Source organism: Hippoglossus stenolepis, chromosome 3 (genome assembly GCF_022539355.2).
Source record: "Hippoglossus stenolepis isolate QCI-W04-F060 chromosome 3, HSTE1.2, whole genome shotgun sequence".
Lineage (NCBI taxonomy): Eukaryota > Metazoa > Chordata > Actinopteri > Pleuronectiformes > Pleuronectidae > Hippoglossus > Hippoglossus stenolepis.
In genome coordinates, this window is record NC_061485.1 from 19,079,671 (window position 1) to 19,201,566 (window position 121,896).

The 121,896-nt window shown below is 41.6% G+C and overlaps 11 protein-coding genes across 17 annotated transcripts; 5 read left to right on the forward strand and 6 right to left on the reverse strand.

Annotated features, from left to right (window-relative positions):
• Positions 1-10,079: 10,079 nt before the first annotated feature.
• Positions 10,080-13,991, forward strand: lhfpl5a (LHFPL tetraspan subfamily member 5a). The gene is made up of 3 exons (XM_035152155.1): positions 10,080-10,695; positions 12,311-12,547; positions 13,506-13,991. The coding sequence occupies exons 1-3, from the start codon at positions 10,293-10,295 to the stop codon at positions 13,514-13,516; spliced, it is 651 nt and encodes a 216-aa protein (XP_035008046.1). The 5' UTR covers positions 10,080-10,292; the 3' UTR covers positions 13,517-13,991.
• A 244-nt stretch (positions 13,992-14,235) lies between these two features.
• srpk1b (SRSF protein kinase 1b) lies at positions 14,236-37,170 on the reverse strand. 5 transcript variants are annotated; one of them, XM_035152151.2, is made up of 16 exons: positions 37,067-37,170; positions 36,361-36,415; positions 22,992-23,125; positions 22,588-22,696; positions 22,383-22,470; positions 22,201-22,288; positions 20,932-21,038; positions 20,424-20,589; positions 19,175-19,200; positions 18,811-19,075; positions 18,261-18,710; positions 17,361-17,455; positions 17,090-17,197; positions 16,451-16,520; positions 16,110-16,202; positions 14,236-15,746 (listed from the first exon to the last, which is right to left on the reverse strand). In XM_035152151.2, exons 1-16 carry the CDS (start codon positions 37,077-37,079, stop codon positions 15,562-15,564), a joined length of 2,052 nt encoding a protein of 683 aa, XP_035008042.1. In that variant the 5' UTR covers positions 37,080-37,170; the 3' UTR covers positions 14,236-15,561. The 5 variants fall into 5 exon arrangements, with proteins under 5 accessions (XP_035008042.1, XP_035008043.1, XP_035008041.1 ...); XM_035152152.2 differs by lacking the exon at positions 37,067-37,170 and adding an exon at positions 36,944-36,967; XM_035152150.2 differs by lacking the exons at positions 36,361-36,415; positions 37,067-37,170 and adding an exon at positions 34,265-34,480.
• A 9,450-nt stretch (positions 37,171-46,620) lies between these two features.
• Positions 46,621-70,239, reverse strand: mapk14b (mitogen-activated protein kinase 14b). 2 transcript variants are annotated; one of them, XM_035152111.1, is made up of 12 exons: positions 69,747-70,239; positions 61,454-61,583; positions 56,136-56,194; positions 55,127-55,238; positions 53,836-53,865; positions 53,688-53,735; positions 53,418-53,532; positions 52,654-52,725; positions 51,133-51,212; positions 50,065-50,143; positions 48,812-48,985; positions 46,621-48,665 (listed from the first exon to the last, which is right to left on the reverse strand). In XM_035152111.1, exons 1-12 carry the CDS (start codon positions 69,863-69,865, stop codon positions 48,598-48,600), a joined length of 1,086 nt encoding a protein of 361 aa, XP_035008002.1. In that variant the 5' UTR covers positions 69,866-70,239; the 3' UTR covers positions 46,621-48,597. The 2 variants fall into 2 exon arrangements, with proteins under 2 accessions (XP_035008002.1, XP_035008000.1); XM_035152109.1 differs by lacking the exon at positions 51,133-51,212 and adding an exon at positions 50,613-50,692 and having other exon boundaries at positions 69,747-70,237.
• Positions 70,240-72,212: 1,973 nt separating this feature from the next.
• On the reverse strand, positions 72,213-75,915 carry tmem167b (transmembrane protein 167B). The gene is made up of 3 exons (XM_035153000.2): positions 75,747-75,915; positions 74,308-74,439; positions 72,213-73,773 (listed from the first exon to the last, which is right to left on the reverse strand). Exons 1-3 carry the CDS (start codon positions 75,754-75,756, stop codon positions 73,691-73,693), a joined length of 225 nt encoding a protein of 74 aa, XP_035008891.1. The 5' UTR covers positions 75,757-75,915; the 3' UTR covers positions 72,213-73,690.
• A 942-nt stretch (positions 75,916-76,857) lies between these two features.
• Positions 76,858-79,452, forward strand: si:ch211-160o17.6 (protein FAM107B). Its single transcript, XM_035152581.2, has 5 exons — positions 76,858-77,071; positions 77,614-77,638; positions 77,840-77,996; positions 78,650-78,794; positions 78,931-79,452. The coding sequence occupies exons 1-5, from the start codon at positions 77,048-77,050 to the stop codon at positions 79,030-79,032; spliced, it is 453 nt and encodes a 150-aa protein (XP_035008472.2). The 5' UTR covers positions 76,858-77,047; the 3' UTR covers positions 79,033-79,452.
• A 323-nt stretch (positions 79,453-79,775) lies between these two features.
• Positions 79,776-84,147, reverse strand: b3galt6 (UDP-Gal:betaGal beta 1,3-galactosyltransferase polypeptide 6). 2 transcript variants are annotated; one of them, XM_035153003.2, is made up of 2 exons: positions 83,710-84,147; positions 79,776-83,050 (listed from the first exon to the last, which is right to left on the reverse strand). In XM_035153003.2, the coding sequence occupies exons 1-2, from the start codon at positions 83,769-83,771 to the stop codon at positions 82,021-82,023; spliced, it is 1,092 nt and encodes a 363-aa protein (XP_035008894.1). In that variant the 5' UTR covers positions 83,772-84,147; the 3' UTR covers positions 79,776-82,020. The 2 variants fall into 2 exon arrangements, with proteins under 2 accessions (XP_035008894.1, XP_035008895.1); XM_035153004.2 differs by having other exon boundaries at positions 83,608-83,745.
• A 954-nt stretch (positions 84,148-85,101) lies between these two features.
• On the forward strand, positions 85,102-95,854 carry dnajc16l (DnaJ (Hsp40) homolog, subfamily C, member 16 like). The gene is made up of 15 exons (XM_035152200.2): positions 85,102-85,508; positions 85,619-85,685; positions 86,287-86,432; positions 87,816-87,991; positions 89,292-89,476; positions 89,810-89,914; positions 90,563-90,721; positions 90,887-91,017; positions 91,224-91,401; positions 91,600-91,782; positions 91,873-91,949; positions 92,123-92,203; positions 92,469-92,558; positions 93,702-93,872; positions 94,108-95,854. Exons 1-15 carry the CDS (start codon positions 85,330-85,332, stop codon positions 94,601-94,603), a joined length of 2,424 nt encoding a protein of 807 aa, XP_035008091.1. The 5' UTR covers positions 85,102-85,329; the 3' UTR covers positions 94,604-95,854.
• Positions 95,810-98,787, reverse strand: cdab (cytidine deaminase b). Its single transcript, XM_035152201.2, has 4 exons — positions 98,550-98,787; positions 97,676-97,787; positions 97,278-97,335; positions 95,810-96,290 (listed from the first exon to the last, which is right to left on the reverse strand). The coding sequence occupies exons 1-4, from the start codon at positions 98,749-98,751 to the stop codon at positions 96,150-96,152; spliced, it is 513 nt and encodes a 170-aa protein (XP_035008092.1). The 5' UTR covers positions 98,752-98,787; the 3' UTR covers positions 95,810-96,149.
• Positions 98,788-99,718: 931 nt separating this feature from the next.
• si:dkey-33m11.8 (trypsin) lies at positions 99,719-104,477 on the reverse strand. The gene is made up of 5 exons (XM_035152439.2): positions 104,417-104,477; positions 104,139-104,289; positions 103,776-103,917; positions 101,970-102,227; positions 99,719-99,955 (listed from the first exon to the last, which is right to left on the reverse strand). Exons 1-5 carry the CDS (start codon positions 104,475-104,477, stop codon positions 99,806-99,808), a joined length of 762 nt encoding a protein of 253 aa, XP_035008330.1. The 3' UTR covers positions 99,719-99,805.
• Positions 104,478-107,807: 3,330 nt separating this feature from the next.
• Positions 107,808-113,818, forward strand: LOC118102722 (trypsin). The gene is made up of 6 exons (XM_035149178.1): positions 107,808-107,978; positions 108,097-108,287; positions 109,753-109,912; positions 111,158-111,299; positions 112,029-112,295; positions 113,590-113,818. Exons 2-6 carry the CDS (start codon positions 108,230-108,232, stop codon positions 113,758-113,760), a joined length of 798 nt encoding a protein of 265 aa, XP_035005069.1. The 5' UTR covers positions 107,808-107,978; positions 108,097-108,229; the 3' UTR covers positions 113,761-113,818.
• Positions 113,819-116,353: 2,535 nt separating this feature from the next.
• On the forward strand, positions 116,354-119,260 carry camk2n1 (calcium/calmodulin dependent protein kinase II inhibitor 1). The gene is made up of 2 exons (XM_035149197.2): positions 116,354-117,127; positions 117,930-119,260. The coding sequence occupies exons 1-2, from the start codon at positions 116,959-116,961 to the stop codon at positions 118,001-118,003; spliced, it is 243 nt and encodes an 80-aa protein (XP_035005088.1). The 5' UTR covers positions 116,354-116,958; the 3' UTR covers positions 118,004-119,260.
• The last annotated feature ends 2,636 nt before the right edge of the window (positions 119,261-121,896 follow it).

The window sequence follows — 121,896 nt, forward strand, 5'->3', positions numbered from 1 at the left end:
TCAAACCACCTGTCTTCCCTGGCCAAAATGTCACAGAAAGAGTCAATATAATATAATGGTATTTTTCAGATTCACATTTGGTCACCGTGACCTTTGACCACTAACATCTAATCCAAGTGATCCAAGTGTAACCCAAGTGTCTAAGTGACAAGTGGTCAAACTGAAGAAATTCCCTAAAGGCAGACTTGAGATAACATGTTCAAAAGGGCAAAAACATGTTTTTTGAGGCCATGCGACCATGATCCTAAATCAGATCAGGTCGTCCTCGATTCCAACTGAATGTTTGTACCATATTTGAAGATATTTCATAAAGGTATTCTTGAGATATTGTGTTCGCAAGAATTAGATTAGACAAACACATGGACGGACAAACAAACAGACGAACGGACAGCACGAAAACATAATGCCTCCAGCAACTGAATATTGCTGGCAGAGAGGCACAAAAAGGGTGTGTTCAGCTGTTGAGTTAGGATTCCATACAAATGAAAAAAAAAAATATGAATCCATATAGGTATAGAAAGACCGGAATGAAAGAATTATTAATAACCATTCCATAAAGATTAACTTGAAATCTCACTCCTATAAGTATGGATGACTTGAGACGTATAAAAACAACAACAATAGTCAAAAGTGATGCAACAAACTCAGATATCCTGACTTTTGGTCTGCAATGCAAGTCCTGCTCCACAGACACTGGATCCCACATTTACCACAAACTTCTTCATACCATCAAAACTTTCCAACCCCAAAAACGTTCCATTAAGTATCTTGAGCTCAGTCCATGGCATCATGTTTTTTTCCAACCCCAGAAAGCCTCCTTCAGAGTAGTTCTTCTCCTGACTGAACTTGTGCATAAAATCAGAGCAGTGCCCCTCCACGATACACCAAAACTATAAGACAAAAAAACTCTCTTACCAGTAAGTAGTGCATTCTCAATCTTACTTAGGTAGAAGTACTGGAGTAACTGAAGTAATATCAGCAATAAGTCAAAGTATCAAAAGAAAACACGGGGGTTTCGATAAAAACTAATTTCATAGCAGAATGGCACCTCTCAGTGATACATTGTCATCTTGTATCACTGGATTATTGTCGCATTTTATTATGCATTTTAATGTTATAGTTTGAAAAGGTAGAGCGAATTCAACTGTTTTTAATGAAGGTTAATCTAAAGCAGTGTCCATCACTCCATTCATCCATCTTTTTTCTATACCATTTATCCTGTAAGGGTCAGCTGGAGCCAATCCCAGCTGACATTTGGGCGAAAGGTGGTCAGCGGGTCACAGGGCCTCTACAACAAAGTGTTGTAATTCATAACCTTTCACTGGTTTCTATCTGAAATGGTTTATATGTAACAAGAAAGTATGGATGTTGTTTTTCCTTACTAACTCTTTCTATGACATTTTGGCCAGGGAAGACAGATGGTTTGAAAGAGGAGGAAAAGAAGACATCTACGTCAAACTTGAAAAACCCTCTCTAACAGTGGAGGAGGTTTAAGACACTACCTATCAGCCACATACAACACAGGCTTGACCTCCATCCCCAAGAAGTTTCACTACAATTCCCACCTTAGGACACATGACTCACAGGGGGCGGATGTATACGACCCACAACGACCCACAAATAACTCCCAAAGAAACCAACAGCATGGTGGGTCAGGCCTCTCAGGTAACCTCAATGACTCCTAATAACCCTATGAGTTAGATACCTGGGACTCCCCGCTGTCAGTTAGAACTGAAGAAGCCTCTTGGATGAGATGTGAACCGTCTTAAAGAAACTCAACTAAGTCCAGTTGACCTGTTTTTAACACTTGGATAAAGTCTTTCTATGATTAAAAAAATAATCGACTCCTGAAAGCGGCCCCTGAAAGCAGCGCATTTAACTGACAGCCACTACGGCCAATTACAGACTTAGCACCGCCTTCCTTGTACACAAGAGACCAATCAGAGGGCTCTGTAGGCCTATGCGGCTCCGCCCACAGACACACCCACGGCAGGCAGTAAAGATACAAACCTGCAGTACATTGACAGCCAGAGGCAAATCTGAGGTCAGTTAAACTGCCATAAACACAGGCAGACTTTCCAAGGATGGGGAGGAGGGGCCGCCTCTTTAAACACCTCCAGGTCAAAGGTCACAACTCACCGAGGTTCTAATGTTCAGAAGATGTGGCTGATTCGCTCTGGTGTGGGCGGGGAGTTGAACCCAGCTCACTTCCCTCTCCTGCTGAGTCAGTTCTGCAAAAAGAGAAACTGGAGTCCTTTCTCTTATTTGTCCACTCTGTGTCCTCCAAGGTTCCTGTTGGCCTACTTAAAATGATCTATACACGGTGTTCCACATATCCAATACCACTGCAGTTTCAGCGAAGTTGTATAAGGAATATATTGCCAGATCAAAAATCTTCATTCTCCCTTTTATCCATGACTCATGTTACCATGTGAGCACATACAAACAGACAAAGTTTGCCAGTGACACACATGTCCCACAATATAACACAAACATGGTTCAGTGAACTCCAGATCACAAAGATGGACGACAGGTCGGACAGTAATGATCAATGGATAGAGCCGATACATGCTCTCCACCAATCTGAGTCATTCTCAGCTGCAAACATGACGTTTCACCCTGTTTTTATTGTGTCAAATAACTAATTAACATCAAACTTACCAGAAACATGAACACTTGAACATACATCAGAGCGATAAGAAACTATTTATGAGAAAAATGTTTATGTGTACCTTTTGACTTAATAATTGTGTCCATGTCCCATCGACTAACATGGAGGAGGTGGGGTTTATGACCTACACTGCAGACAGCCACCAGGTAACGATCAAGGCACTTTGGCTTCACTTCATGTCGACCATCTTTACATACAGTCTACTATTCAGACACATACAGCTGTTTATGGTGCTGGCAACATTATTACTGTATATTATAATCAGACTGAACATATAGAAGCCCTCACTTTCTTCTGTGTGGTGGTTTCGACAAACAGGTGTTTGTCGGGATACAGAAAATATGCTCCTGCAAAGTCAGCGACAACAATCACTTCATGTTACGAAACACAGTCTGCCAATGGTTGCATGAATTCTAAACCCAGAGCTTATGACTCTGAGCACCGGTGTGTGTGTGTGTGTGTGTGTGTGTGTGTGTGTGTGTGTGTGTGTGTGTGTGTGTGTGTGTGTGTGTGTGTGTGTGTGTGTGTGTGTGTGTGTGTGTGTGTGTGTTACACTTATTCACAACAGTAAACCAACAAACCTCATCTATGAGAATGTATGGTGGGAATACAAACAAGACAACAGCTGCGACAGACAGTTTATACAGACGGACAGACAGACATTTAATAAGAGACGTGATTTTCTTTCAGTGGTGTTTTTGATTAAAAAACAACAATATTGAATGACCACTATCAGACCAAGCATCCAACACGTGGGGACTGAAAATGTCAAGATAAAAGCCTTTTGACATCATGGAGACTGGGGAGAAAAGACATGACATCAATTGGGTTTTTATTGGAAATTATTTCACCCCTAAATCAATTTTCACATTGACTTTTCCCCAGTTTATATAAAAGTGTTACACAAGATGATAAAAGGACCATTTAATGTGTTTTCTATAGCAGTTTTATTTGTTTCACTCCTCATGTGATTGCTATTGCTCAGACACAACAAACGCTCACACTCATATAAGCACCAACATCATACATGCATATGTTTTGCTTTAATCCTGAAATTATTATAATTGTTGATTTGTTTTTTTAATACATATTCTATTAGTTTGTTGTCATTCATAGGTTGTCATAAAATCAGGGCGCTGATTGTGTGCATGCGTACAAGCTTGTGTCAGTGACCAGAGGACCAGGTGGCGATGTTAGTGCTGCAGAGGCGACGTTCCCTGGGATCAGGGCTGGATTCCACAAAAGATTATGATTCAGTTCTGAGGATAAAGCTGAAATCCTCCCAGATCTGCTGGGAAACAGCCACCGGGCACTGACACACACAAACAACAGTGGCACACACACAAATCAAACACTGGATTTATTTTGTCTGGCAAACTTCTCAGGCCATGTCACATGAACTGTTGTATAATGAGGCTGTTTCTGAGCATATGTTAAGAACATTTCATTCCTCTTCAGGTATGTTTACGGTTTTCCAAATCCCCTCTTTGCTATTTTGCGCCCCTGCGCCCCTGTGTCCCACCCCCTTCCCTGAGCACTTTGTCATGTAAAAAAGTCTATTTCATAACCATACTGTGTGGGATATAAAATCCTGCAGATATTTATATATTGCAGTAGGCCAACTGTAGTATAATCCCTTTATTTGGGGCCACACAGTGAAAATAACTGCATTAGAGGCATTCACATACAAACACTCCACAAACAGGGATTTTGACACTTTACTTCTTCCAGCAACACACACACACACACACACACACACACACACACACACACACACACACACACACACACAAACACACACACACACACACACACACACACACACACACACACGAGCAGCTATCATTGTTAGGACTTTGTGTTGACTTCTATTCATTGTGAACAGCCTGACCAAAACCTTATCCCCAACCTCAACCACGACCAACTCATGCCTAACTCTAACCTTAACCTAACCACAACTCATGTCTGACCTCTAACCTCAACCACGACCTCAGAAATGATGTTTTGCCTCATTAGGACCAGGCATGGGTCCTCATCAGGTCTACTGGTCCTCATCAGGTCTACTGGTCCTCATCAGGTCGACTGGTCCTCTTAAGGTCAGGGTTTTTGTTGGGAAAGGTCCTAAAAAGGTGACAAAAATGAACACGTACACACACACTTAAATGCACATAAAGTTATTTCATAATGGTCCTTATTTCTGCAGCATGTGCTCATATTCCTTTGCTGCAATAGTTTTCTTGCCACACTGATAGAGAATCTAGTACTAATACTGATAATGGGCCAAACCAAACATCACCCACTGCCAAACACATCAAAAACTATATAGGCTGTTGGATAATGTGTAAACCCCACATATCAGCCTTGTGAAAATTAAGCAAAAACCAAAAGATGCATTTTACATCAATGAAATCCGATGTTCTATTTCACTTCTCCATCCTAAGCATCACGTTGCCTCCTTCAGTGGAGAAAAGGGAGAAGTGAGTCGGAGCGTGTGAGATGGGGAGATGAAGCTGCACCCAATAATGTATTCGCCATCCTTATTCTTTGATGTGTCTCTAATCCCTCACATGCGTTTTCCAGCTATATTTGGCTTTGAAACCCCGTAAACTAATCCTCCATTCTTCACCGTAACAAAACTGTCTGAATTGGCCACGATTACGCAAGCAAACCATTTGACGTCTCACTTGCTGCCAGAGGAAGAGGTGCAGCGCCAGAAAACGATAGAAGTCAGGCAGTTGAATCCTACACAGTTGTGTCACGTTTAATTTTGCTTCCATCCATTTCCCTCACAATGAGATTGTAACGTGACTGGATCCAATACGTGAGCATGGATGTTTGATGGTGTGTTTTTGCATGCGTGGGACAGAGGAGCTGTGCTTGGGATTTATGTGTGTCAGCTGCGGTGACATTCAGCAGAGCAGGTTGTCACCACGTCTTGGGAGGAGTGGACCCCCTCCCCACAGTGCGTTGTCCCCTCAGCCCTGCAGAGCTCTCACTGTCGGCTGAGTGACATTAGGAAATTACACATTTTGATTCTTGATATTGACACCACGGTGGCGGTTCGGGACGGCATGGTGGTACAGTGGTTAGCCCTGTTGTCTCACAGCAAGAATGTTCTTGGTTTGAACACCAATTTTTGGAGTTTGCATGTTCTCCCCATTTGTGCTTGGGGGGGGTTCTGCAGGTGCTACAGCTTCCTCCCACAGTCCAAAGACATGCAGATTGGTTAAGTTAATAGGAGACTCTAAAGTGACTGTAGATGTGAATGGTGCGACTATTTAGCGGTAAAGATAAGGGACAGCTGGCGATATATATAATGATGCTTTCATGCATTCAAAGTTTTGAAAACAGCTTGTGTGACACTGTCTGAAGGTTAACGAAAATAAATATCAACATATCAGCACCTCTAACGCTCTCTAATGAACGTGTAACCATCTCTGTGAGGTTGCCAGGCAACCAGAGGGTCAAACCAAGAAATAGCCCCTGGAAAAATCCCTAAATGTCGGTTGAATGCTCCAGGTTTTTGTGCAGGCCTCATGTGATGTCACTTTGAGGAAGTGTATCAGAATTATCTCGGCCCCATCTAGGACCAAGAAACTTTTCCACATGCAGTTGTTCCCCCATTGGCAATCTTCTCCTTTAAAAACTGTTTAACTGTATTACAACATCAAACTGATGACATGTCTGATACTGTTCGATGATCATATATCAATGTATCTCTCAGGTCTCACTGTGATGTGTTTAGAAAAAGCAGTGTGCTGCGCTCTAAGGTTGAATGTACGTCTGGAAGAAGTACTGATCAAACACTGTATGTAGTTACTCACAGATCACTAGTCACTGAGGAGTATAACGGTCCTGAGTGATCAGTAACGTGTCATGAACATGAGCCACTCTACAGCAGACCTACACTCCAGCTTCCATCCCAGGGCCAAACGCTGACCCACATTTTTCCCACATCTTCACCCAGGCTCTGATGCTTCCTGCTGGGCAGTGACCGGGCGGTGGCTGGGCCGGAGGCCGGAGGGTGGAGGGCGGCTCATAGTGACTGCTGCAGCCTCAGGGCTGTTTGAGGGAGGTAGTGACTGTGTGTGTGTGTGTGTGTGTGTGTGTGTGTGTGTGTGTGTGTGTGTGTGTGTGTGTGTTGTTAGAGAGAGAGAGAGAGAGAGAGAGAGAGAGAGAGAGAGAGAGAATGGACAAGGACTGGTTGTTACTTAGCCCTCTGCCCCCAGCCCATTGCATGCTTTTACTTACACACACACACACATTCACAAAAGGCTAATAGAGTCCATCTGTGTCAGCTGACAAAAGAGGAGGTAGAAACTTCCCCACAGCTTCAGGAACAAGCTGCACTGACTTCTCTACAGGGGCTGGAAGGAAACAAAGTAAATGGTCAATAGAATTTAAGTTCTTTTCCAGTCTTATTGACCATTCAAAGCGCTTGAAAGTACAAGTTGCATTCACCCATTAACCCACCATTCATACTTGACAGAGCTGCAATTTGAGGTTCAGTATCTCCCAGGACACTGCATACTGGAGGAGCTGGGGATCGAACCACCGACCCTCCCCTGTGGTCAGTGGATGACCCTCCTGCAGCCCCAGAGAGCAGTCACATGGTATTGTGTTTTAAATATAACAGATAACACTTTTGTATTCACACGTAACTGAAATGTTTGGCATCAGTCCTGTGCTCATGTAAAGTGAACCAGGTTGGATCATACAACCCATTAAACCTATGTGAAAGAGGATGTTTGTCACAATGCACGTTGGTAAAAATAAACGTTTGGTTTTCAGGGTGAATCCCACTTCCTGAAATAGATGCAGCTGTGATTGAAGTGGTTCATGAAAGTAAGATTACCAGCTAGTTTGACTGACTCACCATAGCAGTGGTGTGTCATTAAATGAGTGTAAGTACCTAATTTGTATTTCTGTGATCTTACCCTGTCACCTACCCTCTCCTCTCACTAAGGGCATCCAGCACCTTGTTTCTATGGTAACAGCACTCTGAAGGAGGCAGACAGAAAGGGACAGGAAGAGATGCTGAAATGGCAGAAAAGCCTCTTTGTGCTCTCTGAGGCTTGGCCTAAAGAGGGTATAACGGGTTAATTGCGCGCGCACACACACACACACACACACACTTCCACCTTATGCACAATCTAAGATAAGGAGCATCGTCAGACTCCCGACTTTCCCCTTGAAGCAATAAGTGCTATTTAGATAAGTTTTGCTAGGACAGGCCTTTTATAGATTGGTGAATTCAATAGGTTACAGCTTCTGTATGTGTCTGTCTAGTAAAATAGATTCTATCTCGACGATATCTACTCTATGAAAATAATTCCATGTCAGTGAGGTGTTGCTCATGATTTACTGTTTGGGACCAAGAGAGCTTTGACTAACATGATAGATCACATTATGTATTCATAGAGCAGATGCAGGCATTTGCACATACAAAAACAGCCACACACATACCCAAAACACACACACACACACACACACACACACGCACACAAATCTCACTCAATTCTGCATCTGAAAATTGGATTGCCACTCCCAGATAACTTGATTATAAAGAGCCTCCCTCTCACTCTGGGCCAGTATCACTTAATAAAGCTGAGTGCATCGACACGCTTGTGCCCACACTCAATCACACAAAGACACATGTAAACATACACACACAATCCACTGCAGATCTATATATCAACCTTCCAAATGTACAAGTCTCACTAAAGGATCAGCAGGAATGAATATTAACTGGAACTGAAGAGAGAGCAAACATCACAGAATCGGAATTCTAGGTCAAAACTCAGGCTCAAAGAAACCATTCAGTCAGGTCTTTTGTGCAGGTAGGTGCTGGTTTATTAGCATGTGAACGCTAACAAAAGGCCACATGTCAGCATGAGGTCTGTGAAAGTCAATACATTCATGTGCTGTTACAGCACAGCAGAATGTGGGACAGAACAGAGATCAAAACCACAGAGAAACACTGGTATGATGGGAGGTAGGATATTAGATCATTGGACAATTTCCCATTTGTTGTAGAAATGCATTACAAGCCACACAAGACTGTAAAAGAGCAACATACACATGTCTTTTGGCAAAACATTAAATGTTGTTTAACCTAGACAAGTTTGTGAAGAGATTGTGGGGATGGCTGCCTCTGTAAGAGCTGCAGATACACTGTGGTGCTGCCTGGAGTTGGCATGAAAAAGCAGTTGAGTTGGAAAAAAATGTAAAGGGATGAAGATTGTTAACTGTTACGGTGTCAAGAATCAAATTAGTTCTTTAATGTAAAACGTTTGTGAATGTGTCATAATATTTTGTGTGGAGAGTGTTGAATAGTCCACCCACCCTTAAGCTGCCTCTGATTTGCCAATCGCTTCAGTCTGCCCACTGCTAGCATAAGCCTAGATTTGATAATATCTGCTGTATCTTTTTTCATTTGATATAAATGTTCAGTTCAATTCAAAACGTTGGTATTCCACTAAATGATGTCAAAAAAACATCTGTCCTGTCAGTGGAGGTAGGAGATTTAAATCCTTCCAGTTTTCTTCGGATTTATGATCAAATCCGATTTTATTTGTGTAGCCCATACTCACAAATCCCAGATTGGCTCACAGGGTTTAACAATCTGTACAAAGTGTGACATCATCTGTCCTAAACCCCTCAACTCTATAGGGTGAGGACAAAATAGCAAAATAATATAAACTGGGGGAAAAGATCCCAGGACAGACAGAAGTGCAATAGAACACATCAACAAAATACAAGTATTTACAACAGTCATTAGAGAAGACAGTGTCTAACATGGATGGAGAGGTACGTTTAATTGTTTAAAACACTTTTTCACTTTGTCTCAGGATGTGTTACCAAAAAACATAAGAACAGACTTAAACAGCTTGAGATGTGTTTGAGTGATTTCAGGCAAAGTGAGGAACCAGTGGTGTGAATGCCTCTGATATGATGGACTGCAGCTCTGTAGCGCCATCTAGTGTTTAAGAGCAGAACATGCAGGTGAGTTACTCTGATAATGGAGGGTCTCCTCATCTCTCGAAAAGTAAAGACCCAGAGCACATCCTTGTTCACCTTAAGGAATCATAGGCACATATATGAATTCAGACTATTAATGGAGAGATTTGATAACAACATCTGCATTTGTATGATCACAGTGTTTACTCTTGACTAGGTGGATTGACAATACTTGGTGTAGCTGTTCCGGTTCATATTTGTCAAAGATTCCCTTTAGCATCAGTGTAATGTATTGGTGCATTTTATTTGAATCACAATATAAAAAAAGAAAAAAGAAAAAAGAAAGTGATGGAGTAACCTATGCCATTAAAAGTGAGAGTGGAGTAGACTGGGTTGCCATCTGCTCCGGCCCCATCCTGTGTCACTCTATTCTTCAGATCCTTTAACCATTAATCATTCATCATCTCTGTCCTCCCCTGGAGAGGAGACACTCAGCTGACACAGAGGAGACACATCCACACATGGAACACTCAGCAACACACTGGATCCATCTGGAGAGACTTCAGTCCCACACGATCCATCCCTGTGACATGTGGAACAACACGACAAGGGGAAAGTGAAGAGTGTCAGTGTTGGATCCATCCCGCCTCTTTTACGCACCATGCTCCCCGCAGTGGAGGCGGCCAAGATCTACCACACCAACTACGTGCGTAACTCGCGCGCCATGGGCGTGCTGTGGACGGTGTTCACCATCACCTTCGCCGTCATCACCGTGGTGGTGTTCATCCAGCCGTACTGGATCGGGGACAGCGTGAACACGCCGCAGGCCGGGTACTTCGGCCTCTTCCACTACTGCATCGGGAACGCGCTCACCTCGGAGCTCACGTGCAAAGGGAGCGCGCTGGACTTCGGCTCCATCCCGTCCGGCGCCTTCAAGACGGCCATGTTCTTCGTGGGCATCTCCATGCTGCTGGTGGTGGGCAGCATCGTCTGCTTCAGCCTCTTCTTCTTCTGCAACGCGGGCAGCGTGTACAAGATCTGCGCCTGGATGCAGCTGGCCTCCAGTGAGCGGCACAGCCTCACCACAGTCTGTACATGTATAGTGTTATGAGATAGATATGCCGTCAAAAGTTCCTATGATTCTCACATAAAAACATGTCGCACATCATTGCTTCTTAAATAACGTTATCAACACCATGTAATGCATTATAATAAGACCATTTTATTTAAAATTCAAGATTGTAAAAACACACAATCTTTGTGTGTTCATAAACAACAATCAAGAGAATAGTTAAAAATCTAACAGAGGACTATCTAATACCTCAGTAGTTTGTATTTTGTTCTTATTTAGTTTACACCAAAAACTTTGAACACAAACAAACTTTAGTTTCTGAGTCCAATTTATTCACATTAGTTTGAAGAAAAAGACAATCAAATATTGTGCAAATGTAAGTATGTATAAATGGTACTTTTGTTACAAGTTAATGTTTAGTAAAGAAAACGGTGTAAAAGTGACCACAGCTGTTAAAAGTTGAGTGGAAAGAACAATAGTTATTATAACCCATCCTCTGGAATGTTGTCAAGTTGAAGTAAGAAGTTGCACCGAACTGAAACACTCACGGAAAGTATGACAGTACTGCACTGAGAGGATATCTAAGAAAGGCCATGTAACCGAAGCTGTAATACTGTAGATTATCCAGCATCATTTCAGTTGTTGCCTTCAACACCGAGTCTGAGGTGAAACCTGATTCTGAAACATGATGCAGGATGTAAACAGATGTAGTTGGAAGAGAAACAAGCCTGTAACAAACAACCAGGTTAACCTGGAGGAGTGCTGTTACACCTGCTGTGTGTGTGTGTGTGTGTGTGGGGGTTTAGATCTTGAGGACATGTTTGCAAAGTGAGGACATATAAGAAACCTACAGGAATGTCAGATGAAGTTCAGGTCTGATGTCCTATGTCAGAGCTTGTTTTAGATTGAAAGTACAGACGTTGAGGGTTTGACACATTTTCAGTGTCTTTTCTTGGGAGTGGTTGAAGTTCTTCTGGAAACATGTTGGTTCACGTATCTGTTCAGTACAAAAGCAGAATCCTGCTGTGTCATCGTTTAACTTCCCGTTGGTAAGCTGAGGAGAAACTGAGAAAGTGAGTGTGAGAACTTTAAGTGGGTGAATGAGGCTCAGAAAGTGAAAGTGAGTGTGTGTGTGTGTGTGTGTGTGTGTGTGCTATAACACATGGCCGCCTTTCTGTCTGCAGAGTCAATAATGGATGAACACATTCCTCTTTCTGCAACTGAGATGTTCTAGAGTTGCTAAGCAACACCTCACCTGTGTGTGTGTGTAGCTGAATGAGTGTAGTGCATACATTTACTTTCTCTGGAGGCAAGTTTTGTTGATTTAGCTCTGGAGGAGGAGAAGGTGGTTTGTGATATTTCCCATCAACATCACCCAGTCATGATCCATGCATCCACCCATACCACTTGTCCTTTGAGGGTCGCAGGGGGTGATGATATAAATATAATATTTTCTGCAGGTCTCCCTCATTTAAATCCTTGAATGTTTGTATATAAAACTCACTCAACAACTAGTAAATGTTCAAACGAATGTCTGTTGATGGAAGTAACATGTTTTAAACCCAAACCCAAAAACCTTGACCAACCCGTGCCTCCCTCCCTCTCAGGTACCTGCATGGTGATTGGATGCATGATCTATCCTGACGGCTGGGACTCGGAGGCGGTGAAGCGAATGTGCGGCCAGCGGACCGACAAATACACCTTGGGCAACTGCACGGTGCGCTGGGCGTACATCCTGGCCATCATCAGCATCATGGACTCGCTCGCCCTCTCCTTCCTGGCCTTCAGCCTGGGCAACAGGCAGGACAAGCTGCTGCCCGAGGACTTCCAGGTGGAGGGGAAAGGTACGGACCGGGTGAAGGGAGGTTGGAGATACAGCGGGGTGGAGGATACAGGGCGGATTAGGATTTTTAGACAAAGATGCAAGAGGAAGGTAATAATTGGACTCCAGGGAGTTAGCGAGTGGAAAGGTTTAAGGTTTCAGAGAAGGCGGTGTGAGAGTTAACTGGGGACATGGAAAAAGGGGCTGGACAGCCTTGAACCTCTAAGCACCTCTGTGAAAGTACTGAATCATGGAGGTCTGAAGTTCAGTCTTAGTTTAGCACTCAGTGGGAACATTATTTTATTAGGGTTAAGTCTATACAAAACAAGAGGTCTGTTTTGTAGACCCGTTTCTAATAGTGTTAGTATTAAGTCAAAAATTGACATTGAATCCTGCTCATTAAGTCAGTCAGTTTGTCGTGAGACGTCAAAAACCTTTAACATTTGTGTTGATATCGATCATGGTTTTTTAGCTTGAACAATATTTGTGATTCACTGACTCCTGTGAAATTTGCTCCAGATATTCACAGCCCCTTGAGGACAAATTAAATTCTGAAGGCTAACAATCCTGACTCTTCCTGCATCACAAGCTGTTTTTCTTGCATTCATTGAAATGTCTCAGCATGTATTTGATGGAATGGCACCACACCAGTACCACAATAGCCTTGTTTCCTTGGTGATGTACTCAAATGACTTAATAATCTTCTTGCTTTCCCACAATGTTAACATTTGTTTTAATTTGAATAGAAGCATCTATCAGATTAGTTGCTGTGAAATGTTACAAACAACCATGGCCCCAGAAGATAATTTGGAGAAACCCCCTCCATCATGTTAACTTTCAATACTAAAGTCCTAGTCTTGTAATGTGTAAATTAGGCAGGTGCACAGTACATGTTGAAAACCCTGCTGGGCTCCAGATATTTTAAATGCATGTCATTGTGTGAACTGATTATTTCACTTTATCTTTTCTCTCCACCACAGATAATGCATAGACGCAGAGACCACCGACGAGACAGAAACTGCTGACTCGGGATTCAAAAGTCTTTTGATCGTTTTTTAAAACTCAAAATGTGTCAATTTTGTTCTCAACCGTTTGTCAACAGACATTTGAAATCATGATCAGTCACCGGCTTCCTCTTGCTCCAGCTTCACATTATCTATATGGCTTTTTAAAAAGGTAAAAATATTTCACATATTCAATGTGCGAATATGTCAACGGAGCTTCCAGTTATAAATTATAAATATAAAGCTGCTCCTGACTATTGAATTCATTATTTTCATTCATGTGGCTTTTTCTGAGACGTCATTTGAAATGTGAGAATGAACATGCTAATTGTCATTTATAACCATTAATCTGAACATGTTTCATTTTTCAATGACTTCACAAACATCCCATGTTTTGATGGGACATGTTTCCAAAAACATGTTTCAACACATCTTTAAAATAAACTTTTTATCACAATATGACTATTGCTTAATGTTGTTTTCCTCTCTCCCAAGCAATAACCTGGTAATTCTGATGGTGCTGAAAATAAAAATAAGCTGTGTTAAACATCTCAATACATATCCTGCTCCTAGATGTCTATGTAACCTGCATGATCCTGGCATTTTCAGATATGTTTACACAAATCTCTATGTGATATAAAATGAAATCAGTGAATGCAATCCTCTTACACAGCAGTGGCGATGCATGAGGCAAAAGCAGTGCAGATAGATCTTGAAAAATGTTTATTCTTATTACCTACAGAAAAAATTGACAACAAAATGAAGAGGGGAGACATGGTAAGGAGAGATTTTGTAGAAAAATAAGAAAAATGGGTCTGAAGCCTCATTACAGCATCAATATTAAGTACAATCGTATTTTCCAATTCATCACCTCCATGTGCAGCGGAGACAGTGGAAGCTAAACTTTTATATGGCTGGAAATCACCTGGACATTCTTCTAAAAAGTATCTTAAAAAAAAAATGTTTTACCGTTGTAGCTTCTGCCGTCAATAGTCACTGCTGAGAACCTCCTCCAGAAAACACCGTACAAAGCTAACAGTGTGAGTAGGGAGAGATTAAAGGCCGACTCTTTGGTACACTGTTCACACAGGATGAGGATTCACATGGACTGTCACTGGTAATATGGGTTATGGTGTATGAAGCAACTATTAAGTAAAAAAACGATCCAGGTATGAAACAGCATCCAGTGTACCGTCTTTTGTTCATGCATGTGGCAAACGAATCGCATTATATTGTACCAGGATGAGACAAAGCTGAATTGAAAAAGAATATCTATAACAAGTCCTACGATACGCAGTGGGATTTCTGGATGAGACGTATGGAACGTACGCTTACTACTCCGGTGCTGCTGTCTGTATACAAATGTACAAAAGGTTCTTGAGGTCTAAGCTAATTTACCAGTGCGGAGAGGGTTACTAGTTGCTCTACATGCCTGTTTGCACTATGCAGTTATTAATTCTGAGCACTTTGCACACAGTTGACAGCCAAAAGCATAAAAGTTGGCACGGCTAACGTGATGACTGGCAAACAAAGATGGGTCTAATGGGCTAATCGATGATCAGAATGATAACAGCATGTGGCTTTCATGGCGATCTTTGTTTCTGTTTTTGTAGACAAGTGCAAATTTCTTTTAAAATCCAACAGAATTCATTATCTATAGCTAAAAGTACAGAGAGTAATGTGCTGCAGAGAAAGAGTTTGAGTTAGAAGCAAAAAAACAAAAAAACAAAGCAAAGTCAATGAGTCCCCTGCAGCAAGTAAAAAAAAAAAAATTCCAGAAATATAAGGAGAGGCCCTCAAGTTCCTTCTATAACCAGTGTAATCCATAACAGGACAAAGACTAGGCAGCAGTCTTCTTTTAGCTGTTAAGATAATTTCAAATGTGTGTAGGGAGCCTCGGAGATCCATGACAGGAGGACGCAGGCGTGATGCAGGCTCTCGCAGACACTAGTGTGTATTTTTCAAGCCCAGAAACTTTAAGCCTAATGCATCCCCCTCACAATCGGAGGGCGGTCGCGTGCACAAGTGGCCTCTAGGATGAAACCCATGGGTGGGAGAGGCACTGGGCCGCTGTGGCTCTCCTTTCAGACACCAGGTCCAGCATGGGCAGGAGGAAGGTGCTGAACGAGTGCGCCTCCTCCTTCGTCCACTCGTACTTCTCTACCAAGACGTCCAGCAGACCCCACGGCTTCAGCTTGGTAATGTGACGCAGGTCACCTGGGTGGAAATATTCAAGTACACAGTTAGTATATAGGGTGTTCACAGGTATTATATAATATACAAAATAATGGTTTGTGTAATAGTGTTTTTGGTTGAAATAAATCAACTGGATTATTTCTATGAACGAATAATAATTTGATTTGCAAGTTCTGCGCTCAAACCAATCAGGTGTTCAGGTGCAATATTAACAACAATTAACAAGCTCTACAATAAAACAAGAGCTGAAAACATGATGTCAGGGATCTGTGATAATTTCTGTTCATAATAAACAGCAGTGGGACAAATCAGACCACAGTCCAGGTAATTAATGGAAAAAACTAGCTCCAGCAGGCAGCTGGGGACAGGGGCGGGTGTGTTTACCTTTCTTGGTGAAGAACTCCTTGGAGTATTTTCCTGCCAAGATCAGTTTCCGAGGAACTTTACCAAGCAGCTCGATGATCAGGGCTATGTGATCTACGGGGATGCAGAGAAAAACACGCGGTGAAACACAAGTATCGGACTGAACTAGATTTTTTTATTTGCTCAAATCTGATCGAATATAACAAGACTTCTCAGCATTAGTGGAAGACAAAGCAATTAGATCAAATGTCACGGTGTATATTTCCTCAAATTAATCTCGCATTCACACTTTCTTTAGCCTGTATTTAAACACTGATATCTTGGGTTTTAAGTGAGACGTCCGTAGGGAAACAAACACTAACCTTCATCTCTAGAGTAGTCTTCTCCTGAGTGGGGTTCAAACAGATAATCTCCAGTGGCAAGTTCAAAAGCCTAAGGAAAAAAAACAAGTAGAGTAATGGATTTAAATAAATACAAAGACATGTGAAATCTCTCTCTTATTTTGTTCTTCTTTGTTTGTGTGCGTCTTGTCTTAAGATTCATTCTGAGGGTGAGCAACATCTGATCTTCACTGACAATACCTTCTCTTTTATCAGCCTATTTCTCTCCAGTAGTTGTGTGCATCTCTTTTTAAAGACATGTTTTCCACCTTCTGATCTACCATGAGTTTCTAATGAAGAGAGGAGACCAAACTCAACATGTTCTGGGGGAATGTAAAGCTTCCTTGTGGAGTTTTTGACCATTGATGACGCTGTAGAGAAACGTCTTCAGGATTTGTTGCATTAAGTGTTTGTATTGGCACATGGAGCAACCTGCATGACACAGACACTGGATAGTGCAACCATGGAGCACGGTAATAGTGTTGGAAATAGGTCAAATTAACATAATACAACCATATTTGATTATGATAAAAATCCACAGACTTAACTTTACCACTTCCTGTTACATTCAGTGTTTATGCCATCGTTCTTTATATTTCTACAGGAGTGTGTGTGTCTTACCATGCAGGCTGTGCTCCAGATGTCAGCTGGCGTGCTGTAGCCGGCTCCCATCAGCACCTCAAGAGAGCGATACTGCCTCGTCTGGATGTCGTCTGTGAAATGTTTGTTCTGTGAGAAGGAGAGAGAAATGTTGGGACACAGAATAAAAAATAAGATGGTGTTTTGACCCTTGTACAGTCAGATTTGAAGCAACAGGAATCTTCACAATAAACAAACATTTCAAGAGCGCTTTACTATAAAATAAAAAGTTCAAATATATATTTGTACTTACCACCCAGCAGGCGTTACCAAGGTCAGCGATCTTAACCTGCACCTTGTCGGCATTGATGGGCTCCAGGGGGTTAACTAGCATACTGCCCGATGCTCCTGTTAAAGAGGGGAGAGGGAGTGAGGAAGAATAACCAAATAAAGGTTAGACACATGGAAGAAGCCGACAGACTGAATCCGACTGAACTGGGACTGGCGCACTGCACCCACAACTGGGAATAAAAAAATAATCCCACCTCTGTCAGAGAGGATGCTGCTACAGCAGATTTGAGGGTTAAGGAACTTTAACTATAAGTTTAACTAGCATAACACTCAGAGTGCATACCTCCGTCAAGGCCCAAATAATAGTCCACTTGATGTCAATCCAGCTACGTCAAAATGTAAATACTCAAATAAATATCAGTTGCCTAAATATGCCTGATTTATTTTTCTCAAATCAAGATCCATGAATTATTCACTCCTGGAAATCCCTTGTTCTGCCTCCTGATTGTACAAATCCCCTGTTCTCAGGTCTCTGTTGAATTATTTTACAATGACACTGAAAATAAATTCTGTCCAATACAAGTTTGCCTATCTCATGTCGCCTATAATATAATATCATTAAATATCTAATATATGTTATTACCAAACAATCAACACAATTACAAACTACTACAAAATACTACAAACTGATTCATAGCATTATCACAAGTTAGGATTTTAGGTTAAATGTCAGCGTTGAGTGTATAGATAATCTTATAAAAGACATAAAATAATTTAAAAAATGAATAAAAACTGAATTATAGTTTACATAATGAATTTAAAATGCCAATATACATACATGTCAAATGCTAAATGCAAAAATTATGAAATAAATCTACATAGTTGAAAACAAAGGAAAACAAGGGTTTCTTTTTTAACTAACCGTTCTGACTGTTCTCGTCTTCTTCCCTTCTTTTCTCCCCTTGAGTGTCCATTTCTTCTTCCCTCTTCTCCTCTTTCTCGCCTTCCTTTATCTCTACAGTGACAGAGTCTGGGCTGAGGGGGGCGGGGACCTGCTGCAGGTCTGTGTCCGGGTCTGGGTCCTCAGGTGAACCATTGCAGGTCTGATGCTCTTCTTTGTTGCTTAATGTGTCGTTGGCCTCTGTGTCGTTGGCCTCTGTGTCGTTTTCTGCTTGGTTTGCATTCTGTTGGTCCTCTTTCTCCTCTGTTGACTGCTCAGTCTCATGAACCTGGCTCTCCGGGCTGGCCTCACTCTCCGGTTTGGAGGCGATGCCGTTGTAGTTCACGTCCATCTTGTTCTCCTCCTCGGCCAAATCCGTTTTTTGTTCGTTTCCTTCTGACGTCTGTGGGGGCTGCTGGTCGGGAGACGTGTCTGTGGCAAAAATTGACTTAGTTTAATTCATATCACTACAGATCAGATTTTTTAAACCATGAATTAAATAATAACATTTGAACTAATAGAAGTTATCCACCGTCTGAATGGGAAACAGGATCTGGTCGTTCACCTGTGATGGCGTGGTTAGTGATGTCTTGCAGCGTGGTAGACGTGGACAAGGCGGCCAAGGAAGTCGTATCCTCTGTGGTTTCTGTCGTCGTCGTCTCTTCGTCGTCTTCGTCTTCACAGCCTTCAAGTGTCACTCCTCCCTCCATCTCCTGGATCCTTTTCTCCAGCAGCTCTGCCTGCTTCTTTTGCTTCTTCTTCATCTTCTTCTTTTTGTTCTTTGACATTTTGGCCATCTGGGCAAAGAGGAAAACAGAGTGAGTTTGTAGAACGACTTGGTTCACAATATTCACAAAGTGTCACATTGGAGAATTTGGTTTAAAAACATAACTCACTGGTTTGGGGGGTGGGGCTGTACTCACTGTGGGAAACAGGAAAAATAAGAGGATTACAGTGGTGAACGACATACGTGTCGCCTCTCTATAATTAGTATTCTGTTCGGGTGGCTGTGTTGATTCACACCAAGCTGTTCTAATAGATTATCTCTGCAGCAGCACCCAGCTCAGCAAGAGTCACACACTCCTCTGAGCAAGCTGGTAATTTCCATAAGCAATCCAGTCGTGACTCATACTGTCAAACAGCTAAAGTGCTCCTCTTTTATTAGAAACACACACGTGCCTTAAAGGGATAGTTCACCCAGAAATGAAAATTCACTCATTATCTACTCACCACTATGCCGGTGGAGGGGTAGGTGAAATCAACAAAACAATGTAGGAGTCCCAGGGGTAAACTTTGTAAGCAGCCGAATCCGATACAATTCTGGTCAATGGTGAGTCCTTCAGACGTAATAAAACAGAAAAAACACAACATGCGTCCATACTGCTCGTGTGGTGTCCGCAAGCCCCGACAGTCATATTCGACTTAAAATGGCGTCATCCACCCCGTGTTTTAAGCCTAAAAGTCCACTGATATCTTCCTACGAGATGCATTCATGGACCGTCGGACGTGCTAGCTTAGCTACTTCCGATGGACTTTTAGGCTTAAAACACGGTGTAAACGACCTTGTTTAGAGTCGAATATGGACGTCGGGGCTTGCAGACACTTGGATGACACCACACGAGCAGTATGGAGGCATGTTATGTTTTTTCTGTTATTTTATCATGTTTGAAGAAGCGGTCACGATTGATTTAAATTGTATTGATTCGGCAGCTACAAAGTTTTCCCCTAAGACTCCAGAAGTGTTTTGTGGACTCAAACACCCACCCCTCTGGTGCAGACTATCTACTGGTGAGTAGATAGTAATTTTTTCATTTTTGGGTGAACTATCCCTTTAAAGTCACAACCCTCACATTTCTGTATGATGCAAGTAACACACATGCACACAGTGGTGGATAAGCATCTTACTCTTACCACACAGTTGTTTTATCTTGTCCAATCTAAGTAGAATTGATTAAATCAAATGACCCGTATAAATAGTATCACAGTCAAATCAATACTTATTACGATAACATTTCTACTAAACCACTAAAAGGCAACAGACCTGCTGAGAAATCTAAATAGCAAATGTCTCTTCTGTCAGCAACACACCGATCAAACCTCTAAAGGTTGCTTAGTGAGGAGCTGAGGAAAAAGAAAAGTGGTGACCTGCAGAACCCGAGGGAGGTGCGGCGCCGCTCTTCTGCCACTGTGTAGCTTCAGCAGCCATTTTCTTGATGTAGGGCTCGTTGACAGTCAGCAGGATGTTCTCTGGTTTGATGTCCGTGTGGATGATCTTACACTTGGTGTGGAGGTAGTCTAAACCCTGCAGAACCTGCGGTGCAGCGGAGATGCATCATCAGCGTACAGCAATTTTTCATGTGTCTCCTGCTATGGTTACAAATTTTCAATGAAGCTGTAGGACAAATCCACTGGAGTAAAAGTACAAAATCAATTAACTAGAACTTCTAGGTCCTTCTAGACAGAGTATCAAAATGTATTATTGACTATTGTAGAAAGATTTTTGTTTTACAAGTTTTTATTTTCTTAAATGAATTGGTATCAAGTATCAGAATCGGTACTGGAAAAGGAAAAAGGGTATCGGAACATCTCAACCATAGACCCACCAGTTTTCTGATTTGGTCAGTAAACTTGTGTTTGTGTTGCTGTACAGTACCTGTTGAATGATGCTTTTGACACAGGGCAGGGGCAGGCCTTGATAATTTGATTTGATGATCCACTTCAGAAGGTGATATCCCAGCACCTCAAATACCATGCACACATCTGAGGTCACGCAAAGTCAAGGACTATTTAAATAAATAAATCGGATATTCCACAAACAAAAACATTCCTGATCAAGAGCCAAAATAGATTTTTTGCAGGAAACCTGATTTAAGTGCAGTTTGGTACTGGAGACACAGATATGTACATTTCCCAGCAGCCAAACCTGACACTGACAGTTAAGTCTAGTTGATAAAAATGATTAACTGACCTCATTGAGTTTCTATAGACACACATCATTGCTGATACCATCTCCAGGTTCATGCTTTGACTCAAGCCCTATCAAGATATTCCATGCCTGTGGACATGCTTTCAACTAACATCACAACAGTTCCCTTAAGTTTCCAGAGAATGAATGGGCACCAGGGGATATCTGAGACAACAAATCCTCATCATCCTCATCTGGCTACTCTTCTGGGAGAGAAAGGGACGGAGCAACTGTTACTGCATCAGAGAGAGAGACTGTTACACTTAAAGACGACCACCGCAGTGAAGTAGCCCAATGTCACATGAACATCTGTGAACCATGATCAGTGGCGGTAAGGTTGAATTTGGAGAATGTTAACCTCTGCATGACTGACACTGTAATTGTATCTTGTCAATACTGTTTGTATTCAAACTCAATCATTCTTCTGGAACTCTTCCTGAGACGAGTCCATATTTGAACATGATGCAGACAAATGCGGCTTTTCATGCACAAAAACAACAATTATAATAATTAATGTGCAGCCTGAGATGATGCAGTCTTTTCCTTGTAATGTTCAACACCCAAGTAGTTATTTGGTCTGGAATGAAACCACATCATGAATCCCGGACATCAAACTGAGACAGCAACAAGAGGAAATGGAATGAAACCAAGCAATTCAATTGTGATTGTTGCAATGTTTCCTTCCTTCGCAGAATGACAGCACCACAAACAGCCTGAAAAGAGCTTCAAATAATAATTAAAAAAAAATAAAAAAAAAACTGTAAAATGTATTTTGGTTCAGTTTATATACAAGATATTACTTTTAAAACCTGCAAGCTCCATCATTTAGACTATTATTAGTCTGTTTAAATGTGGGAAAAATGTTGTACATATAATAGAAATTTGGTTGTGGATTTCTGTATTTTGCCAACACACAAACTGTTAGCTGTTGCCAAGTTTGATTCTCAAAGAGGATACGAGTCCCATTCATGCCAGAAATTTTGAAGTCATCTAGAAGCTGCACCACTTTCTCTCTGTTGGGGTCATTGGGATCCGTGTTCCTTACCTGACAAACACACACACAAAATGGTATTTTGAATAAAAACTGGAGTATGAGTCAGAGTGGAAATGTTCACGTCATGATGGCTGTGTGCTTTTACAGATTTGAGCAGCTTGATCTCATCCAGAGCGGTCTCTGTGTAATGCTCAGCACTTTTCACAACCTTCATGGCCACAAAACGCTTCTCCCTGAAAAAACACATCAAATTCATTGTCATTTTACTCATCACAACACATTCACTGGCAGTATTATAAGCCCTATCAACACATATATCCTTAAAACTCTAATGTGAGGAGGCAACTTACTGGATGTCCCAGGCCAGCCACACAGTGGAGAAATGGCCCCAGCCCAGCTTACGGATCACATGGTATCTCCCGTTGAACAGATCTCCGATTTTCACATGGTGATATCCACCTACCCAAAGACAGACAGACGGGCAGTTTGTACGCATGCAGGTCATTTCAAACAATGTTTTTAATATACGAAGCTGGACTACAAGATGATTTAATTCAAACATATTAATATGCACAGAGATGTTTTGCAAAAACCAGTATTAAAAATCATCTGAGATCATCTGTGTATTATCACTAAATCCATGCTGATACAAATTAGGATAAACTATATACTATTTTATGCCAGTGCCCTACTAACCACATTATATTCAACTGTCTATAATCTGAAGAGTGAAGCAGTATGGGAGACGTCCTACCCCTGCAGTAGTCATTGGGGTCCTCCTGCTCGTCGTCATCAGAGCCCAGGATCTCCTCGTCCTGCTCTGGGAGGGGAGAGTCTGCCTGACCCGGCTGAGAACCACCGCCACCACCACGACCATGAGGCTCTGGTCTGAAGAGAAACAGAGAAAGGGATGGTAAGAGTCAGATTTAATGAAAAAAACAATGGCAGAGAGGACCATAAAAGAAATGTACTGACCCAGAGACTCAATTTAAAAAATGCATCAAAGAGCAGTACAGTGTGCTTTAATCCAGAGGAACTCATAAGGGATAATATTAGAAAAGGATAAATTCTTATTTCACCAAAAGCGCAAGTAAGCAGAGATCAGGAGACTGTTTAACATTTCTGTGACAGAACAGTTGTGTAAGCACTTAGGAGACACTTTTTTGTGCTGTATAAAATGCTCTTATAGCCATGCCCCCATAACTATGCACTGATGTACCAATGCAATAATAGATGTTACACCAGGACATTAACATTGAAGATCAATATCCAGGCACTGACTCAGCACTTTTTACTAGTAATCACAGTAACCCTAGCTAGGCAGGGGAAAGAAAAAAAAAATCACCTTTTCCTTATGTTAAATATTTCGAGCAACTTCAAGAATAAAACTGCAAAAACTTATAATCAATTTAAATGATTAAATATAATATAGTTTGACAATCTCCATGAAAAATACTTTATAGTGACAATAGCATAAGTAACACAGAAGTCATAGTGGCAGCTTTATGTGGAAGTTTTCTAGCAACCAAATCCTTTTGAGGATTGTGACATCCTGAAGACGACTGACAGGAGTATCTATGACTCAGCTCCTTTTAACACGTAATCAGCACCTGGGCTACTTATTAGTTTACAAGTGTATTTTGAAAAAAGAACATTCAACATTTTGTCTTTGTCTGTACTAGTGCAATGCCCATTGTAGACCTGCCTGTTTGGAATGGGCTGTGTACTTGGCCTGTGGTGATGCTGGTTGCAGCTTTCTATCTGAAACTGTAAAACCGACCTGCAGCAGTTGAGCTGCGGCCAGTGAAGACCTGCTGCTAGACTCAGCCCATGGAAACCTGAAGCTGTAAAGCTCGACATGAACTAGAACCCTGAACTGGAGAATCTGTTGTTGTTGCTGTTGTTGTGATTGACAACATAACTTACGCTGATGAGTCCCAGCTGCCGCTGCAACAGAGCACTGGTCACCTGTATATTCAATGTTTATTAATGTTGAACGCATTGTGTGTCCAAGTTGCATAAAATTTGACCCTGCACTTCCTTAGTGTGAAGGCAATGAGCTGAATGGTTCTGGAGACGTACAGAGATTTCTGGAATTATTGGACAGTCTCGTGGAAAACATGGACTTTAAGCACTGCAGGTGTACAGGCTGACACAAAAAAACCCACAGGAGAACAAAAGTGGATCAGATCGGCCAAGTGGCCTGATTAGATGAGCTGCAGCAGAGCAGAGCCATTTCTACCTCTATGAAGCAATATAAAAACACAGCATCTGATTTATTTTTCTACATTTACACTTTAACTCAGCTTTTTCTACTTTAAAGTATCATTATGGTTTTGAATCAGTTACACATACACACCTCTCCATCATAGCACATTTCTGAAATCAGAAATTAAAGTTAACTTTGAAGCTAATGAATCTGCATTGTCAATTAGTTAGACGTTAGGTAAAAGTACCTATGGCTGGTTACAAAGACAAGAGTGGAGCGACATGTTTTACTTCAAACCCTCATACTGAGGCTGGAGCACCACCACAAAACTACACAGCATTAAAACAGCGGGACTCCTTCCACTAAGATCGTATTTCATTAAATAGTAATAGTATTGTTGAATAACTGATGTTGATTCCACAGTGCTTAAATGAGCAGGTTGTGTTGTGCGAATCTGAACATGACGGAATAAATTATTAAAACCAGTCCTCTGGTTGCTCCTAGAGGACAGCTCATTGGAGGGTAACAAGAGAAAAGGGCTGTTTCCATGAAAATACCTCACACAGGATTTAAGCTGGGAACTCTAACAAGTGAAACAAGCTGCTCCTCAGACGGTGAAGGTGCAGCTCATCACTACAACCACCACAGAGAGCACCCTCGGGTGCTGTCCATGGTGCTGAAAGAAGAAACGGCACTGTCTGTCTCTGACCAGCTCCACATCAACACAACCAAAAAATGACATTGATGCCCAGTGGCAGACTGCACACATCAGGAGCACCAGGACATTTCCCAGTGGCCTGGTGGTCTATTTGATCTGCCTTGAACTGATAACTTGACCAACAATAATATACAGTGTTTTCACTACGTTCTACGTATTGCCGCCGCTGCTTCAGGGTCATGGCAGACACACATTACAGACCCGGTATCGTTGTACTTTGCTGTATTACCCTGCCGCATGTGATCCCTCATCACTCCCCCGCTGACTTGTGCTCAATTTATATGTGCACACCATTCGCTTTATATGTGCACACCATTCGCTCGAAAATTTAGGAGACACATATTTAAACAAATTCTAAAAAAGGTCCAACATTTTGCGTGCAGTCCTCCTGCTACACACGACACCCCGTTTATCCATGAACCTAAATATGAATTCAGCAGGTTTTTATAAAGATTCGTTCAACGTGTGAGTGATTAGAAAAGCGCAGAGTCTCTTGTTGACATGCTCTGCGTAATCCGCCTGGATGTAGTGGCACTGCCGGAGGGGCCACCTGGATACGTGACGTCACCTGCGACTCACATAGCAGCCAAAGATATTACAGCTCTGCCATCTGAAATCGTAGCAGCCATGCACCTGCTTCTGATAGTATCATAACAAGTTGCTGGTGAAATGGAAGGTCATGATGTGAAGAAAAGGAAAGGTGGAGCAGAGAGGGAAAGAATAAAGAAGGCAAAAGCTCTTGCCTGAGATGCAGCTAAATACTGCAAAATAAGCGACATGTTCTCCAGGAAGGGACCAAGTCAGTCAAGTGACTCACACTCTACAGCAGTACTGCCGTCAAACCAGCCTCCACTCTGAAACACACGGTCAAACTAGCCCCCCCACTCATTAGACAGTGCGCATTGTTGCTAAGCATTAAGTTATGAGTTGGAGTGATTTCAAAATAAAAGCGACCTTCCTGCATGAATGAATTAATGATAACAAATGAATTAATCAAATAAAATACAAAAATGAATTGAACTGAATGAAGTAATTATAAATTGAGACCTTTATAATTAAAGGAAAATTTAAATTCAAGCAACAAAACAGACCATCAATGACAGTTCACCGCCTTAGAGTCTCACTCTGACAAAATCACAACATTCTGATGTAGATTTAAAAAGTAAAAGCCCTTGGAAATATCATATTTTCACTGTTTTGCTTGTCAACAGAGAAGGAGATTCTTGTGGCACTTGACAATAATGACGTCATTGATAGATGGCATAGAGTTACTGTGCCGCCTATTTGTTTACTAGTCTGGTGCTTTGCGTGAAAAGGAGTCAAACTCCTGGCCTGAATTGTTGTCCCATGCTGCCCCTGGTGACACCTCTCAACTCATCAGACACAGATACGAGCTAGTGTCCCCTGTAGGCCAAAAAGTTGATTGCATCGTCATTAAGCGCGCCCACATACACGCCCACACTTTCTTCTCAGTGCGAAAGTTACTTGATAGTTACACAATGTTACATGTCTGTTCTCATTACTGACAGGACAGAGTCGGCATAATAACATTAACATGCTGTTACCAATGAACGGCAAATGTTGCTAGTTTAATTTGCATGTTTGATTTGTGCCATGGAGCATATCATGATCATGTTTGCGTTGTTTTCGTATCAATACCTTAAATTTAGAAATATCTTGCTTTGCTGAAAACTAAATTCATTTTCACAAATTTCTATTAATCACACAACAAAACAGCCCAAATGTCTGGTCAGCGCGTTGTTTTGTGATGTTGTCATCACATTGACACTAAAAGCCGTACATAAACTAGATCAAGGCTAAATAAAATACAAAATCAAGACATAAGTTAGTCTGATCCAGTATTTCTGTGCGTACACAATTCTTTACTAACCAAACATCATGAGTTCTCAAAATGTGCTAGTGTATTACCGCAGACAGCTGATCATGCTTCACTGTGGAGTTAAGTAAGGTAGCATCCAAACAGCCTCCAGCAAGAAATCCTGCACAACAGACAGATGTTACCCTCAGCAGCACCACCATCTTTCCTTACATTCCTTAGAGAACACACTCTGGTCGTGCCTACAGCAGTCCTGCGTGCTTTGCATTTAGACGTGGCGTTTCAGCTTAGGCCACTGGTGTCAAACAGAGAAACACTGGTGATGGTGTTGAGAAGGATTTGGACCTAATTAAAGCAAGTCATATTATCTCCTAAGCTATAAGAAGGCCTAAGCAGCTGACTTTACCAGATACCCTCTTAAGAAAACTGTTTACAGGGAAATATCAGTGCTTCTCTAACTATTATTTGTTGGTGAAGACGAATCAAAAACTGACTCATTGGTTTGGACACTTTGTTGTGATCTGCTTGCAAACAACAACAAAGTCATAAGGATTAGCATGCCGAGCTAATCAGTTCATTGGCTTAAGACTGAGCAGAGGGACCACTTTAGTTGCATCTTAACAAAAACCATGCTTACAAAGCTGTGTCATATTTAGCCGCCTGCTGATCTCAGCTGTTAGTTACTGCTCCATGTGGGTAAAAAGCATTACAGTGTTGATCTGAGGTCAGAGGTGCAGAGATTAACAAATGAAGTAGGCCATTTTCTTCTGTGACAATGAGTTTTCAAATTATCAAAAAGGTATCATGTTTCTCAGAGTCGGACTGATACAGGACTTTTGATGCAGAGACCACTATCAACGTTTGATGGAAAATATCGCAACGTCTGTTTGAATATCTACCAATGTGCGCCACCATCGACAGATACATCTGTCTGGTTCCTGTGTGGGAGGAATCCTTCTATGAGAAGAGAGGCTGAAACAAAGCCATTTTGATTGTTCATTCTGTGAGGACGTTTCTACATTTTCACTCATCTGCTGTGAGGATTTTCTCTCCCTTCTTAAAAAGAAAAAAGGTGTTGCTGGAGTGGGCATGCTCACAATTTTTTGTCACTCTGCTCTACAACAACACAAGAGCAGGTTGTAGAGCTCTTGTTTTAGGTTTTAAAAACGTTTATTCAATGCTATCATTACTTACAGTATTAAGCTGATTAAAGATGAATGTGCTGCCTCCAGTCTCAGTCTAAATTTGGACAGACAGTGGCTCAAGGAATTTTAGCACTTTCTTGCAAGATCTTTGTCAGCCCACAAAGTCTTCACTTTGTGAAGGAGAAGAAGTAACATTTGTTTGTTTTCTTGGCTGCACACAGTGATCAAATGTAGCAGTACCTGGGTCAATCTCCTCTTGTCCGCATCATAAGTAATAACAAATTCTCAATTTCCCCTCACTGAACACGCTCAAGCTTTAGAGTAACAACAAATACAATGAACAATAAAGCTGCTTTCAGACAGGCATTGAACTCCGAACATCCTCCGACATTTTCCAAAGGGGCTGTATGAGTGAATGATAATGTCCGAATGAGAGCCTCCAGACTTACTGCAGACTTTATTCGTCCAGCCCTAAGTTGTGTGGAGAATCTGCCGCTGCGTTGTTTATGTATGAAAGGAAGATTCCGGAGAAAGTTTGGATATAATTCTGTGGACTTCCTTCGGAGTTCATGTCTGAAACCAGTTTTTCCTGCAGTTTCATCTTCTCAATGGAAACTAGAAATGATCAGAATAAAATAGATTTTTGCAAAGAAAAATTTACTGAATCTGTTCATGTTATTCCTAATGAAAATATAATAAGTAGGAAAAGTAAAAGAGGAAAAAAGAGAAAAACTAGCAACTCCTTACACCTTACTTCACGAAAAGAAGACCAGAGCATTTACATGTATTCATTCTATTTGGCAAACATCCATGTTCATTTATGCATTCTTATCATTGCATTTAAATTTTTCTTTGTGTTTGGGCTCCTTTACATAGAACCTGCATTAATGACAACATATGGCTTCGATGGCTTCACGAGTGAGATGGTGATGGAGATATACAGTATGAGTATGAGTATATATGAAAGACACTTCTACAATAAAACTAGAACAAAATGTACAGTTTTCATAAAAAAATATCTTGGTTACCTGAATAATACTAAAAGTATTTTACTACCTGAAATCACACCACAGTTCTTTATGATTAAGAATGAAATGACTACTTTATGTTATTACAATCCCTGTGATGATGGGTTAGGTTGAAAAACTAATATGTGCCGCTTCGATCCCAGGAGAAGGACTCGATCTAAATATTGTTGCCAGAATAAACACAATGTTGACGGAGTGGAGAGCAGGAAATGAGATAGAGAGACAGAGTGGTGGAAGATGGAGGGACAAATGTCTACATGGAAGAAAAGGGGCAATATATAGAGAAATGCTAAGCAAATGTGCATGACATTAAAAGTGACTTTAAAACCAACAAGAGCCTTACTACATTTAAAACCAAAACACAAAGGATGATTGAGCATTTCGAGATCGTGTGGACAAGTTCTTTCTCTCCACTGCAGCACACCAAGACAGTTCTATGTCCTCAGATGAGAACATGGACACTGATCAGGATACTTCAAGGACTTTTGCTACACTCAAGACACCTAGACATGACTCACAATAACCTGCAACTGTGTCACGCCTGCTCCCAAACACACTCTCACACACACAGTGCTCTTACCTGCAAGATGCACGGATACCCATGGGTTGTGATGCGGGGAAGGACAGGAGAGGAGAGTGTGCAGGTATTGGAAAAACACTCACTCCATCCACAATGATAAAAAATGATGGATGAGAGAACAAAAGCAGGGAGAGGGCTGGAAAGTGGAGTGGAGAAGGAGAAAGCGATCAGAGTTGATAAACGAAACGCAGAGATTATAGGAGGTAGGTGGAGGCAAAGAGGAGAGGAAAAGAGGGGGGTGTGCGAAGAGAGGAAGAAAACGAAGAGGAGGAAGACACTGCTGTAGTCCTGAAGCACAGGGCACCGCTGCACAATCACCGACTCACTCACTCACTTTTTCTCTCACACTCTCTCTCTCTCCCTCCCTCACTCTCTCTGACCGAGAACTCTCCTTGGCTGTCGTCAGCCTCTGGCCCAGCCCCCTTCACCAACAGCTGGGACGTGATTGGGTGACGCAACCCAGCACTGCATTGCAGGTGAGGGACGACATCAGCACCCCTCTCCTCCCCCCTTGTCTGACCAAAACAACACTGTTCCCTCTTTCCCTTCCTCGTCTGTCCATCATCATCATCACCAACACCACCTCCTCCATCCTACACGCTTGCCATTCCAACAGTGCTTCACTCATCAGTTTATTTTTTGCAATGAAACAGCACTGCTACTGAGACTGTGTGTGCACTCATTATTTTCATGTCACAATTTCGTACCCTGCTCAAAACGATCAAGATTAATTATTAATGATGTCAAGCATGAATCAAAACCTACTGAAACTCTGAAAAACAAGGCTCCAGTTAACAAGCGTGTCCCAGATGTGGGTTGTTCTTCAATCTGTACTCGATCTCTATCTGACAAATTAAGTTGCACATTGGATTAGCTTCAGGAAGAAAAAAAACACCACCAGGGCCCTGTGCCCAAATGTTTGACTGTCTTCTCTACTGAATCACTCTGATGTCACTCATAGCTTCATTTATACAGTGATTTATTAATCAAAAGATTCATTTCCCCTCAGAACTTAATAATTTGGCCTTTAAACACCAGGAAAAAGTTTTTCATCTCTGGCAGTGACTTGGAGTTACCCTGATTTTATTTTGTTATCAGTGATTCAGTCATCTAATCCCTTTTTTAATTGATCATGTTACTTATACTCCGATAACACAGAACTTAATTTTCAAATGATAAATGATGCCATTTGTTTTTGTGTTTGAGTTGAGAGTTGTTTGTTTCCAATCTGACTATTTGTTAATCATTACATGAATAATATGATGTGTCTGTGTGGTGTTTCTGATGCTAGAAATGGAGCCTGATGGTCAGAATATTCATTCATCCAACATTTAGCAAGCCTTGCAAATTACAGTGTGGATATCTGAGATGGCACATTAGAAACATCTATAAAATAATAAATCAATGTGTTGCTGTCAATCTCATCAGATTTCATTTTCATGTTTTAAAACATTTTATCTGGACTGTTAGTAGCAGCACAGAGGATATTTAAACATGCCACAGTAAAAAAACAAAACATAGGCGCAACTATTGCAAAATTATTGATGGCTAATTTCTATTTATGAGGGTCAGGGTTCTGGTGTTGTACATTTCTGCTAACTGTCAAAGCGTCTTGAAAAAACACAGTAGACCCATTGAAATAGTTTCTAGTGAAATCTGTGCCCTACTGTGACAAGGTGAAATGTCTGCTGTGTAAAAGGCCTAAAAATCCCTTATGTCTACATTTATGCACTTTATGAATAAGTGGCATTTTATCTGTTTAATTACCAAAACCTAACTGGAAAAATTGTAACCAAACAATTTTTATCTGTACTGATTTTATCTTAATTGATTTTACGTAGTTGTGCTACAACCCGGAGCACCTTTATTCATGTCTGACGCAGAGATGTGAAGGAACTGTATGTATGAATATTATGCAACAACAACAGTGATCATCAGCGTACCTCTTAATGTTGAACTACCACATTTCCAATCATTGTGTTCAACAGAAAACCCCACAACAGTAATAGCGAAGCAGCATAAAAACAAGATGGGTTTTGGTTAGAGGGTAAAAACTCCACAGCTCTATTATTCACAAATTGTGTGTATTTGCCACATTTAGAAAGAGGATTAATGAACAATTCACCCACATGAAGTATTTACTAACCAACCTGCTGGGCTCTGTGACAGCACTTCAAAAGCTCCCTTCTCCTTACACCAGTTCACAACCGGCTACAGTTCAAAGATGAAAACATATAAACATATCTAGGGGTTGTTTGCGGGCTTATAAAATAAAAGGTAAGAGGTAAACAGCAGACATTTTTCATGGCAGACATTTAAACTGCATAGCAAGAGAAGCAGTTAAATACATAATATTAATTACACCTTAATTTGATTTAAATGGGCCAGTTTCAAGGCCTGAAGCTATTGTGCAAGCTGTGCTCACCGCCATGACTGTGATACTCAACAGAACTGAGGCATCAGTACCTTTGCTTTCTTACGACAAATCAAAATGTCTGAAAAAGCTCTATGAATGTCAGTGTCTGGTAACTGCTTTTATTTGACAGTATTGAACTGCAGGTAGAGCAGGACGTCCACTAACCAGAAGGTCGATGGTTGGATCCTAATCTTCCCCATTCTGCATGCTGAAATGTCCTTGGGCAATATACTGAACCCCAACTTGCCCGAACGCTGTGCTGGCAGTGTGAGGGATGTGTGACAGAGAGCATGCTGCACATAGACACACTGTATGAATGTGTGTGTAAACGGGTGTGCATGTCGGCAAACATGATATCAATGCCTCTGTGAAAGGCTCATATCGGCCAAATTTCAGTGGCCAACAGATTACTCTGTAGGGCTTTGATTTATATATTGTTTCCTAAAGCCACAATATAGATATTGACATTAAAAATCTGAAATTAAATATTTGTCTTTTCACAGGTTCCAAAGCAAATTACTAATCAAGTGTTGAGTCTTTTTCAGATGACCAAGACATCACAAGAGAATTTGTATTTACATGTTGAACTTGAACACTAGGTCAGTGACTTAAAGGTTCAGTGTGTAGAATTTAGTGACATCTAGTGGTGAAGTCGCATGTTGCAGCTGAATAGCCCTCACCTCACCCTTTTTTTCAAACCTGAAAGAACCTGTGGTAGCCTTCAGTTGTCATAAAAACTCAAAATGTGTTTAGTTTGTCCAGTTTGGACGACTGTAAAAAACATGGCGGCCTCCGTGGAGAGGACCCGCTCCCGATGTAAATATAAAGTATTTAAATAGAAAGGGCGCATTCTAGGGTAAAGCAAACAATAATTTGTACAATTTAGATGATTACACACTAGTAAAAAAAAACAAAAAACACTGAGTATTTTATATTCAATTTCTGCCAATAGATCCCTTTCACCTAAATCCTACACACTGGAACTTTAAGTCCAAAAATAACTCCATTGCCAAACTTTAGCATCGTCCCTGATTTGAGTCGACAAAACTGGACATTTACATTTTCTCTTATGTTACCAACACCTGCTAATAGCACACGTCCAAATGTGTTGCTCATGATCTATGCACATGTTAGATAATGGCAATAACATGTTCCATTAATAATGTTCTCTTTCACGGGGCTGTAATATATAGGTTTGTATAGGGATAGCTGTGTCTTTCATGTTCAGACCATAGTCTCATGTACACAGTAGGCCCCCTGAGCAGAGATTGCATGACTTATACTATATAGAGAAAGACGCATTCACAAAGAGGACACTTCAGCTTTGTGTACTACAGCACCAGTAAAGCCACTACAGGTTTTCCTTAGTTCACTAAATCAAATCTTTCTGCACAAAAAGCTGAAGCCCTGACATATTCATCGCCTGAAGCAACCTGCCTCCTCTTCACAATCAACACACATATTTATGTAATTCTGCCACTGATGTGATGGGAAAAAAAGAAAACAGCAAGAGAGAGAGAGAGATAGAAGGACAAAGAACTGCACATGATAAAAGATTTGATTGGTTATATAATGAACCGCAGCTATGGCTGTGAGAGAAGAGGAGGAGATGAGAGCAAAAAAATACAAAAGAGAGCAGTGGTGCTGGTACAACACTGGCTACTCCTCTTCAGCCTCCTGGGTGCACACTGAGTCCTAACATTACATCTGAGGCACAGAAAGTTACACAAACAACTAGCTTCATGTTTGAAGTGATGCAAAAAAATGTGATGCAGTGAATGCAGGAATAAAACAGGGTGGGCTATGAACTATTTTAAAAGCTGGCAGCGAAAACCCGAGAGGGACATCATCATTCACGTTCTTGCTTGCTTGCACACAGGCAAACAAAAAGCACACATGCAGGCAGTCAGGTACACACAGTATAGTCAGCATCTGTTTCTTAATCAAGTATGAATCAAGCCATCAATAAGTCAGCCATGCTCAGTGTAAACTGGCCGACTCCCATCACCACACGTTCAACAAGCAGAGCAGACCACATGACTGACATCTCTTAATCGTTATCAAGCATACACAGGTTGATGCTGCACTACTCACTTGCATGTGAGGCCGCTGGCTAGCTTCACCACAGCGATATTAATGGAGAAGATCCAGTCCAGGAGCCACATGACCCAGAGTCCACTAACCAACTAACTAACTAAACTAACTCAGCAAAGGCAAATGGCACCTAAAGAGCTTGTCTAAGGCTGCTGGGACCTTCTCTCCTCTCCTGTGGCTCTTCAACTGAGCAGAGGCTACTGCATGCTCTCTCAGCACAGCAGCCACAACGAAGTGACTGACACAAGAGAGTGGGAGGGAGAACGTGTGATGGGTGGAAGGGCAAGAGAGGGGGAGAGAGAGAGGGGGAGGGAGAGAGGGGGGAGAGAGAGAGAGAGAGAGAGAGAGAGGGGGAGAGAGAGAGAGAGCGTTGAGGAGTTGAGTTACGCTTGGATGCTTGCCACTCGCTTGATGGTTACAGACAGAAATGATGCATTCTCGACTGAAAGCTGCTGCACTGCACCACTGTCACTGCTGGTGAACATGAATAATGATAAAAATGGGGAGTTAGGTTATTGTAGTTTGGCCGGATGATCAGCAGGGTTGGCAGCTTGGGCAGCGGCTGAGTGATGCACAGTCTTATGAATCATGACATTTTCAAGATTTCCTCAGTATCACAGTAATCCGGAGGGAACTGTGTGCACATCCATGCATAAACTGCAAAACAGAACTATTAGCTAGGTCAGCATATTTTAAATGGTGCCATTACAAAATGATATTTAAAAAAAAAGGTCCCAAGTTGCAGTCCACAGCATATCTCACTGAATCCGAACAGCCACAGCTTTATATGGTAAAATGACTATTTAAATGGCACTGTTCTAGTCTTTTTGACTTATCAAAGCACTTTACAGTACAAGTCACATTCCCTCATTCACACACATTCATACAGCGCTACTATAAGCTGCACTTTTTCACCATTCATACATCGCCTGCACAGCCATCAGGGGTCCCACTGGGGGTTAACTATCTTCACTTCAGACTACAGGGGCCAGGGATCGAACCACCAACCTTCTGGATTGTGAACGACCCCCACTGCACCACACGAGAGGAATAACATATAATATATATACACACACACTTGATTATGATGATTATCTACCAAAAAGAAGTAAGAACAGTGGTGATAAACCAATTCATATTAATTTAAAATGTATATTTTCTACATTACTGGAGGTGGGAAAGTCACAATTTAATGTCAGGACGGACCCTAAAGCATGGTGTCTGGACTTGAGTCAGAATAATTATTATTATTTCTATTTGATGAGTTAACTTCAGATGAAATTGTACCTGTACACTGATCTGCCACAACATTAAAATATGTACAAGGTTTCAATGCTGTGGCAGATTAGGGTAATTTTAGAAGCCATGAAACAACATGAACAACTAAATCAGTTTGAATCACATTACTGATGGTTCAGAATAAAAAGATTTACAACATTAGCATTAAAACAAGTTAGGCTTATCAGTGTATATAGATATTTACATCTACATAAATATCAACTCAGGTCAACTATAGAGACTCATTATGAACAATCTGAATAATGTCAAATCAAGCACTTAAACTACTTGAGCCCATTGTAAGTGTATCCCAGTGGGATACAGGACTCCCTTACTGTCCGTGTTACTTTGTTAAGATGGTTGAATGTCTCTTTAAAGTATTTTCTGTACATTTGTGTGTGTATTTATGTGTATTGTGTATTTTTACTTGTGTTTAAGTTATGGATTAGGGCAATGTTCATGATCAATAATAAGCACAACGTAATTTTAATCAATAGCAACACAACAGAGGTTCAGTATGTATTGATTGTGTATGCATTGTATAGATCGACCTCAGATTTGTAAAAGGTTTTGCTTTTTAATTCAGTGACGGTCATTCTCTGCTCATAAAGAAGAGTTTAAATCCACAACTTTCCCTCAGGTGAAAAGGTCAGCCTTTAAATATAAAATAAATAACAATAATTAGCGTGATGATTATTGTTAGCCCATCCTTTTGCTTTTGTCATCCCAATGAGAAGAAACACGTGGACTGACAATATCATAACCCTCTGCTTTGTGTTTCAGGAGGGAATAGAAAAAGTAAAGTATCTTCATCTTACTTCTTTCCAGGCTTCCTGGGCTTTGTCCTCTTCTTCCTCGCCTGCATCGCGAGCACTGCAAAGCACAGAGAAAACAGTGTGAGCCGGACTCAAGCGAAGCTGCACACCTCACGTGCGGGTTTCAGTCCGGACTCTGGGGGGGTCGGCTTGTTGTTTTTAGGACTAGTTCCTTGTTTTGGGTGAAGAGGAGCGGGGGAGCCTCCGGGCTGCAGGTGTAAAACAAACAAACACGCAGTTCCAGCTTTCATTAGCATCTCTCGTTGGCTAGCGTTAGCAGGTAGCTGGAGTAATTAGCCTCGGCGGTGTGTTACCTCAAATAAGAGGCTTTTTTTTACTAGTTAGCAGCTACGGTGACTGAAGTGTTATTCACAGAGAACGGTACGCAGTTGTATGTGCATGATACGTGTCCCCGGTAAAGCCTTTGGTGAATTTACGGACTGTGCGGGTCACTTTTTACTCTGGATGTAGAATTTGGCGCAGACTTGTACGCGGACAGATGCTAGTGACGGCTACAGCTAGCTAACTGTAACCACCCACATACACACAGAGCGGAGCGCATGGTCCACTTTTACTTTTCACCGACCGTCCCAACACTTGTGTCACGGGCGACACGACAAGGCGTCGATGGGAGAAACGCCCGGAGGAAACGCGCGCGTGATAAAGGAGCTGTGTGTGAAACGCGCTGAGCTTTAGTTAGCAACGTTACCTTTTCTTTCCATGCTGGTTACCAGTCAGAGCACAAGCTACCTTCACGGACCGTCGGGAAATATGGCAACTCTGAAATGCGCGAGATTGAACACACCACCAGAGAGAGGCATGGCCTGTAGGGGGCGGGGCGTGCAGGGAACCAGTTTAATCAGCTGTCACACATTGTAACATGCGACGGTATCTTTAAGATGGTGAATTCAACTTTTACACAATGATATAGTTTCCTCATGTTGTTTAGTAGCTTCAAACTTAGAGACGTGCACAAAGGAATGTGGGGATTTTCATCACCACATTGACCTGTGACACTTTCATTTCATCCGCACAGAGTACATAGAATAATGGTGTGTTTTGTTGGATAAATAAACTGAAGTTGACATATTATATTATGATTAGAATGTTTATTTCAGCTGTTTTCCTACCTTAAAGTTTTGGTCATCCTAGAAGTTTCTCTCTACTTGTGATTTGCTGCCACCCAGAGGTCTTACACTAGAATAATCATCATCATCTTCATCATCATCATTATCATCATTGTAATCATAATAATAATAATAACTATAATCATAATCATCATCATCGTAATAATATAAATAATTCAGGAGGCATATTCCTGAATTTACTGTGCCAGGTCATTATTGTTCTTTTAGATCTATTTTTATTACTGTTATTATTTTTATACTTCCTTCTGTATTTTAACCATTTGTTTTCTATTATGTGGCACTTTGTATTTTAACTATTTGTTTTCTTATGCAGCACTTTGTACTTTGCATCTAAAAGTGCTCTATGAATGACGTTATATGTAAAGTTATAATAATTATAGTAATAATAATAGTTTGTCATTTTCTAGACAATCAAGGACACTTTATAATAAATACTAAATAAATACATGAATAATCAAACCAAAACCAAGTGTTAAAATCAGATTAGTAGACAAAAACAGCTCTCAATCATAGACTGTATATATAATGGTCGTAGGGTCCGTGACGTCACCCGTTGGTTTCTGAAGAGTGAAAATTAGGCTAGTAGTAGGCGTTCACCCGGCGCCATCTTGCCGGTGCTGACTCCTCCTAGTTCCTGGCTAACCAATAAATGGGCAAAGAGGAGGAGCGCGAGTGAAGACTGACAGCTGAGCCACGCCCGCAGAGCTCAACGTTACCTGGTTAGCTCAGGCTAAGGAGCTAGGCTACATGCTACCCGCGGCTGCTAACCGGCTAGCGCTGCGGTGTTGTTGCTTCAGGATGGTCGCGATGTTTACAACGAACTCACTAGAGGTAAGTAACCTTGAAACTACACAACAACAAAACCTATTGCTTTATCTATTATCATAATCATTTGCTTACATGCCTCAAGTGGTTTTTAATATGTAATTGTTATAAAAGGTACCGTTTATTTAACACGTGTAATGAACAGATTGAAGCAAATTAACTACACTACTACAGTCGTGTTTGGTTGTGACTTGATTTTAATATTAATAAGTTAATAAGTTAATATGAATACGCTACATGTGTAAGTTGCATGTGATAGTAACTATATGTTTCACAAATGTTGTGATACATGCTGGTATAACCACCATTACTATTGCCACCTTGTTTATTTAGCCTGTTATGGAATTTACAGTGAATTAGACAGTTTAGATATGATTATAATCTCCACACACCACTGTTGGTTCTCATATTTATTATATAATTATGTTTTCACACTGAGAGAAGTGGAGAGACTTGATGTGGACTGTTATCAACAGCTCTGTGGGAGATTATCACCTTGAATATTACAGATGAGGTAGAAAGACATTTTATCTATTTGTACAATGTTTTATTTCTTTCAGTACATTACATTTCATTTAGCTGATGCTTTATCCAAAGCGACTTACAATATGTGCATTTAACCATGAGGGTACAAACCCAGAGCCCAGTACATTGGTTCTGTCTGAAATCTGTGGTGCTTCCACCTGCTGAACACAGAATAAACTGTAAGAACCAGTCTTTGCTGGAACATACACAACATAAAACATCCTTTTATAGTGAGTTTCTTCTTTTCATTAGATGAAGCACTGCAGCACCTGATGTCCTCAGCATCCACTGTGGCAGCAGCAACATGGTGGAGATCGGCAGCAACATGGTGGAGATCGGCAGCTTCAGGCTGGTCAACATGAGGACGACCTGCACCAGCTTCATCTGCACAACACTTCATGTTTTCCTCCCTTAACTAAAGATGGAAGATACGTAAAGTCATACATGTGCCAGGTTAACTCCTTAACAGACTTTTACGTGGTAAAAATAAAAGTTTATTACTTCAAAGTTCATCAGATCATAATCATTTCAGCTTAGGAAATAGGTGGTGGACATCAGCCTCAGGTTCTCTATGTGAATGTCTATTCTAGTAAAGTTACACTTCCTATCATTTATTTATGTGACAAAAAAATACATTATTCTGCATGTCCACTTATTTAACACAATAATTCAGTAAAGTCTGCCTAAGATTAACGATGTAAAAACTGAATGTAGCCGACAGGTTTGTTTTCACTAACACCTTACAACACATCAACACCAATACTCTGAATAAAGAGCTTTAGGAGACGTAATGCTACTTTAAACAGCTGCTCTTAAAATGCAGATGTGACTTTAAATACTCACGTTTCAGTTGATCACAGTAAATCTGTTTCTGCAGAATAATAATCTGTGTAACGTAGTCAAGTCAAATGGGTTGGCGAGTGAAACAACTTTACGTAACATTAGATATCTTACGTGGTGGAGCTTATTCTCCAAACACACACAGTCGCCTGTCTCGGTTCATGTCGGTAATAACTCCCGTACGGTCCCGTTAGCATCGCCTTTACTGCTGGTATCTTGCCTGCAGGCTAGCGGAGCTAAGCTAACAAGCCAGGTACAGAGACACCGATACCTGCTCATCACTACTAACACTAACACATACATACAATAAACTTTACTTACCACAGAAACGGGAGCGCAGACGTCTTTAAGTTCTCCGTCCGGGGAACAAGCCGAACATCAAACCGTATTATTCATCTGATATGTGAGTGAAACCTCTCCACAGACTCAGGTCCTGTTCGGTGACGGGGTTAGCCTGTTAGCTCAGGTGAAGCCGAGCAGTCAACAGGCTAGGAGCTGGAGTCGCGACCTAACGGTGACGTCACCTGTCCATCAAGTGATAATTATTCATAATATCAAACCTCTATATAATTTAAACGAGTGAGTTAGAAAAAAATTCACCCCCCTCAGAGTTGTCATGAAGGAAGAACTAAGTGATTGAGACTAAAACCGTTTTTTGAACCATGCTGTAAACAGGTTTAATTCTGCTCTAAAGTCGGGCTTTTTAACATGGGAGTCAATGGGAATTGGAGCCAGCCTCAAGTGGCCACCCAGTGAACTGCAGATTTTTGCACTTCCGTACTGGCCTCATCGCTCAGCCCGGGATGTTGCCCCTTGGTACACACCAAAGAGAACACTGTTGCGTCAAAGAGAACACACACATCCAAGATAACTAAGCAGCTAGTCTGACATCATAGCACCAGGCTTTCCAACAAGCCACGCCCCCAAATATTGACTGTTGCTATAGCAGCGGTAGCTACCTTGGGAAGCCATGGGTTCTTTTGACTTCATGTGACTCTGCACCGCACTGATTTAACGTGATGCATGCTGGTTAGAAATTTTGTCTGACTTTTACCAGCGCTGCAAAACATCACCATGTCACATGACCTTAAAATATTGTGGGAGCGAGTCAGCTGCAATCAGACCGTGCAGTTGTTCTCCTTCAGCTGCAGCACCTGGGTGCATAAAAAAGTACATAAAATGACGGAAACTATCGTTGTTAAACTTTATTCAACATTCAACGGCCGCAGTAAACACCAGAACATGTGCAAACTGCATCATCATTATAACATGTCAAAACCACGCATGTTCACAGTAAGACAAGCTGGAGGGTTTTACTTTACATTTCTTCTTCACCCCTTTAAAGGTCCTCTCATAATTTGTCATTAGGGTACAGATTTTATTGCTGCAGCCGGAGGAACTGTACTGTGATCACTCTGCAAGGACTCGGCAAGGAGCTGCCTTTGGGCAATCAAAAACACACATTCATTTTTTAACATCTGCTGTGGAGAAAGAGTCACTTTGCTGAAAATCTTTGTTCAAAAGCCTTCAAATGTCGCAGGCAACGACAATTAAAATGGAAATGGGAATCTGTGGGGGACTAAAGACTAAAACTTATCCAAGTTACACACTTTCATTCTGGTAATCTGGTAACAAGATTCTTGATTAAAAAGGTTTGGAGAAGGCGTTGCACAGTCTGGAGAAGAACCTGCTGATGGCGCTGGATCTTGATGGTGGTGTCACAAGCAGATCTTTGACGACAGAGACAATATATTTGTCCAGTGTTGGGTCTTCCATTTCCAATTCTAACAGCACACTTACAACCCCGTGCCACTTTTTGCAGATTTTTTTGAAAACGGCTTTGTCAAGTTGTTTCATCATTTTTGGGGTGATCTCAAAATCTTCATCCTTGATTTCGACCCATATGTTTTCGAGTAGACGCTCGATGATGGTGTTTGGTGATCTGAGAGTGTTCGACAACTTTGCTTTAGCAAAGATCCTCGAAACCAGCTTCAGAACAATTATCCTGATGGGTAATTTCCTTCCTTCCACTGTTGGTTCTTGCTCTTCTCTGTATTCTTCACTGAATTCAGGAGTGGTCACCTTGCTTTCTGAGCCAGACCCGTTACCAGGTGCCGAAGGCAGACTGGCCCCACCGATCGGGCCCTCTGACACAGCTTTTTCTAAACTATGTGTTATCACCGTGGAAGTGAGAGTTTCTGACTGTGTGTGAAGCCACCACCTCATTACTCCAAGGAAACACCACACAATGGCAAGGATGTCAGCTGATATTATAGCACGTGGCGGACAAACCGTTATGCTTGTGCACCGTGGTTGTGAGGCTTTTGGTCGTGAGGTCATCTTAAATCTCATCCTATCTATGTGATTGCTGAGGATATTATTCAGCTCGTTGGTTAACTCGAGGGTTTCACCACTGAAAATATCATCCATCCATTGAGACCCATTCTGCCCCTGCTGTATCTCACCAACTGCTGTTGGAAGCAGAGCGTCAATATCACTCGTAACAGATTGCATTGACTGCCTACCCAAAACCTTGTCAAAGGCCGGGTTGTAAAGGCTGTCAAAGTACTTGTTATTCAGTCTGCCCACAATACGACAAATGGACGCTTGGGCAAACTGCTTTGCAGCGATTGTCCTAATCCTTTCAGACACTTTCTTCAGAGAGGGTGTGCTCTGGGCTGTTTCTGGATCATCTTTGTTTTGCGACATGATTTCATCCACAATCACCTCAGCAACGTCATCTGCAACATTCTTAATCTCCAGAGTGGAGCCAGATTCCAACTGATCATAATCATAGTCGGATATTTCATCGTTAGTAGATTCTGTGTATTGAGAGACCTCCTCCTTAATGATCTCCTGGACAGTTGTGGATGTTGCAGACAGAAGACTTTCCCTGTCTTCTGAGATTGTCTTCTGGGATGAGGATGATGACTGACTGGCATCTTCATTGACCAGTTGGTAGACCTTCTTTTTGCTGTTAGAAGGTGCACACATACGTTTCAGATTCCTCATGAGTCCCTTGATCATTTTGCCGGCCTGTTGAATCATACCTTGTAGTCTTTTTGGAGGTGTGACACGAGGAGTAGTTGCCTTCACACTGTCCACGCCCATGGAAAGGACAGAGTTGACACACTCTGCAATCTCTTTAGCAGTCAACTGGGTCAAATTCTCTGAACTTACAAGATTGATTTCATCTGGAACGTCAAGAGCCTGAGCAAAAACCTGAGGAAGTGTGTTGCCCAAAGAGCAAATCACACTCTTCTCAGACACAGGCACAGCTGTGCTCTCAAGATCCTTTAGGATGGATTGTGTCATCAAAATGACAATTTCCAGCAGTTTCTCTCCGAGTATGGTCATTGTGGCCACATCAGGTTTGCCTTTTTTCGAAAGATTCCATTGTTCTGATGTCATGCCTTGGAAAAAGGACGTCACAATGGGCAGAATGCTGTCGATGTCCATCTTCATGTTTCTGATATTGTTTTTCAATACTTCTCTTATTGGCTTAGTTTTAAAAAATCGTACTATTCCTGTCGGAAGTGCTCTCTCTGTTCTCCGTGTACTACCCCTACCATACACTGATCAACTAGGACAAAGGAGATATCAGAAATGAGATTATAGCACACACCAAAGGGAACACACACACCAAAGAGAACTTGGTGCTAAAGCCTGGTGCTATGATGTCAGACTAGCTGCTTAGTTCTCTTTGATGTGTGTGTACACACCAAAGAGAACACTGTTGCGTCAAAGAGAACACACACATCCAAGATAACTAAGCAGCTAGTCTGACATCATAGCACCAGGCTTTCCAACAAGCCACGCCCCCAAATATTGACTGTTGCTATAGCAGCGGTAGCTACCTTGGGAAGCCATGGGTTCTTTTGACTTCATGTGACTCTGCACCGCACTGATTTAACGTGATGCATGCTGGTTAGAAATTTTGTCTGACTTTTACCAGCGCTGCAAAACATCACCATGTCACATGACCTTAAAATATTGTGGGAGCGAGTCAGCTGCAATCAGACCGTGCAGTTGTTCTCCTTCAGCTGCAGCACCTGGGTGCATAAAAAAGTACATAAAATGACGGAAACTATCGTTGTTAAACTTTATTCAACATTCAACGGCCGCAGTAAACACCAGAACATGTGCAAACTGCATCATCATTATAACATCTGTCAAAACCACGCATGTTCACAGTAAGACAAGCTGGAGGGTTTTACTTTACATTTCTTCTTCACCCCTTTAAAAGTCCTCTCATAATTTGTCATTAGGGTACAGATTTTATTGCTGCAGCCGGAGGAACTGTACTGTGATCACTCTGCAAGGACTCGGCAAGGAGCTGCCTTTGGGCAATCAAAAACACACATTCATTTTTTACATCTGCTGTGGAGAAAGAGTCACTTTGCTGAAAATCTTTGTTCAAAGCCTTCAAATGTCGTAGAGGAACAATTAAAATGGAAATGGGAATCTGTGGGGGACTAAAGACTAAAACTTATCCAAGTTACACACTTTCATTCTGGTAATCTGGTAACAAGATTCTTGATTAAAAAGGTTTGGAGAAGGCGTTGCACAGTCTGGAGAAGAACCTGCTGATGGCGCTGGATCTTGATGGTGGTGTCACAAGCAGATCTTTGACGACAGAGACAATATATTTGTCCAGTGTTGGGTCTTCCATTTCCAATTCTAACAGCACACTTACAACCCCGTGCCACTTTTTGCAGATTTTTTTGAAAACGGCTTTGTCAAGTTGTTTCATCATTTTTGGGGTGATCTCAAAATCTTCATCCTTGATTTCGACCCATATGTTTTCGAGTAGACGCTCGATGATGGTGTTTGGTGATCTGAGAGTGTTCGACAACTTTGCTTTAGCAAAGATCCTCGAAACCAGCTTCAGAACAATTATCCTGATGGCTGACTGGCATCTTCATTGACCAGTTGGTAGACCTTCTTTTTGCTCTTAGAAGGTCCCTTGATCATTTTGCCGGCCTGTTGAATCATACCTTGTAGTCTTTTTGGAGGTGTGACACGAGGAGTAGTTGCCTTCACACTGTCCACGCCCATGGAAAGGACAGAGTTGACACACTCTGCAATCTCTTTAGCAGTCAACTGGGTCAAATTCTCTGAACTTACAAGATTGATTTCATCTGGAACGTCAAGAGCCTGAGCAACATCCACAGGTGCAGGCTGTCTGAGTCACCTAGAGGAACATTCAACACAAATACACAGATACGTAAAGTCATACATGTGCCAGGTTAACTCCTTAACAGACTTTTACATGGTAAAAATAAAAGTTTATTACTTCAAAGTTCATCAGATCATAATCATTTCAGCTTAGGAAATAGGTGGTGGACATCAGCCTCAGGTTCTCTATGTGAATGTCTATTCTAGTAAAGTTACACTTCCTATCATTTATTTATGTGACAAAAAAATACATTATTCTGCATGTCCACTTATTTAACACAATAATTCAGTAAAGTCTGCCTAAGATTAACGATGTAAAAACTGAATGTAGCCGACAGGTTTGTTTTCACTAACACCTTACAACACATCAAAACCAATACTCTGAATAAAGAGCTTTAGGAGACGTAATGCTACTTTAAACAGCTGCTCTTAAAATGCAGATGTGACTTTAAATACTCACGTTTCAGTTGATCACAGTAAATCTGTTTCTGCAGAATAATAATCTGTGTAACGTAGTCAAGTCAAATGGGTTGGCGAGTGAAACAACTTTACGTAACATTAGATATCTTACGTGGTGGAGCTTATTCTCCAAACACACACAGTCGCCTGTCTCGGTTCATGTCGGTAATAACTCCCGTACGGTCCCGTTAGCATCGCCTTTACTGCTGGTATCTTGCCTGCAGGCTAGCGGAGCTAAGCTAACAAGCCAGGTACAGAGACACCGATACCTGCTCATCACTACTAACACTAACACATACATACAATAAACTTTACTTACCACAGAAACGGGAGCGCAGACGTCTTTAAGTTCTCCGTCCGGGGAACAAGCCGAACATCAAACCGTATTATTCATGCGATATGTGAGTGAAACCTCTCCACAGACTCAGGTCCTGTTCGGTGACGGGGGTTAGCCTGTTAGCCTGTTAGCTCAGGTGAAGCCGAGCAGGCAACAGGCTAGGAGCTGGAGTCGCGAGCTAACGGTGACGTCACCTGTCCATCAAGTGATAATTATTCATAATATCAAACCTCTATATAATTTAAACGAGTGAGTTAGAAAACCCTAACTCACCCCCCTCAGAGTTGTCATGAAGGAAGAACTAAGTGATTTAGACTAAAACCGTTTTTTGAACCATGCTGTAAACAGGTTTAATTCTGCTCTAAAGTCGGGCTTTTTAACATGGGAGTCAATGGGAATTGACTCCTTCTTGGAGCCAGCCTCAAGTGGCCACCCAGTGAACTGCAGCTTTTTGCACTTCCGTATTGGCCTCATCGCTCAGCCCGGGATGTTGCCCCTTGCTCTCAATACAACAAATGTGACACAGGAAGAATCAAAAAGTAAATCCAAGGTTTGAATCAGGTTAAGAAGCAAATAAACCCAACTACATCATGTAACTAAAGGTGAATTCAAAGGTCCAAATCTGATCAGTGAGGGATATATACCATATTATGTAACAGATGTTTATTTCAGTTGTGAGTTCAATCGAGTCCAGCTGGCGGATGTGAGGCTCCTGGGAGAGAGAAGAGGGAAGAGCAGCCGAGGAGCAGTGCAGGACTTGGGACGGGGTGTGTGGATGGAGAAGGTTCCAGCAGGAATGGGGGAGCCAGGGTGTGGAGGCCTTTAATGTGAGCAGAAGAACTAAAGTATTCTTTGTTGGCCCAGAAGCCAGTGAAGCTGAAGGCAGTGAGGTGGTCTGTGGATTCGGGGCAGGCGTTGATCCTGACAGTCAAAACTCACTGTACACTGTTCCAGGTTTGAAAAATAGTAGTCTTTATTTTCTAATGGTGGTATTTACATGTGGCATGGCCTGCTGTCTTGGTACATGTGATAAAGTACATTGTAAAAAGATATGAACACATCTTCAGGCAAAGCAACTATAACCAATAATAACCAAATGAACTGGGATATGGACGAGATAAATACTGTGTCTAATCGACGATAGAGTATGAGGCTTCAGCATTGCCCTTCAGCATCCAGTGAGTAAACGTACACTCTTTTCCATAAACATGTGCCCTAATAAATCATTCAAATGAATTACAAATATGCTTCTAGCACTGCTAATGAAAAACAACCAATTATACAGAATCACAGAATAACATCAACTCTTGATTTAACACACAAGAAATAAAATAATACATTAGGAAAAAGAAGACTACATGGAAACACAGTTACATGAAAGCAGTTGCAAATGAAATAGTAAAGACACTGATATCGTTCAGTTGAAATTAGCCAGAACATCTGTGGATACAGTTTTTATGTCACATGTAGGTGTTGTCTGGTGTATAAAATGGTCCACACAGAAAAAAACACGTTCAATGTCTTTACACCTCAGAACAGGAGTCCACAGTTTAGTGGCTTGTAAATGCTAACGTTGACTCACTTTCCGTCGCCATTTTGTTTGATAATAGGATCATTCTGGAAGGCAGTACCTCAGGGAATATATCAGATAAATACATTTTATGTAGCAACTCTTTAAAAAAAAGCAGAACTAGAAACAACTGCAAGATGAGCAAAGGTCGCCTTTGAATTTAAACTGACGTGGTCGTTGTGGGCGCTGCTGCACAAACTGTAAGTGCAGTCAGCGCGGCCTGATTTACGTGTGAGATTACTGACGATACCTTTAGTTTCTGAGACAGTAAGCTCTTCATAAATAATAAAAAGAACCTTAAGATTCTGACAAATAATATTCTCTTTTACATCGATATACAAACAGCATAAGAAAAGATCATAAATACAGGCAAACTGGTGCCCCCGACATTCAATATACATCAATATTACTGTGTTTTAATAAATGCAATATGATTAAATTACATTGTCAGTTGATGTTGTGATAGAAAACATCAAAATTGCAATAAACTAGTGAGCCTCAAGTGGCTATATCATGCTCAAGTGGTCCTGTACGTGACTATTTGCTGGAACCGTCCTCTGGCACGACAGAACAGAGGAGCTAAAATAATTGATATGGAAGAGAAGGAGTGGGAAATAATAAAAATATTAAATGAGCAATACTCTCCAAACTCAGTTCTGGACTCTGAAAGTCTTCAAATCCAACAATACGAAAAATGAAGGGTTGAATTTTCTAGACTATTCTGTACACACATGTAATAAATTACCTACTGTATCTGTTTATATGCCTTTTTACGGCTAATCTCTAGTTAAAAAATTCATACTGTCAAAAGGGGCCAGTAATAACTATTACACACATATAGTTACTGTTTTACCTGAAGTACTCATGTACAAATACTGTTTGCTGTCATATTTACACAGTTCTATGCACAGATAGGAATAACATTTAATTTAGTATGTGGAGAAAATATTAATTCTAGACGTTTTGTGGTTTGAAACTATTCCTAGATTACTGCTTGGTCGTCCAACTGTATAAAAAACATATCAGCAGTTCAATTTCTACCATTTACTTTAAGATACTGACATGTAATTTCTAGCTCTTTGAATCAATTAAGGGCACAATATAAACAACAAATGTCAGAGGCAAAAGGGATGCAAGGTAACAAAAATGACAAAGTGGGGGGCTGGATGACCAGGATGTAGAGTTGTATCCCTGATATCGCAATGTCCCCCAGAGATGAATGACGGCAGGCACTTGAATGTCATGTTTGTGCGAGGTGCGTGTGAGGGTAGTGGTGGATAGTCACATGAGACTGATAGTCCATAAAGAGTGTCCATTGGAAAACAAAAGATGGAATTAAAAAAAAAGGCGATTCCTCCTCAGGATTCCATCTCGTCTCCGTCGAACGATGGCGGTGAGAAGCTGACCACCTCCTCGTAGGTTAATTCTGAAAAATATAAAGTGAGATTTATCCAAACTACTGAGCATACGTACTTAACACGTAATCTAAATCTACATATTTTCCACCTCAAAGGTAAAGCTTGCAAATCATAGACTAGGAATCCACAATATATCCACAACGTGCCAACTTACTCTTCCATTCCTCGATCTCCAGCTCGCGGCTTTCAAAGCTCTGGTCGTAAGGCTCCGCCTCAGGCTCGTCTTCTGGATCGTGGTACTGAGCAAAGTACGGGTGAGCGAGAGCCTCGGACGCTGTGATCCTCTTGTCTGTGTCCAGAACCAGCATCTTCTCCAGCAAGTCCACCGCTACACCACCACAGCAAAGAGAAGAACAATAGTCAGAATGAGATGAGAGCAAACAACACAAACTTGTTTAACAGGAAAGGTAATAATGACAAGCTGGTATTGAATAACCTGAAGAATGTCAACCCAAACACTAGTCCCTAAGTCCTGGGGTTTTCACACTCAAAATGCTTTCAGACAAGAACTCAGGAGGATGTCTGCAAAATTGGGTCCGGACTTTCTCCGGAAGGTTGCATTTCACACATGAACAACGCAGCAGGAGGTTCTCCGCTCAGATGCTTTTACAACATCACAGAAATCTCCAGAGTCTTCAGGTGAGGGGGGGGGCGCAGCAAGTAGAGGCAGGACATAATGTATTTAATCTGCTGCGGAGGCCATGTGTTTTTGTGTACAGCACATTGACACTGGCGTCGAGATATTTGTTCTTTTTTAGTTTTAGTTTTAGTTTTTTTTATTATTATTTTTGCTTTGGCAGAATGTTAGAATCGTCATCAACACGCCCCCTCGCTCGCATTGATTGTATTTTAGCAGTTCACGTAGTCCATTCAAATTTTATTCTCCATAATTTCATCCGGTCTCTGCACAATGTAATATACAGCCTGTTTATACAAATGACATCTAATTAGTATTTCGCTGTGATATCTTTGCAACTCCAGAGAAAATAAAGACTAGAAGCATTATAAGTCGGGTCTGTCAGTCATCTGAATTTGGGTGATACAGGAAGACATGTACCAAATCCGTCCAATCAATGACTTGCAAACAGTTCATATGATGTCATGTTTACTCCTCTTATATAAAGTCAGCGTGAACAGGAACTCGACCTGATCTTTAAACTAACAAAGAATCATTTTTCACCCTTGATTCAAATTAAATGAACCAAGCTGTAGGTGTGAAAGCGCCGTAACTCAACCAGATAAGTGTTTAAACTGTATAATTTCATAACAACACACATAATGTTTCATACTGTTTTAACATGGAACTGAGGATCGCCCTTAGAAAATACTGTCTTCATGCCACCACTAGAGGGAGTGAGTGAGCCAGTGGAATGTAAGTCAGGGCCTGATGGTGAAAAGGGAACTCACCAAGAGGGTTGGCACCAATAAACACATCAGCAAAGATCCTCTTAGGCATGTGTGGGAGTGAATTAATGTAGTTCCTGGCCTGTGGGAGATGAAAAACAACAACCGTGAAAGATCTTAAAAGAATCGGATATTTTGAACAGCTACAGCTAAAATAAAGGCATTATCATACTTAATTATTTGTTAAGTTTTCCCAAACTGCACATCTTTTCATGCTTCCTGCACTTTAACTAACACCCAATTCACACACATTAACAAACACTGTGCCTTAATTTTCAAGAATCAATATGTGATACCAGTGCAAACAGCCTCAGCTCATCAACATGCACTATAGCTGCACTGGCAAAGCACTCCGGGAAGCTCTGCTGTGACGAGCACGGTGAGTCAGAGAGGAAACAGGGAATAAGTGGTGTCAGAGCAGAGGCTAATATGCAGAAAAAGGACTGATGGGAAATATTTCAACACATCGACTCTAACGGTATCTGCCTGTAAACAGGAATATGGGTTTAGGTGCCGGGGCACGTGGGAAGGTGGGCGGGCGCTTGGCTCACCTCATGGCTGGGCATCCTGCTTATGAGGGAGGCTGGGGGTGTCCCCGTCAGGCGCATTATCTGCTGCAGCTGGTTTATATCTACAGCTTCTGAGTCAAGGGGCATCATAACATGAAGATCAGCATGTCACAGAGCAGGGGCGGTTAGGGCAGTTGATATTCAGTGGGGGGGAGTCATACAAAGGGTGAGGATAACAAGGATGGAAGAGGGAGGAAGTCAGTTTCGAAGCTTTGATATACAGCAACACTTTATGAATGTGGTTATCCAGTGCTGCACTAGAGGTCAAACAAAGAGATTAGAAGACTGTAAGAAGTCATGGAACGTGCTAGAGACAAGTGGGAATCAAAGCCTTGTGTTCAAGAGCAAATGAAGCCATTTAGAAAACACACATTGTCAGAATGCAGCGTCGTGGTGCTAGCATCAGGACCATCAGGACGGAGACTCTCTCTCTTGCAAGGGCAACGCAGAGGCAACACACACACAAAGGCAGGAGTGGGTGGGATGGTACTTTGACACTCACTGACTCCGAAGAGACTTTCGTCAAGAGTTCGGGCCCTGGGGTTCCGACGTGCATCATTATAAGCTTCAACTGATCAATGTCTACCACACACACACATGAAGGAAAACAGGAGGGATGGATGGATGGAGGGTGTCGGGTAAAGAGAGAGGAATGAGAGGTACGACCAGCCGAAGCTGCCATCTGTGTCGGATGAGACGTTTTCAATCATTCATTAAAAAAATTTTAAAAAACAGAAATGTGAGCCAGGAAATTGACAAGAAATTGGTGCATTATTTTTTTTACTTAGAGTTAGATTGTGCTGTTTTATTAGGCAAACATAAGCAGTACGGCATCCAGTGTTAGGTTAGTAGTTTTGATTAGGTCGTTTTAAGAGGGAAAAGATGCAACTAATGATTATTTTCATTTCTGATTATTCTGCCATTAAGATTTAAATGTCAAAAACATTGACAAAAATGTTTAGAGAAGATTAGAGAAGCTCAAACCAGAGAATTGTTTACATATTTTGCTTTAAAACATCGGACACTATTAATAGATTAACAAAATAATCGTTTTTTTAAATTTTCTGCCCACTGACAAATCAAACGGTCCCCTTATATTTGCAGTCAACAAGTAAGACAAACCAGGAGTTTAAGAAAACAGCATAATAAACTGCTTTTTATAGAGTCAGTGAACTGCTCACTGACAGTCTAAGGTGATCTGGTCATAATGGTTCTGACCTCACTTGATCCCGTCTTTAACCACAGCTCCAATTGGACAAGCTGTCCCCAATTATTTTATCCTGAAAAACAGAGCAATCAGCACGCTCATGTTTATTCACTCTCTGGGGTCTGCCCGCCTCCCATTCTGACCAATTTCCATCCGTCCTGACACTAGTTGGGCCAATCACAACCATTTATCTTAACTGGGGCGAGTTTGAATCTGACAGAGGAGCGTCCAATGGAAGTTCCACTGAAACATCACAAGCTGTTCTGACATACTTTTCCCACTTTTCAAAAGTGATCAGTGTGAATACATGAAATTACGCACAAAACGTCATTCACATTTGTTAATCAAAGTAAACAATGTGTTTGACCAATTTGTGTGAACTGATCATTGAGAACAGGAATCAAACACATTATGCAGCAGCCGACTCCTGCTTTTCATCTTTAACAGGACCGTGACCACGACAGTGTGTAACAACCTCTGTAGTTTGCAAGGATGTGTGTGTGTGTGTGTGTGTGTGTGTGTGTGTGTGTGTGTGTGTGTGTGTGTGTGTGTGTGTGTGTGTGTGTGTGTATCTTAATATCAGTATGTCTTCCTGTATATTTTTGTATTAAAACACATGAATACTCTGCTAGTGCATATGTGAAGCTCTGTGGGAGGGAAACAGGAAGGTGTGTTGTATAGTGGAGAAACTGTGGGCAGCACTGAGTCATTGTCCACAGGGTACTCCAACTTTTATCACCCGCACACACAGACACACACACACACACATTTAAGCCATTTAAGTATTGCAAGACAATGACAGCGATGGAAGGATACGGTCTGTACCAGGGAAGAGCGTCCGTCCAGTGAGTAGTTCAGCCATGATGCAGCCAACTGACCAGATATCCACTGTTAAATTACAAAGAAAAAACATGCGGCATGGTGACGAAGATCAAATTCACCTATTCTTCATATTCAGTATCAGTTATATTTATCAAAAGTGTCTTTATACCAAGATAAGGTTGCACATTGGACACATACAGTACATTCAGAAAGTATTGACTTCAGAGGTCTCACCTCCGACATGGACACATTGAACCTTTGATGTTTAAAGGTCTTTAGTGTCCAAGATAAAGGAAACCAAAACTTAAACAATTATAAAATATTATAAAAACAGGTACTCTGTAAACAAAGTTACTCAACTAACTGTATTTGAGCATCTCTGCACACCTAAACAGCATATAAGGGAAGTGCATTTCAGAATAAAATGCTATCCAGCAAAGTAACTGTCTGTCTTTGGTTCGTGCTGCACTGTAACATGTCGACTCGACCAGAAAATTGAAAAGCTGCCCTAGTTCCTCTATAATCACCCTCATCATTTCTTGTGTAATAAATAATTAACAAGTGACGTCAGAGAGGAAAATAGTTAAATATATATATTATTATCTATATATATTTTTCATTACTGCTCCAGCCCCACCCTGAACACACCAACGTCAGCGAGTTATTTCTACACAATTCCAGTTATCTGAAATCACACACAGTTTATGTAATGATGCATTTAGCAGCAGCCCAGATGAATAATGGCTGAACGTCTTTACCTGTCATGTTGTAGTGCATCCAGTTGAGCATGATCTCCGGGGCCCGGTACCATCGCGTGGCTACGTAGCCCGTCATCTCATCGTCTGTGTGCCGTGCCAAACCGAAGTCCAGGATCTGACGGGTGAAGTTATGTTTGTGAGTAAGAGCAGCAGGGAAGAAACAGAGGGGAAAACACGTCACGGAGACAGCACACTTAAATGAAGACCTTCCACTCCACAATGAGCTTAATCATACACAGTGAAGATTGTTGGAAGTCGACTGTTTCACACCTTGAGCTCACAGTCCTCATTCACAGCCAGATTACTGGGCTTCAGGTCCTGAGGGGAAGAAACACAGACGTCACCTTCAGGATGAAATCCTTGAGGTAAAAGGAAATGTAATTTATTCAAATGATGCAACAGGGTCCTCATCACTTACTCTGTGGATGATATCTGCAGAATGGATGTACTGTGGGAGGAAAGAGGAAAATGTATTACTTTAATATGCCCTACATTTTAAAAACAACACAACACAACGTGTATGCTGTTTGTTATTTCTTTTTAATCACAATATTAGCTGACTGTGTTTGTGTGTGTTCAAACATGTGACGCAGATACAGGACTTTGAAAATCTACACTGTTAAAACTCACTGCACTCTAAAAAATAATGGACTGTGAAATTTTCTCTGAAAGATAAGCTCTTAGCTGTATATGTTATTCCACCACATATATGCTCATATATCACATATATATACAATTCTTAAGGGCTGCGGATACAGTATAAATATGAATGATAAATATCAGAAACAGAAACTGAGTCAAACACAGTTACAATGATCATCATAATATATTCATAAATCCATAAATCCATCAATTAATCATTTATATAGCACCTTTCAAACAAACCAAATGCAATTCAAAGTGCTTTACAGGTGACCAAACATAAGATGTAAAAAAAATACATTTCAAAGTTTTGTGTCCTCTCAGAAATGAATGACAATAACTTGAGTCTCAGATACTTAGAAATTGGTCTGTTTACTTTGGGGTCAAATTTCAAAGTTCAGGAAACAGAAAAACTTTAAATAGGTCAATTATCATTCAAAGGACCATCAGTTAGATGATGGCTACGTCCATATTACTACGTATTTGTTTGAAAACAGCATTTTGGCCACACACGTACAATGGGCATGCACGTCCCACTGGATATGTAGTAGTTGTATCACTGCAAAATGCTAAATTTAACTGCACAACAGCTGTTAGAGAACTGGGTCAGCAACCCTTGCAATTGATTATTCATGCAGCGTTCTACACTGGTAGCCGAGGGTAATGGACAGACCCAATCTGGTGTCTACATCATCGTTTCCAAATTTCTCCATTTCTCCGTTTCCGTCCAGACTAAAACGCCGCCCTGGAGTTGTTAAACTAAAACAGGGCCAGCAGCACTTTCAAGCTTCTCTGTTTCAGATACTCTAAAACGCCAGACGCATCTGTAGCAGTGTTAATGCGTTTTAAAACAAAAACCTAGTAGTGTGGATGTAGTCTAAGCGATTATATTATGTTTCCACATATACTCTACTAAATATGAAAGAAAATGTATATTTTACATTTTCAATATATAGACCAAAGAAAAGTTGGTGTCTCTCAAAATGCGTATATTAAGAGAGTTAGGGAGCCATCTGAGGGTCCAGGATCGACCTGGACAATTGTGTGGCGCTGGTAACTTCACTGACCTTCAAGCCTCGGAGGATCTGATAGATGAGGAACTGGACGTGGTCGTCAGTCAGCTTCTGACACTTGACGATGTTGTTGAGGTCCGCCCCCATTAGGTGGGTCACCAAATACCTGCAAATCACACAGCAGTCAGATGTGGTCTCCAAATGTCCCTCTCACCGACTAGTGTGGTGTCATTATTTAAGTTTTTTGTAGTAATTTGTAATTTTGTTAATAAAACAACATTTATTACTTTCTAATATAATAATCAAATTAAACACCAATTCATTTTAATTTGTCTGCATTACTATTCAGTTAAATGATATCTATACTGGAAGAAAACTCAGTTGCACTGTTAGAAAGTAAGAGATGAGTAAAAGAAGGTTGGAATTCAGAATTGTTTACTTATTGTTCCCTGACAGTAACATCTTTATACAGACAACAGATCAGCTTAAGGCCACTTGTGGTCGCCTTGTAAATGTGAAGTGTATCTGCTCCATCTGACCTCATTCCACAAAAAAGACAAATGACAATCTTTATTGTTTAACTTCAGTTGTGTTTGTGTGTGTGTGTGTGTGTGTGTCTGTGTGTGTGTGTGTGTGTGTGTGTGGGGGTCATCTCGCATTACCACAAATGTGCAACAAGCTGATGACTCCATCCAGAGGATTCAAGGACGCTGATTGAGTATCGTATGCACACACACACACACACACACACAGCCCCAGACACTGCCAGATGGCTGTTACCATGGAGACTGTGATGTGCACAGCGCACATGTTCACCCTACATTCACCTTGGTACAACCCGCCACATTCTGGACTCACATGATGCTATGGATTATAATGTGTTTGTCCCTCTAGATTCAGTCCCGTGTTAATCTGATGTGAACGCTTTCATTGTGTTAGAAAGAGGGAAACTGAAGCAGTAGAGGCTGAGACAGAAGAGAGGCAGAGAAACAGATGCGAGGAATGACATTCGAGAAAGAAAAACTAAAAGACGAGGGGGAACAGGAGAGAGAAGGTGACTTACACATCACTGAACTCCTCTAAGCTCGTCGCTGGCGTGAAAACGTCTAATAGGCCGATCACCTGGAGGCAGAAAGAGAGGCAGAGAGGTCAGGAAGTATTCATTATTTTATGTGACAGACTCCAAATGAACAATAATACAGTTTTCATTTAGTGTTTAATAACTTCACAATCAGTGTCACAATAACAAAGTCAAATGTCGAGAAAGACGTCAAATTGAAAGTCAACAAGTGTGTGATAGGACTTGATGTCATCCTCTTCCACACTATCTCAAGTTTAAATTGATTCCATGGAGCTTGCACGCCATTCCTGCCTCGTTACACTGCTCAAGTTCAAGGACCTTAATATCTAGTGACGTACACTTGGTTATCCTTGCCCCCCTGTTTTGGTTACCAAGCGGCTGAATCACATAAATGGGGTCAATGACAACCACAGCAGATATGATTTCAGAGGAAGCAGCAGATAAAAGTCTGTGCATCCCGCTGACAGGACAGGCACCGGCAAGTGTGAATGAAGGAACACATAACATTGAGAGGCCTGCAGAAAAACATGTGTTAGATCTCACTGGTTTCACAGGTTTACGGGTTTACAACAAATTGTGAAAGTACCTGCAGAGGCTGAGAATATACTCCTTTACTGCTGTAGAAGCCATTTGTAAGATTTGCGGCTGCACGATTGGAAATCCGAATATGATGTGTGGAAAATAGAATATGACAGGCTGCTTATCAGTAACACTTTGATGATTATATATATATATACATAAAAGGCTTGTTATACGCAATGACCCAGTTTGAATAAAGGAAAAGAAAGTACAAAGGGAAAACGGAGGATTGTCTTGTGTGTGTGTGTGTGTGTGTGTGTGTGTGTGTGTATGTGTGTGTGTGTGTGTGTGTGCGTGTGTGTGTGTGTTCGTCTGCAGTGATCGCACATGCACACATTCCTGCATATACGTATGCACACCGGCAACTGAGCAGCCCTGAGTGCCGGCCCTGCCCCCACCCCCTGCAGTGAGAGGCTGAGGTGGATACGTATTGTAAAAAAAAAAACTGAAAAAAAACACAGGAGCAGCCCGCCCACACAAGGCACAGGCCCACAGATGATTGGTGGACTGCTGCAACAACAAAGAGCCGATTGGTCCACTCAGGCTTTCCAAAAACCCAAACCCGGGGAGTCTCATGGCAACAGTGTGAGCAAAACACAGTCTCTCTCCATGTAAAGCAGAGGTAGAGATTTAAACACTTTGATGATTTCAAAACAGAAAATGAAGGTTGATGCAATTTTTCTCGTTAAGATGAAACAGACACTGACGTTCGTGACCACAGATGGAAAAACAACCTTTGTAAAAAAAACTGTCTGGTACACGACAACACAACAAGTACGTATTGATTTTGTAACTGAAGACAGTTCTCCTCATGAGCTTGTATTGATCACAATGATACAGGCACTAATTCTGTATAAACCTTGTCCCATGTAAAAGCTGTTTCTGTTCAGTCATTATGGGGCATTCAGCGTAGATTGATGAGGATTTTGAATTTGTTATGATTTTAACACAATAAATATGATCAAAACCTCCCCTTGTGCTGCTGAGTTATGGTGTCGCATGTAGCCAGAAAATAGTTTTTGCGGGATATTATAATGTCACAGCAAAGTTTACTTTTTGGATATCAATAAAATAAAATAAAGTCTGGTGGCTAGCTACAATATAGGTCATAAAGATAAACTCCTCCCTGTTAGTGGATGGGACATGGACCAAATTAACTAAGTACAATTTAGATATCAGACTACAAAAATAGTTTGTGTCATTTTAGTTAGTTCTTATCAAACTGATGTTTGTTCAAGTGCCCATTTTTCCGGTAAGGTTTTTTAAAATTAGTTATTTGATGCTGTAAAATTGGGATGAAACCTCATGATTGACAGCTGAGACTGATTCACGATTGGTCGAGCGTGTGTATCGGTGGGACCGCTCTACCGTGGCTCCATCCCCTGATCGCTGATGTGCAGACTCTGGCCCCAACTGCGCAAGATGCCCGCGTTCATATTCAGTGATATTTTAGCTTCATTTATTGGATAGTGAGAGAAAGTGAAGATGCGCTGTCCATCTTTACAGACAATCTATAGTTCATCCTAGAGTCGTTTGGTCCTGGTGCTCCAAAAACCTCATGTTCACATGAACGTTTGGTCACAGTGACTTTGACTCTTGACCACCAAAATTGAATCTGTTGTTCCTCAAGTCCAAATGAAGGTTTGTTACAAATTTGGAAGAAATTACCTTGAGGCGTTCCTGGGACAAACAGATAAGGGGACAACCAAAAAACACAATGGCCTCTGGCCACGGGTGTTGCCTATCCTTAGATAGTGAAGATGTCAGAATACTTTCAGAATGCACTGTTTAAAGCTGACGTGACACCAGCATGTGTTGTGATGGCATCTAGAATCACTGATTAGCCGATGCATGAATTCCAGAGGGTGTGTAATGAGTGCTTCAAGGCAATTAGGCGGTATGAAAATAATGTTCACATGAAATTAAATGAACTCTCTAGACAGCCCTCGTTTCACTGTGGAATCTGATGTACTGTTGCTCTTCAGCTGCTGCTGATGGGTTTTCCCCTTTGAGACGTTCCATGATTCTTGGAGCTGCATTTTCTTTTTCCCTCTGACTGCGTCATCTAAAACTGCTCAGAGAAAACAGCAGTCCACCCTGTCACTTATCACTAAGCTCTCACAATAAGCCATTTAAACCTATAGTATTACAATAGCTTACAGCAAACTCCTGAGCGCACCATACAAAACAAATCTCCACCCTTTTCCCTGTGCACCATCTAGTCTTACTCACTGATACACACCATTCACCAGCTGACCTGTTCCCACACAGCAACAGAAAACCCATCACCTGCACTTCAGCTTGTGTCATTACATAACACACAAGGATGCTCTTCATCTGGGCAGTATGTGAGCAGGATGCAACAATAAAACACAGGAAATAGAAACTGTGTTTGAGTTCAGTAGGTGGGAAAGTATCTGTATGTACATGCACACATGGAAACTGAAAAACAAAACCCGAGCAGTGATGTTGGAGCCAGGGCTGTGCATAATGACGACATTCATTAGGGGACGATAGGAAAGTATCTATTGTGTCATATTACTCTCTGAACTTTCGATTTGTTGCATCATAAATCACATAACAGCAACGTGTCTGTCATTTCGACAATGCATTTGTGTTCTTCCACACAACACGGGCGCAGGAGGGAAATTTGCATGAAGGCAACACAAACAAACAGGGAAATTACAAAGAGAAGACTGACTCTGACCTGCAAAGACAAAACCAGGAGTCATATTCTGGTCACACTGCACAGCCCTATCTGTAAGGTAACTAATGCAACTGTCCAAAATCATTGAAGTAAAACGCCATTAATCTAAATCGCTGCAGCAGCAACATGAGATTCAAGAGTCAGCACCCTCAGTACCTCGACTTGTGTTTACCTATATTTATTTCATACTCCTTTTTCTTATAGTTGCGTGTTTTGAAACCACAGAAGTTGAAGGGACTGCGGTTGTTTGGTGAATCGCAGCGTGCTTGAATAACTGGCACGTTAACCTCTTCCAACAGGACATCACACCAACCACAGCACCTCTTTTAGCTCCAGGCTGTTGATCATGTGTGTGTTTATCTGGTCGCACTTGAAACTAACAGAAGACACAATGTCAGGCTTCCAAACAGGTTGTTCATATTTCATAAACCCACATATACGCAGGAATTTTTGTATAATTAGACGACTTGGGTGCAGCACCCAAAACAATGAATGTAAAAAACTCTGCTGACAGTTCTCCACTTTGAAGAAAAAGGAAACCATATTTGCTCTAATATAAGACTTTAATAAAGACTTTTTAATTTATATTTTTTATTTTCTATTTAAGGTCAAGTAGTCGAGAATAACCCTCAAAATGCCACGTTATTTTGAAAACAACAAGCAGAAACTTTTCGGTATCCAAGTAGGGTGTGCTGTGAATTAAGACCTACCCAAAAGTATTTAAGGCCCAGCACATAATATTTTAACATATTTAAACCTTTTATGGCCCAAAATTCAGATTATTGAATTTCAGACTTTTTAAGACCCTGCAAAAACCCTGTTGGTACAACAGAAATTAGTTTTGAATGGAGCAGTACCAGTGTCATTACAGTCTTTTACAGAGTAATGCATAATATAGCGAGTATGTCTGTATCAAGTCTTTCAGTTCAAGCAGCCTCAGTGTTTGTTCGTCCAGTTTAACCTGCAGGACTCTGAGTGCTTGTGAAACATGTTGTGCTGCTTCAGAGGAAACAAATTGATGATGACTTCCCAGAAATTACTCAATCAGTCAACAGCAAAGAATTACATGCGTCACAGATGATGAGCTGAAAAATACAAAAATATGTTGTGACTTTTGGAGAAAATGATTTTACGAGAGGAAACGATTCACTGCAGTGACTCAGTCAGCTGAGCAGCGGTCGCAGCGAGCCGTCGACGGACCTCCAGCTGAACAGAGATTTTGGAATGTAGCCAAACTGTTCCATTGTCAGATGATTATGTGAGAAAATGTCATATTCACTCATGATATATCTTGTTTTACCTATTATATTCTGTATGGTGCACGGGGTTGTCACTCACACAGCTTTTACACAAACATTAGCAAATATATGGTTTTTTTTTTAACATAGGTATGAAAGGTGATTGACTCCTTTCTCATCGCCAGTAGACGGGTTTCTGTGAACGTGAAGGCGGCTCCAGGATATCAGAGGACATTTAGGCTAAAAACATGGTGTAAATGATGCCGCTTCCAGTCGAATTTGAATGTCGGGGCTTACAGACACTTGGAAGACACCACAGGAGCAGCTTTGTTTTTAACGTTTGAAGAAGTGGTCAATAGTTACTTCCACTGTATTGGATTTGTCTGCAACGCTGTTTACCCCTGAATGTCCAAAAGTGTTTTGTGGACTCAAACACTTGTATTTGTATGTGTATTTGTTTGCATTTTTTGTATTTCTCTAAGTAAAATAGAAACAATTGTTGGAAAGGTTTAGATTTTCAATTTTACACTCTTTTTTACAAACCAAAGTCTACATTTGCATCTGTACCGGTTTCAGTTTCTAATAGCACTTCCCTGTCAACTGTTATGTCGCATGAACATTTATACACAAAGGCACATTCCTGAGGGCAGAGCTGTGAAAGCTGCAACAATCCGTAGAAGAGAAGTCGGGAGTGCAAAAGTTCTCGCTCTGCACAAGTTCATGTGCATGTCCTGTTCTGTACATAGAGGAGTCACACAGAGGTGCATGTGACTTACATTCTCGTGCTTCATGTGTTTGAGCAGCCGCAGCTCTCTGTAGGTTCTCTTCGCGTGGATGATGGACTGGAAGGGTCTCGACAACTTCTTCACTGCTATCTTCAGGCCTGTCTTCCCATCATACGCTGAACTGAAAAACAAACACAGCATTTGAAGGTGGTTAATTGTAAGAAGTAAACTCGTTCAATCGGGCTAATGACGACTGTCATGTCAAAACCTAAAAAAGGTTTCCCTTTATTTAACAGATAATGAGGTACTTCATTTGACTGCGTAGGAGGCCAGAAGCCAGTAAACAAAACACAGAAATACACAACACTGAGAGCTTGGTCTCACTTTTCATTATAAAGCCACTCTGCAGTGTAAGGCTGTGTGGGGAACAGGATTGAATGTGTAACTGCATTGTGTACAACTCACTTGTAAAAATGTTTTTTTGTTTTACTGGTACAAGAATTACCAGGACATCAGTGAACATTAACTTGCATAAAGCAGTGTTCACACAGAGCTAGACAATCTTTTTTACTGATGTTGTTTGCATGTTCCTGGCTCTTTCAACTATAATTATAACAAAACCTCAACAGTTTAGCACACAATGCCCGAGTCCACTTGACACTGCAGCGACTGAAAAACCTGTCATTATAGCTCCAAGAATCTCTTATTCTCAATTCAGTCGAGAGATGCCCTGCTGACTGTGACACACGTGTCTGTAGAGGAGTTCCAGCATAACATGACAATTGGTGCTGGAAAACAAGCAACATAGCTGTTAATTGAGAGAAGACAAAACGTCGTCTGAACTGAAAACAACCACAAAAAGTGTAAACAGTGCACAGTGGAATGGAAGACGTCTTGGCCCGGCTATCTGCTGTCTCAACCTGAAGCCCCAAAATATTGGCCCCTGGAGACCAATTCCTCAATAGACTGTGGCTGGTGGGCTCTGAGACTGTATAATTATTAGCATCTTGTAAATGTTGTAAATAGCTGATTTGAACATACTGGTTTAAGGTGCATCGTATCTAAGTCAACCCTGTGATCCTGCTGAAGCTGTCCAAGTGAGTGCACACTGTGTTTATTTTGCTCCTCATTCATCCCTTCATTCATGATTGGACTCATTTCATTATAATGGTGTAAGAGAATACCTCCCAAAAAAAAAAACAACACGAGGCAAAAGAAAGTGCAACATAAAAGCTGAGAGTGAAATGCGCTCATGTTGTATTCCGGTAAAAATAAACCTGAAATAATCACTGGCAATAAAATACTGCAGACCACAGAAAGTAACATTTGGCAGGACATAAAAAAAAACTGGACTGGCACTATTTACTAGATCTGGATTTTTATTTTGGATTTTCCCCAGATTGCACACATTCATAAATATCAGTCCCTAAACATGTCATCAAGATCCATTAATTATTCCCTAAGAAATAAGATTGCAATGTTACAGAAAGTGATAACAAAAGCTAATCTTCCATAACCAAAACCACATCCTTCCACCAAGTAACTACCAAACACATATGAAAACATAAACCTCATTGGCAGAGGCAAAAATGTAAACAGGGACAGAGACTAAAAGAGGCCATGAGGAGGAGAGAGGCAGAGGCCAGTGGGCCTTGCCTCCCCAACATGTGTGACATTACTGCATTTCCGGTACTGTGAGGGAACACAACCCACTTACAATAAACCACATTCCTTCCAGGTCAATCACTTAAGCTGCATCACAAACGGACGATTGCAAAATCAGTCGAAAAAAAGGAAAAAAAGATCTGTGCTCAGTTTTGTGCAGACGCTCGTTGTTTCCCCCCACTGTGGTCTAACTCTGTGCAGGGTGTTAAAATAAGGGATTTTTTTTCTTCGTCAAACTGCTTTTGCAGACCAACTCATACGCAAATCAAGTCCAGACAACGAGTCGCAGGCAGCAGTCAAAACCTCTTCAGACTAAGAAGAAATCTACCTAAACTCCTTACCCAGTCAGTTTAGTTCGAGTCCAAGTCAACTCTGCTTGTTAGAGGAGAAGAGAATCATTTCCTCTGAACACTTTCCACAAACTGCTGACCTTTTCAAAGTGGACAACTGGGTGAGCTCTTAAGGTCTAACACATAATTCCTCTGATGGTAGCTTTAACAATGATACGGTGTCTGTGACAAAGTCGTGGTGGTGAGCTCCATGGATCCACAATAAGAACATCACGATAAGCAGTGTGTGTTTTTCTTCCAGTAAGTCAAAGATTATCTCCCACACCCAGTGTACTCTCATGTCTCTGACTTGCAGAACAACTTCTGTATGTGACACCGAGAGGGAAAACCCGGACTCAGTTAACACAGAGGAAACCAGAGCTAAATGACAAAACAAAGACAAACGTCTCTTAAAACTGCTGCTAGTCTGCAGGACAAACAAGGCGGCTCTGAGCATACACCAGCCAATAAGTGTGTAATAAATGGAAGTGCAATAACAAATGGCCATAAAAAACATGGGCTGTAAAAAGGAGCGACGTTCTGACGCCCGGGCGATGGGGAAGTCGTGATCATGAGGAGTGTGCTTGCAGGTAAATGTGGACTGTAGATGACTGATTGAGATGTGTGGAGTTAGGGTTCTCCTTCTCACATGTTTTAGAAAAGAGGTTCACAAAAGATTCAAGAGAGACAACACAAAGATTTTTGCATTTCATTTTCATCGGCTCCCAACAATTGAGAAAATACAGCAGAGTCACAAAAGCTGTGATTCACTTCTTGAACTCTCTCGTGCAGCTTTTAGTTCAAAAGAAATAATGCATGAGGTGTTATTCTCATGACTGGCACTAACTCATCTTGGCACACGCACACACACACACACACACACTGAAGCTCCTGGGGCTTCATTATGAGTAAATGGAATTTACTAAAATGTTACCTTGAGCCCTACTCATTTCATCTGTAAACTGATAAGCTACTTTCATAAAATGTATAATTACCATTATTCTAGTTGCTATAAAATGTGTTGTCAAAAGTAAGCGCCGCATCACAAGCATATACCCGACAGAAAATATAACCAAAACATCTGCCTGCAAACTAAAATGCTTAAAATGATTAATAGTGAGATAAACACTGACTACATGTTTACATGGACAGCGATAATCTGACTGTTTAAATATGACATTATTTCAGTTATGGTGTTTACAAGAGTTGCAAATAGAATGTTCCATTTTATTCATGTTTACATGTTACAGAGCATCGTCCGGTTAGGAGTCATGACATCATTATGTCCACATACCTCCTTTTAGCCATGTTTCTGCCAATCCAAACACTTAATAATATCCATTTCCCATATTGTAGCATTACTATGATTTATCCCTCACCCCAGAAATGTGACTTCTCCATGGTGACAGGTCATTCTGTGCACAGAGCACGAGTCGTCAAGCAGTTAGGAACTGACGAATATCGCAAAATGTTGTGAAAACTCCAACAGGAGACATAAACATGTCTTCATAATGACACTAAAATCGGAATTATCTACATGTAACGAAATGCGATTATTGATATTATTCAAGTTAATCAGAAAATGCTGTTTATGTGGCAGTGTCTTATTCAGACTATTGTATTCATCGGGTTACTATTAGAATATTGGTGTCCATGCAAATATAGTCAGTGATGTTCCTTGTTGTCATCTCACTTTCCTGCAGCTGAGGACACATCATCATTAAATCATCAACAGTAAATGTTCTGTTATGCACACAGTGACCTCAGGCACAGTAATACCTCTGATAGGATCATCTGTGCCACTCACACAATAATGTTTCAATGTGCATATGGCTGCCATAGTGATTTCATAACACTGTTCTGCTTATCATGATTATAACCTCAGTAAGATAACCTGGTTAACATGTTTACATGGCAGAAGCAATAATCTCAGTAGTTCCATTCTTCAGCCGTAATTAACTTATTACAGGGTCATATAAACAAAGAAATGTTCCGATGTGCTGTGCTCACAGAGACTCTGATTAAAATAAACTGCTCGTCCCTCCTTCATCTCTCAGACCTTTCTATCAAAAAGCAGGATTCCATGAGAAGAGTCACCACCAGCTGGGGCCTATAAAAGCAGCTGAAAAGGTCACCCAGTACCATGATGACTGCGTGCCAGGACATTCTGAGGCTCACGGGCCTGATCCATCACTTTAGACCAAAATGAATGGTTTTACTCTACAGTCAGTCGTGTATCTCACATGACTGAACGCTGCAGCTAAAGTCACGTAAAATTGCTGGTTTCAAACTTAAGCTCTGGTTTGTTTGGAGAGCTGACAAGTCAGTGCTCATTTCTCCGAGGTTAATACCGGGCGCGTCAGGCAGAGCCAGGCAGAGCCAATATTGCACCTTCACACCAGATTAGCCTCGTTACACAATCCATTCCTAATCAGCAAAATATGCAAAGCTACATATGCTCTTTAAATGAATACATCGCATTAAGAAGGCAACAGGACATGCAGGCACGAGTCCAAAAAAAAAAAGCTTCCGAGCTGAGAACGACTGGTGAGGAAATGCTTGTGCTGCTTAGAGCAGACTGACAACTAAACACACCCGTGAAAGCTGCAAAATAAACATGTGCAGGACGTGCTACAAAAGAATTGAGAAATGAGACATGCTTAAATGAGAAATTTAAGCATTGGGGGCAGTGGAGCACGGCACATGTTGTCAACACGGTGCCTTCAGCTGCAGCCGTGCACAAAGAGCTGTTTGTGTTCCACATCTGCAGAAAACTATTGCTCCAACAAATCAATAACAGTTTCGTATGCTATTGTGTTTTGAGCATGAGGGAACACCCAGATAGTAATTATATGAATGTCTCAGAGAGAGAAAGCAGGGAATCATTATGAGTTCAGAGCTCTGATTGTCTAGAAATGCTTTTGATGGTTTCTGTGTTGCCAATAAATAAAATGTTGTTGTTGTAGTGTCACGCAGGGATTGTTTTCACAGTAAATTGACTTTGTCATCCTATCTCATCTCAAATAAGAAGGTTTTTGAAAAGCTTAGTGATAATAATGTAAATTAACAACTGTTTTTACTGGTCTGCGTGTCATGATTTCACCAAAGCCTTAAATATCTAGATAACGTTTCTAGCCATATTGGTTGGCTCTAAAATGTTCCTATATTAACTATTAATTTAAAATACGTACATGTCCTGTGGGCCTGCACGTGTTCCATGCTTGTGTTTGCTTAGTTAAATCACCTAAACATAAAACACGAGGCACTCAGCAGCACACAGTCCATACAGTAATCCCCACCAGCAGCATTCCTTCAAAATGCCTTCTTTCCACACACTAACCCAGGATCTGGCATCTGGCATTAAGCAGAGCTAATCTCCGAAATAAGGAGGAAGCTGTTGTGTATTTATTCTAAGAGGTCTTGCATCTAAACGTGACATATACACAAAACCCTACAGACAACATGCTCACCATTCTTAAACACTGGCATGACTTCAAGCTGAGAAGCTAAAGAGCATCGTGGCAGCAACAACAAAGACTGGGCGGGCTGAGCGACTGCGAGCAGGTGCCCTGCAGACCGACATCTGTAACACACTGGAGAAGGTGCTGCACGCGCGGCTATTTATACCATACAGATTCTGCACCCCCTGAAGGGTATTTAATGGCTTCATGCTGTTTGAACCACTTAGATTTTTTTAGAATTTATTGTCACTGTTAAATTCAAAAAGGTTTTTGATCACATCTCCAAAGAGATAGGTGGACAGCTCCTGCGTGGAGGATATCATCGAATACAGAGGGACACACTGAAGGATTTCCTCACAGGAAACCTGAGAACAGAGAAGCTTAGAATGATGTAACGGAGCTTTTCTGTGCAAACTCTGTGTATCAAGACCAGATATAGTCCTGATACAGCCAGAGATTATACAGAGATAAATGGTCTGTGTATATATAGCACTTTTCTAGTCTTGATGACCACTCATAGTGCCTTAACAGCACAGTTTTGCCATTCACCCATTCACACAGCGCATCTATGTGCAGCGCTCTATCAGACACCACTCACACACTGTGTCACTGTATCTTGCCAAAGGGCACTTCAACAAGCGGAATGGGGGCAACTGGGAGCAAACCATCGACCCTATGGGTACTCCTCAGTCACATAAAGATGTTTGATAATTATCAGGATAAACGTCACATTATTATTTCTGATAAGTTCAAAAGACTGATTTTGGCTCCTAAGTGAAGGCTGTGGTTTAAACTGAGGTAGCTCAATTCGGTCTTATACTTCCTTACTGTGCTTACACAATGCAAAAGTATTATATTGATGTATATTGGATTTTTGCTATATTACTATTCATAACATTTTTATTGCAACAGTTATTTATATTGTTTTATTGCCCAGTGCTTGTCAGATATAATGTTCATAAAGCCAGACAAATTATTGAACTTCTTAATAGCTGCTCTTTTTGCATGCGGCTTGAGAATGACATGCATAGACTTTATTTCTGCAACTACAGGATGTATATGAATAATCTTGGTATGTAAAACTTGTGAGATTTCTGCAGAGGTGTAAGAATCGGTATAGATGCTACTGGGTCTGACTAAATGAAGTTTTAAAGAAAACACACAAAAGATTTTGTGTCCACCTAAAAAATATGACTCTTTCAATTTACTTTTCAATGTTCATACAGATTTATCCTTTTTAGAGCGTGTACCTGTTCATCTTTTACCACTTTTATTCTGTTTTAAACTGTGATTTCTAATTTTTAATTGTTTTCATTTAATTTAGTCTCTGCATATAAAAAATGCTTTATATGCAAACTGCCTTGATTGATTGATTGATTGGTTTTTATCAATGTGTGATGCATATTATGTGCCCAGCCTGAAACAGGCATACAACACCATTATTTTAGAACACATAAAAATGAGTTGCAGCATCAATAACAATACTAACCAAATAAACCACCTACCGGTAGATGGTTTTCCATGATTTAGTAACAAAGGTAGGCAACTTATGAGCATTCAAATGAAACAACCATCTCAATCTGTCATCACCTATGCACCAGCGTATTCTATTCCATTTAAATACTTTATATTTACATCGGGAGCGGGTCCTCTCTACGGAGGCCGACATGTTTTTACAGTAGCCCAAAATGGACAAACTAAACACATTTTGAGTTTGTATGACAACTGAAGGCTACCACAGGTTCTCTATCATGTTTGGAAGGGGAGGGTGAGGTGGTATTCAGCTGCAAAATACAACTTCATCATTAAATTCTACAGACTGAACCTTTAATTCACACAACTACAGAGGAAGAAGTAGAAGAAAACACACACACACAGACACACAAACACTTGCACACACAGCAGCTGGATGGTTGGAAGTGGGGCCCATAAGAAGAGTGGAGTTATAACTGTGGCACCATGTCATCCATGACTGTGTAATGACTAAAAGAGCGTCACAGCTGAGGCCACTACCTAACCTCGGGACCGTGAGTCATGGGCGCACCGCAACCGGAGACAGAGAGAGGGTGACATCATTCTAGAGTCATCGTCACCCACCGTGGCAGGACTGGGTCTCCTGAATAGAAAAAAAGCTCTTAGTGTGCACGAGAGAGGGAGAGAGAGGGGGGGTTGCTTTCTGACAAACCACGTGACCTTCTGGTACTCTGCAGGCTGCACCCAACTAGAAAAAAAATGCATAATGCATGCGATGTGTGCGGGGTGTGCGTAAAACAGAAGTGCCAGGGTTGTGTGCGTGCAGCGGGCAGGGCCCACAATGCTGCTGGGCTTCGGTGTTGTTTTCTGTGTCGGGAGCACAGATCGTATCTCAGGACGGGGAGGCACCATGACGCGGACATGCCACCCAGCAGCTCGATGCTCTCATAAAGCTCTGATTTAAAGCAGCGGCTGCAACACATGTGGGTGTTTGGTTCAACTTCTGGAGCTGCACACCATAGAGGCGCGTGCAGGTGTGTATTGTGCACAAAAACAATCGGAAGGAACACGAGTGCAAGCTACACGAGCAATGCCCCGAAGCGTGCTGCGAAGTGGCCGCGATTCCTGAACAGTGTGAGGATGTACACAATAAAAGTAATGGTGTTATCCCCCCGGTCTCCCTTCTGCGTCCGGCACCGGGCGACCAGCAGCCCGGGCAGGAGGCAGCTGTGACGGGCCTCTGTGGGTGGTGGGAACCCGCTCCACTCCTCTTGTGCAATGGTGCTCTCTCTCTCTCTCTCTCTCCCCTTGTGTGTGTGTGTGTGTGTGTGTGTGTGTGTGTGTGTGTGTGTGTGTGTGTGTGTGTGTGTGTGTGTGTGTGTGTGTGTGTGTGTGTGTGCAAAAACAACTGCTCACCACACGGATCCGTAGGCGCCGGAGCCCACCGGGGACAGGTTCTGGTACTGCACCGGGACGTCCCACACGGTTTTGTTGAGCTCCTGGAGGTAGAAGGCGGGTCGGTCTTTCTGCGACATTCCTGTGGATAGACGGAGCCCCGCAGCTCACGACACACACCAGCGGAAACTTCTGCCCTCTCTCCTCCTCTCTTCCCCGTCCTCCTCTCGTGCTGTTGTGCTCCTCTGTTCCTCCGCAACTCAAAAACACGGTGCACCCCCCCCCCAGAAAAACTTCCCCCGCCTGCAGTCGTGCAAAGTCCGGGTGCAAGAGACACCGTTCCGCCGCTCTCGGTGCACGTCGCTCCGGGGGACAACTTCCTCTGCTCTGGGTCCAGGAAGCTCAGAGAGTCCGTGGGAGACGAGCACTCGCTGGATTTTTCTCTCTTCTCTGTTCTGTTCTCTTTCTGCTGCTCTGGGCGTGCGTAAACGTAAGCGTGCACGCCAATGCGCGCTCCTGGTGGGGGGGTAATGGTTGTTATCTCGCGAGAGTTGAGTCGCTTTTGGGAAACCAGGGGATGTCCCACCCGGTCCCACCCTTTCCCTAAAGTGGATGTGAGTGGGAATCACCCTTAGTCAATGACTGGGTATGTTTTCCCTTGACATCAGCGCACGTACGCGCACACACACACGCACACACACACACACACACACACACGCACGCACACACACACACACACACCAGCGAATCCACTATTACTACACAATAATAAACACACACAATAATACCTTGGACTAAACTACTAAACTACACATAACGGTTCACACTGATAAACATGAAATACTTTTTCCATGTCAAAGTCTAACAATATCACATTTAACACGGCACTCACCTGCTGTATGATATCAAATCACAACATTTCACACTACCTTATAAAGTCAAGTATAAAGTATCTATCTATACTACCATACCTTATTCAGGGATACTATCATCACCATCATCATCATCATCACACTTGCTTAAGCCCATCATGAGGGGATGTGGTGACTCCCTGCATTTTTGTGCGCTGCTGTAATTTTCGATTTATTCTATTTTTATTCTATCCTCTTTATTCTGTACCGGGCTGGACTGGGCCTGCTGTAATACCAGAATTCCCCCCATGGGGATCAGTAAAGGATCTTATCTTCCCTACGTGTGGCCAATGTCATATATTGTTCAGTTGAATGGAAATCCCTTGTGTGTAATCGAGGTGTGACACGTTACTATAAGTTGAATACACTGAGCAGTCCTTATGAAACCAACATTTAAAGTGACTAGATCCACATTTTTATTTGGATCAGCACCAAATGGCACACATTCAGAAATATTAGTCCACTAAGATTTTTTTTCCCCATCAAGATCCATGAACTATTCTCTGAGAAATAAACAGGAATGTAAAAAAAAAGACCTATCTCGCAATGTTAAAGGAAGTGGGGGGAAAAATCCTGGATCCACTTTCTGCTCCGGACCCACACCAAAATTGAATGGGTTCTAGCCTGACCAATACCACATATTGCCACAAGGTTTGGTGGTAATCCTTCCAGTAGTTTTTGCTTAATCTTGCTAACAAACAAAACAACAGCAGATGAAAACATCACCTCCTTGGTGGAGGTAATAATAAAACGATTGATGGCTGAGTTCAATTTAGCTGCTTCACTTTCAGGTCGGCTAGTGGTGGATTGGAAGAATAACCAAGCCATTGTTAACTAGCATAGCAGAGTGTATAACTCCGCCAAGTCCCAACAGTCAATGACACAGCTCCAAATCATAAATATCAGTTCCCAAAATGGGCCTGATTTCTTTTAAGCAAGATCCATGAATCATTCCCTGGGAAATCTGTGAAAATGTCAAAACATTCACAATGTTACAGAAAGTGATAAACATTCCTGAATCCACCCCCTAAACTGGATCCATGCCAGAATTGAATGGGTTATTTTTTGGCCCATGTCCCGTCCTTACAAGTGTCATGGAAATACAATTTGTTTTTTGTGTGTAATCCTGCTGTCGAACAACCACCTTACAAACAGACGTGGAGGTGGTTACACCTGGGCTTTTCTGACATGTCAAAGCATCTGCTGTGATAAGGTCCATCCTAAACAATGACTTTGAAAAGAGCCAGTCAGGGGAAGTACACATCCTCCAGTATAATTCTTTCAAAGCACAGACTATTCCTCAGAGTACGGTATGATCAATGACAATCTATAAGGTCACTGGTGACAAGAGGGCACCCAAGGGCTTATGACACGTGTGAAGGAGGTACAGGGTTCACTGAATGAGATAGGACTAAAATAATATCGATGACCTTTATGCTGCACATCAACAGAAATACATATAACCATGATGCAAGGTGTAGGGCAGAGTCATGCTCTAAGCACAATTCTAAAAAAAACAGGCCTTATGCGGACAGAATGAATGCAGCAGAAGACAGAGACATCTTGGAGGAAAAGCTATGATGACACGATGAAAGATGGTTTATTTTGCTGCAAGACAAAAAATGCCAAACAAAAAGTCAAAGCTGCACAGACTTGGATTTAAGAAAAACTCCAGGAGAGAACATAAATCAGAGTCAAGTCCTTGATTCAGTTGGTTTGTGGCAAACCGGAAAACTGCTGCTCCCTCAGCCTGAGGAGGTTTGCAAAGAATGGGGGTAAAATTGCATAATTCAATGTTCAAAGATGATAAAGATCAACTCACATATACAATAGACTTGAGGCAATTACTTCAGATTTGAACTTCATTTGATTGAAAGGATATTTTTCTGTTGGTGTATGTTTTGTTGATTGATACCAAAATCAGAAAAATCCCACCCAATGTGATTCAAGGTTGTAAATCAATCAAATTTGAACAACTTCAAATGGACATTTGGGTGAATACATCGTACAGGCACAGTGACACTTAAAACCTAAACCTATTTGTTTTATAAAGAAAACAAACACAGAACTTGTCTGATCAAGGTTTTACTCAAAATTGCATTGCACCCCCCCTCTCCAAATCAAAAAATCATTAGTAATAAAAATAATGTGGCAGAATTAAACTCAGAGTAACAGTAATAGATGGAATGAGAAGCACCATCCCTGTTTGGCATTGCATTTCAATCTTCAGGCGAGTCTGATGCAGCTAACCAATTTTTAAAATGTTGAGGTATGCCTCTTTTACAGTCACTACTCTTCTCTCTGTGACAGAACTTTGACTCCTATGTGACTTTATTTATGACATTCAAGACATATCTAGTATTAGTTGTCAAAGTAAATGCAACGTACTGTGTATATCAAACCTAAAAAAGTTTAGAGACGCCAAAAAGCACTGTTGAGAAAGGTAAAGAGATCTGATAACAGTGAAATATAGTGTATACAAGAACATCTTTATATATTAGCATTGTTTATCTTCCCCTCCACCCTCGACAGTGGAAGTGATACAGACTAAAACACAGCTCGGAGCAGAAACGCTCACTTTCAGTTTGATCAGATACTGTGTATGGCAAACCTCTGGTCATTGGTCAGGTTTCATTCAAATATATACAGGCCAAGCTTATTGTAGGGTATGCACAGGTATACGGCACAATGCATACACTGCATCCTTCATTATAAATAATTACAGGGTGTGTATGAAGACAAGAAACAGTTTTACCCAACAACAGAATGACACCATGTGACCAAACAGGCTCTCTTCTTTATAATAACTGTGGAGTAGATTCCAGATGCCCTTCATGTCTGTAGTGCACATACATTATTAAGGGAGGAGTTATGTACCCAGTCACCAGAAGGGGGCGCCACTGGCTATCTTTTTACATGGGTCCACAGGGCAATGGGGTTTCATCGGTCACTTAATCCTGAAAGTGTCCTGCATCGAGGATCAGCACGTGACCACTGAGATGAGCTGTCCCCATCCTGCAACCGTCTAGTCTTTTCCACTCCAGTCGGCCTCTATCATTTCAAAAAGACAAGATAGAAAGCCATGGCCAGACAGGAAACCGCCACAGCAATGTGGAGCCGCGTCCCGATCACAGCAGCTGAGGAAAGAGATGGGGGATCAGGAGGATGATTCAGGATAAACGGAGAGTGATCATTGAGATACAGCAAGTGTCTCTCACTTAGTGACACATTTTCATTTCTTTTGGTCCAACACTCAAGTAGAAATAAAATGACAGTGGTTCAAGATTAAATGGTTCAAGAGTGCATAGGATATTACTGTTTTATACAAGAACACTGGCGACTGGATGTAAAGGACTACCAATCATATATAGACTCACATACCTTTAATTAGGTTTACATATAATAATTTTTGGTTGGCTATGAGTTCTACACTCAATTGAATGTAAGTGGGCAAAAGACATCAAATATTCTATCAAAGTGTTGGTGCTAGTAGGTGCTACAATTACTTTTAATGTAATTATATAACACACACCCACACAAATATATATCAATAATATAACATCACATTCTAATAACACCAAAATCTGGGGTTTGTGGTGTTGACCTTGGTGTTGATATTTTGTGTGGTAGGAGGGTGCTGAATTGACATAGTTGATTTATGACTTCTCTACCTTTGTAGAAGACGCCCCACACTCCCTTCTTCTCTGACAGCAGCCAGGTGTTGATGCGCGGCACCTTTTTGAGGTAGGCACAGGTGCAGATGAGCAGCAGCCCGAACACCAAGATGCCGTCGAAAGAGTACACTACAGGAGAGGGGACGAGAATATCACACAGCACATGATGCAAAGCTTATTCAATGTATTCACCAAAAATATGTTTGCTGATTAAATGAGAAAAAGAACAAAAACTCAATAGACGGATTCGTCTAGAGTGTAGAAATATGTGAAAGTTTACATAGACTGGTCGATATTAATCATGAATCACACAACATGCTGACTGTCAGTGATGAAAAATACAACATACATATATATATAATCCACCCATTTTGCTGTGGTGCTCCTGCACTTGTATGTATTTGAATGTTTTTAAATGTGTGGATGTTAAAAAGCCTCTTTGCTGAGCAATAAAACAACATCAATAACTATAGCGCTATAACAGAAGTCCTATATATATTGATATAATGCTTGTGCATTATGTGACCACAGTGTATGACACAATTGACTGACCTCAGATTTTTTAAATATTTTGCTGTGTAAGTGTTTCTCAATCTTTGCTCATAAAGAGTTTAAACCCACAGCCTTCCCCCAGGAGCACTTATTGTGATGATTATTGATACTGGCTGATGTGAAAATGTATATCTTGATATCATTTTCAGCCATATCGCCCGGGCTCAGAAGAACAGCCAAGAGACAGACAGGGGAGATGAGACCATGTAGAAACAAATACTGCTGATAAACTAAAAAACTGTTAAATGTAACTTTAGTTTTCCAAGGGTATACAAACATATTCAGCAGAACATTTAGTTTTAATGAAACATTTGCACCTGCCTCGCCCTTTAGGTTCAGACAGATTCTTTTCTATGCTGATTTAACTTCTACTAATTAAAGTCATTCAAACAGCAACATATACACTGTGACTTCATGTGGAATTTCCCTTTAAACTACACGTATTCAAACCGTGTTGATGGCTCTGCTCAGGCCAGGACTACTCGCGGTGGCAGCAAGTTTAGTTAGTGTTTTCTTGTCTTGGTCGCTTATTGTTATGATCGAGCTGTCTACCTGGATTTGTAACTGTTAGCCAGACAACCAGGTGAACGCTAGTTAGCGAGTTGTTTTGTAGCCACTCATGTTTCGATGTTTCCACAACTGGGAGGTTTGGAGACGAGAGCTGTTCCCCGGGGGACATCAAACTGTTCAGTGAATCTGTTACTGTCACACAGACGCGACGTGACACAGTTAGTGATAAAAGAAGAATCAGTTTCTGGTGCTAACACACTGACAGAGCTGCTCGGGGCCACGTCCACAGCTAAGCTAGCGTTAGCCTTCTGTCATAAAACTAGCCTAACTTACACGTCCTTCTTAGCTTCGGTTTCACGACACGGTTCACCTACCATTTGTCATGTTCGCAGTTTGCTCTCTGACGATGTTACACGACTGTTTCTCCTCTTAAACTAGCACTTCATCATGGAATATAAAGTCAAGATGTGATGGCTACTTCGCAGTCTCTCGGTTGACACTTCCGGTTTCACTTGCTTCCATTCTTCTTTTTCGTGTCGTGTTTGTTGTTGTCCTGCGGGTATTACTGCCCCCTACTGGAATACATGATTTACAGCAGCCTCTACCATTTTCACCGATTTCAAGTCAAAAACCGATGACACATTTTAAGAACTTATTATTTCCTGTTTTACGAATATATCTTCATCTTATTAATAGCCGCTTGTCTCAAAATACGGGGGTCATCTTATGAATATTTTTTAAACAACCTAGACTTTCATGTGCATTATGTTCAGGCTGACAAATGAGCTGTTTCTATAAAATGATACCTACGTCCACAAATTCAAAATAATAAACACCTGTATTAACTACAAACATATATATTTTAAAACACATTTCCGAATCTGGTATTCATACAGCGTGATCGTTTCCAAATGATTATTTTCAGTACTGCATATTTTCCCATCACAATCAAAATCTCTGTTGATATTTGGAGCATCCCCTGACCACTGTTGTCATAACGTTATTCATGTCACTGAACTTGTCATATTATGTATAATATAGAAATATATAAATATTTGACTAATGAACCGACCTACCAACCTTTAAAAAAACAATCAAACCCCACCTCTTCAAAACTGCTTTTAAAGTGTGATAAATGTGTATTTTATGTCTTTATGTATTTTAACCTATGTGTCCTTGAGCAGTGCTACATAATGGGAAGTGCTACATAAATTAAATGTATTGTTATGATTATTAGTATTATCAGAAGTTGTAGTAGTAGGAGTGTGTAAGCATAAAATGTGCACGAGGAAATTCAAGTGTTGATAGATTGAACACAAAAAGTAGAATTTTCTGTGAACAACTGGATTCATAAAGCACAGATACAAAAGCCATATTTGTTTTGTTGTTTCTTCCCACGTGTCATTATCTTAATCCTCATCATCCTAATCCCTCCATGTGTTGTTGCTGCTGCCTGTGGGACAACAGAAGTTTCTCCCCTGAAGGGAACAAAGGGCTGTAAGACACTTAATAAGATCTGATCACAGGACAGTGAGGCCCAGCTGTTCAGAGCAGCGTCACAGGAGCTGCAGCACGTCGTTCATCCTGACAACACCTCTGAGCTGCTTCTTCTTCTTCTTCTTCTCCTGCTCTTGGTTCTCTTAAAACAAACCTCAGCACATCTCTTCTTTCAACTATGCGTCTCTACCATTGCACACAGGTGAGATTCAATTAATACTACTGTGAAGTTAGAATTAATACAATTATCGTTTGTTTAATCATAAAATATGAGAAACAAAATCAGGTTTGAATTGTCCTGTGCCACCGATTGGTTAATGGATAGAGTTTGTTCTTTGCTCAGATATTAAAGGACTGAAAATCCACATTGGGCCTCATTACATTAAATACTTTTATGAAATGAAGTAAGAGAAAGTCCCAGAGGACCCCTGAGTATTACCTTTGCTACACAAAGTACATTTTTACACAAAGTTACAACAATCTTATTTTCAAAGTAAAGTAAGCTTTTGTATGTGGGATTAAAGAAAATTAGATATGGTTAGTTTATTTAGCATTGAGCATTTTCTTCTTCTTTTTATGCAATTGACAACTCATATCAAAAACTAAATACTGGATGCTGTTTAGTTTTGGCAATAACTTGTTGTTGTGGTTAGAAATGGTATAAAGTTTAAAACATATTTGCAAATTTTAAAGTCTATTCTGTAAATGGAGATTACTTACTTGCCTTGTGTTCTGTTCTTTCAGGTGTCACAAAGACGAAATGGAAGAGGTGAGGTACAATCGAAACAATCTATTTTATATCTTTAGATTGAATCGAAAGAAAGAATATCCACATTTGTTCAGAAGTCACAGTCCTTCACCTTTAAAAAGTCACTGTTCCGGACGTTGCACTCATACTGTGTGTAGCCTACTGGATCAAACGCTAACAGTGATATGTGACTGTGTGCTGGCCTTGGTTTATGTTCGTCAGAGAGACATCACTGCTGGATGGTCCAACCTCACCAGGTGATTGAGAGTCAACAACAGGAGGATGGTGACCTCATCAAGCCCAGGAAGCCGCCAAATCCCATCGTGGCTTCTCACCAACACAGAGCCCTTCACCAAGAGCTGCTCTTCTGCCACAGGCGGTGAGAAAACCCTGAACTCTGTATGATCAGGTCACAGAGGCAGCAGGTGCTTATACGGAAATAAATTCAAATACTGTCAATGAGCATAAACTAAACCAAAAGGTCTGAATACCTTGACCTGCATGTTCCAACTCTATAACTGTTTTAATATTGTGAGAAACCAAACTTTTCTGTTTTTCCATGTGGCATCTGTGGTAAAGGAAATAGAAACTTCTACCAGAGAGCAGAGATATTTCTACAGATCGGTTTTCTGTCCATCTGCTGCCTCAGTCGGGGAATCCTCTATATGGCTTCGCCTGTTCAGCTGACCCCAGCTGTGACCGAGCTGTGACCGAGGATAAGCGATAATGCTTAGGTGTTGTTTAACGCTGCTCGAGTCAAAGTTACAACACCTCGGCAGAGATCACCGCTGATCTCTCAGCAGGGGGCCGGTGTTCTCACTCTTGTGCCTGAGACAGCAGAAATAATACCTGTAACTAAAGCAGCAGGTGTTTGTGTATCTCTACAGTATGTCTGTCTGTATGTTGTCTTGCACCAACGTCACACTTTATGTTCTTTGTCTTGCTTCACCAATGCTGAACATTTTTGATAGCTTATCTTAGAGCCACCTTTCTATTCATATTTTCAACAAACCTTTGTTCATGTGTCCACAGAGGTCTCCTGCCGAGAAGAGAGCCGGAGCTGCAGCGTGTCCTGGAACACAAACAGAGAGAGCAGCACAAGCAGAGGGAGCTGGCTCTCCATTCTCCCTCCGACTTGGAGGCGAAGCTTCGCACGATGCAGCAGAGATTACAAGTCGTAAGTAGTGAGAGCAAAGATGGAAAAGGCCACAACCTGTAGCCTTTCTGGATATATGTGAGGATAGCTGCAGTTATTTGTACATAAAGAACCTTGTTAAGGAGCTTGTCCCAACTAGAGGTTTCCTGTCTTGCAGTGTGAGCTTGAGGAGAAGAAAAGGAACGAGAGCCAGCAGAATGTGCCGGAGTTCGTCCGAGTGAGAGGAACCTTGAAGCACGTCCAAACCTTTTCATCATGACAACCAGAGCAAATAGTGCAGTTACATCTGAAGGATCGTCCTCTGCAGCTATGGCAGACACTGTAGCCATTTTTTAAAACCAAATCTATATAAGAATTTTTTTTAAATTTTCAGTATAAGAAATTTGTATTTTAGATTAGGGAAATGATTTGTCCTTAGTCCAGCACTCGATAGTGCTATCATATCACTAGCATTTTCTACTAAAATTATATGTGTGCTAAATGTAAAATGTATTCAGTAGTAAGGTATCAGAAATGCAGCCCAAGCAACCTCTCTTTAAAACTAAGAATTACTGGAGGCATTAAAGCAGAAAACAGGTAAAACCTAGTGCACTCATAGATTTAGAATAATTTAATATTTTCACTTTGTACATGTCTTCTTGTATTCCTCTATTAATACAAATAAACACTATTTGTCATAGTTTGCTAAGTTTTCATTGCACTACTAAAAAATGTTATGGGTATTCTTCACACGGTCCAGCCCTGTGTTGCTCGTGCTCATGTCCTCCATCACTACCAAATTCAGAGAGGAATAGACTTGTGAGCTTCTATTCTAAATTCCAGTGTAAATGTATTTTCTTTAAATCTGATGTTTATATTTTAAGACCCCCACCCCCCAAAAAATATCTGTTCTTAAACTAGAAACCTTTAGTATGTATGGAACTGACAACTCAAATACAGTGTACGTAGTCTCCTTCCAAAACATGTTATAGATATATAGAGGGAGAATATAAGCAACAGGAGTACATATAAAATGTTTAATAAAACATCCAGGGAGGCGGATCAAGTACATAAAAACAAACACTGAAGTTGGATTAATCAGAATCTGCTTGTGACAACGGGGAGAAAACAGCAGCCACAGGAATGAAACTTGTGACTCTTTATTTCCTGAACCGTTCATCCTTTTACGTGTCGTCTCCTTTACTCAAAGCTGCTGTACACATTTCACATGTTCTGAGACTCAGTTATTGACATCACGGAGTGAGTTAAGGTTATAGAGCTTAACATCAGATAAAATAAGTCTACAATAATGATTTACGGACCTTTACTTGGTTAAAAAGTGACAAAGTGCCAGCTGCTAGGTTTCTCCAGCTACGACCACACTAACACATTTTCATTTTTAAAAAAGCGTTTCAAAAAACAATCTCTGTCCAGGCGAGTGTTTTAGCTCTGGGTCATAAATAATCTTTGTACACAATAACACACCTGAAAACACATACAACATATCCATTAACATACACTTATCACGTGTGTACAGGTGTAAACAGGAAGCAGATTGTCTTCTCTGCTGTCAGTTGGTTAGTGGCAGGAAATACTATGAAAACAGAAGAAAAACTGCATTGGTAAAAAGACCAGAAATGTCTTTTCTTGATCCAATGACCAAGTGGAAATACTGCGGTTAGCAAGGCTTTGCATTCACTGCTGGTAGTTGAGTCTTCATTGATGAGACCCACCAGGGTGAATACGTCATAATTTCCAAAGGTCTCCATTTTAGAAACATGAAAACTAAAGTAGTAAACCAAAGTAAAAGTAAACCAACGTAGTGTGCGCGCCAGTAAAGGTAGCAAAGGTGAAGATGCGTTTTGAAACCAAAACATAAACAAACACATACGCCCTGAAATGGAGACCTTTGGAAACGCTGCTGGCTCTGTTTTAGTTTGAAAACTCTGGGGTTTCGTCTGGACGGACAGAAACGGAGACTTTTGGAAGTGATGATGCAGTCACGCATGTTTGATTCCAGATTGGGTCATGACTTGACTACTAGTGGTATGCCGTTTTACGAGAAAGTATTAATGTGGACGTAGCCTGTTATCTGTGGTGTGCTGCAAATAAACATTCACAAACTTGAAATCTCTATAAAGAAAATGTAGTGACGTGAATCAGGAGACACTACATGGATGTAAATATCATCCCAGACTCCTCACGTGGGCTCCAGTATAATGAGTGAGAAGGCCTGCTGAATAAAACACATTCAACCATTTCCTCAGACACATTCTGTGCAACTCCAAACACCTCATGTACCGTAAACATTCACATGGGAACATTTCTTCTCATTTAGTTATGTGAATTACATGTGATTTCCCCCCCCACCATGTTTATAAATACATATTCTACTCACACACAGCAAACTCCATCCACTGTGCTCCTGTCGCGACTCAGTACCAGTGTGGTGCGTTTGCTGAGGAATAAATTAATAATAAATTAAATACAAAAACATTGCTTTCACAAAAAGAACATCATGGCAGGGTTAAAGACTACCATGTGCGTTTCCCACTCCTATCTACGACACTTAAAACTGCACACATAGAGTTGGAAGATATTTAGCGAGAGGTACAGCAGAAGAAGCACAGAGAGGTGAGAGAAGTAGGCCACCGACATGGTGCCAAGGAGATCACCGACATTATCATGGGTCCAAAGTAACAAGGCCTAAGGAGTTTACAGGTCAACAGAGAGAGAGGGTGGAAGGTGGCTTCTGATCCAGGGTCAAGGGATAATATTTATCAGCCATTTGAAGTTGTAGATTTGTGCTTTTAAAACCCCATTCTAGTGGAGATTGATTGGATTTTTCTTTCACCTCTTGAACACTTGTATGAATCCTTTATTCTGTTTACGGAAGCAGGAAATAGAATAATTTAATGACTTTTTCCTCTCATCTAAGAACACTAGCTCTAAAAACCACTCCATTATAGTTTCTCAGACCTGTTCTGAATTAACATGGAGACTGTTAAAACCAATATCCATCTAGCCCCTCTGTCCTGGATGGAAAAGAGATCTGTGAAATTACTCTTGTTTCCATAAAGAACTAAAGTGGGTTTTTTTTTTACTAGAAATGAGGTGTCTAACAGAATTCATGTTTTTACAATGTAATGTCTGGTACGTATTACACAACTTTAAATCATGTAATAGTCGTGAATTGGCTGAAAAACCTTATCCCTTACTTAGTGAGTAAGACGACACAAATCAAAAGCCAACTTCAATGGTTTGAAATTTAAGGAATGCCATCCTTCCTCTGGCAGCACTGTGAGGGTGGCACACTCCAGTCATACACATAGGACAGTCGCAGCCTGATTTCCTCCTTGCAGAGCCGGCCGTCACGCTGCAGAGTCTGGTGTTTCTCCAGCATGTCCTCCAGGCTCTGCTTATGTGTGACCAGATATTTGTTGTTGCAACCACGCGATTTGTACTCTGTGTCAAAGCGCGGGTCATGCGTCCGCCGGACATCCACTGGTCCCAGCCAGGCCCCCAGCGACACATCCTCGCTCTGCCACGTCTTCAAGTAACCTACGTTGAGATGTATGTAACGCACCAGGTCGGCTGAGAGGAAGTAGCCCCCGCCCAGTGCATAGGGCAGGTAGTAGTCACAGAGTTCCCAGGCGCTTTCCCGCCACTTGCCGGCTGTTTTCACTCTGCCTCTCCCTGAGAAGAAGCCCCAGTAGAGCCGGTTGGGTTCTTTCCCCTTCAGCTCATCTTTGAGGAGGTCCAAGCGAGCGAATGTGTCGTCATCCGCTTTGAAGACAAACTTGAACTCCACATTCTGGTCCAGCCAGGAGTACATGTGGAGCAGCTTGATTGTCAAGTTCTCGTAGGAATCTCGTAAGTCGGGCAGTAAGAGCAGGTCTTTGTGCCGCCCTTGCTCTGTGTTGATGTTCTGCATGTCGTCATTGGACAGTCCCTGAGTTCCCACCACAAACATGGCAAGAACATCGGAGTCCCGCTTGGCAAGCCAGGTGCTTCGGATGATGCTCCTCCGCTCGGTGTACTTGGGTCCGGTTGTGATAAGGACCACGAGGAATGCCGACAAGTCTTTGGCTGTAGAGAGGGGGTTGTGCGGCTCTGGACGGGGCTGCAAAACGTTGGCACGAGGGGCCAAGCCTGGAGGATCCTGGTGGCCCTGTTTCAAGGTTTCTGAGGTACACTTGGCCAAGAAGACAAGAACTATGGCAAAGCTGCAAACAGTGCCGAGGACCAGGGCTGTTTTGTGGCGGCAAACGAGACGTAACAGATTCATCGTGATGTGTCTGGAACAAAAAATACAAAAGATTGTTAGTATTATTGCAATTCGAATTATAAGGTTCATAAAAGCACCTAAAATATTCTTTGTACCATTCATTTCTTCATTTCAGAATCCTTGGGTAATTCATTTACCTAAGCTGTATGCTTTCTTCAATATAACACTAGCAGCATTATGATTGATGATAACAAATACAGTGAAATTGCAAAACAACCTTCATTTTAAAATGTATTCTACACTGGATGGCACTAGAGGCTGAGAGGGAGCAAGCAAATATATATAAGACACATTTCCATATTCCATGATGCAGTTAGTAATCACACAGCTCTGCATATTTACCTCAGCTTGTTTTACTGCTGTGACCACAGACATTACAGGTGTAAACAAACATGCATGCGCATCAGGGGTGTCTGTGTCAGTTATGGCATCGGACTCGTGGCAGCAGCGTCTATACCCGTTTTCATTTTTTTGACATTTAGGATGATCATTTCTGCACATGGATCACACATTTGACCTGGAATAGCAGCAGCTGCAGGGCAGGTCAGCAGAGTAAAACCTGCTCACCTGCGGTTCTGTAGCACCACCTGCTTGCTAAGCTCAGTATCGGAACTCGTCATCGACCACACAGCAGCGCGCACAGATCGATACCGAGGATGTGTCGGTTACCTGAGCGGAGTGAAGTGTACCAGTCCCGGTGATGATGCAGGCAGAGCGGCCCACACACACATACAGTGGCTCCGTGGAGCTAACGCTAGCTAGCAGGGGGGGAGGCTCCGCGCACAGCTCAGTCCGCTGGATGTGAGCACACGCAGGCTGCTCATCGTGACCCGGAGACGAGGGTGGAACCAGCCCGGTTAGCGGTGTCTGTCAGGCAGGTAACAATAGGCAGAGAGGGGGTGTTAGCCTGTTAGCCTGTTAGCTGAGCCAGCTAACACAGCGCAGTATTCATCTCTTGTGAAGAACAGAGAGGTTCTTCTGTGCAGCAGCCGTGACGACACCGGAAGTGAAGCCCCCTGAAGAGAGAACAGGCTAAAATCCCATAATAAACATTCATGTGGAAAAACACTTTGTTTCCTCTGTGTTGCTGTTATTATTAAGAGGAAAGTGTTTACAACCTAAATAACTCGAACCCTAACTGTGGACACAAAATATACCACAGTATATGAACGTATATAAATGTATACGTATACTGATGACTGTGGAGATTTATATATATAAATATATTACATGTGAGAGAGGACATCTGAACAGGGACAATAATCACAGTAGAGCACTTTGTGAACAGCTGATGTTTGGAGCATGCGCATTACACTCCACTGTCCTCTGCATCCCCCCAAGATGGACAAAGACCCGCCCCTGCCCTGCTTCTGATTGGGTAAAATTTAGGCAAGAATATTGATGATTGGTAAGAAATTTGGGAATAAATTAGAATAAGCCAATCAGGGGCATGGTAGGGTAGACTCTCCGCCCACCTTGCGTCTAGGGTTGCAGTGTCAACTCTTAAGACACCAAAGCCGGATGTTATATTTGATAGTTTCAAAATTAAAACACTTTTTAACAATGTGAACCATGTTAACCATGCCCAATGGATGGGGAACTTAACTCTTTTATCTCACCTTCAGCTTTACCAGACAGCGGAGTAGTCAGACTCATTCAGCTCCGCTATCACCAGTAAGGAGTTGTAAGAAGATTGAAGAAGAAGATCTATCTATCTATCTATGTATCATCCATCCATCTATCTATCTTTCACTTTAAATTTAATTAAATGTACTGTTTTTATTCCTAAGGATTTTACTTTTGGTCTTTTTTATATTTAGCTAATGTACTGTTTCTGATTGTTCTCATTCCTCTGGAATGTTTTGTTTATTTTCTGTATTTGACAATATTGTAAATTAGGTTTACCTCATGTTAGCGAGTTTAAAATAAAGTTTGAATGAATGGATGGATGGATACCTTATATTTGTTTTTCATTCATTGTAATTCCTCTAAAATACAGGTTAACGACCAATCAAGAATTTAGTTTACGAGGCTTTTATGTTGAAATGTGTAACCGGAAGCTCAATCTTCCAGTGCCGGTAGTGACGCTTTGCTAGCGTCCTGCTCAGAAAATGGCCTCATCGTAGTAAAACATTGTCTTTTCCTCTGTTTATAAACCTAACGTTCCTGAAGTCAGCTAACCCGACATGTAAATGCGTAGTTTGTCAGTCATTCATTAGCCTTAAAGCTGAACTTTGCCGGTAGCTGGTTACATTGTCGGTAACGGTGGAGCAGGGACAGCTGCGAGCAATGACGGTGAGGAGAGCCAGCGGGATATGCCCGGTGTTACTCGCCATCTTCCTGCTGATTCTGGGTGAGCAGTCGGCGGAGACAGCCTCTGACTATGACCCGTATAAAATCCTGGGGGTCAGCAGGAGCGCCAGTCATCCGGAAATCAAAAGAGCCTACAAGAACCTGGCCAGAGAATGGTGGGTGACTCACGGCACCGCGATCCGCACTGTTCACGTTATTCCCCTGAAACCTCTTCACCTGTCACCTAATGTTTTCTAACCCTGCCACGTGTGGCTTGTTTCCACAGGCACCCGGACAAGAATAAGGACCCCAAGGCTGAGGACACGTTCATCAAGATCACCAAGTCATATGGGGTGGGTATAAAATGCATCACAACCCACACATGTACACAATTTCACACACGCTCCAGCTGACACCTCTCATCTGCAGTGTTTCCCACATTTCTCTCTCTCTCTCTCTCTCTCTCTCTCTCTCTCTCTCTCTCTGTTTCTGTGTCAGGTTCGCTTTTATTTTTAGTATCCTTAAAGGGATAGTTCACCCAAAAATGAAAATTCACTCATTATCTACTCACCACTATGCCGATGAAGGGGGGGGGGGGTGAAGTGTTTGAGTCCACATTTCTGGAGTCTCAGGGGTAAACAGCGTTGCAGCCAAATCCAATAAAGTTGAAGTAACTGGGCGACATCTTCTTCAAACGTAAAACGATAGAAAAAAACACAACATGCCTCCATACTGCTCCTGTGGTGTCATCAAAGTGTCCGCAAGCCCCGACATTCAAATTCGACTCGAAATGGCGTCATTTACACACATGTTTTTATCCTAAATGTCATCTGATATCCTCCTGCCTGGAGCTGCGTTCACGTTTGCGCGCACACAGCGCACAAGCTCGTGCCCTCTATGCCGGGTGAACTATCCCTTTACCAACACATCCTCTCACTTCTGCCTTTCTCTCAGATTTTGTCGAATGAAGAGCGAAGGTCCAACTTTGACCGCTACGGCCAGATGGATGAAAACCAAGCATTTGGCCAGTCTCAGCATCCCGGTTTCCGCAGCTTCCACAACAGCTTCTACTTCGATGAGTCGTTTTTCCATTTCCCCAGGTACTCACCATCACTTTATTCATTTAGTCAGAATCAGAAAACACTGGTAGATTTATTTAGTTTGGATTCCTAAGCTTAAATTTGTCCCGTGCCATATGTTTGTTAAGACACCATTGGTAGAGGTGTAGATGAGCAGCTGAAAGTGTCGTCACAAATATTTACATACCAGTAAGCAGCTGTTACCTGTGTAGTGGGTGGTGTGACTCTAACTAAAGATGGATGACAAATCTCTGCTACTCCTTTTGGACAAAACTGAAGCCTAAATATCCTAGATATGGGTGCTGCCATCTTGAGCTTTTGACATCGTTTGGAGCCAGAATTTATCCAGGACAGACGTGGGGATGGCGCTGACCTATCAAGGTCCCACTGATACACACACTGGACCAATCACATGTCAGACTCAGCTGTCATTTTGGACGTCCCACCCTGTTTTTCATAGCATCAAATAACTAATTAAAACCAAATACATACAATGACAGTAACCATACAAATATGTATTTAACTTTGACTTTTTTAGTTTGGTCCATGTCCCATCTGAGGGGTTTATGATCGATACTGTAGCCAGCCACCAGAGGGAGATTGAGATGCTTTGGCTTCACTTTTGGGAGCTGTCACGTCATCCATCTTTATACACAGTCTATCTGGTTGGGCTCCTCCTTGTGTTAGTGTTTAATTATTGATAATCAAGGAAATTACAAACAAATCCATCCTGAGCCAGAAGACAAGATTTTCAGGTGGAGTAGTTATTGTCCCTTTCCTAGATTTTGTTCATGCTTTGTAAACTAGTGTGATCAAGTCCTGTTGTGCAAACCCATTAAGTTATTATTATTATTATTATTATTATTATTATTATTATTATTAAGTTAGTCAATCAATAATATATGACTATATGTTATTTTTTGCCGTCTTAGATATGAGCAGTTATATTTTTCTGGAAGGCCTGGAGGGAATTTCATTACATCGGGCAAAATCGTCCACTTTGACTCAATGGTGATCTGATTAGAATTTAGTGGTCAAAGGTCATTGCTACTTGACTTGGTTGGGGAAGGTGTACACTTGCAGGGCAGTTATCTAAGCAATTCTATATATCTAATATCGAAGCAATTTAAGACATTGAATTAAATCTAAATTTGTCCTTTTAAAGTTTTCACTAATTGCTTGATAGGGAAGAAAAAAAAGAAAATGTAGCCCTTTTTTCTTTGATTATCAAGCTAAAAGTTCTTGGTAGAGCATATCTGCCTCTACTCAGCATGAATCAGGATGAGTAAACAAGTTGGAGTCCCAGACAGTTTTCTCACAGGTCAAGTCCTGACCGACTCACTGAGGCTGCATCTAAAAACAGACTCACTGTTATGCCTCCACTGTTTTGTGTTGCTCCTCCAGGTCCAGGGACTTTGCCGACAGCAAGTACCTGCTTCACCACGCACAGTTTAACAGCGACGTGCTTCCAGACAGCCACAAGAGGCCGTACCTGATCAAAGTGACCTCTGAGTGGTGCTTTGCATGCGTCCACATTGAGCCTGTATGGAAGGAGACGGTGCAGGAGCTGGAGCCGCTGGGTAAGTCTGCTGTCACTAGACTCCCTTTCTCTCTGCCCTCAGAAAACCCTCAGGATCCCCGCTGGTTTTCCTGAAAGCATCCCAACATACGGCTGATGTGCGCTCAGTGGAAGGCCATTAGGACAAATGTGTTCAGATGCTCTACAGAGAGATGGCAATTTCTTTAATTATTCATCAGGGTTTATTTGTTCTTCTTGGTTTCCAGGGATAGGGAGTTAAGGCGAGAGAGAAATTCAGACCTATGCAACAGTTGTATGGTACCGATGAGTTTTAAGTTGTTGGGTTAATTCTGCCAATTATACCCAATATTCATTATATGAAGTCTGATGTTTAATCCCTGGAAATACAGTATATCCTGCATGTTATTGTAACCCACTGCTCTTTACTGTGCAAATGACACCAGTAATAAACTGTGGAATTTGCTTTCACGGTTCACCATATAAACAGAGATTTTAGCTGGATGTAGCCTAAAGTTTGGTCAGTACCTAAAGCCATATTTCACTTAGTCTGATATAAACAATGTTTTTGTCTAAAGAAAGCTAGTGAAAAATGTGCTCGTTAAATTCTTATCATTTTCCCCTTTTTGTCCACTTTGGTGCAGAACATCACAAAGAGCTGGATATTGCACATGTTTGACATATATTATTTCTAACAAGTTAGCAGTTGTCCGTTAACCCATTAAACCAACAGCAGCAGCATTAGCCTTCATTTATAGAAATGTGTCTTGGTGAACAGACAAAAATGAGTTCCAATATTGTCTCACTTCCTTTTCCTCTCCATCTGCTAAGAAATGTATTTGGGTCTGAAGCTGCTAAATTTTTCACTTTGTTCACCAGCTAGTTGCTAACGTTGCCTGCCTGCTGTTTAGTTTTTATTAGTGAGCGCACAGTTAGTTTAGAGGTTCACTTTGCTGCTGTGAGCAGAAAGGCAGCTGCTGACCATCAGCCAGAACAGAGCTGTGGGTTGTAAAGCCATGACAGCAAGGTAAAGGACACTAAAACAAGCTCTGTACAGCTGAGGGGAACCACACAGTAGGTTCATCATTCTTTGTCGCTTAGTCTCTCCAAGCAACAGCTCTCCATTAGTAAAGTAAAATGATTGTTCAAATAGAAATATTGTGCAGTAAAATTACTTAAAGTCTATGAGCCCACAGTCAATGAGTGTCAGTAAGAAGGCCGCTCTGGTTCTATTGTATTTTTATTATAATGTAATATTTACATTTTTCCTTCATTACCAGAGAGCTTTGTGTTTTTTTTGCTCCACTGTATCAGCTATGATTGTATTTGTTCCTTTACACCAGGTGTGGGTATTGGCATCGTGGACCTGGGTTCTGAGCGTCGCCTGGCCAACCAGCTGGGAGCTCACCGGGCGCCCTCCATCATTGGGCTGGTGAACGGCAGGGTGACCTTCTTCCATCAGGCTGTGGTACGGGAACACCTGCGGCAGTTCATTGAAGACCTGCTTCCCTACAAACTGGTGGAAAAGGTAACTGCAGCTACCACAGATACGATAGTGCTACTTTTTAAAATAGAATTTATAGACCTGATAAGTAAATACCTGTAAAGCTGTTTTTTGTGGCTTAATGATTCCCAGCTGATTATACTTGGAAATATAGACCTGGTATATACATATATTTATATATAAGTCATCATGTCTTTGAAGATTCTCAGCCATCAACAGGACTTGCTTAAGTTTCGTGAAGACGTTTAACTTCTCATCTGAAAGGCTTGTAGCTTACTGTTCTGAATTTATTCCCATTGTTTCCATTTGAATTAATTTCTATTGTTTCTTTTTCACTTTTTTCATTTGTTTCTCCAGATCACAGATAACAACTACCTGACTTTTCTGGATAACTGGCATGAGGAAAATAAGCCCAGTGTTCTGTTGTTTGACCAAGTCCCCATTGTTCCCCTGCTCTACAAAGTAAGAGAGACACACACACACACACACACACACACACACACACACACACACACACACACACACACACACACACACACACACACACACACACACACACACACACACACAGAGTGCTGAGCAGATAAATTAAACACAACAAGCGGCATCTACAATATCTGTCTCCACTTGAGAGATAATTTTATTTTTCACTAATTATTTATTGTTGTGTTAGCCTTGTTTTATTTTTATCATCAAATGCACTGGCAGTATAGTTTTCAACCTGGGCCCTTTGTTTATATATGTGGGTATGTAAATGAATCATTCCAGTAGATCGTCTCTGCTGGCAGTGGTTCCAATGTAATGTAATGGGGAAACTGGTACACGTCACAAAATGTTCACTAAAAGTGTTTTTTACCAATAAAAAGCTCAAATACTTTGGTAACATCACATGTCCCAGTGGCGGGACAAGCAGTGGCGGCAACCATCCTATTGTTCGGTACCTACAGTACTGTAAAAACAAAAGAGTACCGTGACGTTTTTAGAATTTTGGCATCGACTTGTTACCTAAGTATCGGTTCTCAGTTTGCCTTGAACTCTCCTCCTTCACATTTTTTCTCTCCATCTTTTAAAAGTGTTTATTTGTGCTGCTCTAATCTTCCCACCCTCCAGTTAACAGCGTTTGCCTTCAGAGACTACGTGCGTTTCGGCCACGTGGACCAGGGCGACACGCACTGCACTCGGCTCCTGCGGCAGTTCAACATAAACACATATGCCCCCACCATGATGCTGTTTAAAGAGGACACAGAGAAGCCCATCGACATCATCCAGGTACACCCTGCACTGCCTGCACATGAGACCACTGCGTCATTAATTCTAAAAATAATCCCTCCAGCTATATCTGAACATTCTGGCTACATTTAAACTGCACAGCCAATGTGCTCGAACTTTTTCTTTCACGTTGTTTAGACCCCTTTAACTTTCTCTCTCTCCCAGGCCAGAGGGTTGAAGCGACAGATCATGGATGAGTTTGTCTCCAACAACAAGTTCCTGCAGGTGCCGCGACTCGTCAACCAGAAGCTTTTTGATGAGCTGTGTCCTGTCAAGCAGTTCCACCGGCGGAGGAAGTAAGACATGTTATTCGGAGAATTATAACCTGCATTTAATCTTTATATCTTCCATGGCTCTCCTGTTCTTGTCTTCTTTTTGCCAATTTAACCAAACAAACTTACTAATAATACAGCAACTGTAAGAAGCTAAGTTCCATAAGGAATAGTTGGATAAGCAACATTAGGGTATCACGGCTTTTTTGATTGACCTGAGCGGTTCACAGGTACTGTGTGCTGCTGATCACCGGTGAGGACCAAGCCTTTCATCCAGGCAACAAGGCTTTCCTCGACTTCGCCACAGCCAACAGAAAAGACGTGCTGCGCTTTGCATATGTCTACCAGCGTCAGCAGCCGCAGCTGTGTCAGGCACTGCTCCACAATCAGGCTTCAATCTCACCTCAGGTCAGTGGAAAACACACACACACACACGCGCTATTTTTTAATACCATACAGTAAAAACCTATTTTTGTAAATTTAAATTTTCCATCTATAAACAAACGCGCTTGCAAGACATGAACACACACAACTTAATGAGTCATATCACAGATTTGTTGCAAAGCCTCACTTCACAGTGTAAGTGCCCTTTAATGCTGCTGACAGGTGGTGATCCTCGAGAGGCGGACCCAGGCGGGTAAGGTCCTGTACCGCTCGGTGAGTGGCGGCTGGAACGGCAGCGAAGAAGACAAGTACCGCCTCCACGAACAGCTGGAGCTCCTTCAAAAGGATCCCACGTATCTGAGCTTGGACGCCACTCTGCCAGAACTCAACAACGAGATGGCCCCGGTAAGTCGCAGCAGACACACACTCCCACCACTATCGTGTGACTAATTGGACTCGTTGTTTAACACTCTCACTCTTTTTTTCCTCTCTCAGATTTTTATAATTCACTGGATGAATGTCGCGTATGATTACATTCTTCAAATATATGATGACCTTCTCTATTCAAACTGGTAAGACGACACTCCCACAGGAAGTCTGCCGCACTTTAGCTGATGTTTGTGAAATGTATCAGAAGCTGAATCACTCTCCTGCATCACGGACACACTCATAGTGTGAGGCACCTCCTATTATTGGTTGATATGGACTCCACATGTTTCAATAACAACATGTTTCTCTCCTCAAGGCGAGAGATGATGCCCATTCTGTCCTTGATCTTCTCAGCTCTCTTCATTCTTTTTGGCACCGTCATCATCCAGGCCTTCAGGTGAGAGGCACAGCTCAGCCTGAGACATTATAATAAGATGCCTAAACGTTTGACTTGAATAAAAAATATTTTATACATAATGATACTGAATAGTTCTTCAAGACAAATCTGTGTCTTTAGCTATTGTTTTGATAATTTGTCTTTGATTTCTACATGATTATTCCTGTTTTTCGCTCCAGTTGAGTAAAACTCTGGCCGAATAGTGTCGCTCCAACTCTATTCAGAGCGTTTTGCTGATGATTGCCTTTCCGTGGTCTATTTTCAGTGAGCCAGGTGAGAACAAACCCCGGAAACCAAAGCCAAAGGAGCAACCACAAACTGAGGACGATGCATCCAGTAGAGCAAGTACTTCAAGGTAACATAAGCTGCTTTCAGACATGCACTGAACTCTGGACATTCTCCTGAAGTTATCCAGATGGGCTGTATGTGAGAACGCAAATATCTGAGTCAGTTTCTCTGGACTTTGTCCAGCCAGCCTGCTATTAAAATGTCCGAAGAATACCTGAGTAAGCCCATGTGAGAATACTTTGAGGGAGTGGGTGTGTTGATAACGTTTGTAAGGCACAACAGACACAAAACTTAAAAAAAAAAAAAAAAGAATGCTAATATCTCAGGATGAAAACGAAGAAGACGCCAAGATAGATGTCAACTTAGACAACAAGATTCAATAGCTTTTGATGATAAGAGCCAACACCAGTGATGATGTGCGTTAAACAAAAACTTGTGATCTCCGCAGCAGAATTTAAACGTTATGTCCTGCCTCCTGCACAATATACCCAGGGGCCACCCCTCACCTGAACACTCTGTTGTCTGAAAACAGCTACAGTGAGATTAAGCAAGCAAACAAACTCTGAGATGCTTTTTAGAACTTACGTCCGTGTATCTAAGTGTCAGGACTGTGAGGCTTTTGTGGTTTGTTCTAACTAAAGCACTTCCTGGAGTTATAAAACCACTTCTGTTACCCAATGGGACAGTCTTTAATTATTCATTATACATGATATAATATGGTTTTGATTCATTCATATTTTACTCAGACCAGCAGTGATAGAGTGAAAAAAGAGAGAAGACATATGTGAAAGGTTTAACAGTAACCCTCTCTAGTGTGGTTTGAACCAACTAATTGATAAAATCACTGTCACACTTTAATGTTGTTTGTGAACATACTTGAATTTAGCAGCTGAGTGCATCCTCCTCTTTAGGGTAATGCCAGATATGTTAAGTATAGGACACAGCTATAAAAAAATCATTAACTAGATTCCAGCTATCTCAACTCTAGAAACTGACTTGACCGAGTAGTAAGTATTTTAAAATCTCTCCTGCTCCAGCAAGGTATTTAAAGGATCAATTCCTTTTGGTAACATTATGTATTCCTCTTCTACAGTCTGGCCATGAAGGGCCAGCAACTCCATAAACAATTAGGGGACAAAACCCTCAATCCACAGATGTGTAATTCCCACTTTCCTTCCCCTCAACATCCGTCTGTCTTGTGTCCATGCAGTCGTCCTCCTAAGAAGAACTTTGTAGAGGTGACGGAGCTGACGGACATCACGTACATCAGTAACCTTGTCAAGCTGAGGCCTGGACACATCAACGTTGTACTGGTGCTCACCAACGCCTCCAAAAAAGCCTTGCTCGGGAAATTTGCCAAGGAGGTTTTTTCTTTCTCTGGGTAAGTGTCAGTCATCAGTGTTGTGGAGGTTTTTGTTCACTTTTCATTATTTTATGTATTGTTTAGGAACATCTTCAACAATGGGCTTGTTTTTATGTATATAGAATAAATATAGTACCAGGGAAAAGGTCATAGAGTGATGCTAACACTATCTATTATCTTTTTTATCTGGGCACATTTTTTACCAACCATTGCTCTTTCCACCTATTAATCCCAAACTGCTCTGCCACTACAGGACTCAGACCCTCCATTTCTCTTTCCTTAACGCGGATAAGCACTGCCACTGGATGCCGTCACTCCTTCGCTCAGCCTCTGACGCTGCGGAAAGCGAGGGCCACTCTGATGAAGACGAGGAGCCTTCAGACTACGCTGGATACGTGCTGGCCCTCAACGGCCACAAGAAGTACTTTTGCCTCTTTAGACCCGTCTTCACAGGGGACGATCCCAGCGACTCCTCATCGGAGACGTCATTTTCCTCTAACAGCAAGAGATCATCCCGCTCCAGGTCCAGGTCTAGCTCCAGCTCCAGCTCTCGATCCCGCTCCCATTCCAGAGAAGATGGGGCTGGCCCCAAGAGAGGCTCCAGCAGGGCCACGAGCATAGAGGTGCACCATAAGCTGGACAGACTGGGGCTGTGGATGGAAAGACTAATGGAGGGCACCCTGCCCAGATTACAAGTCCCTGCATGGCCCTCACTGGATGAAAGCGCTAACTCTTCCAGAGAAAGCTGAGGTCAGAGTAAGATCGGTTGAGATGGCCTCCTGATAACTGCTAGAATATATTACAGGTTTCAAATTATTATTTAATTTCTCTTTTGCAGAGTAAAGTTACTGCACTGAACATTTGCAACCAGTTTACAGAATGTGATAAACACAGCAAAGACAAAGTGTGAGCTGCATGACACCACATCACGTCTTCAGCACAGAGAGCAAAGACAGGAGGAAATCTTAATGTAACAAAAACTGGGGAGAAGTTTCCTCTGTGGTTTTCTTAGAAATATCTATACATTTCTTTGCGTTATTTTCTCCTTTACTTTAATCTCTGCATTTTTTAATGGTGAAGTCGCAGATCATGATCAGTGCCATTTCTATCTTGCTTGAGGCCTCTGAACCATCCAGAGCATCTAAAATGTGATTTAGGACAGATGTCTGTCATGAGTGCAACCTCTGGTATTATGTCCCTCTGATCAGTTCTGCTGTATGTGATCAGATCTCCACGTGGGCCTTTGTGTGGAAGCAGCTGAATGAGAATAGAAACCTACAAATAGAGCCTGTTGAGCTGAATTTATAGATAAACAATTAATTTTTGTTTTTTTAGGAGTTTAACTTGATTCATTGCCTTGTTTTGCTAATAGAGCTGATGCAACCCTTTTTGATTCCAGGTATAAAGATAAAGTTCACAGCATGATTAAAAGCAATAACCAACGTATTCACATAACAACATTAACATTAACATTTATATTTTTAAAGCAGGATTGATTGTCAGGGTTGATCCTGATGTTTTTCTGCTCAGACCAGATCTCCATGTCTTGCTTTATCTCTGTGTTGATTCTCTTGTTTAGGGATTGAACATGAAATATTCAGTAAGTTGTTCCCACAATGTTGAAACCCCCCTTTTTGTCTTTACAGTTACATGGCCTGATTATACTTGTGTGTTAAGCTCTTTGTCTGAATCAGGGAGAAATTCATAATTTTGCCACATTATCCCTGCCCTGAAACCTGTAAATGTTAATGCATGGAATAATTAGATCTAAAATCACTTATAAATGCTTAGGGAATTTGCACTGGCAATTTAAATGTTTCACCCCGTCTCCCGTATTTGATTCATTTGCGGCCGAAGAAATATTTTTCAGTGCACTGTAACTCGGAATGTTTTGTTTCTTTTTACATCCATATCCCACTGTAATAAATACTGATGTGTAACTTATTAAAAGAAACTCCTTTTAAAACAGTTTATTTATTAAAATATGTGGATGAGTTTGACCTGCGTTGATATTTGTCTTTTCCCTTCAGGCTTTTTTCTAACTAATAAATATATTTTGTATATCTACAACAATACAGCTCTCAACGTGTTAATGTAGGTAAATGAATGACTTGAATTTTTTTGCTACAGTATACAAAGACTAAATTTAAATGTGTTTACAATTAGCTAATAATAGACAACATTGACCATAAATATAGCTAATTTCTAACATGAACACATGTAAAGCATGTGCGTTCCATGCAGCACCATGGCATGATCCTTCAAAGATCGTTTGTTTGGCTACAACATAAAGGCTCAGTACTCATTGGGAATGTCAATCACTTTCTTCATGGACAGGTCCTCGGGGCCGAAGGACAAAGGCAGCAGCTCGTCCACAGTCATCTTCAGGCACGAGCCGTCCGGCTTTGACAGGTACACGTCCCAATTAGCTCCAAACTGCAAAGGAAAGAAAAATATAAAGAATTGACAGTAGATAAATCTGCACACAAAGCACACAGCATGTCCAAAATCGAGTGGTGAGATGTAAGAAAGTATATTTACTGTTACTCTACTTAATTTTTCATGTATCTGTACTTATTTAAGTAGATTTATTTTCATGTAAAGTTAGTTTTGACTTTTACTCTACTACATACAGTATATCAGCAAATATCTGCTTTCTACTCGACTGGATTTAAGCAATGCACTGTGTTACATGTACATGTCTATTATATCTTTTTAAGGAATCAATAATGAGATTTTGATCCCTGATCCAATCAGAGCAAGCAGGTCACATTAGACCCCCCCTCCTTCAGAAGAGCAAAGTGACCCAGCAGCAGCAGCATCACTGGTGAGGAAACGATGAAAATGGATTCGAAAGACGCCATCACCGAGAACCATTGATCTAGTGTGATATAGTAGACCATTGTTTTAGAGAACAGGATATACCCTGCAAGTACTTTAACTTTTTAGACTTTAAGTATATTAAAACGCAAGTACTTACTTTTACTCAATTAAAAAAGTTTATGTGGTACTCTTGCTTTTTATACAATCACTATATTTACAAGCAAGTGCATACTTTTACTCAAGTAGAGAAGCTAATGTGGTAGCCTACTTTTACTTTTAATATTTTAAGTATACTTAAACACATGTACTAACTTTTGCTCAAGTACTAAAGTTAACGTGATAGTACTGTTACCTTTAATACTTTAAGTATACTTAAACCCTAAATACTTACTTTTGCTCAAGTAGAACAGTTAATGTGGCTCTTTTACTTTTACTTGAGTACATTATTGTCTATTTATCTGTTCTTTTACTTTCCTAATAAGTCTGATTGCTCTCTCCATCAAGTCTCTGAGAAACATTTCCTCTGTCCTAAAACGAGAGCTTAATACTTTACAGACTGGAAACTGAGAGCTCCGTCAGCGAGATGAGCAGAGACCGTACCTCTCTCATGAACTGCCTGCAGCCGCCACAGGGCGAGATGAACTGGTCGTTCAGATCACTGCAAAGAGCATATGAGGAGAAAACATAGTTAAAAACAAAAACAAACTGTATTTTCAAATGGGCAAACAAGCACTTGATTACGAAATCAGACGTCAGTGTTTGTATGTGTCGATGTTTCGGAGTAATGCCATTCTTGCGCCACCAGTGGGTCAGTTGGTTGGTTCATGTTGTGGGACATAAATGGGGGAAGTTTGATTCGGGTTTGCTGAGGTTTTGTGACGTGTACAATAACTGAGTCATGGTTTGGAAATAGAGTAATGGTGGTGATGATGCAAGGGGAGAAACGTCCTGCTGGTGTCAGAGAATCAGTCTTGCGTCACTCGAGAGGCAGAGGGTACCTGGCGACCGCAATGGCTTTGAATGATCTGTAGCCTTCCGACACCGCCTTTGACATGGCATTCCTTTCGGCACACACCCCCAAGTTGTAGCAAGCATTCTCCACATTGCAACCTGTCAAGCACATACATGTTGTCACATCAGCTTTTGTTTGGTCACATTTGGGAAAAATAGGTAGTTAAATCCTGAAATTGCAAAAAACAAAACAGGCCTTTCCCCTTCAAAGAGGGGTCCGTCTCTTTACCCCCTCTGAACTAGTCAAATAGTTACTCAGTGGGTCTTTGCACTCACAGCTGTTGGCCAGCCATTTGCCCCCCAGACATTTCTGCCGAGGGACACGTGACTCCCTAATCTTTGCACTATCCAGCAACATGGACAGAACAGTCCTGTCTTTGGCTTTTTCTGTTGCTGGTGATTTGACATCCCAGTCAGTAAAACCAGTGTATTTAAGGCAAGTGACAGGACCTGGTGAGGGGGTTTTATAAAGGTCTGCTGCAGAGAGAGACACACGTTCAAATCAAACCTTTACTCTGAGTGTTTGTGTGTTGTCATGGAATCATTAACATCTAACTGCTACCAAGCAAATGATCAATTTCCATGTACTTTGGATGTTAATTTTCACTCCTGCCACATGTTAGATGACCTCAAACGACAACAAAGCAGTAAGCATTGACCTAACTCACATGTTGCGTAATACTGCAGCTCTGATAACAACGAGATTTACAGATATATTCAAGTAACACATTTAAATAATTCTTGACTATCAAATAATAAGCAGATGTTCACATCCTGAATGAACCTGAATTTCGACCCTCATACCAAATATTGACTCAGATCCCACAACCCAGGAGACTCGTTTACTTTTGTGTATTTTACCTGTGAACACACGGTTGTCGAGGGTCAGGAGAGCGGCCCCCACTCTGAATTTGCTGTATGGACAGTAGGCTTGTTTCTTCGCCTCCTGGGACTGGTGGATCAGCCTCTTGATTGTTTCCGGGGACAAGTGTCTGGAGCCCTGGTCTTTGATGTGCATCACTTCCACGCTGAACTTCACTTTGTCCATCCTTGCCTGTTCCATGGCTGACTCGGTGAATGAGTCTGTTGTTGCTCAGCTTTAGATGTGAATGGGAGAGAGGGGAGGGCGACAGGGTGCAGTCACAGCCAATCACGCGCGAGGATGTCAACATGCTGTGCCGAGGCGACGGAGGGGCGGTTGTGTTGCTGCCATTACTCATGCACGTTTCTACATTTTTGAGCAATTCAAATAAAGTGAGGTTTGGACGGGTTGCGTGCCCGTCTCTAATTTGACAAACACTTTTCCTAGTTGCTTTTGTTCCTTATCTGTTATCTATTATTAATATGTAAAATAACAGAGGAGGCAGTTTGTGAAAATATGCATCTTTATTGATAAGTACGGCTTTCAGTAATGATGTGGATTCGTCAAACATTAAAATGATCCCTGAAAACATTGTGGGTCCAAAATCTTTAACATCAGCTCAGGAAAGCCCTGAAAACTCAATGGAATAACTTTAAAATACAAAGTGCATTTAGCTGTTTGCATTTAACTTTGACTTTATATCTTATATTTGAGACCTCTGCCTAAAGGAGCTTATGTTTTCGTCTGCATTCTTTAGTTTGTTTGTCTGTTAGCAGGATTATGCAAAAACTACTCGACCGATTTTTTTCTTTAATATCGATAGATAGGGTGTTATTTTAACATTTTGATTGATTTCTCAGAGAATCATTTATGGATCTCAATTAAAAAAATAAAACATTTTTAGGGACTGATGTTTATGAGTGTGGGCCAATAAGAATGTGGATCTAGTGGATTTAAATGTGGTTTTATAAGGGGATGTTGGGCCTTGGCCTCGACTGAGTGCCATTGTTGTTATAAAATATGATATTCACTAAGTGAGAAAATGTTTTATCTGTGTGCTTTGATTGAGTTCACGCTCATTGGATGTATGTCACAGCTCATTTCTTTTTGGCAGATATATTCATGCTCATATAAAAGTAAAGCATAAAAGATGACCCAAAAATATAAAATCCATGAAGTCCTTTTAATCCATTAGGAAACATTCAAATCTTCCTCGCAGCAGAGTCTTAGAGGAGCCTGTTATTAAAGAGTCTCTTCAGTTGTTCTGGATGATCCAGTTCATCCATCCGATGTAGTTTCTGACCTTGGTGTAGACGCCAGGGTAGTTGGCGTGGGCGCAGCCATTGCCCCAAGATACAATACCCTCAAAATTACCATTACAGATGAGAGGTCCTCCAGAGTCCCCCTGAGGATGAAGTAAAGAGTTAAACGTTTTTCTAATTGGGTAGTGTTACACACTTTTTAGACTAAATAAAAGCTTGACAGGAGAAAAACAACAGTTCTGTGCTGTTCTGAACTAATCATATATCAGCATTTGTATAAGGGAACTGGATCGAGGGAAGAATCCCTACATTCCAGGGATGCAGAGCATTTTTTAAAAATGGTTTGTTTTGGTTTTCTGGCCTTGAACTCTGCTCTAACATCCCTCTGTACACGGCGTGCTGTGGAGGACAATAATCAAACACAGCTCCCAGATCAAGTCCCTTCTCTCTCTACCTGACATTAAGCTCTGTGCTGGGACAAACTGTTTTACATAATTACATTACCTACTTTAGTTACCTGTGTAAAACTTGTGCATTTAACTTTCTCTGGAAAATGGCCCGTGAAACCGCTTTCATACATATATGTGTATGAAAGCCCCCAATGCAGACGGATATATCACATTATCAGAGGTGTTGAAGGGATCGATCAAATGTGTTGCTGACTGATTGGAGCACAATGTATTGTAAATGAGCTACTCCCGGACTTCCTAAGGACTTCCTCACACAGGCAACATATTGTTTTTAGACTTTAGACAACTCTGCGTGTTGACCATCAGACAGAATTGTGCTGCCTTCTTGTGACGTCTCTGAAGGAATCTCTTAAACAGCCACAGAACTCGGACATGAATGTTTCTATTGTTCCACCATGCCCAGCACCAAACAGCCCTCGGGCAACAACAGTGAATAGCTGGTGGAGACCATATCGGAGCATTTAGGGGCTCAAACCTAAACTTTTCCCTCCTCAGGAGTTGGTGAGGTCACAGTAACGTGATGATATATTAGTGTTGTGTTTACAGATTCTTCCATTGCTCCAAAGTGGCAGAAAAAATCTTTCAATGCAGCTTTGTGTTTCCTTCAATCTCTTAATTTGCATCTCATGTACAATATTGTCGTTATTAAGACTGTAGAAACCTCCTCCATTATCTAATGCTTCATAACTGTACATGGTAAAAAATGACCTTTCATTTCAACCTTAACATTTTACACACTAATGTTACATCAGACTATTAACTCATTTTCACTATTAGAATATAAAATTAAGATTAATATTTCATTACATCACCTCTCAGTATTTAAGTGCCAGTTGAGACGTGCAAACACACACACACACACACACACACACACACACACACACACACAGTCATGTCTCCCAGTTTCTCCCAGTTTCTCCCAGTGTCTTGTAGTGGAAATGTATCATGAGATTAGAAATAATGAGTGTCTCAGACCGGAGTTGTCTTTGAGTTTTAATTATTAGCTCTGCCGAGGGTTACACAGTCAGCAACGTGGCTCAGAGTGCAACAACGAGAAGTTAAAAAGGAAGGTTTTTATACAAGTGATAAACAGGAAACGTCTGCTGTCTGGCATCACTGTTACAGAAAGAGGAATCAACCCCAGCACCCAGTTGCACAGATAAAGGTCAACAGGAGGTGAAATGACCAAGTAGGGGCATGAACTTTGAGGTTGCATCTGCTAAGTGCACAGAAAACAGTCAAAACAGCAGTAAGACATTGATCAGTGGAATTTTCCATTACAGTCTCTAGTTTCTACTTGCTTAAACCTAATCTCAACCAAAACCTAATCATAATTCATGTCACAGTTTGACATTCACCCTTTAACTCACACATTCATACAGTGCATCTATGTGCAGCACTTTCTCCATGAGAAGGGCCAATCTGGGGCTCAGTATCTTGCCCAAGGACACTTCGGCATGCGGACTGGGGAAAATATAATGATTTATGTTATGGTGATGTTATGCGTCCCCGTAATATGACTGTGTAAAAGATGGGGGTCCCCACAACCTGAGTAATACCTGTAACACACACACACACACACACACACACACACACACACACACACACACACACACACACACACACACACACACACACACACACACACACACACACACACACACACAACTATAACCGTGTGTCTCACCTGACAGGAATCTTTGCCACCACGAAAAGAGCCAGCACAGATCATGTTGTTTGTGATCATGAAGTAGTAGTAGAACCAGCAGTTGGCGAAGATGTTCACATCCACAGACCTCAGTACAGGTGACAAGCTGTATCTGTTGAGCCAGGTCACGCCCCAGCCGCTGACTGTGCACCGGGTATAGTGAACCAACGGTCGAGAATTCGGTCGTGGCAAAGAGGCCGGCTCAACCCTGGAATTGATCGTTACTGGCTTTTCCAACTGACCAACACAGAACAGACATTCAGTCAGTCAACATAAGAGGCGGATCCTGAAGAAAACATTTTACATGTTCAACTCACATCACACAAGGAGATTCTCCAGTGTCTGCTGGATGTGCAAGTGAATGATGACTCATCAAAATGGTATAAAAACACTGTACAAAACTGAATATGTTGAATTAAACATGAACAGAATGCAATGGGGGTTTTTTCGGCCCATGTTCCATCTTTACATCAAATTTCATAGAAATCCAATTGGTAATTTTTGTGTTATATGCTGACATATAAAGCAACCAACTACCTTGGTGGAGGTTTCTGGTGTGTTGCAGTTATTGCAGCACACTGGAACTTCAATTACAAATCTCCTATATTAAAAAGCAGTGAGTCAGTCGGACTGACTGGAAGTGAAGTCACTGGACTTCCAGTCAGTCTGACTGGTTGCTTTCTGGAGAAAAGCAACAAAATTAATCATGGGTAAAGACCTGTATATGGACTCAAATATAATATTTAAGAGAAAACCTGCTATACTCGTACTTTACCTCAGTATTTCCAATTTATTGTTTTTCTATTACTGCATTTCACAACATTTCAATACTCCACTGATATCTGTAGCTAGTTCTTTTTCATTTCTTGAAGATTATTACCTCTGCCAGGGAGGTTATGTTTTCACCCCCTATCTGTTTGTTGGTTGGTTCATTTGTTTGTGATTTAGCAAGATTACACAAAATCTAATGAATGAATTTCCACGATACTTGGATGAAGGATGCAATATAGATCAGGGAAGAACCCATTCAATTTTGATTTGGATCTGTATCCAGGATCCAGGATTCCTTTTCACTTACTGTAACACCGACAGCACAATAAAAAAAAAAAAATATATATATTTATATATATATAGTTTAACAGATTTCTGACGGAATAATTCATGGATCTTGATGAAAAATTTGGTACATTTAGGGACCTTATATCTGTGATAACTGAGTGTGTGAAATGTGGTGCAGGTTAATTTAATATAAGGGGACTGGCTAAAACTGCTTCTAAAACATGATGCATTGTCCAGTAAAGCACCACAGCCTGTGTTATTCTCTTGGATCAAAATTCTCTTTTATGGAATATTTCATCATAAGTTGTTATAAATGAATGGTTTAAATGTTTTAAGTGCAAACTAAGGTTTTTAGACATCAGTTATAGATCAAAATGTAACTGCCCGACACTTCAACCAAGTTGAAGTCAAACAGGCTGCTCACAGATTAAAGCAAATGGAATTAGAGTCCTCAAATGTCTTTTACTTTCATTAATGACAAAAGTTCAATATGTTGATCTCCACAGTTTTCTTTTTAAAATCTGTCTCTTGTATAGACATGACACAATCTGCATGAGGATCAGCGTAAATGAGAAAGATGACAGACCAGACCATCGTATGGAAAGATAAACAGGGCTACAGATATATTTTGATTTTGACTAATGATACATTTTCCCTCAGTAGTATTTAAAACTGGTTTCAACTTGTGCCCTGTGTCAAAGTGAGTGTTCCTCAGCCGTCCCTTACCTTTAGCAGCATGATATCGTTGTCAAACAAGTATGGTTTGTTCGGGTAGAGCCTGACGATCAGAGAGACATTAAACCTCTGCTCAAAGCCCTCCACCTTGTAGATGTTGTGCTCACTCAGAACCACTTGGATCAGGTGTTTCCTAGAAGCCAAAAGGCAAGATATTTTGAGGTACTGGTTCATCATCTATCAATCACACAATGCATCACTTCTTCCAAACCCACATAGCATGTGTTCCAGAATATCAGTATGTCCTCTCTGTGGTATTAGTGAGGACGTAGCCTAACAAAGCAATGAAATTCATTTCACTGGGCGTGGAGGAAATGTCTTGAGTGCCACAGGTGTCAAGGTGCAGTGACTCACGGCCTCCAGCAGTGGGCAGCGGACACCACCCACTGTCTGTGGATGAGGGTGCCTCCACAGAAGTGGGAGTTCATGAGCTGGAGGGAGGCCTGATACTTGATGGAGTAGGGGTTTACCTCTGCACCCCCGATGATCCTGCTCCCGTACAGACCTAGAAAACCCAGGACACACAGAGACATTGCTCCATTCAGTGACACAAAACCAGCTCATAACTGTTCCTGTTTAAAAGTTTAAAAGTCAGTGTTGTAGTGTTGTGTGTGTCCTCTGTTGTTTCTCACCTGTCAGGTTTACAACAAGCACAAGGAGCAGTGAGAGGGGACAGGGTGTAGTCAGGTTCATTTTAGTCACTGCCAAAAAACATGAAAAAAAGAAAGTGGCTGAAAGAAAAAAAAAACGCATCATGTTTGACCCACATTTTACCTTCATTCATTCCATTGCGCTCTTTATTCTGCTGAAACAACAATGATAGGTTTGAGGACATCTTGAATTATAATCCCATTATGAACAAGTAATAGAGAACAGTGCAAATCACTGCTGTAGTTCACCACACACCACAAGTCTTACTACCAGAAGATCTACAGCCAGATTTAGAACCAGGAATGAGAAAATCTCTTATTTCATGTTCATGTTTCTTCGGTGGTTTCAGGTATATTTTTACATGTAAATGGGGGCACTTCACACTGATATCAATGGTTTTTTATTTTTGAAGTTCCTATTAAAAGAAAATATTTATTTCATTCCTACCTAGATGAAGTTCTGAGTGATTTATTTTAACATTAGACAACGATATGTTACGATACGATACGATACGGCAAGACAAGACAAGACACACTCAGTAAGGGTAATGAATAAGTAAAAGAAATACAATTTAAACACAAAACAACTCTAAAAAAAGTATTACACTTATATTATATTGAAATTGCACAAATAGAAAGTGATCATTGCACGGTTAAATATGATTATTGCAGTCTACACAGCATCAAACTAAAATTCTCATCCAATACAAAGTTGTCTCACCTTATCAAGTCCAGCATCCACACACTGACACACACACTCTCACACACTGCTCTCATGCCGCGACATAAAGTCAAACCTAAGGACGCTCAGGCTTCTTTTATACTGTAGCCATGCCTGTCACCGGCATTGTTCCTCCTCGCCATTGTCCGCCAAATATCGAAGTGTCTCTCTCACACACAGAAAGTACTGACCTAGTACAGGAAAAAAACAAACATCAAAAGCAAACAGGCAGCCCTCTTTATTATACCCGTCTTTCTAAGGCCTTTGTTCACACAGATTCAAACTATTGTCGTGTCGTGGAGACAAAGTGTAGCTTGATGAAGATGAAACCCAACAAGACAAAAAAAAAAAGATAGAATATACTCGCCAGACATGTTTTTGCTGTATCCAGTGATGTTACAGAGGGCAGGACAAAAGCTGGTATGATATCTGAGTATGATATCATCGTGAGACCTAGCGAGACATAACAGTGTTTATTCTTTACGTGGACAAGGAAAACCTTTTTGTCAGAAATCGTATTTAGATGAAGTGAGAATAACAGTGACTCGGCATATCGTGTGTTCATATGTATGTCTTTGCATCGCTAGTTCTTCTGCTTTCCCATCAATCTTAGAGTAAACTGTTAAAAAGTGGGAAATCACTGTTACATCCTGTCCTGCTCATGTGGATCAGTCTCATCCAGCTGAGATGAACAGTGTCCTTCCTCTCCTCTTCCAGCCTCTTCCATCTCCCCAGGTGTCCCCCTCATGCTGCCGGTTCCCAGCAGGCTTTTTTTTTTTATCCACACATGGGGACGTTTGGTTTGTAACTAATAGCCTTCATAGAGTCCACATGCCCTCCCTAAGGTGTCATTCCAACCGTGAGGGTGAAAGGTGATAGTGTGCTCCCCCTCTCACTCAGGTGCAAAGCTGAGGTGACACACAAGATGCCTTTGTGTGTGTTTGTGTGTGTGTGTGTGTGTGTGCGAGAGAGAGTGAACGGTAGAGTGAGACCTTGCACATGCGGCGTGCTGCGTGTACTACACTGCATGTGCCGTATATCCATATCATTTGTAAATCTGAGAGGAGCATGTGCCGCTCAAACGTAGACAGGACGCAAAGTCCTGCACAGACTTTTGTGTTAATATAAGAGGACTGAACACGTGTCTTGTCCGCTGATGTAATCCCCATATCTCCATGCTGTAGATCTCTATTGTCATTATACTCAGGTACCATGCAATGTAGGAGGCTTCTCTCTCCAGACAAGATGAGTAAGCATGAAAAACAACGATAATAGCAAATATCTATATACAATTAACAGATAAAGGCATATTTACAAAAAGTACAAGATTTGCAGACACTTTGCCATACCAAAGTTGACATAGCACATGTGTCTTACTGGCCATGACCGTGTGTGTGAGCCAACATGCACGACAGCAGGACACTGGAACTAAAACAGATAAATGGAATTTAGATTCAGCTTTATCACTTCCATGATACACGTTACAACGTACATGGGAGTGAAATGCCGTACTCTGCAGGTCAGGGTGAAGGTCACATTTAAAACAACATAACACACATTCAAACTTATTATCTATGTTACAAAGAAATACAAATTGAGCATATCTGTCATCCTTGTTGGAGGGAGAGATAGGGAGAAGCTTCATAATTTGTGTTATTATTTACATCTGCTTTTCCTACTGTGACATGTCAAAATGTTGGCTGTGAAAAGCCTATTTTGACATTTCCCGTTGAGGAAGCCACAGGCCGACATTACAAAAAAAAAATAATAATAATACGTACTGTCTCGTGTACTTGTTTATAAGATTTCTGCCTCTACCTCCAACAATTTAAATCAATAAAATATTATATAATAACATTTTATCACAATATTGACAGATATCATGACCAAGTGCATTTTGAGATACAGTTTAGGTACAGCCTATGGGAATGTATGAAATACGTGTGTTTGATTCTTGAGTCATACAAATCTTATGTTTCTTTTTAGCTTTTCCTATAATGGTGAACTATATTGTGAGAAATGAAAGATATAACACCTTTGTATACACGTTAGGGAAATCCTCTGATGTTCAATGAATTTATATTGTGATATACTGTGCATCATCATATCATGCAACCTGTAGCTCATGGAGAATAGATATAGAAAATTGTCTTTTTATTGTAAAGACCAACTTCCGATTTAACGCTTGCATATTTCTGGAGTATTCATCGTCTTTGCCTTGTCTGCGTTAAATAAATAGAAGACATAACCTCATGTTTGAAGGTGAGTGTCTGTAACGTTGGGTTAGTGTTGGTCCAGGAAACACCTGACCACAGGAGGCCACACAAAGACGTCTCTCCCATTCTACCGAGTGAAGCATCAATTATTCAGCTCGCTCTAAATGTGGGACAAGAGGAGGTCAGGCGAGATTCTCTTCCCATGCTGAGAGTGATGCTGACTTGCCAGAAGGCTGATGATGATGATGATGATAGTGATGATGATGATCAGAGTGATAATAATAATAGAGTTATTACTACTGCTGAAGTGGATTTGATGATGACTGATGAGTCAGTACAGAGGGACACAGAATAGCTCGGCGTTGTCTTGGCTCAACACAGAGCTATTCTCGTGCACACAGTGGGCCATTGAAACATTTCAGCACAGATAAGCCTGGATGATGACACAGACGGAGCGTGCTGATACAGTATGGATGAACCCGCTCGGCACAGTACCCCGTGTTGCCATGGCAACAATGTAAAGCCCTTTCGACAAGTGTGGAGGGTCAGGGAGAGGAGTTGCGATAGTGCAGGGACCGGAGGGGTGGGCGCTGAGCAGCTTCTGAAGGTGAACTTTGTTGCTCTCTCACATTTCTTGTCCTTTTCAATCAATGCTACAGTGTTAAACCCCCCCGGTGTTAAATGATGAACGATGAAATTAAAAACTTTTTTTTCCCCCGTGGAAGAAACTGAGTCCCACTGTTCTCAGAGAGAAGCTGATGCTCAGACTGGGGCAGCCAGGAGCGGAGGACACCGGTTGTGTGGCTGCAGTGATTTCGATGCTGGTATGGTGCGCTGCAGCCAGAAACCTCTACAGCGATGATGAACTTCATCATGTGTTCATGTGTTGTCCTGCTGGACCTCATGGCAGTCCACAGTGAGTACATGTTTGGATCACTTTTGAGAAGAAAATATGTGATGCTTTGCTCATTGGTAAATGTTGGATTCTTTTGCATTTCAAGGAGATGTCCAGTTTTCGGTTTCTCTTATTACTTTTTATTTTAAAATGTCTGTTTCTTCAGTTGAAAGGACAATATTTTTTAAAGGCAATAATGGGTTAATAGAGTTATAGTGATGGTGTGTTGTTTCTGAAACTTTTTTCATCTTATTTGTTGAGATTCTCTTTAATGAAAAAAAGAAAAAAAGGCCGGCTTTGGCCTTCACAGGACTGTGGTAAACATGTCTGATTCAGGCCGAATTAAATGACTGGTCGACACACCTGACCGAGCTGCCTGCCTGTGTCCACCCAGTCTGTGCTCTGGTGTGCATGACCGGAGTCTTCAGTCGGAGAGACATACATTACTGAAGTAGAGACGATAGTCAAAAGTTAGCCACTGAGCAAGTGAGACCACAAAAAAGATGGTCTAGCAGTTGTGAGTCAGTGCACGTTCAGGAGAGTTGACGAGAGGCCCGATGGGACGGGGTGGGATGTATTTGTTGCAAAGTGTAGCCTGCTGTTGCGAATTGCAAAACTGCAAACTGTCATTTTGACACTTTAGTGTTTCTATGGATTCAACCAATGAGATGATGATAACCTTTTCTGTGATGGTAGATTTAGTTAGTTAGTTCGCCCAGCCTAGTCCTAGTCTCTGTTCGAAGCTCAGCAAACCAGCTCCCAGCTTCCAGCTTCAGTTTCATATTTTCTGTATTGATAAACAAAATAACTGCATTCTTTTAAATGGCTTTCCTCTATTTTACAGGATCAACCGGTTAGTTTGTGATTACTCCTCATTAGTGATCATCTGAAATTCAAACACATTTCCATCCACTGTCAGAGGAAATACTCCTGTTCCCACCATGTCTTAATGTATAGCCTGAAGGCAATGTGCAGAAGACGAGCTGTTACGTAAGGCAGGTACAGTACAGGGAGAGCCCCCCACACTCTAATGTTTCAGAGAGTGAGGTGTTGGGATGAGAAGGTCAAGTTATATTGGATTACATTCATTACACAGTGGCCTCCCAGGTGACAGAGAACCACTAGGTGGGATAAATAGGAAGGGGTGGGGGGCTCGCTCTTTACTTTTCTCTTTTGTTCACTAAAGGCGTGTTGTGTTTTATAAGATTGGCTTTTTAAGTGTCACTGAAATCCATACCTGGTGAGGTGTCACTTGCAGGTGCTTTGGATATTTAGCGATAAAGGTGAAAACATGGTTCTCACTACAGTTAATTCAGAATCCATTTAATTTAACCCTAATCTTCATGTCATTGGATTTGGGGAGGAAGACATTCTACCAGGGGAAAAAATAACTTATAATCTTCACAGACCCATTAAACTATTTAAAATCGATCTATCACAGCTCCTTTTCCCCCCATCTCTTGTCAGTGTTTGTTTTTCCACACAGGCCGTGTGCTCATGCAGGGCCGTATCGTAGGTGGTTACACCGCTGCACCAAACTCCATCAGATACATTGTGTCACTGCAGAGCTCCAGGGGCCAACACTTCTGCGGTGGATCATTGGTTCACAGGTACTGGGTGCTGACAGCAGCACACTGTAACATCGGGTAAGACTTTTATTATAGCTGCCACCATTCAGCTGTTAGGACTGTTAGAACTCACAAAGATACATTTTCATGATTTCTATGTTAAGAAGGTTACATGCTTCTTTATGGTTTAATATAGAAATGTAATGTCTGTGCTATGGGCCTATCAATGGAAATGTTGGCCAGTCTAATGTCCACTTTGGTGCAGAATCAAATACCTCAACATCTGTTGGATGGATTACCAGGGTTCATGCTCCCCAGATGATGAATCCTAATGACTTGGGTGATCCCATAGGGTTGACCAAATGCCAAATATATTGACATTGAGATCAGCCTCATCTCATCATAGTGCTGATTGGCAAATATTAGCACGCTAACACACCAAACTAAGAAGGTGAACATGATGAACATGACAATTACTGAACAACATCATGTTCGTCTTGCCATTGTGAGCCTGTTACCATGCCGGCATTAACATTTAGTTCAAAGCACCGCTGTGCCTATTAGCCGCCAGCTTGGCTGGAGACTCAATGACATTCCTCTGGCATTCTTTCAGTAGAATCTGTAGAAGTCACTGTGTAGAGGCAAAGTTGGCATGATTTAATTTAGTGAGCAGATGGCCCCAACAGATGCCTAAAAGCAAGCATCCATTCTGCCACGACTAACGTCAAAGTGATACAGCTTGATCATGACGCACAGTAAACCTCAGACAGCACACGAATACAGTTGAGTAGGCTGACCTTGGTACATCATCTTGGTGTGTGTGTGTGTGTGTGTGTGTGTGTGTGTGTGTGTGTGTGTGTGTGTGTGTGTGTGTGTGTGTGTGTGTGTGTGTTTGTGTTCGAGAGAGAGAGAGGGTCCAGGAAATTGGCTGTATTTCTGTTATACTGTCCCAGCCTAACAGTAAGCTGTTCCTTGGCAGAGAAACACCACATGGCTTCACAGCGGTCACCTATGGGCTCACTCTGTGACTTTGTAAACTGGCCATAATTATTAATGAATGTCATTCAGCATCGCCCCCAGCCTCCCTGCTCAATGATATGTCATCTGATTCAGTAAAATTACCACAGAAAAGATGACAAAATAAGAAGCTAAAATATCATAATCATGATCGCTCTGATTTGTGTTGTTGAAAATAGACCTGTGCAGATTTTTCCATCTCTTTCTTAGAAGTGCTCAGCAACGATCAAATCTCAAGACCTTGATCTATCTTGTCCTATATTTGTGGATGGAAATGGTATAACATTGAAATGACTTGTCTTCTAGGACAGAACACATGATGATTGTGGCCGGCGACTACATAGTGAATAACTTTGAGGGTTATGAGCAGTATGCTAAACCCCACAGGCTGGTCACCCACCCCCTCTACAACAGGAGCACTAACAACGCTGACATCATGCTCATTAAGGTACTGCACAAACAGAGATCTGCACAAACAATGTTACTGGTGTTATCAGTGCCTATTTCATTGTCATCACTCTGCTTTGCTTGATGTCCTGTGTTTCACCAGTCTACCATTACTCTCTGCAACCCAGTAGGCAAAAAAAACATAACAAAATCCATGTTAAATATACTTTAATCTACAAAGACATCTTTATCTTTATGATGACCAGTGGCTGGAGGCATTATGTTTTGGGGTTTTCTTCAAATTTGGTACGAACATTCTGGTGGACCCAAGGATGACCTAATTTTGGATGATCAAAGGTCATTGTCACCTTTTTGGTCTTGTGAACACAACATCTCAGAAACACCTTGAGGGAATTACCTCATATTTGGTGCAAAAGTCCAGTTGGACTCAAGGGTCACCTTAAATTTGGTGGTCGAAAGTCAAAGGTCAAGGTCAGTGTCACCTCACGAAACCATTTTTGCTTCTAGAACATTTTATATTAAAACACCTCAAGAGAGACCTTTCAAATTTGAAACAAGTGTTCACTTACACTCACTAGATTTGGGTGGTCAGAGGTCATGGTGGCCCTTACAAAACCTCTAGTACGTAGAACCAGTTGAAAATCATCATTTGATCTACAGACAATATGGAAAAATAGTGATGCGTGCATCTTTAATAAATGTCAAGATATTTAGAATTTGCTGATACTGTCACATACTCACGTAGAATCTGTCCTGCTTTTCTGTGCAGTTGCGGGCCCCCATGGTGCTGAACAAATATGTGTCGCTGGTGCCTCTTCCCAGGCAGGGGACGGGTGTAGTTGAAGGCCGGGTGTGTCGGGTGTCTGGGTGGGGCTACAACAGGCTGGGCGAAGGCCAGGCCCGTTTCATCCTGAGGACGGTCAGAGTGCCCATTATTTCAACTGCAAGATGTAACAGCAGTGAGTCATTTAATGGAAATATCACAGCAAACATGATCTGTGCTGGCTACAGGACTGGAGGAAGAGATGCATGCAAGGTACAGGGATCGAATCCTTTCAAACCTTCTATCATTAGTGTCAAGCAATAAATGTGAGCAGTTCCAGCTCTGAGATGAAGTGGGTGTTGGGATCTGTCCGATCTGGTCCATGGTGACCAACATAATCATCTGATCCTTGAAAGGCCATTACTCTGTTATTGAAATAACATATTCTCCAAGGCACTGGCCATGGTTCCCAGTGTGTATCAAATGGCACAGGGGGATTACGCTTTTCATCAGCTCACATTAGAGCGAAACAATAACAGTTTTTTAGGAAGCTCATCCCCATGACACTGTGGATACAGTTCATCATGTCAGCGTAGTTCAGCTAGAAGCTTTTATTAAACAGACGTGGCGGTCCACCCGGAGGGAACTGTATTATGAAAGTTGCAGAAGAGGCAACAAAGCAACCCTGAAATAGCTCCAGGAGAGAAAACCTTGCTGTAGATTAAAGGTACAGTGACGGCCATTTGTTGGCACAAACAAACTGCGTGCGAGGATTTGGCTATGAAAGAATCTCTGCCTCTGCCTTTGTTGAGAGAAGAAAATGACATGAAATTCAATGTGTGATATAGCGATATGCTATATAAGGAGCTGAATGACATATTAAAAGTGTTATATTTAATGCCACAGTAGGCAACTTTGTGTGTTTACATGTACAAGTAGAAGAAAGACGATTATAGAAGACCGCATGACATTATAAAAGGGTTAAAAAAAAAAAAGATACACCTGTCCTGAAAAATAACATTGGCCTTTTCTGCTGGAATTGTGCTGTTACTGTAGACCAGACACTTTTTGTCAGTTTCAGATATCAGTGTCTGCCTCTTCAAATGCCCTGATCCCTTATTTAAAAAGTGAATTTAGCAAAACAGCAAACAGAAGGTAAATTCACATGTTAAAGCCTGCCTGGTTTTCAGACTGTATGTAAAATATATATTTACAACAGGAATGGGGATATTGTAAAAATGCATTTAAAAATATGAGTTTTGTAAGGACATTTTCTCGATCAATAAATTTAGTTTTGATAGATTTATGATTTCACATTGAATATTTGGTTTGAAGTTATCATAGTAGTCTTGAGTGTTTTGCCTGATCTCCCACACAGAAGTGACCTGACGGGCCGGAGACATCTGAGCCACTTGAGTAGTAAATGCTTTTTGAAACGGTTGCCGCCACCAAGGCCCCACTGCTACGACTCTTTGTATCACTTAGTGTATCCTGTTACACCAATCAAAGACATTAAAGCAGCTTGACGACATGTGACATGATGGAGGGTGTGGTCTCGTCCTGGCAGGGTGACTCCGGCGGCCCGCTGGTGTGCGGGGGGCGTGTCTACGGTGTGGTCTCCTGGGGCAACGGCTGCGGGGATGCTAAGTTCCCGGGAGTCTACACGGTGGTGTCCAAATTTCGCCGGTGGATCGATAAAACCATCTATGGATCCTACATCCGCTGCCCCAAATATTAAAGAAACGTATAAAACTAAGATGATCAAAGTTTTATGTTTAAAGCTGCTTCTGTGGAAAATGTGCAGAGCTTCTCATCCACTGGACTAGATTCATAGATTTAGTTCTCCTAGAGGCAGATGTGTTTTCATCTTCATGATCAGATTTTTCAGATAATGTTTTGAATAAAGCTGATCCATCTCATATTGTCAGATTGGCTGTAAACGGTGCAACAGTGTATAAACCTACTGTTCATGTGTCATTCCAGTCTTCATTATTGAACTTTTATACCAAAATTGAATGGCAATAAATATTCAGATTTGGAAAATGTGTGGGATGATTTGTGTCAAAATTCAATAGTGAATCCATTTCTTTGCCTGCAATGCACAAACCAAACTCTGGCTCTGTAGGGGGCCTATTGTATTCATCTCACCTGAATGTATAGTGCACAGCAACATGTAAACTTTCTCAGGGCCAAAGAAATTAGCATAATTTTCATGACTCATCGCATTGTGAGGTTTACGAGCCAGACGAGTACACATGGGTGGGGCCATTGGGAGAAACAAAGCAAACCTTGAAAACTATTTTGGGTCATGCAAATAGGCAAATGTTTTTTCTTCAGAAGACCGGATGCCATCTTTGAGTCCGGTAAGTGTCTCCTATTATGCATCTGTGGTTCCTCCAATTGGACTTCCAGGTTTGGTCACTGTGACGGGTACTTGAGACCAAATGAACCCACGAATGCACGTCCCTGCTTTGTTTAAATCACGGCTATTTTGAAGTATGAACGTGGCCTTAGGGACGACCAGGAGCTCTCCTTGTTGATCTGAGGCTGCACTTTACACACAGCTGCTCCTCATTGGGGAGTTCAAAACCATTTGATGCTTAAGATCTGTTCTGATTTGTTCAAAGTGAATTGTAGAGTTTGTTTTTTGGGTGTAAGATGACGAGTTTTGTTTAATACTCCTAATAAATAATAGCAAGGACTGCTTTTTCTCTGAATTTCAACTTTGATTGTTGCTTTATTACTCATTGCTATTTTATGTTATGAATAAATTCTTGATACCAAGTCTTCAAGGATTTTAGGAACCAACCTCTCAAATAAAACTGCAGATGACGTAAAGTGACAGATCTCCACATGTGCTGCTGTAAAATAAAGGTTTCTTCATGTTTGTGTCCACTGTGTAAAGGTTACCCAGCTTTGCTGTAAAATGCATGACACGGAAAACACAACAAAGAAAGGATGTGTATACAATCACATGTGGTGAAACAACATTTGTGTAATCGAGAGAGATGCTCTGATATGAAAGGTGAGCCTCTGATAAAAATCGTGGCTTCTGTGGGTCCACGGAGAGTAGGTGTGTCACGGCTGCACCCCCCTTTGTGAATAGCTGATGGCATTTTCAAGTTAGTTGTGCTGCATGCGTGGATATCGCCTTTCATTTCATTGTCTGTGTAATGATATTTGATTAAGTTCACCTGAGAAAGAGTCCACGAGCTGTCACCATTCAATCACTGTCCTTTGCTCTGTGTCCTTTACTGTATACCCCTTTGTGCAGCTGCTCACAGACACCGACTTATGTAAACAGCACAGACACCAGTAAACCCAATGAGAGTTTGTCGCAAACCTAAAGACGATCCCCGGGGGCTTCGTTTAACAAAGCGAACCAGTTTCCATACCACCGTCTGCTATCTGACTCGGTGTGGTAACAAAACACGAAAACCTTCTCAGACGGGATCCTGTTAGGTTTGAGTGTGTTATCTGAACACCTGTTATGAATCAAATAACATGTTATATGTATGGCCCAAATCCCAATTTTTCTCATAGGGCTTAACAATCTGTACAAGGTGCGACATCCTCTGCCCTCAACCCTCGACTACAGGAGAGATCAGCTGCCAACACAGTCCATGAAATCAAGTCAGTAACATACACGCAGGTCTGGTCAGCCTTGTGGTGGGACGACCTGAGCAGAGGGTGCATGCCTTGTGGTTAAAAGGCTGAAACATCCATTGATGCTCAGGTTCACAACTGGTGATATGTTCCTAACATCTGCTGGTGGTTGGCAGCTTATCATCAAACTAGTGCGGAAGAACACACACGGGATATTCACAATCCAGTCCCTTGTTCTAAATGAAAAGTATTGCTGAGACATCAAGAAACTTTAAAGGGCGGTCATTATAAGGGTTAGGGTCTTTATAGGGGATTTATAGACCAAAGACCGTTTTTGATTTCTATTAAAAAAAACACCAGTTCCAGGTTTTACACAACAAATATCCAGGTAATTTCATGTGTTTCCTGGTGCAAGTCCCTGATGGCCAGGTTTGACATTTTAACCTCCATCCAACCCTCTGGAAGTGTCGGTGAAAACAGTGCAGGCCCTCAGGATGCGCACCACTGGGTTCCAAACTCACATCCTCAGTCTATGAAAATACTGCCATCATCTGGTGAGCTCTGACACTCCTTAAACCCCCTTAATGACACAATAAATATCAACATTTCTTTTTATTTTAAATCAGGTTGGAGTGATTTTAGAGTGGCGGTGCGTAAAACGACGTTTTCCCAACCAACCTGACTTGGCTCATATTTTTACGTGCCATCTTTTAATAATAAAATCAATCGTCATTAGTTGGATTTGCCTCCCGGATCCCGGAGAGTGGAGCAGTCGTGCGCCACGACTCCACGCTAGAAGCTTCTCTGACTGGGCTGCAGCAGAAAGAGAACCCCCCGTGCAGCTCCCTCACCAGCAGGTCTCCCCGGGATCCGTGTTTTGCATCGCTCCTCGATTTGCATTTCTCCCTCAGATTTTCCGTGCGTCGGGTTCAGCCGCTCGAAAGCAGCGGGCGCTCCAGCTCCATTGTACGTGCGCCTCCATTTCCAAGCGATACGCAAAGAGAAAGAGGGAGAATAAAAAAAACAACAACAACAACCCCTGGACATTTTTGTGAATGATGTTGCCGAGGCTGCACCAGAGAAGAAACTGAGGACATTTTATTCTCTTGTTGTAAACTGTATTCTTTCATTCTGCTGCGCACCTTCCACGAAGACAGACACGTGTCTTCGGGGTAAACAGAAAGGGCTCGATCGTGTCCGCAGATTGCATTGTTTCCCTCCACCTCTATTTGTTTTGTTGTGTAGACACACGACGCGGAGTTCCAGCTTTGGAGACGCGCTGTGCACATTTCAGTCCGTGCGCCTTGGTGAGAAAAGACGCATTTCGGAGATGTCGGAAGTGCTGCCTTTCAACGAGGAGAAAATGAGTCATTATGGAAATGAGGGCGACGAGGGACACCTTTCCTTCACCTGTCGTCTCCAAGACACCAACAACTTCTTCAACGGCTCGCAGAACAAACGTCCGCCGAAGCTCGGACAAATAGGCAGGAGCAAACGGGGTAAATATATAATTTAAGGCGTTTTTCTCCCCCCCATGTGGATGTGTTGAATGCGCACACAGTGGAGCAGGGTGAAGGATGGCACCGTGTGAAGCCTTGACACGGTCTCCATCCAGAGTGCATGATCACAGGGAATGGTCTTTTGTTTGCATGGGTGCGTTTTTAAAATCTTGTATTCGCACTGCAACACAACTTGGATGCGCAGTGCGTGCTCTTAGACGCCTCTGAACCTCGCTCCTTCACAGTTGTGCTGCACGTCCCCTCCCCAGTGAACGTGCGGTGTAATTAAGATTTAGATGCGGTGTGATTGTGATCTCTGTCTTTTGTGTTTTGCACGATGAATCCAGGCTGCTCGTGGCTTTTTTGCTTGTGTTTGTCCTGATGAGAAGACTCACTTGTGGTGGAGACATGCATGCACAGACACGCACACAGTTGCATGTACAGTAGTGCACACACACACACACACACTATGCACAGACTATGCACAGACATGGCAAAGCGGCAGATGTGTAAGTGTTGCATCTGCAGGTGCACTGCAAGAAGACATGCAGCAATTCAAATGTGCATTACACACACACACACACACACACACACACACACACACACACACAACCATGCTTTTCTTTCTCTCTTTGCACGCTCCTATTCTTTCTGTATGTATGCATACACCACTTCTGCCCATACAGCGCAGTGCTCATGGTCCAAGGCGTTAATGCCCCCTGTCAGTTGGTGGAGAATTTTCAAGACGCCACACCAAGACGAGCCCCCATCTCTCATTAACTCTCTCCCCTGTCATCCACAGTTGTGATCGAGGATGAGAATGGCGACAACGAAGCCCTGAAAAATGGAACAGAGAAGACCCCGCCAGAGGCTTAGAGAGCGCTCGTCTCACCATCCCCCAAAAGACACTCTTGAAAAAGATTTTTTATGGCGATATTTACTAGTTTTAATCCAAAGACACTGTATATAAGCACTTTCTCTCATGTGGCAGCAAGCAGCACTTCCACACCCTCCTCTCCCTGTCAGTCATCATGGCCATCCGGGTGACACACACTGGCAGGGGCGGGAGATGGCAGCGAAGGAGACCCCAGGTGGACCCCCCCCAACAAATACACACACACACACACACATATATATATATATATATATATATTTATACATACACATACACAAATGCCCTCGATCACAGGGTTTCGCCATAGATCCAAAAGTGAAGAAGACCACAAGCGAGGGGGGGGTGCGATGGAGAGGAAGGAGGCGGCGCTGTCAAAATGCAGAAATCAGGGACAGGATACAGAAATAAATCTAATATAAAAACTAAAGCACACACTTCTCCTATATCTTATCGATTAAACCTATTGTACCATTCTTTCTTCTCTTCATTTTGATCAAGGGAAAATAACTAATAGAATTTGTAAATATGGAGAGGGTAGCCCATATTTTCTTGCACAAAGTGGGAATCGGTAAACTGGCTTGTTCTCTGTGTTGAAGACTTCATTTATTGATCCTTTGGAATATGTCTTTTGCAGTGACTTAAGGCCCAAGGGAGAGGTTTTTTTTGTATGTCAAGAAGACTTTGAGCGAATGAGAGTGATGTTTTTTTTCACTTAACAATTCTCGATGTTGCCTGAGTGTTTTTTGTTACCATATTTTGCAGCTAATGAGTCATTTATATACAGTGTACCTCCCACCTGTTTGTAAGCTTCCCAGGCTTTCACCTGGATTGGTTGATACTGTAACTTGACTGTACACACCCTATTGATAAACTATTTATATTGCATTGTGCATTATCGTGTGTGCCAAATCTCATGAGGGATATACTGTACCGGATAACTTGTTCTTTTTTCTTTTTTTTTTGTGCTTTATACATTTACTCGGACAGTTCAGTTGTTTTGTTGGGTTGCCATTTTTAGGGCTCTTTCTTAAAACACTGAAATACCAACTCATGCATGGCAAATATGAAATCATGCATGCACGGCAGAAGTTCTGAAACTCTTGTGTATTCTTGAAGCACCTCGTATACAGCTTTGAATGACAAACCTCGAGAAACAGTCTTAATTCTGCGTTGTACTGTACGATTCACACTGATTTGTACAGTGGCCTAATATCTTGTAATAAAGATTTGACAAAGTACTATTTACTGTTTAGTGTTGATTGTGGTTTACAATGCGGAATGATGTACTTGATGTTGCTTTCTGTCTTTTTTTAACTGTTTTAAAACTGTAGCAAAAACACAAAAATATAGTTTTGTATCGGAGAGATGAAGACAATAGCAGATATAGCTTGACTGACTTTCAGAGATGTCCCTTGTACAGTTTACCCTGCTGTTAATGGATCGCCTATGTGGATGCCAAGGAAGGACAAGTCAGCATTTTCCACTGAGGAAGCAGTGTCCCATTCGTTGGAAAGATCCGAAAGATGAGCAACGGAATCTATGAAATCTATACTTTGTCGTGATTTGTTTGAAGGAGAGTACAGAGACACTCGGCTCGGACTGCTGCGCAGCAAACCACGATTTCCTAAAAGTGCTACAGTATTGCAAATGATTCTGTGGGGAATATGTACACCACTGCTTCCCAATGCAATAAATGTCTGTTTGCACCTAAAATCTCAGCTCCTCTCTTTAATCAAGTCCTCCCTTTAACTCCATCGCCAGAGATGTAAATGGTGCAGGGGCACCGAGGCATGAGGAACACTGATGAGACGTGACATTTCCAACTCTGCTGTGGTGACTAAATGATTCATGTTATGTGACGAGCCTCTGTCAGTGTACAGCATCTTAAAGCCCCCCCACGTCAACCACCAGGATTTGGACTGAGAACACATATGAGCACACACACACACATAAGCACACACATGTGTGTGCCTCAGCTCCAACTGCAGGCGAGACTAACATATTGCTCGTCTCTCCCTTCCCAGTCTTGACAGACATGAAAGGGACTGCCTGGGCCGGGTACCATGGTAACAGATGCACCTTGCACTCAATGGGTGCTGCGGTGGGTTTTTTTCGGTGCAGAATAGTCTTCCCCGAGCCTCGGCTTGATAACATCGCTATCTTTAATGGAATGTTCTCCATTCTCTTATCTGTGCCCTCTTCTCTCAAGACCTCCTATTCACTCAGTGGCGTGACCGCATTATCCTGCCAAAATAGTCCCTTCAAAACAGCAGTCAACCATGACGCTCACTGCAGTAACAGCCTATCCCCACATACAGGACGAGAGGATGTTACACTCCTCGTTTGGAGGGAGTGAAACTTTATGATTGCAGGGTTGATCTTGATCCTACGTAAATGTTGCAGTGAAAGCCTGGTATGACTGAATTAATGTCGGCTATGATCATTTTTTACACATTCACAGCCAAACACGTAAGACTCCAGCAGTGACATGCTGCTGAAAACCACGAGAGATGAAGAGTAGGAAAGAATCGAAATGGTCCTGCTGTAAATACCAATGCAGTGAAGCTCATAGTGTCCAGCTTTTGTTGGGAATGTTGTCATTTCTTTGCTTTTTCCTTTTTCATTACATCCTCAAGATTTCTTGAACTTTTCTTCACATCTGATTATTTTACCATGTTTACATCAACCACAGAAGCAAACCAGGCATTAAACACCTAAATCACAACAAATGCAGCTACATACTGTACATGACATGTATTAAGTAGAGTACTGACCATCAGAATGGGCTTGAAAGGATTGTTTTGGCGACCGCCAGTTACAGAGTCACCTTCCAAACCGATGCATCGCAGGTACATCCCTCTCGACTGCTGTCAAATTATACTGCATCATACAGAATCCTGACAACCAGGTGTCAAACAGAAAAACTACATCAACAAAGAGGAGCCCTTCGCATGTATGAGCCAAAAACAGGAGCTGAGACACTAAATGAGACAGTGTCTTAACAACGCTTCAAACTGCAACCCAAGAAATTGACCACCCTGTCAACTGATATCAAAGATTATCAAAGGAGTCTCACCAAAGTGGAGAATTTAGAATCAGAATGTGGAATAAAAGCTTTTTAATTGCAGAACAACTGATAAACTGAACAATAGACCAAGAACACTCTGCTCAACAATGAACAGCTGGAAGGGAAATATTTATTGAGAAGCACCATTTTGATAGCCCACAAAGAAAATATAATTTACAAGAAATGAAACATGTAGATGGAAGGTGTATTAAAAAGGCAACAGACAATGATTGTGTTCCACCATTTTCTTCCTCTTCTCTGAGGTTGGGTCATATTGGCAACAGGTTTAGCAGAGTGTTCTAGACGTTTCTTTGCTCAGCAACGCTTTCCAACTCCTCTTAGGGAATCCTGAGGCGTTCCCAGGCCAGATGTGATATATATAATCCCTTCAGTGAGTTCTGCATCTACCCCTGGAGGTGTCCTCCCAATGGGTGTGCCTCCAAGAGAAGGCATCCAGGAGGCTCCCAATCAGATGCCAGCACCACCTCAACAGGTTCCTTTTGACGCAAAGGAGCAGTGGCTCTATTCCAAGCTTCGTACGGATGGCCGAACTCCTCTGGGATAGGGATCTCTAAGGCTCAGCTCAGCCACACCACAGAGAAAGCTCATCTCGGCAGCTTCTATCCACCATCTCATTCTTTTGGTTGCTACCCAGAGCTCAAGACCATCGGTGATGTTCAGAACTTCGATCCATTGGTAAATATATACCTTTGCTGTCTGGCTCAGCCTCTTCTTCATAACAGCAGTAGTACACATTACTGCTTCGAAGCCTGAGATACGCCTTCATTTGGGGCAGCAACTCTGCCC

Bases quoted from the DNA above. Each gene is read 5' to 3' on its own strand.
- LOC118102722 (XM_035149178.1), top strand. From the start codon at position 108,230: ATGATGAACTTCATCATGTGTTCATGTGTTGTCCTGCTGGACCTCATG. The intron at 109,913-111,157 runs GTAAGACTTTTA...CTTGTCTTCTAG, and splicing joins GCAGCACACTGTAACATCGG to GACAGAACACATGATGATTG. The intron at 111,300-112,028 runs GTACTGCACAAA...TTTTCTGTGCAG, and splicing joins CTGACATCATGCTCATTAAG to TTGCGGGCCCCCATGGTGCT.
- lhfpl5a (XM_035152155.1), top strand. From the start codon at position 10,293: ATGCTCCCCGCAGTGGAGGCGGCCAAGATCTACCACACCAACTACGTG. The intron at 10,696-12,310 runs GTGAGCGGCACA...CCTCCCTCTCAG, and splicing joins CTGGATGCAGCTGGCCTCCA to GTACCTGCATGGTGATTGGA.
- dnajc16l (XM_035152200.2), top strand. From the start codon at position 85,330: ATGACGGTGAGGAGAGCCAGCGGGATATGCCCGGTGTTACTCGCCATC. The intron at 85,509-85,618 runs GTGGGTGACTCA...TTGTTTCCACAG, and splicing joins AAGAACCTGGCCAGAGAATG to GCACCCGGACAAGAATAAGG. The intron at 89,477-89,809 runs GTAACTGCAGCT...TTGTTTCTCCAG, and splicing joins CCTACAAACTGGTGGAAAAG to ATCACAGATAACAACTACCT.
- mapk14b (XM_035152111.1), bottom strand. From the start codon at position 69,865: ATGTCGCAGAAAGACCGACCCGCCTTCTACCTCCAGGAGCTCAACAAA. The intron at 61,584-69,746 runs GTGAGCAGTTGT...TTTGTTTTTCAG, and splicing joins GGCGCCTACGGATCCGTGTG to TTCAGCGTATGATGGGAAGA. The intron at 51,213-52,653 runs GTATCCTTCCAT...TGTGTGTGGTAG, and splicing joins GCTCTTCCCTGGTACAGACC to ACATTGATCAGTTGAAGCTT.
- srpk1b (XM_035152150.2), bottom strand. From the start codon at position 34,335: ATGTGGCTCCTGGACTGGATCTTCTCCATTAATATCGCTGTGGTGAAG. The intron at 22,471-22,587 runs GTAAGTTGCCTC...GTGTTTTTTCAG, and splicing joins TGGCTGGCCTGGGACATCCA to GGAGAAGCGTTTTGTGGCCA. The intron at 21,039-22,200 runs GTATCCTCTTTG...GCGTGACCTCAG, and splicing joins TTCTGGCATGAATGGGACTC to ATGTGTGCATGGTATTTGAG.
- camk2n1 (XM_035149197.2), top strand. From the start codon at position 116,959: ATGTCGGAAGTGCTGCCTTTCAACGAGGAGAAAATGAGTCATTATGGA. The intron at 117,128-117,929 runs GTAAATATATAA...TGTCATCCACAG, and splicing joins AATAGGCAGGAGCAAACGGG to TTGTGATCGAGGATGAGAAT.
- cdab (XM_035152201.2), bottom strand. From the start codon at position 98,751: ATGGAACAGGCAAGGATGGACAAAGTGAAGTTCAGCGTGGAAGTGATG. The intron at 97,788-98,549 runs GTAAAATACACA...TGTGCTTGACAG, and splicing joins CGACAACCGTGTGTTCACAG to GTTGCAATGTGGAGAATGCT. The intron at 96,291-97,277 runs GTACGGTCTCTG...TTTCCTTTGCAG, and splicing joins GCAGGCAGTTCATGAGAGAG to TTTGGAGCTAATTGGGACGT.
- b3galt6 (XM_035153003.2), bottom strand. From the start codon at position 83,771: ATGTGTGTGTGGGCCGCTCTGCCTGCATCATCACCGGGACTGGTACAC. The intron at 83,051-83,709 runs GTAACCGACACA...TTTTTGTTCCAG, and splicing joins GTACACTTCACTCCGCTCAG to ACACATCACGATGAATCTGT.
- si:dkey-33m11.8 (XM_035152439.2), bottom strand. From the start codon at position 104,477: ATGAACCTGACTACACCCTGTCCCCTCTCACTGCTCCTTGTGCTTGTT. The intron at 103,918-104,138 runs GTGAGTCACTGC...TTTGGCTTCTAG, and splicing joins GCTGCCCACTGCTGGAGGCC to GAAACACCTGATCCAAGTGG. The intron at 102,228-103,775 runs GTAAGGGACGGC...TGTGTTGGTCAG, and splicing joins ACGATATCATGCTGCTAAAG to TTGGAAAAGCCAGTAACGAT.
- tmem167b (XM_035153000.2), bottom strand. The intron at 73,774-74,307 runs GTAGAGAAGTCA...CTCTTTCCTCAG, and splicing joins GTGGGGCGTCTTCTACAAAG to CTGCTGTGATCGGGACGCGG.
- si:ch211-160o17.6 (XM_035152581.2), top strand. From the start codon at position 77,048: ATGCGTCTCTACCATTGCACACAG. The intron at 77,997-78,649 runs GTGAGAAAACCC...ATGTGTCCACAG, and splicing joins CTGCTCTTCTGCCACAGGCG to AGGTCTCCTGCCGAGAAGAG. The intron at 78,795-78,930 runs GTAAGTAGTGAG...CCTGTCTTGCAG, and splicing joins TGCAGCAGAGATTACAAGTC to TGTGAGCTTGAGGAGAAGAA.